At 42.1% G+C, this 144,179-nt stretch overlaps 1 protein-coding gene across 1 annotated transcript; it reads right to left on the bottom strand.

The window, feature by feature from the left end:
- Window positions 1–31,428: 31,428 nt before the first annotated feature.
- LOC126198449 (aldehyde dehydrogenase, mitochondrial) lies at window positions 31,429–142,795 on the bottom strand. Its single transcript, XM_049934777.1, has 10 exons — window positions 142,567–142,795; window positions 106,597–106,701; window positions 106,330–106,470; window positions 97,077–97,323; window positions 62,768–62,952; window positions 59,814–59,963; window positions 52,081–52,218; window positions 51,782–51,946; window positions 51,535–51,692; window positions 31,429–31,944 (listed from the first exon to the last, which is right to left on the bottom strand). The coding sequence occupies exons 1-10, from the start codon at window positions 142,675–142,677 to the stop codon at window positions 31,797–31,799; spliced, it is 1,548 nt and encodes a 515-aa protein (XP_049790734.1). The 5' UTR covers window positions 142,678–142,795; the 3' UTR covers window positions 31,429–31,796.
- Between the last annotated feature and the right edge of the window lie 1,384 nt (window positions 142,796–144,179).

Raw genomic sequence — 144,179 nt, 5'->3', positions numbered from 1 at the left:
TCTTGGAGTGCTTATGACCAGGAGTTGCTTGCAGTATACTCAGTGCTGAAATACTTCCGCACATTGGTAGAAGCCCGACAATTTGTCATTTTCACCAACCATAAACCAATAACTCACCTCGCCAACTCCAACAATTAGATATGTGTCCCAATTTACGACTGACATAAGCCTTATTTCTGGGGTAGACAATATAGTTGCTGATTGCTTGTTCCACGCGTGCGTCATTCTCACCCCCTGTGAACTTTAAGGATGTCTTCCAAGTACAGGACAGTGATGAAGAACTGTACAGTTTTCGTTACAATGCCTCCAGCAGCCTGCAACTGGAGTTAGTGCCTGTCCCCAGCTCTACACAAAAGATCTGGTGTTACATTTCCATTGGTACACACTAACCGTTCCTTCTGGAGAAATTCGACCACTTTGCCTTTGACTGAGTCCATGGACTATCACACCCCAGCACTAACACCACTACGAACACTCGTGGCTGCATGTTTCATCTGCCCCGAGCTTCGGAAGAACTGCCGTGAATGGGCAAACACTTGTACCGCATACCAGCATGCAAAAGTCGGGAGACACACCCATGCACCCATAGGCACCTTTCCTGACACGACAAGCCAACTTGTGCATGTCCACGTGGACATAGTCAGCCATACTCCCTCTCTCCCAAAGCAGTGGTATCTACTAACTTTGATGGACCACTTCACTCACTGGCTGGAGGTAACACCCATCATAGACATCACTGCCAAGACTGTCACCACCACCTTTGTTGAAACCTGGGTGGCATCCTTAGGATGCAGTCATGTAACAATAGACCACAGCTGCCAATTTGACTGTGCATTGTTCACACCCATCACCAGACTGTGTGGCATCTGGTGACACAAAACCACTAAGCTACCATCCGACATTGAAGGGCATGGTCAAACGACTCCATAGGACCCTGAAAGAAGTCCTCACATGCTATGACACCACCTGGATGGAGGTACTCCCACTGGTGTTGCTGGACCTGTGAGTAATGCCAAAGGAGGAGATCAACACATCACCTGCCGACCTTGTTTATGGACAACCTCTTGCAATCCCAGATGATTTTGTACGGGAAGTACCATTCCCACATGACGCCACAGCCGCCACCCTGGCAGAATGCCTGCACACTGACATGTACAACTTCCAAGTATACGCACCAATTTTGCACAGTACTGGGAAAGTTTTTGTGCATGCTGCTGCGCTGCATCCACGTCATGTTGCATACCAACCCAGTACAGCCACCTCCCTGGCTACCCTACTCTGCACCGCACTGTGTGATCAGCCGCGGAGAAAAAAACGCTGGACCCTGAGTGCAATGGGAAGCTGTTTAGTGTCTCAAGTGAGTGCTCAAGTCAGCTTAAGCCTTGCCCACTCTGGTAGCCACTCTCTTCTTTGAACCGGCAGAACATCTGACAACAGACAACACTCCCTCCACCAGTGGGCAGACAGAGCCCACACCCATAGACGCTGGTGATGCACAGCTGCAGCCAACTGTCATCACGCTGCCATGTGCGCCTCCAACCAACTTGCCCCAGTAGCCAGCACAGTCACCTGGATCACACCCACTACAGGTGCATGGGCCACCCCCACCAGAGCTGCCAATAGACTATGTCATGGGTGCCACCTATTGTGTCTACTTCAAATGCCCATGCTGCATTTTCAAAATGCCACATTGCACAATGCAGCAAGCATGCGCCCTGGCTGCCTTATGTTGTTAGAATCTGACACCCCGAGCTGCCATCTGCTGTAGAGACCCTGTCTGCAGCTGGCTGCAGCTGCAGCTGGTATATCTGGTTGAACTCCAGACACAACCTCCTGTGTAATGGCTGCTTGTCCATCATAGCTCCTGGACTCATGTTCATGTACCTGTGGCTCTGCCACATCAGTTGTTGAGGCCAGGCTGGCAGCAACACTGGTTTCTGTACTCCCATTCCCATCAAGCTCTGTACATCACTCTACGTCCCCCGGACTTGTCCATCGCAGCTCTAGGATCCACGTTGGAATCACAGTGACAATACACTCACACAAGTTTATACATAGTGTGGAACCTCCATATCTACACTGTTTCAAGTGTCGAGGCTAGACTGAGTGCCGCATCATGCTCCTGTGACTGAATCCATCGGTCAACCTGTGGGACAGTGCAACTCATCAACCTTGGATTTGTCATTCTGGATGTAATTCTGAACAATTCAAATATTGAACATTATTTTGCCTGTATTGTATTAACTGTAGCACTAGTGAATGCCCTGTGTCATTATTAAGTTATTAGTCCATCAGATTTCGAGATGTCTTTCCAAGTGACTCACAATCATGCACCCTCACTGCACATTGCTATGGACAGTTCATAGCCAGTGCCAACTGCCTCTGCTGTCACTAGCTGACCACACGAGGATATTCCCACTGCATGCTTGCCAGCTCTTTGTGCTGATGTCACAGGCCGCCACCCTTCAACTGCTCAGTGACCGGCCTCTATCATTCTCTCACTGAAGTCACCACACAGCGCACAAACAGTAAATACATGCACACCACAGCTGATCAAGATGCTTTCTGGGAGCTACAGTGCTCTGCTCTCCAACCTCAAGGGAGGGGGGGGGGGGGGGGATCTGTGTGGTGGCCATAACACAGAAACACATGAATGGCAGAACTGCGGTCACAGCTGACACAAGCAAACAGCATCTGTCATTCAACGGCCTGTGGACACAGATTTACCATCATGCCAAATTTTGACAACAATGCGAGGTGCACTGGCATGCTTGAAACAAAGCAATCAGTCAGTGCGAGATGGTCAACATGATGCCTCCAGTCTTTCTCGCCATGCACCACTTGGGCGGAGTTAACGTGACTCCCCACAAATGCGTACGTGAAGTTTAGTTCATTTGTTTGTTTCATGGTGTCTTTCATCCATCTGTGAAGGAAATGACACTCCATAGGTCGCTCCAGAAACTAACCATTTGGAGATGTGAATTTTGTTTCAGGTGGTTCAGATGCTTGTGCAACATTCTTATTACCAGAGTGTGTACCTTATAGGATCAGTGATTGAGCCATATCACCTGTGCAGCATGCCAGCATGGACATTAAAGATAAGAGTTTTTTTGTAACATCTAGCATGATATGGCAAAATAAATGTATGTCACTCACAAAACAACTCTCATCAATTCCCATCACATTCCTGTCACCAAGCCTCTTCTGTGGATGTATTGTGTGAGTGCAGCAGTAAGGACTGTTCACGGTGCAAACAGGACCTTATGCAGCAATTACACACATCCAAGCTTCAGCTTATTTTGCTTTTATAGTAGTCCAGGATAGGACCATGCCAGATTTATTTTAATATCCTTGTCCCCATATATTTCCAGATAATCTGATGAGACCCTGTTTTGGAAAAACACATCATTCTTAAGTTAATGAAGAACAGTCTGCAACCTATGACTTTTTTTGGATAGATGCATGACAACATTGCCATCAATTTCTATTGTAGCGTGGTTTGTTTAGGTTTTTAATCTTCTAAGGGTGGAGAAAGAATGGTCTATTGCACATGTAGAAACTGGTATAACTGAAGCAATCTTTATCAGTTTCATCACCTCTGAATCAATTTGCCATTGTGCATATTTGAGTAAAAGGAGTGCACTAAGTCTTCCATCCTTCCAATGAAATAATTTTTATATATACATTTCTCACATCAGAGTTCTGTGCAAAGTTAATCTTGCTGGGTCAAAGTCATCCTCATAAAATTCTATTATTTTTATTTATTTACATGTTAAGTTCTGTAGGCAAATCTCAAAGGCCATGGAACGTGTCAGTACATGAAATTACAACATAAATGTAATAACAGATAAAAATAAATGTTTATGAACCCAAAAAAAGTGAATCCATAACTTTAAGTAAACTCAATCAACAATACAACAAAAATCAGCTTAATTTTTCAAGGAACTCTTCGGCAGAATAGAAAGAGTGACCCATGAGGAAACTCTTCAGTTTTGATTTGAAAGCATGTAGATTACTGCTAAGATTTTTGAATTTGAGTGGTAGCTTATTGAAAATGGATGTAGCAGTATAATGCACACCTTTCTGCACAAGAGTTAAGGAAGTCCGATCCAAACACAGATTTGATTTCTGCCGAGTATTAACTGAGTGAAAGCTGCTTATTCTTGGGATTAAGCAAATACTGTTAACAAGAAATGACAGTAAGGGATATATAGATATTGAGAGGCCAATGTCAAAATACCCAGACTTGTGAACAGGGGTCGACAAGAGGTTTGTGAATATACACCACTTACTGCCCGAACCGCCCATTGCTGAGCCTAAAATATCCTTTTAGGATGGGAAGAGTTACCCCAAAATATACAACATAAGCGAATGAAAATAAGCAAAGTAGAATAATTTTCGTGTCGAACAATCACTCACTTCAGATACCGTTCGAATAGTAAAAATGGCAGCATTAACTCTTTGAACAATATCCTGAATGTGGGCTTTCCACGACAGTTTACTATCTACCTGAACATCTAGAAATTTGAACTGTTCAGTTTCACTAATCATATGCCCATTCTGTGAAATTAAAACATCAGGTTTTGTTGGAGTGTGTGTTAGAAACTGTAAAAACTGAGTCTTACTGTCATTTAGCATTAGTTTATTTTCTACAAGCCATGAATTTAGGTCATGAACTGCACTATGTGAAACCGAGCCAATGTTACTCACAACATCCTTTACTACCAAGCCAGTGTCATCAGCAAACAAAAATATTTTAGTTACCTGTAATACTAGAGGGCATATCATTTATATAAATAAGGAACAGGAGTGGCCCCAACACTGATCTCTGTGGCGCCCCTCACTTGACCGTAACCCTCTCAGACCCCACAACAGCCATTCTCAACATTGTGAATAATGACCTTTTCCTGTCTGTTTCTAAAGTAAGATGTGAACCATCTACATCTACATCTACATGGATACTCTGCAAATCACATTTAAGTGTGTGGCAGAGGGTTCATCAAACCACCTTCACAATTCTCTATTATTCCAAACTCGTATACGGCGCAGAAAGAACCAACACCTACATCTTTCTGTTCAAGCTGCTCTAATTTCCCTTATTTTATCATGGTGAGTGTTTCTCCCTATGCTGCATGGTCAGCTACAGCAATAGCAAATTCGACAATAACTTCCACAGGGATAGGACGCTTTCCTCTGTCAGGTGTCACTCCACGCTTTCCCCTGTTTTTTAATTTCATGATCATCATCTTTAAACTACACTCATGCTCATAAATTAAAGACAATTGCAGAATGTGGTGCCACACAACGTGGCACTACACAAAACACACTAATAGCATAGACACATAGGGAACACACACGAGACAGATGTGTAAGTCCACGGTGTTCGTGATAAGTTGCGAAAACCTTCCCGAAACACATGTGCTATAAAACGTCACTGTTTCCTGCGTATGTACCCCGACATCAATATGGGATTTGATCACCATTCACATGTACACAGGCCGCACAACGGGTTGACATACTCTGGATCAGGTGGTCGAGCAGCTGCTGGGGTATAGCCTCCCATTCTTGCGCCACTGCCTGTCGGAGCTCCTGAAATGTCGTAGGGGTGAGAAGACGTGCAGCGATACGTCGACTGAGAGCATCCCAGACGTGCTCGATGGGGTTTAGGTCTGGAGAACAGGCAGGCCACTCTATTCGCCTGATATCTTGGGTGTTTCAAGGTACTCGTCCACGATGGCAGCTCAGTGGGGCAGTGCGTTATCATCCATCAGGCGAAAGGTGGGACCCACTGCATCCCTGAAAAGGTGGACATATTGGTGCTGAATGACGTCCCGGTACACCTGACCTGTTACAGTTCCTCTGTCAAAGACATGCAGGGGATCACGTGCACCAATCATACTCTCAACCCACACCATCAAACCACGACCACCATACGAGACCCTTCCAAGGACATTAAGGGGTTGGTACCTGGTTCCTGGTTCACGCCAGATGAAAACCCGGCGAGAATCATTGTTCAGACTATACCTGGACTCGTCCGTGAACATAACCTGGGACCACCATTACAATGACCATGTACTGTGTTCTTGACACCAGGCTTTACGGGCTCTCCTGTGACCAGGGTTCAGTGGAATGCACCTTGCAGGTCTCCGACGAATAAACCATGTCTGTTCAGTCGTCTGGAGACAACTGTTGCAGTGGCTGCGGTAAGGTCCCGAGCAAGGCTACCTGCAGTATTCCACGGCCGTCTGCGGGCACTGATTGTGAGCTACTCCCCATATTCTGTAATGGTCCAACTTCTGGAGCAATATTTTGTGATCAGCACAAAATATGCTTAGCATTTGAAACCTTTTGTTTAACCCATCCAGTACCTCACATATAAAAGAGAATATAGGACTTTCCGTTGTTAAACGACTTCTAAAGCCGAACTGTACATTTGATAGCAAATCGTGTGATATAAAATGATCAATTATCCTTACATACATAGCCTTTTCAATAACTTTAGCAAACACTGATGGCATAGAGAAACATCAAAAATTATCTACATTATCCCTTTCTCCCTTTTTATAAAGCAGCTTTACTTCTGAGTACATTGATCGTTCAGAAAACTGACCATCGCTAAAGGAAAAATTACAAATATGGCTAAATACAGGGTTAACATGTGCAGCACAGTACTTCAATATTCTGCTAGGCACTCCATCACAACCATGAGAGCCCTTAGTCTTCAGTGATTTAATAATTGACTCAATCTCCCCCTTGTCTGTGTCACAGAGGAGTATTTCAGACATCAATCTCGGAAAGGCATTTCCCAAGGAAGTTACTTGATTCCCTGTAGAAACTAAATTTCTATTTAATTCACCAGCAATGCTCAGGAAATGATTGTTAAATACTGTACATATAACTGATTTATCAGTAACAGAAATATTTTTACTATGAACTGACTTTATATCATCAACCTTGTGCTGCTGACCAGACACTTCCTTCACACTGCAATCTTTAATTTCAAACAGCAGCTTTAGGAAATCGATTTTTGAAACACTGAATCGCACTGTCTAAAATGTCAACAAATATTCTCCAGTAATAATCACAGGTGTGGCCAAAGCATAGAGTAGACCAGCATCATCAAGTTTTTGAGAAATCTTTTGAACTTTGGAAGTTTTGGATCTTTGACATAGAAATTTTGGTCAATTCCAAGCAAGATCTCCATACATCATCAAAACTTTCATCACTTCAATATAACCACACAACATCTCAGACACTGTTAACATTGTCCATGATTTTTTGTAGTTGTAGACTGAAATTTTGCAGAAAAAGCATTCTAAATCCCAACTGTAAGTAAGAAGTGTAGTGACAAACATAAATTCAAAAGAACTCAGAAAATGTAAGACACCTTTAGGTATAGCACCAGCACTGGATTTTTTAGCTTTAGTTTCACAAAGAACAAAATTAACTGTTTGCAATTCTGGAAAATCATTTTCAAAGAAATTATTCTGCAACGCCACCTTACAGAGCAAAAGGGCAAAAGAGCTACAGGATAAATGAAGCTAGCACCTTGGGCAGCTTGCAGAGACTCAGATACTGTTAGTCATTTGGAGGACCTGCATACAAATTTGCCCTATCATTTTCATAGCCCATTGAATCACAAGGTTCAAAGAATGAGTCAAGCAGAGGACATGGAGACATGGGGCTCAATTTCTCTGACCTTTTTTTTTTTTTTTTTTTTTTTTTTGCAAGGCAATAAAATGCCAGTCACATTTGGCACTGTGTCAGTAGCAATACCTCTGCATTAGTTGATGTCTAGAGAAAAACTAGTGAGAACATTCATTAAAATTGTCAACAGTACTTCAGCTGTAGTAGATTCAGTGTTATAGAAACCAAAAAATAATTCGTTAATTTGAATTTATCACCATTTTACAAACTTCATCAAATTATGTACAACTTTGCTAGCCATAATATAACCTACTTCATTTGTTGTTTCATGCAAAAGTCACTTTGTACAACGAGGCCAAGGAGACAAATTTGAGTTATCTTCAGCCAGTAACTCTAACAACCCATTATAACTGATATTTCATCTGTGTGGCCAAAGGTTGCTAAACCCCTTCATCATGAGATAACACAATGAAGATAACATTCTCGACACAGCTACTTTTGCTGACACACTTTTATTAGCAGCACTATTCCTACTGCAGCAGGACATGTGATAATTTGACTTTTCATTGCACAAATAATGTTTTTATCACATTTTTGTCTTGTTTAGTTTTAATAGCCAAAGGAACACTAGAGGAATTCATTACAAAACATACAGAACAAATACTTTACCATACTTCTCATTAATAACATCCACTTACGTTTGTCTTTCCACTGTTTTCGAAAAGTACAGCCACCATCACAAAGGAGGAGTTCAACATCAGAAAGGAGGCGAAAGAACTGGTGGCACACTGGGTTGAGGAGGACCAGGTGAAGAGGTTGGGAGAGAAGGTGTTGAGGTTGTGTTGGAATGATGAAAGGATGTCTTTGCCTTGAGTCCAGATCTTGAAGACATCATCAGATAAGCTGAACCAGACCAGGAGTTTGAGGTTTTTTGGAGACTAGGAATGTTTCCTCTAGATGTCCCATAAAGAGGTTGATATAGGAGGGTGTCATGCAGGTGCCCATGACTGTGCTGTGGATTTGTTTGTATACTTTCCCTTCAGAGGAGAAGTAGTTGTGTGTTAGGATAAAGTTTTAAGGTGTATGAGGAATGAAGTAGTGGGTATGGAGTCTGAAGGACGTTGGGAGAGGTAGTGTTCAATAACAGGAAGATCATGGGAAAGAGGGATGTTGGTGTATATAAAAGTGGCGCCAACAGTGAAAATTAGGAATCCAAGAGGTAAAGGGGTGAGGATGGTGGAGAACTGGTGGAGAAAGTGGTTGATATCTTTGATGTGAGAGGCTAAATTTTTGCATTTGGTTGAAGGTTTTGGTCAACAAGGGCCAAACTTCTGTCAGTGGGGGCACAATAACTAGCTGGAGTGCATACAAGTGGTGCCATAGGGGTGGGAGGGAAATGGATTCAGGAGTTCTGTGAAGAGGTTCTGGGAAGGGGCAAAGGCTTGAAGCAGGGGCTGCAGATTATGTTGGACTTCTGAGAGTTTATAGGCCTAGGCTGAGGAATTAGACTATTGGCAAGGCCTTCAACCAGATAATCACTGCAATTCACAATGACAATTGTGGAATCTTTGTCGGCAAGATGGATTATTAGATGAGGACCTCTTTGAGGGACTGGAGACTAAGTGTTTCCATTGCTGGAATTGGGAGCAGGAGAGTAGGTCTTTGACAAGTCAAACATGGTTAAATTCGGATGTAGGGCCTTTGGATAGGGCTGAAACTTCTGTGGGGCTGAGGCTTTGGAAGGGGGGGGGGGGGCGGTTAACAACAGGTTCCAGAATTCTTTTGGCTCTGAATTTACTAATGTTGACAGGAAGTTGAGGGAGTTGTGGGGAATGTGGTGTAGGCAGGGTCTGGATGCTGTGATGGTTTGATGAGGAGGAACACTGTAGATAAGATAGAATTTGAATAGTGGTGTTCCAAGGATGTCAACAGTAGGATGTCAGCAGGTTGGATAACTTATGGAGATGGTTTCTGGTCGTCTCTTCCAGGTGCTAGAGAGCATGGGATCCAGTTTCAGAGATGTGATGTATGTAGCAGGAATTGCACAGTACCAGTATCTTGCACAGGGAGCATAGGTGGATCTGGGATGCCTGTGCCATGGAGATGTGTTTATGGAGTACCAGGTTTGTGAAGCTCAGGGACTGGTGGAATGAATGTCATTGTGAAAGGATGGATGGGATACAGACAAAGTAATTTTTATGGTTAGGCCATTTGGAGGATTCCATGTTTAGGCAGCATTTAGGGAAGAATATGTGTGAATGGGTTTTAGCCAGTAAAAGGGACACTTTTTTGAGTTGGTGCAGATACCAAGAGCAACATCCATTGTGACACAGGTGGCTTTATAGAAACAGGAAACATTGTGAGGGGAGCTGGATAGTGGAAAAAGATGCATAAAAGTATATACAGACAAGCACAAATATGTAAAAACACGCACAGATACATGAAATAACTTACGTAAAAACACACATAAAAAACGTACAAAAAATCTGGGAAAATAATTATTTCACTGATGTTGGCATTCCAAAAGCAATCCTCTCTGGTCCCAGTTTACTTCCCGGTCCTGTGAAGATTTTGTTGATCATACTAAAATAAAACAGTATTAATCCTTATCAGCCGTTTACTAACACAGCAGAAAGATACATGAGAGAAATTGGGAGACTTTGCAGTACATATGGCAGTAACAATCATGTCCACTGGATAGAGTGTGTCAATGACTTTGAAGAAGTTATGAATAGTTTGCAGCACTTATCAACAGGATCTTCACCATTTGTAACTATATATCGAAACTGGGGTAAGTTCAGCCACTTGCTATGATTATTTATTAATTTTTACATGAACATGAAAACTAAACATTGTGATTAAATTAGAGTTCATTCTCCATGGTATATTACACACAACCACCAGATGGAAGAGTTTTGTCATGGCTGGCTCTCCCAATATTGTCAGGAGTTCTGATAGAATGTCGTCTGCTCCTGAGGTCTTGTTCCGACTTAGGTCTTTGAGTGCCCTGTCAAATTCTTCTCACAGTATCATATCTCCCTTCTCATTTTCATCTATGTCCTCTTCCATTTCTATAATATTGCCCTCAAGCACATCTCCCTTCTATAGACCCTCTATATATACTCCTTCTAACTTTCTGCTTTCTCTTCTTCACTTAGGACTGATTTTCCATCTGAGCTCTTGATATTCATACAGGTGGTTCCCTTTTTTCCAAAAGTCTCATTAATTTTCCTGTAGGCAGCATCTATCTTTCCCCTAGTGAAATATGCTTCTACATCCTTACATTTGTCCTCTAGCCATTCCTGCTTAGCCATTTTGCACTTCCTGTTGATCTCATTTTTTAGACCTTTTCGCCTGTCTTACCAAAAAAAATCTAGCAGTGCATGTCGCTATTGTTTGCATGAGACACAGATTCCTCCATCTTGGGCATAAAAAAAATCACTAATTACAAGAACTATTTTACTATCAAAATATCCTTAAACTACAAAGCTAAATTTTGAATTAGTCCAAGAGAGGTACCTGGTAGCAAGTAAGATGTCTTAGAAATAAGTAAGATTGTTCCAAATAGCATTTAAGATCCACAACAAGTTTTTTCCTCTTGCTATACAAATTTCAAATTTTTTATTTTGTCAGTTTCTCTCTGTAGTAGAATTATTTTTCTGGTAGATGTCCTCAACTCAGATCATCCAAATATGTTTTGTGTGAAACAGATAGAACAACAGTTGTAATACAAATTATTTTATGTAATTGCAAGTTATATTTTAAATTTATAAATGTGATATTTCAGTTACATTTTAACTTATTTTCTTTGACTTACAACACATCCTGGCAGCAGGCACCAGTTGTAATGTATAAGAAATATTTGTCTGAACTATCTGATATTGAAGTATAAGTAAGTCAAAATAAAATTAATATCTGGAAAGAAATCATTAAGCTGCAGGTTATACTAAAAGGAATGAACATTTAACATTTTAATTTATTATATTGTCAGATAGACACACAAATCCCACGTGTTACAAAAACACTTCCAACTCACATCCATGAAATCAGAAAGATAAAAAATAATCATCAGTTAGTAATTATGATCACTAAATGTTATTTACTTTTAACTTGCTTGCAAACTAGCTTAATGGTTTATCAGACAAAACATGTTACAAAATAGAGTGCTTGCGTGCCACTACATACATGCGTCCTTACGAACTCTCTCGTATAGATAACAGCAAAATGGAGGTCTCAGAATTTTCTTTTATAATTTTTGTAATGCCGTGAGGGAAAGAAGAAGGATTACAAAGACTGAACACTCACGTACAAAGTGCCTGTGGATTCTTATGAAAGAGACAGCAGAAATTATTGCCATCACAGATTCGAGATTCTACTCTCTTGATATTACACATAGTGCTGTGAATTATTGCATCTGATAGTTCAGCTGTTATGCTACAGTGTAGTCCCTGTTTAATGGATGAAATTTTGGAACAAGTTACATTATCAACTATTTTCAATTATTACTCTACTATCTGAACAGCACAGCTGAAATACTCATTCCCAGCAAACTAAAATCTTTCTGTATCATCACGTAGCAGTGCCACATTTTCTAAATCAATTTCTGTATCAGAAATCCAATTCTGAAACTGTCAGAGAAATTAAATTCCTTCCAAACTTCAAATGACAGCTAATGGTCCTCCTCCTACCACAGTAACCATCTCTCTCACATTCTGTGCAGCTCGCTGTCATCGGACCCTCTCTCCTACAACTTTTCCCTAGCCCTTGTCGGCGGAGTTCTCTGTTCATATTCTGTCTGTACCTAACAATCATTGTGACTCTCATTTCAATCTTCTTGCCTTTCTTTATCCATTCTGCTTTGATAATACTAACCATGGCATCAAATGGGCTCAGCTAATCTATATCATTCTAAGTGCCCTTTACACCAGTACTAGTACTACTACTACCACTACTACTACTATTGGGAAAGTTTTGTAACTTCTTTGGTATGTGTTGTTCTTCCTGGTCAGATGTAAGAAAGTGCTCTAAAACCCTAATATGATCAGGCTAAATAACAAATGAATAAATAAATAATAAATCTTCCATCACAAAAGAACATCATATGTAAGAACATACTCAGAAGGTAATGTCAATACAATGGCTTTAAGATGTGAGGACAGGTTTCAATGTGGCTTTGAAGGAGAAACCCTTGTATTAGACTCCAAATCTGACACACTGCCACACCCTCTGTCTTAAGCAAATGGCTTTCCTCAGCTTATTCTTTCCCCCTTGGCCAGAATAAACCTTTTCAGTCTTATTTCATTTAAAGATAGGTTGAAAGACAATGACATGTGCTGTGCTAACACATTTATCACAAGACCATCACCTCCCACAACTCATAAAATACATATTTAAAGTTTATATCTAAAAACAAAGGTGATGTGACTTACCAAATGAAAGTGCTGGCAGGTCGACAGGCACACAAACATACACACAAAATTCTAGCTTTCGCAACCAACGGTTGCTTCGTCAGGAAAGAGGGAAGGAGAGGGAAAGATGAAAGGATGTGGGTTTTAAGGGAGAGGGTAAGGAGTCATTCCAATCCCGGGAGCGGAAAGACTTACCTTGGGGGAAAAAAGGACAGGTATACATTCGCGCACACACACACATATCCATCCGCACATACACATGTCTGCTCGTGTCTGTGTATGTGCGGATGGATATGTGTGTGTGTGTGCGAATGTATACCTGTCCTTTTTTCCCCCAAGGTAAGTCTTTCCACTCCCGGGATTGGAATGACTCCTTACCCTCTCCCTTAAAACCCACATCCTTTCAGCTTTCCCTCTCCTTCCCTCTTTCCTGACGAAGCAACCGTTGGTTGCGAAAGCTAGAATTTTGTGTGTATGTTTGTGTGCCTGTCGACCTGCCAGCACTTTCATTTGGTAAGTCACATCACCTTTGTTTTTAGATATATTTTTCCTACGTGGAATGTTTCCCTCTATTATAATCATATTTAAAGTTTAAATAGAAACAAATATGAAAATAAACCTGAGACTCTCTCCACATTTCCAGAAGTTGTATTGCATGTAATGTGGAGTAGTGGTTAGCATGCTGCAAGTCATCAGTTCAATCTGATCACCAGTAAACATTTATTACATAGTATTTATCATTTCTACAATGTTCTCAAAATTTTTATGTTTGTAATGTTTGAATATTCTGGACACTCTGTCCAGGAGGCTGTTCTGTTCTGTCTGTAGAGTTATGTCTATAAAAAACATATTTTCAGGGCTATCAAGGGAAGGCCTCAAACACAACCAACAGATTCAGCTCACATCTGGTAGTTCGTCTGTTTACAACCTAAAATGAAAGACTCTTAAGTTATTTTGGCTCAACACCCTACTACTTTTTAGAAACTCATCCCTAAAATTTGCGATGTGTAATCAACTCAAAATTGATGGGAGCAACAGATAGAAAACAGAGCATTTTTCATTGTCATATACGTGGTCCACAAAATGCCCGTTTTCCTATAAATCGAGAAAAAAAAAAAACTATTATGACTGTCAATTACGTACCCATAAGGTATACGCTCTTCAGCAGAAGCCCTACCACTTTAGTGACCAAACCTTGTGACTGGGAAGCCGAGTACCTATGTTCAATTCTCAGATGTATCAACAAGTTTTTTTCATTTGTATTTTTTCCACATCAAAACCGATAGTAATAGGAAGGCCAACACAGTAAGTAAATCAATGAGGAATAATAACAAAGTAGATAAGTTTCTCAAACAAATAGGATTATTAAGGAATTAATATTTTAAGCCTCCCTGTATGAAAACGCTTCTGAGAAAGATGGCTGTGAAGACAAGCATTCTGTACAGCTTACCACGTAAAGAAGAAAAATGATCCTTTGTCACAGTTGGTAGCTTATGTAAAATAATGCAGTTGTACATGGTGAAGTATTCCATTACTGCATCTGGAGGATTGTTGCCTAGTTTTCCTGTGCATATAAAAAACTATTGATTAATTTGGTCCGTGACATATAGAACAGGTCAAGTGTATAACTAAATTGTTAAAAAATGTGTATGTCATTTTCTCCGTGTCTGGGAAATACAAATTCATTTTAAAAAACATATTATGAGAACACTGCAAACCCATATGTTCCTCATAACAAGTTTTGTCTGATACTAGATTCGTATAGTGGACAAACAAATACTGTCATGTCTGACAGCATGTTTATAGATGTTGAGCATCTATCAACTTGCACAGTGGAAGTAATACCACAGACTACATACCTGTGTGCCAGCCATATGACTTATTTTTATCTCCAAGTTAAAAGCTTTATTTTGAGGCTTCAAAATTGCAGTCTGCTTCTAGAAACACAGTGGCATTTATACAACCACATGGATGCAATAATGATTCACAACATAATTCATGATCAACTTCCAGCACCGATTTTTCAGAAAATATTATCATATGTGAGGTACACACCAAAATTAATTCTCAAAAAAGAAATATTTTTCAATGTAAATAAAGTTTGTTTTCTGATGCGTCTTTGGAAGGAATGATGTAGTTGCATGCAGATTGCATTTGTGGTATGTGGAATGTACACTAATACAACATGTGTCTGAATAACTGCACACTTTATTATATGAGGCTCATTTCAAAAAGCCTGCACACTGTAAGATATAATTGAAGAAAATAATTTATTTTACAGGATACCTGTACACGCCTTCAGTATAATCTCCATTCTTGGTTATGAATGTTTTCAAACATTTTGGGAACTTCATTGATGAGCTGTTTGATTGCTCAGGTTATCTCACTGGGAGCTTCATCAGTTGTATCAAAACATTTTCCATAGTGTTGTTCTTTCAATTTGGGAAACAAACCAAAGTCTGGTGGGCTCATATCGGTACTGTATAGTGGATGGGGAAGTGTTTCCCATTCATACTTGTTGAAAATTTCTCCCACTAGAAGGGTAATGTGCGGTTTTGCATTATTGTGCAAAATGAGGACACCAGTTGCAAGCATTTGATGAATTTTAGGGTGCAAAACATTTTGCAGTAACAGCTTGTGGGATGCACCTTTTAGGAGGCATCCCTTGAGGCACTCTATTTGTAGCTATGACTCCATTCATGTCATACACAAATATAATCACCAGTTTCATATTTGATTGTCGGCGTCAGAATTTTTCTGGGCATTGAGAGTAGGAACTTTTCCACTGAAATGACTGAGATCTCAGTCCTCAATCAGAATCTCATATGCAGGTTTCATCAAGTGCAACAGTCCTTTTCAGAAACTGTGCTCCTACTGTTTGATAATGATGCAGAAATTCTTCTGTGACTTGCTTTCTGCTCTTCTCTCAGATCATGTGGAACATATCTGGCAGCAACTTTTGTCATCTTTAACTTTTCAGTCGTTTCTGCAGACATTCTGGCATCATATACAATTTCCTCACATGCTTTTTATTGATCCTCTCTCAAAATGTGATTAACAATAACACGAGAGGTGTAGTCTGTTGCAATTGATGGCCTTCCACTTCTTTGGCTGTTTTCAGTGTTTTGCCAACATTCATGGAAACAAGCAGACCACTGTGATACTGTGCTATGGTGCACTCTATTCTTCCCACACATCTCTCTCAAAGTGTTGTAAATTTCCAATGGGTTCTTTCCACACAGGGATTCAATTTTATGTAGAAATGTTAGTTACTACATATAATCCAGTCTGACTTGGTTTCAGCTTCCATTGTAAAGCTAAATTACTCATGACATAGCCACATGAACCAGCAAATACTTATATGGTCATCACACTTAAACTCTCATTCACAACTGACATGGATTTCAACATGATCATGTCCACATAATAGCTGTGCATGCACAGTGTGCAGGACTTTTGAAATTACCCTCATAACAAAGTCAGTACAACAGAGCTACGTATGCACTGGTTGAATCCATTAACCACACTGTCTGTCAGAGATCACTCGTCTCAGTCGACCACCAGTGATATTATATATTATCACTGAGTTCCCACACAGCACATTTCCCTCCCCCCCTTCCCCCTCTGCAGGTGATGTGTAGTGCTGTGAGAGGAGATGCGTGGAGTGAGGAAGGCATGGAGGTGGAGAGATCATCAGGGCACAGTGTAGCATGCAATGGGCCTGTTGTCATCACTGGCAGAGTCTGTGCAGCGAGGCAATGAACACTGCATGGTGTACAGGAAGTAGTCCTGAAGACATGCCAGTGTGTGGTAGGTGTGGCTGGAGGGGTGACTGTGTGGTGGTGTTGGAGGTGAGAAGGGTGGCAGAGAGGCTACCAGGGGCCAGATGGCACCAGTGAGAGTGAGTGATCCAAAGAGGGTAGGCAGGGGGCCAGATTTGTGATGATGAGGAGACCATTGGCAGAGAAGCAGGAAGTGAGAGCAATAGTATCAGTGTCATACAGTATCTTAAATGTTATCATGAAGTGACAGGTGACTGAGCCGTCTGCAGTCTGAATGCTGCCCCTTGATGAGGAGGCCATTGATACTCAACTTCTTGTTAAGGTCTTTAGGAAGAAAATCATGGACTTCAAGACAAAACTCGAAAGATGGGAGTACATCACCAGTAGGGGGTGATATGATTGACAGAGTAGTAGAGGGTGGTTGGAAGGGGTCGTCACATGGTAAAGTGTCCTGCAGAGTTCATGCCAGCTTAAGGTGATTGACAGATACTATTGTAGGTTTCCCTTGTAGCAGTATGTCAAAGGTACAGTCATCCCGTCAAATTACCTTGTGGGGACCTGAGTATGGGGGTTGCAAGGCTGGTTGGATTGTGTCATCATGTAGCATCACAAACTTTTAAAGCCTCATGGACGAATACCTTAGGTGCAGAGTGAGGAAGAGACGGAGGTACAAAGAAGTGGGTGACATGTTGTTTTAATCTCAAGACCAGATCACGCAGGTTGGTAGGTGTAGATAATGGTTGTTGGAACATGAGGTCAGCAGGTAAGGAGAGCACTTCTCCATGCAAAATTTCGTCAAACAAAGCTCCAAGGCCACTCTTGTGGGCCATACGCATTCTCACGAGAACCAGGCCATAGGTGCTTTCAACAGAAGCCACAGTAGTGCCTCTGTACAGAGTTCACCATGGCATATGAGAGCCCCCTTCAAGGTGTGATGCTAGGGCTTGATGAGCTTGTTCCTCTACTGCATGATATGCTGTAGTTCTAAATCAACAGATGCCGCCCATGTTACACTAAATGAGGAAAAGGGGCAATTCAAACTCCCAACCTTGGTCATTTGTTATGGACGTAGAACAACCAAAGCTCAAAATCCAGAAGTGGATAAAGGCTTTGGTGGTGGATTCAGCTTAATGTCAATCAATGGAGCTTCTACCCATTGAGAGATGCAATGAATCACCAATTGGATGTACCGACAGCCACCAGAGACTGATAGTGGGCCTTCGAGATCGACATGCCAATGTTGAAAACATCCTTTTGGGACTTCAGAGTGATCTAGGCGCAGTTGAGCATGGTGGAATACTTTCCTCTTTTGGCAAGGAACGCACATATTAGTCCAGAGCTTACAATCCTTCACATTAGGCCATACAAACTATACATCAGCATGTGCATAGTTGGATGTACATCGGGGTAGGCCAATTTATGAAACTGGTTAAAGATGACATGGTGAAATGGTTGAGGAACAAGGGGGCATGTCAGTTTTCATGAGACATCAGAGAGGACGGGATGGGTCACACTTGGAATAGGCCAAAGTTTGATCAGGAGGTTAACAAGGAGTCATGAAAAAGAGCCTATAATTGCTGATCTTTCTGTTGCACTTCCAGGAGCTGGTCATAGTCAAAGTGGGATGACATGGCATTGAACTGTTAGAGGTAATCTGCCAAGAAGTTTTCTGTGCCATTCATATGACTGACATTGGTGGTGAACTGTGTAATTAATCTACGGGCCAAAACTGTCGAGGATGGGCGACCTTGGAGGGGTTTCAGATAGAACTTTCAAGCAGTTGGTGGTCCAGCTAACTAATCAGATGGTGCCCCTCAGTATCTGGCCAGAAGTAACATACTGCTTCATAAACTGTTAGTAGCTCTTGATCATACACTGACCACTTGGATTGCGAAGGCAAGAGCTTGTGTGAGAAAAAAATGGAGTGGCTATTGAACATCCTGCACCTCTTGCTGAAGGACAGTGCCAACAGTGGAGTCACTTATGTCTGCTCTTATGATGAACTGGGCATCAGAGAGTAATGGCTTGGACAAGACAGTCTTAATACATTTGAAACCAGATTGCATCTCTGATGTCCATGTCCATGTCTGCACTAGTGTTCTTGCCGAAGAGGGCTTAAGAGTGAGTGATGCCTGAAGAGAAGTTGCTTGTGGAAGGTGCCAGTGATAAAAATTAACCATGGCTAACAACCAGCATAGTTCGTGGTAGTACTGCAGAGGTGGCAGTTGTTGAATGGTCTCTATGCACTGTGGCATAGGGCAAATGCCAGAGGCGTTTACTATGTGGGTGAGCAAAACAACTTCCTTTTGTCAGATTTGGCACTTGTCTTCATTGATCTCAACTCCACTGTCAGCGAGAACACCAAAAACTTATGAGAGATGCATGTTACGGGAGTCTTCATCTGGTCATAAAATAAGAATATCATCAAGGTAAGTATAACAGAATTGGAACTTGAATTGTATTCCATTGATAAAGCAATGCCAGATCTATGTGGCTTAAAAATAAACTCAAACAAGCCAATTTAAGGCATGATAATACCCATTTTGGCATGTCATCCAGGCACATAGGGAGTTGAAGGTACAGTTTCTTGATACTAAACGCAGAGGCATCTGCCAACTAATGAGGGAAGTGCTGGATGTTTGGGACTGGGTAGCTGTCCAGTATAGTATGAGCATTGAGAGTTCTGTTATCATGGCATAACCTGACAGAGCCATCTGTTTTTGGAACTAATCTGATGTGTGGAGCTCAGGCATGGTTAACAGGGCCACATAATGCTAGCCTGTAGGAGTTTGCCAACCACTTCCTTAGTGACCTCGAGTAGGTCTAGTGTTAGTCTATGCAGTCTATGATGTACCAGGGAGTGGGCATGGTGATGTGCTTATGAATTGTTCTCTTTTTAATGGCACACTGCACAAACCAGTCTTTTTGGGAACAGGTCAGGAGGAGGCAAGCGGAAATCAAAATACTGATCTTTGTGTTGGCAGATGCTGACGATGTTGTACGTGAATCCACGGATGACGAAAAAGCTGCAAGGTCGGTTCAGTGCAGAGCAACAGCAGGTATGTCAGAATTGGATGGAGGTGGTTGACGAAGCTGGTTGAGAGGGCGCCATGCCATGCTGATGATGGTGTTTGGTTTGTGGGGATGCTCAACTGCACAACCATCAGCACCCGTAAAAAGTCCCAATTTTTCATAGTCCAATTTTTTACACAGTACAATCAAACCACTGTCATGAATGATGATAAAGAAATGATGAGGACAACACAAATGCCCAGCCCCGGGTAGAGAAAATCCCCAACCTGGCTAGGAATCGAACCCGGGACCTCATGATCCAGAGGCAGCAATGCTAGCCACTAGACCCATGCCATGTTGAGTTCCTTTTCAATTTTGGGAGTTCTATGATGGATGGTATTAGTTTCATGTTGCAGATGGAAGTTCATTGTGTGAAGTCAAAATAGAGCTGCAGTATTTCCGAATGTGAACAATGGTGCGATGGAACTGCTGGCCGTCAGGTGTTCGGGTAAGCAGTGGAAGCTGTTGCATAAAGAAGTGGGTGGCCCTGTTGTGCCAGCTTGCTGCAGGGGGTGGGGGACATGGCCAATGACACCTGTGACTAACAATGAGTTGAAATGCTGCTGTACAGATCAGGAACTGAACAGAAGTTTCGAAAGAAGATTGCACTTGGTACTGACTCACTAACATCCACAGCAATGAATAACCAGATGGAAATGTCATCAAAACTCAGTCCAGCATGCAGCTCTGAGATCCATAAATTTGTAATATGGAACTGAGTATCATAAGAGTCTAAAGCACACCATTGGTGGTTTTGAGACTGTAATGTATATGCATGCTCCTGATGTCTCTTGATCTTATTGTGAACCAGTTGTAGGTCCACGTTGTTTACAAGAATATTTCCCAAAAGCCATCTCCCCAATTTCTCTGATATTCACTTCCATATTGGGGCAAAACACAAAACTGACACTTTGTGCTTTGGGCACTTACAGTTAGTTTTCTATGCCTCAATTGTTTGCTGTGCAAAGCTGAACAGCTGAGTAGGCACGCTTTGGGGATGGAAAAAAGAGGGTGATGAAGCACTGACTCCCAGCCAGAATCAACAAGGAAGCATTGGCACTGATGTTTACCCTGATGTCATGATGAGAGCAAGGCAGAAGAGAGCCAGTATCATCATTGTTCCAATTGTCTAGGCACCTCCTACGAACCATGCATCAAATCTGGGTAGTTGCATGGCTGATGACAGTTGGGAGTTTAGTCAGCAAATTGTGTGTGGTACCAGCAAAAGCAGTGCACTGGCATGGTTGGCTGGTGGGTGGTGCTTTGTTGCGACAGTGCATAGGTCACTGCTCCAGCTAGTGGCAGTGATGTCGAGGTCATCAGAAATCAGGCAAGATCGGCTCGCCTCCTGGTAGGCAGGAGGTTGGTTGCACTCCTGGTGCGGTTCCAAGTCACATCCAACACCATTGCTGTCTGCTTTACTAATACAGTGTTGATGCCCAATGATGGAGAATATTCTATCTGCAAGTTTGAGATGTGCATCTAGTGGCTCTTGCTTGTGTGCAACAATGGCCAGTTGAATTCGCAGGGGTGGGGTGGGGGTGGGGGGAGCGAGCTAGCTTGCCAACCCATAGTGTGCTATCAGGCATGAGGTGCAAATATATTTGTGTGTGTAACCAATGCCTTACTTGTGATGGAGTCTTGTCCTTTAAATTTTTATAGTAGATGTCATGTAACTGTGAGAGAGGCGGCAGAAGAGTGCTATTTGAGCTGCCTCATGTTTACTGGCCAAGTGTGGGGTGAGGATGATATTTCTGATAGTACCTGCATGTTCACCCAGGTGACTAAGCAGTGTGATGATGATGTCACTCAATGCAAGTATGCTTTCCACGATGGCGAACCACAAGTCTGGTTGATTTGGACAATAAAGTGGCAGTATATTATGTCCCACCAAGTACAGTAGGCTGCCATGGCGAGATCCGTAGAGGAAGAACAGCTGTGCAGTTTGGTTCCATAAGTGGTGCGAGTTGGTGTGCAGTATGCAAATTTAGAAGACAATGCTGTTAGTTGGATGAGGCCTGGAACAAATGAATTCACGTGCAGCCTGGATGACAGCTTGGCCAAAGTGAGTAAAGGGGTATCTGATCGGCCAGATTGGTGCGGATCGGAAGCAGCGCAGTTTGCGAGTGAGGTAGAGTCCATAATGAAATCACAGAGTAGGTTATCCAATGCACTCCATTGTTCAGCACCAATTTTCACTGTCAGAACACTGTCGCAGGGAACGTCAGTATCACTTTTGATAACTCGAGGAGCTTAGAGGGTGTTACCCATAAAACTGCTTATTGTAGTACGTGAACTGCAGTGTGGATTACACAGCACAGTCCAGACATGATGGCAGCAATGCAGCTGCACAATAACCGCAGAAGTCCTGAAATGAATGTGAACATTGTTATCATAGTTCACCAATGTATCACTCTACTATATATGGGATGTGGAATGTACAATAGGCACACACTTTATTATTATGAAGTCAGTACAATAGAGCTTTGTCTGCACTGGTTGAACCCATTAACCACACAGTCTGTCAGAGATCACTCATACGTTGTCTCAGTCCACTACCAGCAATACTATATACTGTCATGGAGTTCCCGCACATTCATTATATGTTCTTGGTGCTGAGAGTGTATTTGCCATGAATGTTTATGTATGACAGGTACCATCCAGCTAGTTGTGTGACAAAGAGTCATTGTAAAGCAACAAGGATCAAATTTTTAGTTCTTTTCTAATGCAAGTAGTTTCAGAAATTGATTTGTCTACTTTATTTTTATTCCTGGCCAATTTGCTTACCTTATTAACCCTCCAATTACTGTCAGTTTCAAACTGTGGAAAAATACAAATGAAAAAAAAAGTAGAATCGCTATGGGAACTGAAAACAGCTTCTGTGCTCACCTTGGTTGCTTATGCCGGTGCCATTTACATTCAGTGGCATTTATGTTATGCTTACATAAGCAGCAGTTTTAAAAGTTTCTTCTCTAGATTTATCAAAAATGCCATTTTCAATCATCTATTGATTGTGTCAATTTTGAATCGATTGTGTGTCCTCAACTTTTGGGGAGGCTTTCTCGAAAACGGGGGACTGTTGACTCAAAATACCTTAAGACTCTTTCATTTTAGGTCTGCCAAGTATAAGTTCAATTGGATAGCCATGTCTTGAGGTCTTCCACTTGGGTTGTACTTTATTGACAACACTGCTTTTGGATTTGGTTTCTATTGTGGTTATGATATGACACTGCTTGGCGGAGACAACAGGTATTTCAAAACAGTCTATTTATATGTCTTGGTTGTGAAGTTTTTTGACCAGAATTACCAGTTTCAGCTATGCAATAGCCATCTTCAGAAACTACAGTAGAAGTGCAAGATGAAAGCATTACTATCTGTCACATTAACAGGTCGAAAAACAAAACTGAAATTATAATACAAACACGATATACCTCTCATACTGCTGCAAGTCACAACCATGTACAAATAACCTACGTCAAAGTCACCATCCATGCTTCAGCCAGTATATAGGATGCAGAAGCTATGCTAGAGGTTATTGCTGCATGCATAACATACAAATAATTGTACAAAATAATTATTAGGTTCATTTAATAATACAGTTCTGAAAAATATTTTCAGTTGTACGTAAATAAGCAAACTTAAAAAAAAAAAAAAAAAAAAAAAAACCTACATGAAAAAGTCTATAGAATTCTGATAATTTACAGCTGATCAGAATTTCATAAAATATTCAAAAAATAGAATCTTATCAGTACATAAATTCTGCTAAAACAGAATCTGTGGTAAGTCTAAAACTAGTATTTATGAAGGAAGAAGATGGGGAAAAAAACTCTGAGAACATGTATATCAGTCTGTTTCTCATATCCCAATTTATATTATGGTTAGAATCATGAATAATAAAAATGAAAACGCAATCAAATCAGAGGAGTGTTCAAAAAACATAAATTACAGCAACATTTCAAACAAATAATTGAGTTAGAATAATCTGTAGTTGGAAGGTAGTGAAAAGTAGCAGTCGTTACTAGATGGCGCAGACTGTTCATAGTTTCATGTTAGTTTATCTATGCTACAGTTCTTGTAGTGCTGTTCAATGTCGCAGATATTCTTGCACGGAGCAGCCTAGATGCCCCATGTATTGTGCACCCAGCACAAAGCTGTAGGTGACAGTGATAATGTTGCCCTCTGCAAGTCTTTGATGGCACATGCTGACACTCCACACTAAGGAACTCAAATGTTATGAAATAACTTCTTAAAAGATTTGAGAAGTTTTATTTGAAATCACTCTTCTCACTAAGGACACCATCAGGATGCTACCTCGTACTGCCACAAATTTCAAGTTCTTCCAAAATCCTGAGGTACCTACTTTAAGAGTGATGTGCAAAATTTTAAATTGTGTGCTGCAACTCATTTTATGTATTTGATTTTTAAGTGGTCACCAAATGCTGTGTTATTGTAGGTGTATGTGTACTATCTAATCCTTGTTTCGGAAGTATGTCACATTTGCCAAATAGAAAAGTAACTGCAATTGTCAAGTGCAATTTTACAAATTCCTGTATTAGAAAATTTACACTACTGGCCATTAAAATTGCTACACCAAGAAGATGGCGTGCTACAGACGTGAAATTTAACCGACAGGAAGAAGATGCTGTGATATGCAAATGATTAGCTTTTCAGAGCATTCACACAAGGTTGGCACCGGTGGCGACACCTACAATGTGCTGACATGAGGAAAGTTTCCAACCGATTTCTCATACACAAACAGCAGTTGACCGGCGTTGCCTGGTGAAACGTTGTGATGTCTCATGCAAGGAGGAGAAATGCGCACCATCACGTTTCCGACTTTGATAAAGGTCAGATTGTAGCCTATCACAATTGCAGTTTATCATATCGCGACATTGCTTCTCGCATTGGTCGAGATCCAATGACTGCTAGCAGAATATGGAATCGGTGGATTCAGGAGGATAATACGGAACGCAGTGCTGGATCCCAACGGCCTTGTATCACTCCCAGTCGAGATGACAGGCATCTTATCCGCATGGCTGTAACAGATCGTGCAGCTACGTCTCGATCCCTGAGTCAACAGATGGGGACATTTGCAAGACAACCACCAGCTGCACCAACGGTTCGACGACATTTGCAGCAGCATGGACTATCAGCTCGGAGACCAAGGCTGCGGTTACCATTGACACTGCATCACAGACAGGAGCGCCTGCGATGGTGTACTCAATGACAAACTTGGGTGCACGAATGGCAAAAAGTCATTTTTTTGGATGAATCCAGGTTCGTCATCGCCAACTGGCGTATTACCCGGTGTGATGGTACGGGGTGCCATTGGTTACATGTCTCCGTCACCTCTCGTTCGCATTGACGGCACTTTGAACAGTGGAAGTTACATTTCAGATGTGTTACGGCCAGTGGCTCTACCCTTCATTCGATCCCTGCGAAACCCTACATTTCAGCAGGATAATGCACGACCCCATGTTGCAGGTCCTGTACGGGACTTCCTAGATACAGAAAATGTTCGAATGCTGCCCTGGCCAGCATTCTCCAGATCTCTCACCATTTGAAAACATCTGGTCAATGGTGGCTGAGCAACTGGCTCGTCACAATACACCTTGATGAACTGTGGTATCGTGTTGAAGCTGCATGGGCAGCTGTACCTGTACACGCCATCCAAGCTCCGACTCGATGCCCAGGCGTATCAAGGCCATTATTATGGCCAGAGGTGGTTGTTCTGGGTACAGATTTCTCAGGATCTATGCACCCAAATTGCGTGGAAATGTAATCACATGTCAGTTCTAGTATAATATATTTGTCCAATGAATACCCGTTTATCATCTGCAGTTCTTATGGTGTAGCGATTTTAATGGCCAGTAGCATACATATTTCATTTTCTTGCTTTTGTCCTTCCGACATTTGTTTCCAAGTGCTGTCGGTCTCTCTCTGATCTTGTAATAAACGCTCACTACACCTTACTTTTGTATCCATTACCACAGGCTGTTTGTTTATGGAGTTGAGTTCTTTACCTGTGTCTTCTTGTGACAAAGGAAACTGTCATAAAATGGATCACTGAAATAAAGAAGGCTTTTTTGTATTGGATGGCACGATTTGGAATGGATTGTACTATCTGTGGTCATAGGTTTTCTATAAATTCAAAACAAATGCTTACTGTCTTTCTGTTTTCAGGTCTAGGAAATTTACATTGTTTTTTCTTTTTGTTTCCACCGCAAATTTAGTCTTTGGATGCATGGAACTTATTGTTCGGTCAAAATCATTAATCTCATTAGTAGGTTATCAGTGGGAATTCTACTTGCGATCTGGTTTCGGGGTGGGGTGGCGTGACTCAGCGAAGATACCGCTACTGGCCAGCCCAGGCACAAAGGTAGGGAGGGCATGGCAGGATGTGGTTAAATCCCAGAGCATGTGAACGGCAATTGCTCACTTACCAGAGGACGGAAATGGCAGAGTTTGAGGCAGTCTGACACACGGTTACTTAAAGCTCTTAGAACTTCAATAATAAATCACAGTTCCATAGCAAAGCAAATCTGAATATATTTGAGATGTATTCAGTGAAATAGTAATATTTGCAATATTTTAAAAACTACAAAAGTTAATATTTGAGACTGACTGAATATTTCCACAATGAATGTTAAAATCAACAACTCAAACACTTTGTGTGTGCAACCCACAACCCAACCTTCTCATTAACACATCAACTGAATGAAGCATCATTACCCCTTATCTCGTCATACTTGTGTAGTTATTCATTGAATATTTTACTATTTTTCCATTTGCTTTATTTAAATACGATTACAATCGATATTAAAAACCATAGTACTTTAGAAGAGGTCAATCAATCACACGTGTTAGCTATCACCACTGAGAAAAAAGCACTAAAGGACACTTCTACCAAGAAGTAGTAAGTAATTGTTTAAACAAAAATTAACAGCACTTGTTGTCATTTAATGTTAACAAACTTGCACAAGAACACTGTCTTATTTATTTATGAAAAAATTATTACTTATTATAAATGGCCTCGGTACGACAATTTTTATAACATTTCTTTATTAAGTCTTGTTAAAATACATTTTTTAAGTGTGGAAAGTAGTCAGATCATTTGTGTAGAATATTTGGAATGATATATTTTGGTGGTGATGGCCAAACTACTTGAAGCAAGTAGAGACAGACATTGTTAAGTGCTGTGCTCATGAGTGTGGTTTAGGACATTTTTACGTTAATTCTGGAAGAAGACGTTATTTGTGAGATTTAGTCATCTGAATAGCAGATTCTGGGCAACTTTTGAAAGGACTAACTCTCATAAGGTCTGAATGAGCTCCAGTGCAAAACTGTTTTCTGCTTGCATTATGGAATTGAGAATAGGAAGAGTACGAGTTCCTACTTATTATCTCTCATGCGTCAATGAGTAAATGGTCATACTGAACTCTGAAATATTATGAGCTTGTGAATATTTCGTGTATTGTGTTCATGAAATGGAGTTAGTTGATCATGCACCTTGGATGACTATGTAACTTAGGGATTCTGCTACCACTCTTGCTATGCACTTAATACAACTTTACATAACACTTGCATCCGAAACTAATATTGTGACAACCAGATGACTCTAGACATGTTCCAAAGACCTCAAGCATTTCTGAAGCGAGAGACTCAAAAAATGAATGTACTTGAGAACAGACGTGTGTGCTTTGCTCTGTGAAACAATATTGCAAAATATTAATTAAAATGTTGCAGTGTACAAGCTGGATAGTTATCAGGCTACCAACTAATAAAGCTCAGTATCTATAAAAAAAACAGCATTTGTCAGTTAATTAAACAATGATAAAATAAATTAGCAACTGAAAACTGGACAGAATTTATGAATCTGAGAGGGGAGGGGGGCGGGACTGGGTGACAGATCGTACATGGAATAACTCACACTCACCAATTCACTGCAGTAACAGTCAACTTGGATGGAATATAAGAAGAAAGCATTCATGATTTTTCAAGAATTTTGATAACAATAATAGAAGATATGACGTAGTCCAAAGCAACCGAGCAGGCACACACAATGGTGTTGCCTGAATTGATATGATTAATCAAGGAGTAAGTTTATTTTGTGCAAAACTCAAAGAAGTATTAAACATTTTTAGAAATGTTGTACAACAACTGCTAGTTGACCATAGCTAAGGGGTCAATGCAGGCCAGCATTTCACGCATTTATTGTGTTCAGAATTGTTCGGCTTGACATCAGTTATGTACCTTGGAGTTAAAATAATCTATGATACGTAACAGTTTTATAGTTGCATATTTGACTACTGTGAACATGGTCCTGGACTGAAATCGGTGAGTAAATAAATTGCATTAAAGTCATTTATATTATGCATTTCCTAAAGAATATTAAATTTTTCTAAGGAATTACAGACAAGTAAATAAACAATGTAACCCTGTAGGAAACAAAATGAATGAAAAGACATTTAACAACCAAGTCTCAGGTATGTGAGGCAAAGTTGTGGCATTAGAACTCAGTAGAGATTTTGGTTAAGTAATTGATGCCCCCCAAACACTTGACTAGTTTGGAGGAATGTCTACAAGAGTTAGTTGAACAAAAGGCGCAAGAGAAAATCAAATCCACTAGTGCTGTAACTAATTCTTTGGGCAATACTCTCAAGAATCAAAAAGTTTGTTTGTCTCAGTGAGCTTACTAGAGTGTATAACGCTCGTCATCATTTTTAAAAAAAAATTGTAGACCACAGTGAATGCTCCACAGAAGATTTAAGCTTCGGATGTAATCTGTGGCAGGAAAGTCTGACTACACATTGAATACTGAAGTATTGACTGGTTTTAAATTTGAGGGTAGTAAGCACATGAATATGAAAGAACAGATGAATAGAGTAGGAAGGTATGAATACGTGATATGCAAGTTGTCATGTCATTTACTGTCAGCTGAAACACAAAATGTTTGTCACAAATGGCCTGTGCTGGGTTCGGTATGCTACATTATGTATGTGTGTGGTATTTGCTAATAATATATGTATTGTTTGCTGCAGTGGTAGAAAGTACAGATGTAAGATGTATTTATTCTCCTGCTCCTGGAGGAGGCTATCATGTATTGACAGCAGCTGATATGCCTCAGATGAACCAGTGAGAGCTGGGAAGACTTTCAATTACTCCACAGGTTATTTTGTAACTGTCGTACAATTATATTTACATACCTGAGATAAATGTAGCCTTATTTTCTTATTTATTGGTAAATGAAAATGAGGATGTTAAAAAGATTAAGTATTTAACTAACATAAGAAATTATCTGGGTCACAGCAGAAAGGCTAGTGTAAAACAGCATAATTGGTTCAGCGACATAGTCTAGATCTAAAGTTAAACAGTCTTTGAACAAAAAAATCTGTACTTTTTGCAATTTATTTTATTACTTGTCTGAGGATCTATTAGCACATTACCTTTTTATTAAATGAAATGTTGAAGGTGAAGGTGAGGTTGTGAACTATGCGGCGAATAAAGCAAGCATCGCCTCCAGATGTTAAATCATGTGCAAGGTTTAGCAAATTAAAGATGATCATTGAAGCCCCGAGGAGCATTGTGTGTTCTCTGGATTGTATTCATTACATCATATTATTATAATTTAAATATGAAGACACAAGCAAGGAATTTTTAAAGCTATGTTTCTTGCAGATACCAGAACAGATGAAAGAAAATGTTTATATAATACCAACATGTTAAGAAATTCAAATCCCCAGGAGAATCTGATTTCCACAGATTCGGTGGTTTGAAAGCACTTTAATGTCAAGTTAACTGTTTCCATACTTCACATTTTATTTTCTGTGAAGCAAATCTTCTACTCTCTCTCTACTTTGATCTTAAACTTGAATGCTATCTTTCACTGATCTATCCTGTCAGTCGTAGGATGATGTTCAAACTGCCAGTGTCCTATTATGGACATACTTACCATAGTTCTCTCATAAATAAAAGCAGCAACAGTGATAATACAAGCAAATCCACTACAGCTACAAAATACGATGTAGCAGAATAAGAATGATTTATTACGTTTGTTATGTAAGATTTTTATACTGTTTCATACACTGTAATGCATTATGGTATGCAAATAGCAGCTTGTGGAGATCAAGACAATAGACTGACTGACTGGTAATGATTTCTTGATGAATTACACAAAATATTTTGAATGAAGTATATCCTTTGTCAAAGCTGAATTACTCGATGGAGACTTATTTTCAAAACTAAAATGGGGTTTTATATTAAGAGACTACTGAAAATAGTGATAATTGAAATGAAGCTAAAACCTATTGTTATGTAAATACTACTTTTTTTAATGTTATAGAATGTTACAATTAGTTAAGTAAGTTGGGTTGCACATCTTTCGCCTCAGTGGGTGGGGGATCCATGAGGTAATGTGGATTTCTATGGAATATCAAGTTTCCCTTTAATATGCTTTGGCTGATGAAAGATGTTCATGGAAACTACATGTGGAACATCCCATTGTACGTGCTCTTGTTTGATGTACGTGCAGACAGATGCAAAATGAAGTCATTTCAGCATATCGGCAAGGCATGATGCCAAATGCGTGTCTCCACCTACTTACGCTTTGGCATTGCGGCTTGGAAGTGCCTTTGAAGTCAAGGAGAAAAGGAGTGCTGACAAGATTGTAAAGGATTGAACAACAGAAAAATCGTGATGAGAATGGTCATTTGGTCTCTAATGTCAAAGCATGACACATACATGTTACGATCTGTTGCAAGCTACAACATATGAGTGATCTGCATCACCTGCAGTTATGAAATTAATTTTTTAGTGGAAACATTGCTGTTATAATACAGAAGAATTATCAAAAATCTGATTATGTCATTTGAGCAGCTTAGATATATCAGAGCTCTCTTCCTGCACAACTGCGAAAGGAAGAAGTCACTTGGCACTGTTTCCACACAAGCAGTTAATTTAAACAACAGCAACCACAAATTATTTGTAGGTAAAGTTGGCACACACATGCAACTGGATGGCAGATCATACATAGAGTAATCTGCACACATTCACCAACTTACCCCAGTAACACTCCAGACTCACAGTAACAATAACTGAAAGGTATACAGCTCAAATGTAAGGAGATGGAGGAGAAGGAGAAGAATGATGACAGTAATAGTAATAATAATAATAATAATAATAATAATAATAATAATAAGTAGAAGTAATAGTAGAAGTAGTAGTAGTAGTGTGTCATCCAACTACTAAACTGGAGGCACATACAATAAAACAGTAAAACCCAACATATGGAATAATCTCATACCTGTAAAGATGGTCAATTTTCATGAATTATTATTTACACTGTACCTTTACGGTATTGAGATATTTATTTTTACTCTCTCATGGTTCTCTGTTTCCAAATGCTACAAGGCATATCTTTGCATTCTTCAACATGCAAGTTTTCCACTAAATTTGTGTTTAAAAAGTTGAATCACAGTTCAAAAAATATAAGCAAGATTTTCTATAAATATGAAAAGGAATTCAAACTGGAGAGAGGCACTTTATTTAAAGGAATACAAAAATAAGTATTCTGACAGAAACATACGAGCTGTACAAAATTAATTCTAGTATTAAAATAAACAGTCTCATATTAATAAAACTATGTAACCACACTCAGTTGTAGAAGTTTCATTCCTCAATAAGCAAATCAAAACTGGTTTCCATCAATATTGTTACACAGTATAAAAAAATTACGTGACAATAATATGTATCAATATCGACGTATGTGGATGCATTACTTGTGGAAGACATAATACTCATAAAAAAAAAGAGTAGTGGATGCTGACAATCAGAACTTGGCATAACTATTTTGTAATTATGCGAGTTGAGACATTTCTCTTAAAGAAATTTAGTTATTCTTCTGAGGTATTTTCACAATTACAGTCTTCACTTCACTGTATGCTTCTAAACCATATTCTCCCAATTCACGTCCATTACCGGACATCTTGAATCCTCCAAATGGAGCTTGTACATTCAGAATATTGTAGCAATTAACCCTTGAAAGAAAAAAATAGTATTATTATTTTCCATAAACCACATATAATTTCTGTTCAAAGACAAAATGCTACACTAATTACATACACCATCCAATTCTAGTAAAGCATAGAGGAGGAAATGAAATGAAAATTCACATGTTAAAATGGTATGTGATGTTCCCACAGTGATTACAAAACAGAGTCAGACTTCCAAAGAACTTGGCAGTATGAGCCCACTTATCAGCATGACACTGCTCACCCTTTGGCCTGAGGGTGAGCACTTGTTTGGTTGGGAAGGGTGTCAGAACTGTTGGATACCCTTCTGAGGCAAGCTGGCCCAAAACTGTTGGAATTGGTCTTTGACATCCAGAATACTAGCTCTGGGTGTTAACAGGAGCCTATGCATGGGCCAGTAATTCCCTAGTCTGGCTGCTGGTAGTCCCCAACCAATAGTATGGGACGACGCAGAATGTTGCAGGAAATTCATTACTTGTCTTAGATGGTAGGCTCAAATGTAAAGGGATTATGAGTGCGAACCTTGGCAACGGGTATGCCTGTACCTTCACATTCCAACACTGGGCCACTATCGCATCTGAATGCCCCACAAATTTGGATACTGCACAATTTGAGCAGCTGGCCATTTGGAGATCCACAATGAGGCCTCCTGCAAACTATCAAGTGCAGATAACACTGTCTCATGTGAGCAGACGGGAACTGCGTGTCCTTCACTGTAATCACTCAACATCTTGAGCTGTTCATACCCTTTACATAATCTACCACCCTGGTGGCAACAATGAGCATGAGCAACAGTAATGCACACTGATGGCCATTCTGCCTGTCACAGAGAATAGTAGCTCTAATCATTTACACAGTCGCCAATGGTGTGTACATGCATGAAGTTACACTGACATTGGACAAGTCTTCTTCGTGCTACACTTTTACCACAAGGCAATTTATAATATATAATATTAATGTAAAAACCAGTCCATTTTTTCCAAACAACTATTTCTATTCAAACAGTTATACATATTCTGAATTACAGATAAAAATACTCTTACAGTGCCCTATCATTTAATCTCTGAACCTTGGCAAAAAAATGTTTATTGAAAGACAGAAGATTAAACCAATGTACACAAACATCATTACAGATTGCTGTGCACTTAAACTGCTAAAGCAAGGGCTCTTATGCTGCACAATGCCAGAGTAACATTTGTTTACTTAATTATCTAATTCTCAGTATAATACAAGAAAAACAGCAAGGAAAAGCATATATTAAACAAGAAGCAACTTAACAGATTAAAGAGTGTTGCATATATATCTTTAAAAAGTGAATACAGTGTTTAAAGGTCCACAAATGATGAGGTCATTAGAGATCAAACACATGCCCGAGTTGACAAGTAGAGAGTACTGCGTAAGCTGGGTCCTTTTCAAAGGAAGCTTCCCCACAGTTTGCCTTGCGATTTGGGGCATCACAGCGAACTTAAATATGGGTGGCAGAACTACAATTTAAACAATACTCCTGAATGCAATTTCAGCGTTAACCACGATTCCACCTCAATCAATGATAAACTGTTCTAAGCCAGTGTGACACAACATCTTTCCTGGCTGCAATATAAAATGATCCATATAGTTTGAAAGTCTACAAGAACAGTATATTTTCATCTTCATGTATATTTCTACTGGGTTAGCTAGTAGGCTGGAAACATGGCCAAAGCCACTATAATTAATGTAATACATACGATAAGAAAACCTTTCTCACTTGCCTACGTTATTTCTTGAATATGTATACTATAATATAAAGAAAAGACATTGTTAAACATTGTCGTGAAAAATGTCAATAAGTTGTGGATCAATTTTCTTCAAAATTTTATCCTATACTCTAATGAACATTCAGACGGACATGAGCTACATACTTTGACAATTTGCAGGTTTTCTGTAAAAACCAACTGCAGGAAAGAAACTTCTGTGCTTTGTTGGACAAATGTGTTTAGTTTTCTTTCCCGCAGTCAGTTTTAACTATGATAACAAGGCATTTAAACTACTAGACAGAGGTACGCACTGAACCTGCATGGTCTGCCTGCGACCATAGCCTCGACCCGCACTACCCAGTCAGCCAGTCGAGCCGCACTGGGCCATGCAGTGTCCCGTTAGAAAATCCGAGTATGCCAAGGCACCCGTGTGGCCCGGCTGCCCGTCAAGTGGAACGCCTGCCAGACATCGCACAGTTGCGGGTGCAAAACTAAATCTCTGTGGCCCATTTGCAAGCAGCGTTTTACTTTGCACAGTATTTACCAACACAGTACTTTACCTCCAATCTTCTATTACAATAACTGATGGCCGTAACATGAACAACATGGTTATTCAAATCTCCACCACTGCTTGCAATTATTAAATCAACTTCTTGTTAGGTGCATGTGGAAAACCTCTGTACCTTACAATGCAGTGAAAATAGTTAAGTGGTCATCCTACCACCCTATTAATTAGCGAATTTTTGTAACACTAAGTATTTAGAAGTTTTTATTGATTAATACAGATGTAAGATGGTTGTATCACCACAGAAATTTTCTCATACTGTATGACTTATCTTTTCTCACCAGGTACATTTTCCCCAAGGCAAAGTCTGGCTTCCGACTGTAGCGTATTTGACAGAAATTTTGTTAAAAAACCAACAGTTGAAATTTAGTACTTCAAGGATGACACAAAAACCTGTTTAATGTGTAAGACTGTATGAACTGTTCATTAAAAGCCTTGCAATTTGGGAAATCTGTCAAACAACCGGATTCGCAATCGCTTGGAAAAGGCAATAATTTTGGAATCCACATGAAGTGTAAGTTGAAACTAGCAGCTACTTGAAACTTCCAGTGACTAAGTTACAGAAAAGAAATCTTTATCACCAGTAAATTTCTGGTTAAGCTTAAATATGGAGTCTCCAATGCTATCAGATAAAGCAGTAACATGTTTATTACCTGTCTTGTCCACATATCAGAATAAAAAAGCTTTTCTTTCTTTTTTTAAAAAAAAGAATAATAATAATAATAATAATAATAATGTTCTGCCAGTCGTAAGTAATAATGTTCTGCCAGTCGTAAAAGGTGACGAAAAGAACAAACCACTAATAGGGCTAACCCCCCTTTTAGTGTGATAAGTTGGTTCAGGACAGAACTAAAGAAGCCTCGAACAAGCGCAGTCATGGTCGGGGACGACGCTTGAGCCCTATGCCCGCCCACAATGGTAACAACACTGCTAGCCAACTGGAAAATGATTTAAATCCAAATAGAGGTGTTTTGCAGGATATGCTTCCTGCAACCACCCTAGAAGGAAAACAAAGACAGAGGATGAGATGGTCAGATGAAGTTAATCGACACCTCATGTTCTGTTATTACAGAGCAACAAACCTAGGAACCAACACAACTGGATACAGATCACAAGTATACACAGAATTTATTACCAGATACCCAGAATTAAAATTTTTAACAGAACAACGACTAGCTGATCAGATCCGTGTAATAATCAAAAATAACAGGATACCCCAGTCAGAATTACAAAACATCAAACAACAAGTACAACAAATACTGGAACAAAATAATGTGCAATCAGAAGAAGAAGAAAATACGGTAATGGACTCAAACATCCCAGAGCAAACAAACAAAGAACAACACACATCAATTAAACAATCAGAGGAAAACGAAATCTTAAGACAGCCACCAGAACAAGCACAAATAGAACACGAAGTGACACACATGTTAGATACAGAAGAAAAATTTCAGCTGACATATATAGAATACAAAGACACAAATACAGACATTAGACCATTCTTGCAAAGACCGCCAAATAACCACAAGTCGAAACAACAATAAAAACTATCAACACAATCATACACAACAAAATAAATGAAAACACGACTATGGAAGAGTTACAACTACTGGTTTATATAGGAGCTCTCACTACACTAAATATACACACTAGGCAGAGATCAGAACCAACCAACACACAGAAGAAACCCACAAAACCAGCATGGCAACACAGGCTACAGATCAGAATAGAAAAACTGAGAAAGGACATCAGACAGCTAACACAATTTATAAGAAATGAAATGTCAGAAAAAAAACGAAAAAGGTTAGGTAAAATCTCACAACAAGAAGCGATAGAGCAATTAGATGAAAAGAAACAGAAATTACAAGCATTGGCCAAACGACTTAGAAGATACAAAAAAAAGTGAAAATAGAAGGAAACAAAACCAAACATTCAACACAAACCAAAAATTTTACCAGACAATAGATAACACACACATTAAAATAGACAATCCACCAAACATAACAGACATGGAACACTTCTGGAGCAACATATGGTCAAACCCGGTAAAACATAACAGGCATGCACGGTGGATACAAGCAGAAACAGACACATACAAGATGATACCACAAATGCCTGAAGTGATAATTTTGCAACATGAAGTCACCCAAGCAATTAATTCTACTCACAATTGGAAAGCCCCTGGGAAAGATAAAATAGCAAATTTCTGGCTAAAGAAGTTCACCTCAACACATTCACATCTAACTAAATTATTTAACAGTTACATTGCAGACCCATACACATTCCCTGATACACTTACACATGGAATAACTTATCTGAAACCTAAAGATCAAGCAGACACACCAAACCCAGCAAAATATCGCCCCATAACATGCCTACCAACAATATACAAAATATTAACTTCAGTCATTACACAGAAATTAGTGACACATACAACACAGAACAAAATTATAAATGAAGAACAAAAAGGCTGCTGCAAACGAGCACGAGGATGTAAAGAGCAACTGATAATAGATGCAGAGGTGACATATCAAGCTAAAACTAAACAAAGGTCACTACACTATGCATACATTGATTACCAAAAAGCTTTTGATAGTGTACCCCACTCATGGTTACTACAAATATTGGAAATATACAAAGTAGATCCTAAATTGATACAGTTCCTAAACATAGTAATGAAAAATTGGAAAACCACACTTAATATCTAAACAAATTCAAATAATATCACATCACAGCCAATACAGATTAAGCGTGGAATATACCAAGGAGACTCATTAAGTCCTTTCTGGTTCTGCCTTGCCCTGAACCCACTATCCAACATGCTAAATAATACAAATTATGGATACAATATTAATGGAACATACCCACACAAAATCACACATTTGCTATACATGGATGATCTAAAACTACTGGCAGCAACAAATCAACAACTCAACCAATTACTAAAGATAACAGAAGTATTCAGCAATGATGTAAATATGGCTTTTGGAACAGACAAATGTAAGAAAAATAGCATAGTCAAGGGAAAACACACTAAACAAGAAGATTACATACTGGATGACCACAGCGACTGCATAGAAGCGATGGAAAAAACAGATGCCTATAAATATCTAGGATACAGACAAAAAATAGGAATAGATAATACAAATATTAAAGAAGAACTAAAAGAAAAATATAGACAAAGACTAACAAAAATACTGAAAACAGAATTGACAGCAAGAAACAAGACAAAAGCTATAAATACTTATGCTATAACAATATTGACCTACTCATTTGGAGTGGTGAAATGGAGTAACACAGACCTAGAAGCACTCAATACACTTACACGATCACAATGCCACAAATATAGAATACATCACATACATTCAGCAACAGAAAGATTCACATTAAGCAGAAAGGAAGGAGGAAGGGGATTTATCGACATAAAAACCTACATTATGGACAGGTAGACAATTTAAGAAAATTCTTTATAGAACGAGCAGAAACTAGCAAAATACACAAAGCAATCACTCATATAAATACATCGGCTACACCATTGCAATTTCATAACCACTTCTACAACCCTTTAGATCACATAACATCAACAGACACGAAGAAAATAAATTGGAAAAAGAAAACACTACATGGCAAGCACCCGTATCATTTAACACAGCCACACATCGATCAAGACGCATCCAACACATGGCTAAGAAAAGGCAATATATACAGTGAGACTGAAGGATTCACGATTGCAATACAGGATCAAACAATAAACACCAGATATTACAGCAAGCATATTATTAAAGATCCCAATACCACAACAGATAAATGCAGACTTTGCAAACAACAAATAGAAACAGTAGATCACATCACAAGCGGATGTACAATACTAGCAAATACAGAATACCCCAGAAGACATGACAATGTTGCAAAAATAATTCATCAACAGCTTGCCTTACAACATAAACTTATAAAACAACACGTTCCCACATACAAGTATGCACCACAAAGTGTACTGGAGAATGATGAATTCAAATTATACTGGAACAGAACCATTATAACAGATAAAACAACACCACATAACAAACCTGACATCATACTCACCAATAAAAAGAAGAAATTAACACAACTAATCGAAATATCCATACCCAATACAACAAATATACAGAAGAAAACAGGAGAAAAAATTGAAAAATACATCCAACTGGCTGAGGAAGTCAAGGATATGTGGCATCAGGATAAAGTTGACATTATACCAATTATACTATCAACTACAGGAGTCATACCACACAATATCCACCAGTACATCAATGCAATACAGCTACATCCAAACTTATATATACAACTACAGTAATCAGTAATTATTGATACATGTTCAATTACCCGAAAGTTCCTAAATGCAATATAACATATACCGTACTGTTAAAAGGAAGTGACGCTTTATCAAGGTCCGTGTCACTCCGTTTTTAACCAGACTTAACGTCTGAGAAAGTGAAGAAATAATAATAATACAGAAACAAACTTCACAAGGAAAGTAATTTGAAACTGTCTTTACCTTCTGTGTTTCCTAATTTCAAAGTTGTGCCACATGCAAAGCAGATGAACCCTCTTCAACAAATTCCAAGGAAGGGAAGAGCCAGTCAGTTCCATAATGAAAACTTTTAGATTAACAGAAAAGTGTAAAATACTTTAATATATTATACTAGAACTAGCAACTGTGCAAGAGAGCTGCTCTGTGATTTTCGGCAGAGGGAGTTTGAATATGGCAAATCACTGCGCATGCGCGATGTCCGTGGCTGTGCATTCTTCGTGCTCATGTTCTAGAAACGGTGCGACGGTGTGCGGAGACCGTCAGTCATACCTAACCATGAGCAAGGTTGAACCACCTGAAGATGTCTGACAATTGCTCCGAGGAAATATTGTGGAATTTGCACAATGTGATCTGGCGGCGAACCCATGAAGACTATTTACAACACATCCGACGGGAACACTTGAAGAGTCGCATCGACAGTATGGTTTATAAAAGTGTAATGTGGCCATCCAACAGATCCCGGTCCTCACCATTACATTTGGTCCCGAAAAACGATGGTGCTTGGCGACCCTGTTTTGACTACAGAGCCATGAATGCTAGAACAATACCGAACACATACCCAATGCTGTTTTCACACGACTACAACACTGCATTGAGTGGGGCAGTTTTTAGCGTCTTTGACGGTGCAAAAGCGTACACACAGATCCCTGTAGCTGAATGAGACATTCCCAAGACAGTGACTGTCACTACTTTTGGCCTGTTTGAGAACAAATTTATGACTTTTGGACTCAGGAGCTCTGCTCGAACATGGCAACACTTCATTGACTCTGTGTTACAGGACCTAACTTTTGCTTTTGCTCTCCTGGATGACAAGTAGTCTTTTCATCATCAGCAGAGCAACATTGGCAGCATTTAATGGAAGTTTTTAAGCGGCTGGAACACTACAGTGTTGTCCTGAACACTGCCAAATGTGTCTTTGGCCATCCCATGTGAAATTCCTAGGGCATATGATTACAGCAGCAGGATCACTACCACTGCCAGAGAAGGTAGAAGCCGTCTTATGGATTTCACGCCCAAATAAGGCCAAGGAATTGCGCTGATTGCTTGGTATATTAAATTTTTATCGCCATCACTTGCCACACTCTGCTGTTACAAAAACCACTAATTGCAGCACTCACTGGTTCAAAGACAAACGGTAACTCTCCTATAACATGGAATGATAGCGTGTGTGTGGCATTTGAAGCAGCCAAAAAAGAGCACTGTAGATGCCCCACAACTGGTGCACCCTTAGCCTACTGCACCTTGTGGCGCACTTATGGCAGAGAACTTTTGGCTGTTTATATACTTCAGATCTCAACCAGAAGCTAGAGACTTCGTTACCTACACCAATCACAAATCACTAACTTACGCCTTTCGCCAGAACAACACAAACTATTCACCTAGGCAACACAATCAGCTAATGTTCATCTCACAGTTCAGTATGGACGTCTGGCACATCTCTGGCATCAACAATGTGGCAGTCGATTGTCTCAGGTCAGAAGCATTACTAACATGATTGATTACACCAAACTTGCCACTGCTCAACAATCAGATCAAGAATTACAAGGAATGTTATCAGCAGGAACATCACCATTGGATCTGCAACTTACCAAAATTCCAGGGAGTAATGTCAGGCTGTATTGTGACTTTAACACATCAAAACCATGGCCGTTCCTACCAATTGCCTTCAGAATGAACGGCTTCAATATGCTTCATGACTTGTTCCACCCAGGTATTCGACTGACAACGCGTCTAGTGACGAATAGTTACGTGTGGCCGGGTATACAGAAAGACTGCCTTAAATGGGCGAGGTGTTGTCTTAAATGCCAAAGATGCAAGATACACCACCACATGCAAGCACTGATAGGGAAATTTCCAATCACGACCGCCCTTTTCAGTCCTGTCCACATCAACGTTGTTGTCCATTGCCACCACCTGACTGCCGATGTTACATACTTATAACGATACACTGTTATGGCAGAAACTCTGGCTGTCACTTTTGTGTCATATTGGGTGTCATGCTTTGGCTATCCATACCTATCATGACAGATATGGAATGGCGATTTGAATCCAAGCTGCTCAGACAAGATGTGAAATTTTGCAGCACAACTCACCTCAAAATGACGCGTTATCGCCCAGCCAGTAATGGGATGATCGAGAGATGGCATTGCTAACTTAAGGCAACTATGCCAACTGCGAGATCATGTGGCCCAAATTCGCCCACAGCAGCCTCACAGACACAGTACAGCTACCACTTTCATGAATCAAGACTTTAAAACATGTTCACACGTCATGCTATGCATGAAAGGCATCAAACCGTCATTGCAGCCATCAAACTCAGGACCCTACCTTGTAGTTGCAAGGGGAGATAAGACAACTGACATTTCAATCAACAGAAAGGCGACCACTGTGTCTATTGACAGGGTTAAACTGGCTAATGTCTTCCAAAAAGCAGCAATGCCAGAACTTTCAAGACTTCGGCTTCACCCGACAGCTGCCTCATCACCGCCTTCGTAGCTGCCAGCACAGATTACAACAGCAGTGGACCTACCAGCATATACCAGAAGATCCAATTGCTGCATCCACTTTCGAGCTCACTACTTGGTATAATGCTCCACTTCCAAAATGGGAGCTGATGTGGCAACATCGCGCAGTTACATAGTGTTTATCGCGTGCGTCGTCTGTGGATGTTTAGAAACAATCGTGCCGTCAACCATTTCACAGAAGCCACCAGAGGTTGTGTTTTATGTGTGTTTGTTGTTTTTGTTGTCCTCCGATTGTGCTTTTTTATTATTTTGTATCTTCCATGCTGGTAGTTAGTTGACGCATAGTTACAATATAATGCTGATGTTTTTGTTCCCTGCATGTTGAGTTATTTTCAACTGCAAGCTTGGAATTATCGAGCAAGCCATGTATTCTTTGGTGTCTCCTGTGGCTGTGATCAATAAAGCTATATTAGTATTGTTCAAGGGCATTTGTGTGTAGTGTGGTTCCATTGATTAAGTACACACAGTTCTAACTGTTGAATGAGAGTCTGCCCAGCTTGTACTCTTTTCTGTGGGAGGAAGGTGGGGTGATGGTGGTTGGAGCTACAAATCTCCACAAATAGCAGCCTAAGGTGTTGGAGGTAGCAGTAGGGATACAATGACAGCATCTGCTACAGTAAAACCGGAAATTGGGGAATGGACCTTTGTCCCAGAGAGCGAACGGAGGTTGCCCCCACTCAGTGGTGGAGGGAGTGAAACTGTTAAAAGAACTCGTAAATGAAATCCAGCTAGCTTTTTGTTAACCCAAAGAATGCGACAGCACTGCGCGTGCAACAGTTTATAACAAATTCAGTTTACCGCTGTATTACGATTGTCAAAAACATGGAGAGCACATCTCCATGTGCGAATTATGTCACGGCATGCCTCAGTCCACCAGGGGATTAGGACACAAAGCAGTAACGATGAAGTGCAAGGTACGGAATGTTCTGCAGAAGTAAGGATGATGTTCATAAGGTACTCAACCTGGTCATTACAACTGGGGAAATAATGTTCATCGAAGGTCGGCAGGGAGGAGTCAAGCGTCCAGTTGGCCTTAGAAACTGGCCAGTTGGTTTTACACATGGGTGGGGTAATTGTCAGAAAACAGATAGTGCACAGAAAATGGTCACTTTAGTATGTGTCAGAGAGAACTGCCCACTTGAGATAACAAGCAAGCTGTGCTGTGCAGAACAATAGATCCAAATGGGAATAGGTGTGCATGGAGACTGAAAGGAATGTTGGTGCACCAATGTTAAGACAGATGAGGTTGAGTTGATTGAGAAGGTCAGACACAAGAGAGCACAGCTCAACCAATCACCTGTCCCTGGGCTTGGCCTGTACCAGGGAGTATGTGCGAACTCCCACTGTCAATCCAAGGCTAGGAATTACGTGTTACCCAGCCACCTCTTACATATCAAACATGTGGGCCGGCCTTCAGGAGCACACAGGGAGCAAGAATAAACAATGAGAAACCTCAAACACTCAAGCAGAGGAAGGAAAGGAGATGGAGAAAGAAGAAAGAAAGAAAAATAAATGAGGTACTGTTCCAAAGCTGGGGTGTTCATTGCTAGTAATGTAATGTCCCACTTGATAGATTAGTCTATTTCATTGATGGCTGCTGTTTTATTTCCCACTCAAAAATGCTTCTACATTGCTTGCACTCCAAAAACTGTTATATTGCTTCCTTTGTTGACATATTTGCAAATACATTTGACAGATTTCAGAGAATCCCAATGCTTGACATTTGTGCGCGTTTTGTACATTTGAGAGTAATGGGGAATATGGTATAACAAAACGATTAGCAGTTTCACTATCACTGTTTTGTACTTTTAAAAGTAATATATTTGTTGCCATCTTCAGTTCATTGCCAACGGTAGACTTGGAAAGATAGTCTCTTGGGTACTGTTTAGTGCATTTCTCATCCTTGTGACAACTTCAAATAAGTCTGTATCAATGTCAACACCTAGTATTCCTGCTGTAAGGACTATTAATCAACCAAATCAAAATGCCTACATGTGACAATCCTCTCTTTTGGCATTCAGTGAACTAAATTAGCAGTCTCTCTCTCTCCAAAAACATGATGCTTGACAATAAAGTCCATTAAAGATTTCAATTTTTGTTTGAACATATGCACACAGAAATATCATGACAGGCTGACGATGATTATCCAGTTAACAAACTTACTTTTATTTCCTCCCAAGCAGGAGTGCGTGGGAATTCAACAACAACTTATGGGCAGTCACATGCCCTTGAATGTCGCTGAATATTGTGTGTATTCATGCTATGGACACCCTGTAAATGTAGCTTGTAGTATGACTATTTTTTCCAATTCATTGGAACCCATCTACCATCGTTAACAACTGCATTACACAAATGAAGTACTCTTCAAAACGCAACTTGGTTTGATTTCATTGAATGTAGTGGAGCTGTTCAGTTTAGATTTCTGTGTCCATATCAATGGCGTATTGATGGAACGATTGCTGACATTTCAAGATACAATTTTCAGCATTTTCATGAATCTTTAATTGATGTAACACTACCTTTCTTATTTATTTCATCATCTGTTTGTCAATTTCTCAATCAGATACTGAAATGATGGCCATCTTCTCCTTGCCAAAATAAAACTGACATTGCAATCTGTCACGTAAGCGATGAGTTTTGGAGACTCACTCAACATCATTTCTGGATTGAAGAATTATATCACCTGAGTTAAACTCCTCACCAACTAGAAATATTGCTACTTCATGAATTGTTGGTGCATTGTACCATCTTTTGTGTTGGTTGACAGGTGTTTTGTCTGCTCTAATTACAACTTTGTAACATCAGTGCCAACTGTTCAAGTGCAGTTCTGAACAATTAAATTAATTCAATGTGTTGATTGAATAACATCTGTAATGTAGTGACAATTTCTTGTTTAGTGCCCGTAATGAATCAACAGTTTTGACTGATTTGTTCACCAATGTTTCCCATGAAATAAATCTGGAGAAATTTGTGGCTTGCATCCAGCAGTGGTAGGTAGTAGTGATCCTGCACAATGATCAATTTGCCTTTGCACTTTCAACCACTTTCAATGTTGTCACACAATTTTTGCACGAGTTGTACTTGCACAATGTCATTTAAAAATGAGTTGTACTTGCACAAAAATGCAATTCTGTTGGTGAATGTAGTTCTGCTAGTTCCACTTTTCAACCCACACACATTTAATTCTTAAATCTGAAGGCACTAAAATACTCACATAATGTGTGAATTGCACGTGTGTGTGTGTGTGTGTGTGTGTGTGTGTGTGTGTGTGTGTGTGTGTGTGTGTGGACAAAGACCTTAACGACCAGAAGCTTTAATTGTGAGAGTCTTTTTGTAGGGCCTATCTGCGACTCAGCATCTCCGTTATATGGTGAGTAGCAACTTTGCTTTTCAATACTGTTGCATTCCTTCCTGGATTTTCCATTGTTTGAATTTTGCCTGACAGCTTTCCTTCAATCCTAACCCAGTGCTGTTTTCCTTTGTCACTATTTTCTTTTGCCTCACTATACTCAATGTCCGTCCTCCTTTCTCTTCTCTCCTGTGTTTCTCTAGTCGCCTTACAAACTGCACTGCATGCTCTACTTATGAGCCACATTGTATCAACTGTCTCGGCTGCAAAAAACAGACGGCTACAAAATCACGCGGATTGTTGATGCAGAATCTTGTGTCCCACATTACTCCCGCCGATATAATTAATCCTACACTTTCAAACTGATCACTCTCCCTGCGTCATTTCCTGAATATGTCTGCTTGTGTGTGGACGGATGTGTGCGCACGCGCGCGAGAGAGAGAGAGAGAGAGAGAGAGAGAGAGAGAGAGAGAGAGAGAGTGTATACCTGTCCTTTTTCCCCCCTAAGGTAAGTCTTTCCGCTCCCGGGATTGGAATGACTCCTTACCCTCTCCCTTAAAACCCATATCCTTTCGTCTTTCCCTCTCCTTCTCTCTTTCCTGACGAAGCAACCGTTGGTTGCGAAAGCTAGAATTTTGTGTGTATGTTTGTGTTTGTGTGTCTATCGACCTGCCAGCGCTTTCGTTTGGTAAGTCACATCATCTTTGTTTTTAGATTATTTTTCCCACGTGGAATGTTTCCTTCTATTTTAACACAAATATACACACAAAATTCAAGCTTTCGCAACAAACTGTTGCCTCATCAGGAAAGAGGGAAGGAGAGGGAAAGACGAAAGGATGTGGGTTTTAAGGGAGAGGGTAAGGAGTCATTCCAATCCCGGGAGCGGAAAGACTTACCTTAGGGGGAAAAAAGGACAGGTATACACTCGCACACACACACATATCCATCCACACATACAGACACAAGCAGACAGTTTGTTGCGAAAGCTTGAATTTTGTGTGTATATTTGTGTTTGTTTGTGTGTCTATCGACCTGCCAGCGCTTTTGTTTGGTAAGTCTCATCATCTTTCTTTTTAGATATATTTTTTCCACGTGGAATATTTCCCTCTGTTATATATATATATATATATATATATATATATATATATATATATATATATATATATATATATATATATATATATATATATATATAACTTTGATCCTTGTGACTTCTCACCAATTTTAGTGAGTTTTGACCTTTTGCTATCGTCGACTTCCTCAGATTTCATCTTGTTTCCCCCTTTTGCATCCAATTTATCCTTTTTGTGAATTTTCAAGTGTATTTGGGTATATTTTTGTGAAACTTTTTGGATATAATTCTACATTAGTTATGTAATATTTTCACATTTTTTCCACCATCATGGTTCCTTGCTCCTTCCATCTCCACCAATACAGAACAATTTTCTTACCGCTAGTCAGATCCCAGTCCCACATACTGTTCCTGCGTTGTTGCTTGACTCATAAAATCCCCCTAATGGCCTTACCATCAAATTACCCATCTCTGGCTGCCACCCCTCCTTCCACAATGACCTCCACCTGTTCATATCCCACCAATCCTTAGCCCTCACCAACATAATCCTGCAAAACCCTACCAACCAAGCCCAAACCTCCTTGCAGTGCCTTCTCTCCATCCGCAAAATTCTCCTGCTATGCAATCCCAAATTAGTGGAACCCATAACACATACTGAAACTCTTGCCCTGCAAGAACATGAGCAACATGCACAACGCCATCTAAAAAAGCTCTCCGCCTGCTCACTTCCTACTCCTGCCTTTGAGTACCACTGCCTACCACCTCCCCTCATAGCTGACAAACCCTGTCTCTCAGACCTACTGCACTTACGCCATCCTCCAAAACTCCCTCTCACCACCACACAGACTCCAGAACCTAAACAAACCCGCAACACAGTCATGAACTTTCCCTCCAGCACCTTTTGTTCCACACTCAAATTCAATCATGCAGGACTTGTTAAAGACCTTCTCTCCTCCTCCCAGTGCCTACAGTGGAAACACTTTTTCGCCACCAAATCCCACCAGTCAGACTTAACCAAAGATCAATATTGAACCTTGCCTACCTCAGTTCACTCCTCCATCCAACCGTGATTCACCCACACTGCCCCCAAATCACCCCCTGTTAACTTTCCAGAATTTCTTAATCTCAAACCTTGCCTCACCATCATTCCCCAAAGTCCTCAACATGCAAACTAACCTTACATCAGCAGAAAGAACCACAGTCCGTCATCTAAAAAGAGATACCAACCTTATAATCCCACCTGCAGACAAAGGCTCCGTAACTGTCGTTTTGAGATGCCATGACTACCTGGCGAAAGGACTTCACCAGTTGTCAGATACTTCCACATCTACATCTACATGGTTACTCTGCAATTCACACTGAAGTGCTTGGCAGAGGGTTCATCGAAGCATTTTCATACTACTTCATTACCATGCCACTCTCGAATGGCGCGTGGGAAAAAGGAACATCTACAAACCTTGCCACAGTGACCCCATTCCAGAAATCCAGCAGGATCTCCAGTCACTATCCAAATCCTTAGGCCCATCCCAGACCTCTCGCCGGAATCCATCTCTTTACTCACCCCTGTCACTCCCTGCACTTCTACTTTCTACATGCTTCCTAAAGTCCATAAACCTAACCAACCAGGATGCCCCATTGTGGCCAGTTACTGAACCCCCACAGATAGAACCTCTGCTCTCTTAGACAAACACCTTCAACCTATTACTCAGAACCTACCCTCCTGTATAAAAGATACCAACCATTTCCTCCACCGACTCTCCACAGTTCCTGTCCCTTTACCCCATGGTGCCCTGCTCATCACTACTGATGTCACCTCCCCGTGCACTACAATTCCTAATGCCCATGGTCTTACCACTATTGAACACTAACTTTCCCAATGACCCACAGATTCGAAACCAACAACCTCCTTCCCAATCGCCATGACCAGCTATATCACCACCCACAATTACTTCTCCTTTGAAGGCATTACCTACAAACAAATCCAGGGTACGGCTATGGGCACCCACATGGCACCATCCTATGCCAACCTATTCATGGGCCACCTAGAGGAATCCTTCCTAAAAACCTAAACCCCTTCACCTACTTCAGATTCATTGATGACATCTTTGCTATCTGTATCGAAGGCGAGGACACCCTATCCACATTCTTCCAGAATCTCAACAACTTGTTGCCCATTGGCTTCAACTGGTCCTACTCAACCCTACAAGCCACCTCAAAGATGGCTACATCAGTACCTCTGTCCATATCAAATCTACTAACCACCAGCAATACCCTTCACTTCAACAGCTGTCACCCATTCCTTCCATACAGCCTAGCTACCCGTGCTCGTTGCATCTGTTGTGATGAGCAGTCCCTCCCGAAATATACTGAGGGGCTCACTGAAGCCTTCACTGACCATAATTATCCTCCCAACCTTGTACAAAAACAAATTTCCCATGCCTTATCTTTCCCATCTCCCACCACCTCCCGAAGTCCCTCCGTCCAGCCACAGAGGCACATTCCCCTCAAAACTCGGTAACACCCAGGACTGGAGCAACTGAATTACATTCTCTACCAGGGTTTCGATTACCTCTCATCATCCCCTGAAATGATAAATGTCTTGCCCACTATCCATCCCACCCCCTCCCACAGTAGTATTCCACCATCTACTCAATCTACACAATATACTCTTCCATCCTTACACAACCCCTGCTCCCAATCCCTTACCTCATGGCTCATACCCCTGTAACAGACCTAGAAGCAAGACCTGTCCCATACATCCTCCCACCACCAACTACTCCAGTCCAGTCACTAACATCACCTATCCCATCAAAGGCAAGGCTACCTGTGAAACCAGTCATGTTATCTACAAGCTAAGCTGCAACCACTATGCTGCATGTTATGTAGACATGACAATCAACAAGCTGTCTCTCTGCTGGAATGGGCACCGACAAACTGTGGCCAAAAAATAAGTGGACCACTCTGTTGCGGAACACGCTGCCAAACATGATATCCTTCATTTTAATGACTGCTTCACAGCCTGTGCCATATGGATCCTTCCCACCAACATCAGCTTTTCTGAATTGCCCAGGTGGGAACTTTCCCTGCAATACGTCCTACGTTTACACAGCCATCATTCCACCATCACACCCAGTCGTTTTATTTTTCCTCTTTTCCGCTACCCCCCCCCCCCCCCACCTCTCCCCTGCCCTCCATCTAACCTGCAGCACTTCACTGTCCATCACTCCCCTCCCCACCCTCCTCCTTACCCCCACCCAGCCACCGCTGCCACCACGCATTGGTGCTGCTGCTCGCAGTGTGGTTTCAGTTGCCTGAGACTACAGTTGTGTGTGTGTGTGTGTGTGTGTGTGTGTGTGTGTGTGTGTGTGTGTGATGAAGGCCTTAATGGCCGAAAGCTTTAATTGTGAGAGTCTTTTTGTTGTTTCTATCTGTGACTCAGCATCTCCTGTATATTGTGAGTAGCAACTTTCCTTTTCATAATACTGATACGTTATTTATCCATTTTTCCAGTCACCACATTTGGATGAAGACTGTAATCATAATTAGCTTTGTGAGGGGGTGCATCAAAATGTAGATCAGCAAGCAGTGTTTGTATGGATCAAGCAGTGTGTACTCTAACAGTATCCAGTCTTGCTTTCTGTTGCTCAAATGTTTCAGATGAACAGGATTAAGCATTGTGTACTCTTGTGACTCTTGCTTCTCACTGCTTTTCTGTTTCTGAAGCTCATGATGCTTTTTTATTTTGTGCTTGAGGAGGGGATTGACCAGTCAGTTGTCACTTGGGTGGCATAACTGATTTGACAGCAAAAGCAATGCTTTTTGATGACAAAATGCAAGTGATATCTATTACCAAATGTAAACTGGCAATCCAGAATTCACTAACACCACCACTTTTTAATTCCCATGTGAAACTAAATGTTGTCACTTTTATTCAATTCAGTTCAGTTATGTCCTCCATGTGCACTCACAAACATTGAGGAAAACAAACTGCCTATAAAAGTACATGAAATACATTTATTGAAACCACTACAGTAGTTTGTAAAATTTATTTGCTAATTCAGAAACCCCACAGACATGTGTACAACAATTCGGCAAAGTTTCGTCACTATCAGATGTATGGGAATAGGAATGCATATGGCACGAAAACAATCACTCTTTTGTATATATACATATCAAATTGCAGTAAGGTATGAAGTAGGCATAGTTATGGTCTCTGATGCACATAATACAAGGTCTACCTCCAAATTGGGGTGAGTAAAATCATGAAAAACAATGCATTAAAACAAGTAGCTGGGGCTTAAGTTACAAAGCAAAAGATATCATTAACCAGCATAATAAACTAAGGAGTGGACAAGCAGTGTACATGATAGATGGAAAATACAAAAAAGATATTTCATGTATCCAGTAACAGAAAAATCTGTCTGAAAGGATTCTTCGCTTTTTACTTAAGAATGAAATGAGAGTAGTCTATCTTACTGACAGTCAACTTCAACATAACATGTGGCATGAAGAAAGATAAGTTCATGATCAAAATTCTATGTCAAGTGTGGATAAGGTAACATATGATAACCATGTTTTACATATGTCATATGAGCAGATTTTTTGATGTGTGCTTTAGAGAACTGTTTAGTTTAAACTTGTGACCACAACCACCAATTGCGACTTGACAACTGCGTCTACCCTGCTTCCACTCTGTCAGGCTTACATATGCCAGCTGTTGCTCAATTTTTTTTTACCACTTTTCGCTTTGATAAGGCTCTCTCTTACAATCAGTTTTATTTTGTGAGTATGTTTAATGTTAGATTTTTCTAAAGAGTTAGTGCTCTATACTACGACAAAGCTAACTGCAGCTTCAGTTTCAACAATCAAGAGGGCAGATACATTGGTCAGCCAGAACATTACGACCAACACCAACAGCAAGACTGAATTACCACCTGGTGGCATTACAGGCACATGATGCATTAAGGAAAGCATGTAAGTGGACAAGAGACGAATGATAATCTTTCAGCAATGATACGGACAACAAATGGGGAAACCCACTGACATAGGTGGCTCTGACAAAGGGCAGCTTGTTATGGCCTGGCACTAGGGAACAAGCATCTCTGAAACATCGAAGCTATTTGGCCATTTGTTTAATACTGTCTTACTCGATAGTGCAACCACGAGTAGGCAACAAGTTCAATATCGACACTGTTGGATGCTTCTAGCTCTGCACAACAGGATAGGCAGCAATCTCCAGGTGTGACAGTAAAAAGCTTGTGCAGACAGAAGTGTTCTGGAATGCACCACTCAGTGCACAGTTTTTTAACCTGCGGCTGTGGAGCACATGAAACCAATATGTTCCCACACTGGCCTAACAAAATCATCAATTACGATTGCAGCAGACACTATGTCTTCTCTGATGGACCATGGATAAATGGAACATGTCAGCTGGTCAGTGGGGTCAGTATTATGTTATGAGGGACATTCATCTGGACTTCCATAGAACCTATGGTAGTAATCAAAGGCACAATGACAATTATGGGCTACGTGAACATTGTGCACACTTGCATCCCTTTGTAACTGACGACTTCCCGAACTGGAATGGTGAATGGAACATTGGTTTTGGGGTATTTCTACAAGAAAATATGGAAGAAGGATTACGTACATTAATTTTTTGTTGTAAATTGGGGAACACATTTGCAGTACAGCACAATAAAAAATGCTGAACACATTAAGATTTCGTTGCACATATGATATATTTAAATAAATTTGAAGTATTACAGGCATTTTATTCACTTACCACACAGTTCCTGCCCTGATTCCTTGAAGCAGGTAATTTGCTTTATCAATGTCTTTCGTGAAAATGGCAGCAGCCAAACCATAGTCAGTCTTATTTGCTCTCTCAATCAGCTCATCTAATTTCTTGAACCTAATTAGTTGCTGAACTGGGCCAAAAATCTGTAAAAGTAAACTTAGTAATTTGACAATTTCATTTCCATTTCTGTTTGTAAAATATCCTTCCTTTAATATTACACAACCAACTTTACCTCTTCCTTTGCAATAGTCATGTTGTCTTGAACATCAGCAAATACTGTAGGCTGCACAAAGTACCCTTTGTCTCCCAGACGTCCACCTCCGGCTAACATTTTTGCTCCCTCACTCTGACCTTTCTTTATAAGGCCAAGAACTTTATCGAACTGGTCACTGTCAATCTAAGGAAAAAAATACATAATTTTATAATTTGTAACCAATGAACTTAATTTTGTGCAAATACTCCATTATGGTTCAAGAGATTTATCATAATAATACTTAAAAGAAATTATTCTTAGTTACAAAAATTGTATACCAGTGGTCCTGATTCAACAGACATATCAAATGGATTTCCTGTGGCACGCTTCTTTGCCCTCTCTGCACTCATCTCCACAAACTTGTCATATATGGAATCTTCAATGAAAGTTCTGGAGCCAGCACAGCAACATTGTCCCTGTTAAAAACAGATTACACTTAACATTATTAATGGCAAGCTTCACGTGTTCAGAATTTTTGTATTTATTGCATATTCAGTTATATACGTTAGAGATTTTGTCTGGAAATGGGTTACAATAGTAAGAATAACATTTGTGGGCGCATGTTAATCTGCATATCTTCGAACATCAAATACGAAAAGTAGTCCATACGACTACTTCAGGAATAAAACTAGCAAGGTGATTTACTGTCTTATTCCAAGTAGTACCCTGTGTTTTTGGTGAATCTGACAACTTACAATGTTATTTTTACAGCAGTAACAAACAGCATACACTCAGGTATACAATGCTTTGCTGTTCTGTTTGTTCGTTGTCAGCTTAGCAATAGAATAGGTTGTGATTAAATCCATAGGTGACTCGCCACATTTCTTTTCTGCTGTGCCTGGCAAAGTTTGATTTACATGAAAAATTACAAATGTGACTATAGTTTCGTCTTGAGACTAAACTGTGAATGAGTCCAAAAGAGGTCAGGTGAGCTATTTCACACATCAGAAGGAAGACAAGGGTGTATTAACCACATGCTGAATTTAATTGTGAAACACATGGAATCGTCAATAATTAGAAGGGGGGGAGGGTGGGGCAAGAGAGAGAGAGAGAGAGAGAGAGAGAGAGAGAGAGAGAGAGAGAGAGAGAGAGAGGGTGGGGCGGCAAGATAGAGATAGAGAGAGGGTGGGGCGGCAAGAGAGAGAGAGAGAGAGAGAGAGAGATAGATAGAGAGAGGGTGGGGCGGCAAGAGAGAGAGAGAGAGAGAGAGAGAGATAGATAGAGAGAGGGTGGGGCGGCAAGAGAGAGAGAGAGAGAGAGAGAGAGAGAGAGAGATAGATAGAGAGAGGGTGGGGCGGCAAGATAGAGATAGAGAGAGGGTGGGGCGGCAAGATAGAGATAGAGAGAGGGTGGGGCGGCAAGAGAGAGAGAGAGAGAGAGAGAGAGAGAGAGATAGATAGAGAGAGGGTGGGGCGGCAAGAGAGAGAGAGAGAGAGAGAGAGAGAGAGAGAGATAGAGAGATAGAGAAAGGGGGCAGGGGGGAAGATGTGGGGGGGCAGGGGGCAAGGGGGAAGATGTGGGGAGTGGGGGGGGGGGGAAGATGTGGGGAGTGGGGGGGGGGGAAAGATGTGGGGAGTGGGGAGTGGGGGGGGGAGGAGTGGGGAGTGGGGGGGGAGATGTGGGGAGTGGGGGGGGAGATGTGGGGAGTGGGGGGGGGAAGATGTGGGGAGTGGGGGGGGGGAGATGTGGGGAGTGGTGGGGAGTGGGGGGGAGATGTGGGGAGTGGTGGGGGGGGGGGTGGAAGATGTGGGGAGTGGTGGGGGGGGGGGGGAAGATGAGGGGAGTGGGGGGGGGGGGAAGATGAGGGGAGTGGGGGGGAAGATGTGGGGAGTGGGGAGTGGGGGGGAAGATGTGGGGAGTGGGGAGTGGGGGGAAAGATGTGGGGAGTGGGGAGTGGGGGGAAAGATGTGGGGAGTGGGGAGTGGGGGGAAAGATGTGGGGAGTGGGGAGTGGGGGGAAAGATGTGGGGGGGGGGGTAGGATGTGGGGGGGGGAGGATGTGGGGGGGGAGGATGTGGGGGGGGAGGATGTGGGGAGTGGGGGGGAGGATGTGGGGAGTGGGGGGGGAGGATGTGGGGAGTGGGGGGGAGGATGTGGGGAGTGGGGGGGAGGATGTGGGGAGTGGGGGGGAGGATGTGGGGAGTGGGGGGGAGGATGTGGGGAGTGGGGGGGGGAGGATGTGGGGAGTGGGGGGGGGGAGGATGTGGGGAGTGGGGGGGGGAGGATGTGGGGAGTGGGGGGGGGAGGATGTGGGGAGTGGGGGGGGGAGGATGTGGGGAGTGGGGGGGGGGAGGATGTGGGGAGTGGGGGGGGGAGGATGTGGGGAGTGGGGGGGGGGAGGATGTGGGGAGTGGGGGGGGGGGAGGATGTTGGGAGTGGGGGGGGGGAGGATGTGGGGAGTGGGGGGGGAGGATGTGGGGAGTGGGGGGGGAGGATGTGGGGAGTGGGGGGAGGATGTGGGGAGTGGGGGGGGAGGATGTGGGGAGTGGGGGGGGAGGATGTGGGGAGTGGGGGGGGGGAGGATGTGGGGAGTGGGGGGGGGGAGGATGTGGGGAGTGGGGGGGGGGGAGGATGTGGGGAGTGGGGGGGGGGGAGGATGTGGGGAGTGGGGGGGGGGAGGATGTGGGGAGTGGGGGGGGGGAGGATGTGGGGAGTGGGGGGGGGGAGGATGTGGGGAGTGGGGGGGGAGGATGTGGGGAGTGGGGGGGGGAGGATGTGGGGAGTGGGGGGGGGAGGATGTGGGGAGTGGGGGGGGGAGGATGTGGGGAGTGGGGGGGGAGGATGTGGGGAGTGGGGGGGGAGGATGTTGGGAGTGGGGGGGGGAGGATGTTGGGAGTGGGGGGGGGGGAGGATGTGGGGAGTGGGGGGGGGGGGGAGGATGTGGGGAGTGGGGGGGGGGGGAGGATGTGAGGAGTGGGGGGGGGGGAGGATGTGGGGAGTGGGGGGGGAGGATGTGGGGAGTGGGGGGGGGGAGGATGTGGGGAGTGGGGGGGGGGAGGATGTGGGGAGTGGGGGGGGGGATGTGGGGAGTGGGGGGGGAGGATGTGGGGAGTGGGGGGGGGAGGGGGGGAGGATGTGGGGAGGGGGGAGGATGTGGGGAGGGGGGAGGATGTGGGGAGGGGGGAGGATGTGGGGAGGGGGGAGGATGTGGGGAGGGGGGAAGATGTGGGGAGGGGGGGAAGATGTGGGGAGGGGGGGAAGATGTGGGGAGGGGGGGAAGATGTGGGGAGGGGGGGAAGATGTGGGGAGGGGGGGAAGATGTGGGGAGGGGGGGAAGATGTGGGGAGGGGGGAAGATGTGGGGAGGGGGGGAAGATGTGGGGAGGGGGGGAAGATGTGGGGAGGGGGGAAGATGTGGGGAGGGGGGAAGATGTGGGGAGGGGGGAAGATGTGGGGAGGGGGGAAGATGTGGGGAGGGGGGAAGATGTGGGGAGGGGGGAAGATGTGGGGAGGGGGGAAGATGTGGGGAGGGGGGAAGATGTGGGGAGGGGGGAAGATGTGGGGAGGGGGGAAGATGTGGGGAGGGGGGAAGATGTGGGGAGGGGGGAAGATGTGGGGAGGGGGGAAGATGTGGGGAGGGGGGGAAGATGTGGGGAGGGGGGAAGATGTGGGGAGGGGGGAAGATGTGGGGAGGGGGGAAGATGTGGGGAGGGGGGAAGATGTGGGGAGGGGGGAAGATGTGGGGAGGGGGGAAGATGTGGGGAGGGGGGAAGATGTGGGGAGGGGGGAAGATGTGGGGAGGGGGGAAGATGTGGGGAGGGGGGAAGATGTGGGGAGGGGGGAAGATGTGGGGAGGGGGGAAGATGTGGGGAGGGGGGAAGATGTGGGGAGGGGGGAAGATGTGGGGAGGGGGGAAGATGTGGGGAGGGGGGAAGATGGAGGGGGAAGACACAATGGGGCGTACTGGCTGGTAGAGTTTTGGACTTTAAAAAGCTTGTAGAAGGTAGGGTGCCAGGATTGGTAGAGGTGAGAAGAGAGAAATTCTGGGGAGTTGTTCTGGTATGGCACTGAGGATTTGGCGAAAGACTGGACATTCTGTTGAATTTCTGTAATGGGCGACACTGTGGCAGGGATTCTAGGTGGACGAATCTGACGTGCTTTTTGGTGATGAACTGCAGTTCTTTCTATGGATGTAACGTTAGTTTTCATGTTGAGTGATCTGGGAAATGATTGTGGGGCCAGGTTCGAGGATGAGATATTCTATAATACACTACTGGCCATTAAAATTCCTACACCATGAAGATGACACAATACAGACGCGAAATTTAACCGAGAGAAAGATGCTGTGATATGCAAATAATTAGCTTTTCAGAGCATTCACACAAGGTTGGCACCGGTGGCGACACCTACAACGTGCTGACATGACGAAAGTTTCCCACCGATGTCTCATACACAAATAGCAGCTGACCAGCATTGCCTGGTGAAACATTGTTGTGATGTCTTGTGTAAGGAGCAGAAACGCTTACTATCACGTTTCTGACTTTGATAAAGGTCAGATTGTAGCCTATTGTGATTGCGGTTTATTGTATCGCGACATTGCTGCTCGCGTTGCTTGAGATCCAATGACTGCTAGCAGAATATGGAATCGGTGTATCACTAGCAGTCGAGATGACAGGCATTTTATCCGCATGGCTGTAACGGATCGTGCAGCTACGTTACGATCCCCGAGTCAACAGATGGGGACATTTGCAAGACAACAACCACCTGCATTAACAGTTTGACGACGTTTGTATCAGCATGGACTATCAGCTCGGAGACCATGGCTGTGGTTACCCTTGACGCTGCATCACAGACGAAGGCACCTGCGATGGTGTACTCAACGACGAACCTGGGTGCACGAATAGCAAAAGTCATTTTTTCGGTTGAATCCAGGTTCTGTTTACAGCATCACAATGGTCGAATCCGTGTTTGGCGACATCGCGGTGAACGCACATTGGAATCGTGTATTCATTATCGCCATACTGGCGTATCACCGGGCGTGATCGTATGGGGTGCCATTGCTTGTCTCTGTCACCTCTTGTTCGCATTGACGGCACTTTGAACAGTGGATGTTACATTTCAGATGTGTTACGACCCATGGCTCTACCCTTCATTCGATCCCTGCGAAACCCTACATTTCAGCAGGATAATGCACAACCCCATGTTGCAGGTCCTGTACGGGACTTCCTAGATACAGAAAATGTTCGAATGCTGCCCTGGCCAGCACATTCTCCAGATCTCTCACCAATTAAAAACATCTGGTCAATGGTGGCTGAGCAACTGGCTCGTCACAATATGCCAGTTACTACTCTTGATGAACTGTGTTATCGTGTTGAACCTGCATGGGCAGCAGTACCTGTACACGCCATCCAAGCTCTGCTTCACTCAATGCCCAGGCGTATCAAGGCCGTTATTACAGGCAGAGGTGGTTGTTCTGGGTACTGATTTCTCAGGATCTATGCACCCAAATTGCGTGAAAATGTAATCACGTCAGTTCTAGTATAATATATTTGTCCACTGAATACCCGTTTATCATCTGCATTTCTTCTTGGTGTAGCAATTTTAATGGCCAGTAGTGTATTTACAGGTGGTTAGTCACAGTTTGATGGAAGAGTGAACTGAGTCAGGTAGGGTTCAACATTGGCTTTGGGTTGTGTCTGATTGATAGGATTGGTGGTGAAAAAGCGTTTCCTGTAGGGACCAGGAGGAGGAGTAGAGGTCTTAAAAAAGTCCAGCATCACTTAAGCTGAGATTGGGACAAGTTGGAAACGACTGACACTGGGCTTTTGGAGGGTGAAGGGAGTAGTTTTTAAGGATAGGGTGAATGAAGTATGTCTGTGAGGCAGGGTTTGCTGGTTATGAGGCAATGTAGGGAAGGTTTTGGACGCTGTTTCAGAGGTGGTGGATAGTGGTAGTCCAAGACGGGAGTTGGAGGTTAACCAGCTGGAGAACTTTTCAAGGTGGCATGGCGCATGCTGCTTTAGTTTCCGGAGGGCAAGAGTTTCAATGTAAGAGATGGGATGTTGGACCTAACTATCTCCTCCCCCATTTACTTCACCTCATTCTCCTACACCCAACAAACCGCTTTCCTTAATGTTGAGCATATGAAGGACGGCTACATCAGTACTTCCATTCATATCAAACCCACCAGCCACCAGCAAATACCTCAATTTTGCCAGCTGCCACCCTTTCCATACAGCCTAGCCATCCACCTGTGACCGTCCCATCTGTTGTGATGAGCACACCACCTCCCAATACAGCAAGTATCACACCGGACCCTTTACAGGCCAGAATTATCCTTCTAACACTGTACAGAAACTGATCTCCTGTGCCCTGTCTCTGTAGTCCCCTACTACCTCCCATGTTCCCAATGTCCCGCTACAAAGGAGCACTCCTAATGTGACTCAGTATCACCAATGACTAGAGTAATCTAATCACATTCTCTACCACAGTTTTGACTACTACTCATTATGCTCCGAAACGAGAAATAGCTAACACAATATCCTTCCCATCCCTTCCCCAATGGTATTCTGCCACCCACCCAACATATGCAACAGTCCGTCCCTACTCCATCCCTGCTTCCAACCTCTTGACAAGACTATCCTCACCGCAATAGACCTAGATGCAAGACCTGTGCCATATAGCCTCCTACCACAACTTACTCCAGCCCATTCACAGGCATCATCTACCCCATAGAAGGCAGGATTACATGTGAAAGCAGTCATGTGAGCTGCAACTCAGCTGCAACCTCTGTGCTGCTTTCTAGGTCCAGTCATGACAATCAACAAGCTGTCTGTCCACAGAAATGGTCACCGACAAAGTGTGGTCAAGCTGGAGTACCGGGCTGCTGCTCTACACAACATGCTTCACTTCAATGACTGCTTCACAGTCTGTATCATTTGGATCCTTCCTATCAACACTAGCTTTTCTGAACTGCGTTGGTAGGAACTCTCCCTCAACCTTTGCCTGTACCTGTCCTTCACCCACCTCTCCTTCCCCGCTCCCACTCTAGCGCAACACAGCCTGCTATTCCACCAATGCACGTATTAGTTTTTTTCATCCTTCTCTACTTCTCCCCCCCCCCCCCCAACCATCCAACTGCATGCTCCCATGAGCAGCACTACATCTCCCCACACCCCTATCCTTCCCCCTCGCTGCCCAAGCTTCCTTCTTTCCTTCTTACCCCTGTACCCTTACCAACCATGAACTGCTTTTCCCATCAGTACAGTTGCTGCATCTAGTCTAGACTGAGCAGCCAGTCAGTGATCATATGTGAGTGAGTTGTGCTTGTGTAAATGTGTACATGCAGATGTGCCTTAGAAGAAGGTCTTTTGGCCAAAAGCTCATAAGTTTAGCTGTCTGTCTATTACTCGACATCCCTTTTACAATTCTGTCATTATTTCAATCTGGATTATTCACTAGTTTTTTTTTCCCTACCTGCGGTAATTATGTAGTTTTATGTGGCATCCACTGGGTGTGGTACTCTCTGAACGCACTTACTGATGTACTTCAGTTGACAGTTTGAAGGACACTGCTTGTCACCTCAATTAACAGCTACGAACTTTGAAGCAAATTTTACGGAGTTTATTTTTCTTCTGCACACAACATTAAAGGCACTTATGAGCAGGAAGCAATGCGGGTAGCAAGTGTTTTGTTGCATTACGTACAAAAGAAACTAAAAAATAAGCTGCATCCTAAGCACCCAATTGCTCATAAATACTTCAAAATACTTATTACAGATCACAGTTTTGCAATGTACAATGTACTGAAGGATATATATTACAGTAATGCCATCTCAGTCATACATAAGAACTACCACATTCAATGATCAACTTTTCATTTCAGAGTTATCCTATATCAACACCTCTCCACCTCGCAATCAACTGCCAATACCATTTAGGTATTAGTTGGTCTTTCTTAATCTAAAGAAACGATTACATCAAACTGATGAAAATGAAACAAAGTGAAAGACTAAGGTACAATATGGAATATCATATGAACATATAAGGGCATTTCAATGCACAAATCACTCACCATATTGAAAAACAGTCCAAAATGTGCTTGCTCAACAGCGTATTCCAAATCTGCATCACCAAAAATAATATTTGGTGACTTTCCACCTAGTTCAAGTGTTACTCGCTTGAGGTTTGTACGACCAGCAGCTTGCTTTATTAACTTCCCAACCTAATGGGAACACACATAAAAGAGAATGTAAGTAATACATACTTCAGAGGGTTTTGTGCACAGATTAATGTCATGTCTTAGAGATGGCCATTTCAACAACATTCTATATTTTTATTTATTTTCCACAAAAATGCACATTAGGTACACTTAAAGCAAATTCTAAACAAAAGGTACACATATTTGGATGCCCCTATGTTATACAGAATTGACCATTAAATGTCATGAGTGGCACAAGTGTGAGTATAAAAGAAGACAGTGAGTTTTGTTGGAAGGGGGGTGGGGGAGAAAAGGAGCAGACCACAGGGAGGGAGAGGGTTGAAGAAGGGATGGGCTACACCGCTACTTTCCGATATCAGTGATTTCTGTGAATGCTACTTTTGAATAACTGATTTTTAGTTGTGATATGTTTTAGTTTAAAATCACAGTTAAATTTAACATTTGTATCCCCTTCTGCACTCTAGCAATGCAACTCCTGCGACTTGTGTGATTTCTGTGGCTTATGCTATTTCTGTGATTTATCAGTGTAGATTAGTTGCAATTAAGATCTAAGAGTATGCAGCACAGTTGGCCACTAAGGATTTCAGAAAGAAGAAAAGAATTGGAGAAAGATCATGAGGATGATACACAGCATGGTGCAGGGTGCTTCTGAGTAACTAAAAATAAAAAATTAAACGAGTACAGTCTTTTGAAACTTTAGAAGCCGTTCCTGAAAATTTACATTTTCTGTTGCATTTTTCCCTAAATCTCAGAAACCACTTCGAGTAGAGTATTCAAATTTTCAGGGAGTAATAACATACATATTCTGAGTCTATTGAACTAAAAGAAGAACATAATGTTTTATACAATTAAAATTTAGTATAATTAAAATTATTTAGGATAAACATTACAAAAAAGGAACACAAAATTTCAACTGTGTAATTAAAAAAGTGTATTTCCGAAAGCAGTGGCTGAAATGCAATTACTGTTCAGTAGACTCAGAACATACAGTTTTATGTCCCGTATAAGTTTCATGTCAATGGCTACAGTGGTTCCTGAAATACAGGGAACCCAAGTCACTAAATTTAACATTGTCGGGATAGGGCATACCAACTCCCCTTAATAGTTTATGTATAAAATGCGTGAGTAACACTCATCACAATACTCAGTCTTCTCCATTTGATGTTTTCTGAAATTACCTTGCAGTTTTTATGACAAAATATGCATTACGTGTGTGTAAATGTGGCATGAATATACACATCAGGCTCTGCTATAGGCCTGCCTATTAGCACAACCTTTATTTATCATTCACATGCACTGGTTTCACCAATTGTCAAACGAATTATCACTTTTTAGTATCACACTCTCCAAACATATCAGAGCTGCTGCCAAGTGAAACAACAAGCATAAAATTTTTGTCAGAGTGAATTAGTATCTTTATTTATTTTTTCTATCATAAGTAGGTTACACATCCATAGGGTAAAACCCAAGTTTCCTAGGATGAAGTGCAAACACTTGTGAACAGATGGCACATGGCACCGAATGTCAAATGCTACCATCAGTTGCTAGTTGACATAGTTACAGCTGAAATTTTAGGTGGATTCTGTTAAGTTGTTATTGTGAAAACTGTGACTCCTCAAAAACTGATCTGTTACAGAAACGTGCTTTCTTGTCTGCCCCTAGTGGGAAGGGAGCCCAGTCCAGTACTGAGATGGAAAAGGAGTGGCTGGGGAGATGGGAACAGAGAAGACTAGCCACGAATTGAAGTCCTATCTCGTGGTTCCCCAAACCTTGACGCTCTCTGGTATGCATCTCCAAAACATTGTAACAATGGGACATCTTCCCAGATCACTGCCATGCTTGCCATACATTGCTTAACCTAATGTTATGCCACTGATCAGCAATCCATGCTTCCCAATCAAAGCACCACTCCAAATACATCCATCTGTGCTGTGGTGTTAATAGCAGCATATGCATCAGACAGTAATTCTATAGTCCAGCTGCAGCTAGTTTCTGATCAGTAGTGCAAGACAATCCAGAATGTTGCGGAGTGTCTTACTTTTTCTCAGATGGCAGGTGCAGATGTGAAGGCGGCATGATGTTCTTGGTGCACAATATGTCAATCATCCTTTGTGATGGTCAGTCTTGGTTGACTGGAAACATTACACTTAGTGTGCCTGCCCTTGTGTTCCCACGTAGTCTCACACTCAGTCACTGAGACATCAGAATGCTTGACAAATCTGGACGTTTCACAATTCGACCACCTGGTCGAATGGAGTCTCACACTGAGACCACATCAAAATGCTGTCATGTGCTGATAATGCTGTCTCACATGAGTATGCACCATATTTGTGTCCTTCACAGTGATTACTTAACATCTAACATTGTTAACGCCCCTTATACACTCCACACACTTGGTAACAATACTATACCAATGCATTCTAGTAGCTGTACTACTTGCCATAGAGAATTGCAACTCTGATCACTTGACTCAGTGCATTCATGTACAAAGTTACATTGTTGATCAGGCACGTCTTCTGGATGACTCATACTTTTTGTCAGACAGTGCATTCTGCTCTTAATTGTGCATGTATTAAACATCTTTAATGAGGGACATGCATTAGTGTCCACGAAAGTTAATAAATTTTAACATTTTGTAACAGTGCCTGAACTCAAGAATTCAACAAATATACATTGCATTAATCTTAAAGTGATACATCATAATGCAGTGAAAATAAGTGAACTTTATTCTTTGAACTATTTATTTTCAGTGCATTATGATGTATCACTTTAAGATTAATGCTGGGTGAATAAACAAACAAAATTACCTCAGTAGAACCTGTGAAGGCCACTTTGTCCACATCCATGTGTTCTGCAATGAATGAGCCAGTTTTTCCATCACCAGGTACAACATTGACAACACCTGGTGGAAAACCTGCTTCCTTTACTAGCTGTGCTACATATAGTGCAGTTAGAGGTGTCTGTTCAGCTGGTTTCAGCACCAAAGTGTTACCTGAAAATTAAGTCCACACCAAAAACATTGTCAGTACAATACCACAAATGAAGAAAAATTAACATTTTCCCACCATCATTTGATAGTTGTTACTAGTGGGAAATTGAATGATGAAAGTATGAGATAACATTCACTGTTTTAAGAAACTTTTACTGGAACTGGTCTCAATGTGGCTCATATGTAGTAATTAGTAGTAATTATAAAGTAGCCAAATATTTAATAGTTACTGCACCATGTTGTGAATACTTCAACAACTTCCTAACTTTACACTGTTACTTGCAGCATCTCACAATTTCCAAGCCATTTGCTGTTTTTTGTCGATGTTGTTTTGTCTTCAGACTGAAGACTGGTTTCCTGCAGCTCATCATGCTAGTCTACCAGTACAATCCTATTAATCTCCTTTCACGTCTCTCTGAAAAAAAAAACTATATCTGTTGCTGACTGCCCTTTCGTTAATTGTTGCTTTTATAAAAATTGTTTTTGCTCCTTCTGGTTTATTTAATTATTTTTAATTATTATTAACGTAACAACGCATATATGGAAAGAGTGACGTGAAATTCTTTTAACAATGCTGTGCTTTTAATTGCTTTATCATCGTTACCTTTTTTAGCAAAATAAAATGATGGAAGTATTATTGTTCTGAATCTGGCCTACAATTTAAAGAACGATTTTTTAGTAACTGCAACTCATGCTAAGTATCAATATATCTTTCCTACTTCGTAATTATTCAAAGTTGAAATTAATGTCCTATGATCACTGATGTTACAGTTCGTACGATCGTTCACAAATACAAGTCTGCAGTGGATTTTATTTCTTACTAAGATGCTATTTCATACCACGGCTAGCCCAAGAACATGAGACTCTCATTAAAGAAAATTACGTATTCACTATAAAATTTAGCCAGATCAGAACGGAGCACAGCAAGTTTCCTATCAGATTCTTTAGGTACATAAAATTATTTGCACTGAAAATTATATCCTATCAGCAGCCCGCGTCAACCTGCAACACATCATAAAATCTGCTGATCTTCACTGCCAACCTGGGAGCTAAAAGAAATAATATTATTTTTTACTATTATTTTACCGCTTCCTTGCGGTATACTCGACTATATTGTAAGTCGTTTAAATACGCCGCGGCAGCGGCTCTTCTTTCTCCACACAGCTCAGCTCCACAGATAATATTTTTATATGGCTGAAAAATATCTTAACAGGATGGGATAATAGGCAGGCACACTTTAACATTTAAGTAATACAAGTTTTCATTTAAACAACTCTATTTAAACATTTAAATATCTTAATAATTACAGACCTGTGTACATTCACGCGCAATGGCGTCCAATTCACAATCTCGACAAAAGAATGCTACCTTCGCGCTCTCTACGACAACAACAGGAGATCTTTATCTCGCAGCTTTCAGATTAAGAAGACAAAGACATTGCTTTACATCATGCCTTATATACAAATTCATTTGGTGATCTTTGTACAACATTTATCTTCTGTGTCGGTCTTATTACGCGCCGACACAGACGTTCTCAAAAATAAAAAATAAAGAAAATAATACATAATTTTACATAATGACACAATATGACACATCTAATATTTTAATTATTACATAATATATTGTCTTTGTTTATTACAAGACGTTACACTGCCCCCTGGCAGCATTTGACTAACGATGAAAATGTTCGGCAATATGCTGCCACTAACGTCTGTCTTGTTTATGGTTTATTACTTTGGTTGGAACATTCACTTTACACTACTCAGTTCCTTTACACTGTAGGTTTAATTACACTTCGTATACTGTTCTTACACTTTGCGAGGTGACCGTCAACCTAGTCCCAGGGTCATTACATTTATTTGGCTCCCCCATTCGGGCTACGTGCGATCAGAAAACCTGGGAAAACTGCGCCGGAGCCATGGTCATCTCACGAAAAGTTTAGACTCTATTCAATGTCCACATATAACAAAGGCTATTTGTGATAGCATGCTACACTTTTAGTCTCTTTGTTATCAATATACTACTTGTATTCTGGATTGTTATGAAAGTCACTTATTACACATTTTTACAATAGTATAATGAACCGTCTTTGCACTTACTCGCGACAGTTGGTTTAAAATGTCTAGCATTCGTGCGAGTATCTTTCATTAACATGACGCAAACATATTAGATCGATACATCACTAAATCCATGAATATTGTGAGTTCGTGTTGGATAACAACAAAAAAAAATGTTTATCACGTCATTGCGTGTCCATTAAACACCATTCATGTTAGCACATTATACATATAGTTAATAGTTCATTTGAATGACAACAATGTGGTATGGAGCGGGCGGCGCGAAGCAATTGTTGAGTAGCGTCGTCTGGAACGCCGCGTACCGACGGCCGCTGGGTTCGACGACCGGCTCTCAATAACAGTGAGGTCGTGCTAGCGTGGCGCCCAAGCAGTCGCGAACCGCGCTGAACCATTCGCTGTTGTCGGCGAGTGGCAGTGGTTTACCGCAACCGGCTGGATGGCGGCACGGCACTCGTCTCTGCTTCTCCGCATGGCTCCCCGTCGTGGCGCATGAAACAAACATTCCACACGGTGTACTGTCTTTAAGGACACAGATTACTAGCTGTGGAAGAAGAGGCAATTTGTTAAAAGCGTTTATTGTTCAGTAAGCCGTCGCTTCACTGGTATGCACAGGATGTTTTGGCGTGATAACAGGTTTTTTGTGGCATCGTGACACTGGTATTCAGAGTTCGTCACACGCACATTGTACTACACGTTTTCATTCACTTCCACGGTTGATGCACTGCCAGAGCGTCTTTCAACACGCGAAAATGGTTCGTTACACTCATACTACATGTCTCCGTTGAGCGATGTTTGTGTAAATCGTCTCCGAACGGATCAATAACTACTGTTTTTATACACTGTCTATTGTTCGTTGAGCGCTGCACTAGGACAGTCTATCACTCAACACTAGATTTATCGACGTATATATTGGTGCAGATACAACAGTCATTTTCTGTCCCTACTACACACAATATTCCGTCCTGTCCTTAAGTGTTTATGCACACAGTTTATTTTTTAACACCTTTTAACTGTTCTTTGCATAGTCACTCTGATTTACATAGCATTTATTTGTTTTCACTTTATCACAACATACTCTTCATATTGTTGCTAGGCGTATTTGTCCCTTTTGTAAAATTTTTTTTTTAACGGTGTGTGAATTTTTTTTTTTTTTTTTATACATATTTTTTTTTTTTCTTAGTGTAGCTTGCCTGATTATCACCCATCTATCAAACAGATTTTACCATGTGCATGACAGCTTGACTCGGGCATATTGTTCAATAAATACTTCGTTCAGCAATAACATTATTTTTAATGATTTTTCCTATATGACTACAGTGTAGGTTCTGCATTGTCTGACTTAACTCGCGTATCGCGTAATGAATATTCAAGGTCGTGTACCAAGTACACAGGCTTCAATTGAAGCATTGCTACATACAGAACGGAGTTTCCACGGAACGGGCTCGTTTTTAATTAGGTTCTGCTCCAGTGTCGTTCTCAAATCACTACTGGCAGCCAACATCACATTACATCATTGTTGCATATTGCAAAGTCAATGTCTGGCTAGTAAAGACTCTCTCTCTCAGGGTTTCTTATCCTAATACAATTACAGCAATTCCCTTACTCTATAAGATTGCATCATTGATTGCACTTACACATTACACATAGAAAATGGTTCAAGAAATTAATCCTTTATACAACAAGAAAATTGTTCATTTTTTAATAAGCACATAATATCTTAATGACTAATTGTCTGTAAACAAAATCTGTCCTGCGTAAGCTATCGCTCACTTTCTGATTCCACTTCCTCCCAACTTCATTACACACAAATTTCTTTCTAAATACTAACACACTTATATTCTAAAACACAATTAAAATCTTTTTACACCTATTACTCTTTATATGTTATGTGTCACTGAATAAATAACTTCACGTCTTCTGAATCTCTTTAGCTACGAATTCCCTCCTCGACCAAGGGATGGAGTAGGTTGCGCGACAGTATGTATTATGGGGTATCACCTCTATGTGATAGTGGTACCCTTTGACTATTCCTGGACGGTCGGTAAATACCATAGTATATTCCGATAGCAGCTGCGTCAACTGTTGCTTTTGCGTATCATTTAAACCTTCCGATTCGTGCCCTTTAGTCTGAAATGCCTCAACATTTGTTTCGAAATTTTGATCCTCTAAATTCGGGTAATAGAGGTCTGTTGCATGTGAAAAATCATCGATGTGTAGTACCCAAGGGTTCCTACCTTTGATATCGATTCGATTACAGTACGGCACAAGTACCTCCTTCGATTTCATCATAGATAATTCAATCCTTCTACCCCTATTAATTATGCTTAGTTTCCCCACGGAGAGGTCGATCAATGCGTCCCTCTCACGGAGAAAATCTACTCCCAGAATGCAGGCCACCTTCAATCCTTTAACCACGAGGAACGAGCTCACTATGGCTTCGCCCTCCTTATAAATCTCCACCTGCACCTGGTACTTAACTGATTGGCTCTGTGCACTAATGGCTCCAGACACCTTACAATTATTAACCGGGAAGGTCGGAATACTATGTCCCTTTCCCAGTGCTTTAAATAGCTCCATACTCATCACACTTACTGAGGCACCTGTGTCGATAATTATGTTTACTGCAACATCATTGATTCTAGCTTCAATAATAGCTTGCACATTTTCGTTATTATCCTTCTTACATTCGTGCGATTCGTTCAGCAGATCTTTATCCATACTGACACCTTCGTTGTATCGCAGCATGCGTATCCCAGGTCTATTACTGTTATTACTCGAGTTGCTCTCACTCCATCCCTCGGCCGTCGATGGAGAGCATATCGAGGCCGATTCTAGTTTGTTGGATTAGTTACTTGGGAGGTACTTGGACGGCTATTGTCCGCGACCTCCACTATATGTACGTTCTGATTTGTAGGCCGCCACGGCTGCGCAATAGGCGCGTTTTGCGGTGGTGGTCTATTGTTGTCATACCGGTCACTAGCCTGTCGCTCTGGGCTTCTACACTGATTCTGTTGCCAATTTCGATTACTATCATTATAATTACTCTGCCACTGACCTCGCGCATTTTTCCAGCGGTTGGTCCCTGACATTCCGGATTCGTATCTGTCGTCAAATCGACGCTTTTTGTTATAATTTGGTTGTCCATACCCGTTTTTGCCTCTACCGTTACTACCATTTTGCGATTGTTCTTGTCGCTTGCTACCACCCCCACCATTTCTATGGTTGTGGTTCTGTGCACTACTGTTTCTGTCGTGATTACATCCCGACCCATTATTCCGCAAATGGTCGCACGCCGATTTTACATCTTCCTGTATCAAATCTATGGAATCTAGGACCGACAGGAAGTTTTCCATGTCGCTTTCTGGTACATGTATTAACTTCTCCTTGATCTGAATTGGTAAATGGGATTTGAGTAGTCTTATTATGTCTCTCGGTGATATAGGCTCGTCCCAGTAGCGTGTTTTGTTTATATATTTTTCAAAGTACCGCCTCAAATTCCCAAGACGGGGTGAGTACGGTTCGGGATTATATACCTCTTTTCTTAGTCGCTCTTGTATACAAGGCGACCAATATTTCGATAAAAATGCCCTTTCAAACTGTTCGTATGTCTTGCAGCTGTCTGCTACTTCTGTAGCCCACAGTGCTGCGTCACCTTGAATGTACGACATTACGTATTGTATTTTCTGTGTTTCGTTCCATACACTGGGTAAGATATTTTTAAAGCTTTTTATAAATACCACTGGGTGTACTGATTTCCTTTCAGTAGTAAATGTTTGAAATTGTCTATTTTTAATTAAACTTTCTTCCACTAATATTTTTGAACTACATGGGTTTGCTGCTGGGACATATGCTGTGTGCTCCGTACCGGAGCTACAGCTCTTCGCATTATCGACTACAGATTCCCCATTGTTGTATCGCATATAAGTTTGTGCGTTGCCAAAACCATGGGCTGTTGGCGACAGAGGTTCCTGTTCCACTTGTTTCCTGGTTTGTGCTAAACCCTTCTCCAGATCGGATATCCGTTTGTTAACATTCACTTGCCACTGCGGAATATCCTCACTGAGTATTTGTTTAATGGTTTGCACATCGTTCTGTACCTGACTATTTACGGCGGTACTGAACGATTCTGAATCTCTATTTGCTATTGCTGCTTCTACTTTAGAATTAATATTCGTGTCAATCTCAGTCTCCTTCACTTCTAGCCATGAGTTAAATTCTGTTTCAATTTTATTTGCCTGTTCATTCCACTTCTGCTCTACAAGCTGTGTGGAATCTATTTCTAGCTTTTCTACTCTGTTGGCTAAGACACCTATTTCATCTACCATGTTAGTGTTTGCTACTTGCAGGTGGGTGACCTGTTCAGTCAGCTCCTGCACGGCCTTAGGTATCGACTCGTAATTCTTTTTCATATCTGCTATCTCTTTTTTCATACTTTCTATCGATTGCACAAGTTGCTGGTCTCGCTCAGCTTGCTGGCGATCTCGCTCGGCTTGCTGGCGATCTCGTTCAGCTTGTTGGCGATCTCGCTCAACTTGCTGTTGCGCAAATTTTGCCTGGTAATCTAGCACACGCTCTAATATAGTCTGAATTGAATACCCACCAGGCAGATTACCACTCTCTGGTTCCTGCTTTTCTGGTGGTGGTACAATTTCTTTATCTACATCAACTTGATGACTAGTGGGCGGTGGCACTACTTCCTGTGGCCCTGCCCCCACATTTTCGCCAGTTATATCTTCAAAGAGAGTACTAGTACTACTTGAGGCACCCGGTTCCACATTTCCTTCACTAGCTAATTGTTGTTCTTCAGTATCCATATTGCTTGGACGTTGACTACGCAACTTAACCATATTCCTAAATTGCTTACTAAAACACAAAATCTAACAGTTTTTCCCCTTGCACACAAAATACATCACTTTATATACACTACACTGCACACTAAAAATTACTATCTACATCAACTTTGTCCTGTCACAAATACTAACATCAAACTACATACAGTATGCACACCACTAGCGATATGAGATTACTTCACTGGAGCTCAACTTCTACAAACAGGACAACTACACTGTAGTCTTACCTTTAGTTTCTATTATCTCGGGGTCCGGCTGCCCCCGGATTACGTAGTCGTTAGAGCTTCTCAGTACAATCAGGATCGTCTTCTCAAACTCGCTTGCAGTAGTACGTTTTGTCATGTAAGAGTGTTTGAACATTCATTAATACATAGCATAGATCATGATATACATACATTTAACACTAAATACATATACATATACACCTACATAGCAATAGACACGGAAAGAAAATACATAAAATTTTATAATTGTGGCCACTGCAAATTCGGGCCCCGCGTTTTTGGGCGACAGTTTCACGTCTCTCTGAAAAAAAAAACTATATCTGTTGCTGACTGCCCTTTCGTTAATTGTTGCTTTTATAAAAATTGTTTTTGCTCCTTCTGGTTTATTTAATTATTTTTAATTATTATTAACGTAACAACGCATATATGGAAAGAGTGACGTGAAATTCTTTTAACAATGCTGTGCTTTTAATTGCTTTATCATCGTTACCTTTTTTAGCAAAATAAAATGATGGAAGTATTATTGTTCTGAATCTGGCCTACAATTTAAAGAACGATTTTTTAGTAACTGCAACTCATGCTAAGTATCAATATATCTTTCCTACTTCGTAATTATTCAAAGTTGAAATTAATGTCCTATGATCACTGATGTTACAGTTCGTACGATCGTTCACAAATACAAGTCTGCAGTGGATTTTATTTCTTACTAAGATGCTATTTCATACCACGGCTAGCCCAAGAACATGAGACTCTCATTAAAGAAAATTACGTATTCACTATAAAATTTAGCCAGATCAGAACGGAGCACAGCAAGTTTCCTATCAGATTCTTTAGGTACATAAAATTATTTGCACTGAAAATTATATCCTATCAGCAGCCCGCGTCAACCTGCAACACATCATAAAATCTGCTGATCTTCACTGCCAACCTGGGAGCTAAAAGAAATAATATTATTTTTTACTATTATTTTACCGCTTCCTTGCGGTATACTCGACTATATTGTAAGTCGTTTAAATACGCCGCGGCAGCGGCTCTTCTTTCTCCACACAGCTCAGCTCCACAGATAATATTTTTATATGGCTGAAAAATATCTTAACAGGATGGGATAATAGGCAGGCACACTTTAACATTTAAGTAATACAAGTTTTCATTTAAACAACTCTATTTAAACATTTAAATATCTTAATAATTACAGACCTGTGTACATTCACGCGCAATGGCGTCCAATTCACAATCTCGACAAAAGAATGCTACCTTCGCGCTCTCTACGACAACAACAGGAGATCTTTATCTCGCAGCTTTCAGATTAAGAAGACAAAGACATTGCTTTACATCATGCCTTATATACAAATTCATTTGGTGATCTTTGTACAACATTTATCTTCTGTGTCGGTCTTATTACGCGCCGACACAGACGTTCTCAAAAATAAAAAATAAAGAAAATAATACATAATTTTACATAATGACACAATATGACACATCTAATATTTTAATTATTACATAATATATTGTCTTTGTTTATTACAAGACGTTACACTCCGCAAAACTTACATTCTCCCCCCCCCCCCCCCCCCCCCACACACACACACACACACACACACACTTAATTCTGTTACCTAGCTGATGTTTTGGGACAAGTCCTATCAGTCTATCACTTCTTCTAGAAAGTTGTGCTGTGAATTCCTTTTTCCTCAATTTGATTAAGTGTCACTCATTTGTTAATTATATATTCACAATCTTCACATTTCAATAGTTTCTGTTCTCTTCTTGCTTGAACTACTTAACATCCACAGCTACAATGCAGAGACATGCGTTCAGAAAAGGGTTCCTAGTATTCCTTGTACTTAAATTGGTATCAGATGTTAAATTTCTCTTTTAAAGAGAGTCTCTTCTCGCCATTCCCAGTTTGCATTTTATACACACACTACATCATCCATTGTTATTTATTTTGCTGCTCAAGCAGCAAAACTCTGACTAGTTTTAATGTGTTATTTCCTAAGCATTGCCTGATTGGTTACCTTCACAGCTCTCTAAATGTACAGATGGAATAACATCAGGAACAGATTACAATTCTTTCTCACTCCCTCCTTTCTAGTTATTGTTTCAAAGTGTTCTGCAATTTTCATCTTCCACTGCTCATAAAATTTTGTTTTCAATAGGAATACTACACAGAAATATAGTAAATGGGCATTATAATTTGCTGGATTAAATGGGAAAAAATTAATTATGGTGGGGATGCAAGATGGGAGGAAACGGATGTATATGACACAGCAACATATCACAAAGGAAAGAATCTGGAGGAATATGGTATGTGTCGAGATGAAGTCATCAGAAGAGATGAAGAAAAAGGTGTTTAGGATAGGAACAAAGTGAGTGACAAATTTGTCATAAAATAAGAAAGATGAGCAGCCCTTTGTTCCTCCTGCTTTAATGCAACTATAAGAGCTTCATAAGTCTTCTCAGGTGTCAACCAATTCAACAAGACTGCAGATACTTCATTATTCAACACTATCTGATATTCCAAATCAATTGCACTTCTATTTGTAACAATTTACCAATTTTCTGGTAGCAATAAATCAACATAGCCTCTCCAAAATGATTTAGGAAAAAGTCATTATAGTCTTACAGCAATAATATTCATTGAAACACTCTCAGGCTTTCAGTTGCTCCAAGTTGTTAAAATGTCTCGAGCTTTCATTCAAGTTCTCCTTGGCCATTGTCACCTGAGAATGATTTATGTTCACCTGCTAGCAATCAAGCTGGCAGACTGACAGCACTGGTTCCCATGGTATCACCATAAACAGGTATACATTGCTCCTCACAATTCTGCACCAGCTTAAACATTGCAATTGATGGATCCCACATCATGCTTAGCTGCAGATTACGATCTCAAGCTTACTGCAATTGAAGAGAATTTTATACCAGACATCGCTGTTATTAACAAAGCATGTTCTGTGGTCATTCTGTAAATACAGATACATATGTTTGTACACTTCAGTTGTTATAGATTAAAACAGTATTTTTTGCATGCACTTTACTTGTGGTGTTTCTGACTCTTGTTAACATATTCAGCAAACCCCTGCTTTTTCCTTCTCTGATGGCAGAGGTTGAGCTGGAAAGAAGCTTTGTTGTACATACACACTTAGCAGTTTTTTGTCTTTTTGCATTTTCTCTTACACTGCATTGGCATTATGTGCACTTCACCTCACTCTAGTTACATGTGTTCACATTAAGCACAGTATTAAAGTGTTTGTTTTTGGGGGGCCAGAGGGAGAGGGAGGCCAGAGGGAGATCTGTGGTTCAGATTTTGGGAGGACAGTGATTATAGGAAGAAACTGCAAAGAGATCGTAGGGGTGAATGTGGGTCACTTGGGAATGGGCATATGTATGTAGTTAATTTTTTATTAAGTGGCCTCTATATGAGGTTTGCAAATACATCTCAAACTCTGTAAAGCTGTTCAAAATATGAAGTTTAACCTAATTTGCTTAGCAAATTATATTGTACAAAAATAAATTAAAGTACAAGTTAAAAAACAGTCCCACCAGTGCACAAAAAACTAAAATAGGTCAGAAAATTTCACTATACAATGAAACCTAGTCTCCATGCCAAAAAGCAAGCCCTAAATGGGGAGACATGCAAAGCACATCTTAATCTTATGACAGTTCTGAAAAATACTTTGTTTTCTCCTAACTTGTTAGTGAGGTTGAAAATCTTACATATTCAGTGAAAAACCACTTCCATCCAAGACTGGTAAACCTCGCCAACATTGTGTTTCATACAAAATAAATAAACTGCTTGGAAAGTTCTGAAACACAACATCACTACACAAACAGACAAAAAGTAAATAGAAAATCATAGTTGAGGCAAAAATGCATTCTCATAAAAGCAAACAAATGAAATAAGTGAGACAAATATTGGTCTAAAAATAACATGATGAAAGGAAACACAAGAAAATAAAACAATACAATATAACACAATACCACATACCCCCTTGCAACATACATGTTGCAAATCTTATCGGGTAACTACAAATTATAGGAGGACAGAGCTATAAGAAACACCACACAATTGACTCCGTACATAAAACACACACAAGTTCGAGACACAGTCACCCTCCTGTCATTTGATGTAGAGAACATCTATCCAAACAAACCAAAACAGTGAACTTCACAGACCAAGATCTTAAGACACACACAGTACACTTCCACATGAATACGTCAAAGAAACAATTGAGCCGCCAGAGATAATAAACAGAATAGACCTAGTTCCATTTCAATAATGAATTTTATGTACAAAGTGAAGGATTACAATGGGATCCCAGTGTCTGAAGCCATAGCAATGATGTTTATGAACCATGTAGAACAGGTCATCTTTAACACAATGGTGTCAAATATGTACAACATCTTGTACTGGATTAGATACATGGATGACATCTTGTGCCAGTAGATGGATCAAACAGTAAAATTCACCAGTTCTATATCGACAAATTCTGTTCATGAGAAGATACATTTTACATCAGAAAAGGAGCATAATAGGCAGTTAAAGTTCTTACACATTACCATGAAGATTCTGAACAAACAACCACATCTGACTTATACAAAAAACTAACAAGAGGTATTTTACACCAGACATCACAGCACCACAACTTTCAAAGCAGGCAGCACTTAAATACATGCTCCACTGACTAAACATGGTGCCATTAGACACAGTACAAATAACAAACAAAGGATACATAGGAAACATAGTAACAGAGCTGAACAATAAAATCACGAACAGATTAGATGTACACGAACACAAGGGCAGAATCTACATAGTAACAGAGCTGAACAATAAAATCAAGAACAGATTAGATGTACACGAACACAAGGGCAGAATCTCTCTCTCTCTCTCTCTCTCTCTCTCTCTCACACACACACACACACACACACACACACACACACACACACACACACACACACCTGGAAATACAATATAAATTTTGATCGGATGATGGCATGTGCTGCCTATGGGATAGTAAATTGACTGATATGACTTCAACATTGTCTGCTAACAGATAGTGTAGTGGCACAGCTACCACAGAGCCATATGTGTCTACCCTGTAACAGGGAATGCTCACAGCCAAAACGCTCAGTGTGGTGCAAATACGCAAAGCAAGCAGAAAACATGCCACTAAGATACACTCTTGCTTCTTACAGCCACATGAGCACACTTGAAAGGAGTCAAATTGTGGCCTTCCAAGCAGCGGGCTGGTCTTTATGGAGAATTACCACACAAGTTGGATGTGCTGCATCAGTTGTTCAACAATGCTGATATTAGTGATCATGTGAACATTCTCACACCTGTGTATAAAGTTCCAGACATCCACGCAGCACAGATTCCTGACACAATCGCCTTACTGTAAGGGCAGCGGCAGCAGCAACCGATCATACACGTACTACGGCACAGATAAGAGGACTTGTGAGCCCAGATGTGTCAACATGAACTGTTGTGAAACAGTTCCAGTAGTGGGACTTTGGGCACCAACAACTCTAGCCCATCTCCAACACATGCAACAGCATTGATATGCATGGCTCAACTGGTACCATCACAGGATCACTTGGAAAATGGCACGGCACACCATGGTCTTCAGCGATGAAAGCAGATTCTGCTAGCACACAAGTGATGGTTGTCTGCACATTCGACATATACTTGCTGAGCACTGTGTCTCAAAGTGCATTCATCCGAAACACCCTAGCCCCATCCCAGGGCTTCTGGCGTGGGGTGTGGTAAGCTACAACTCTGTTTCACCTTTGGTGATTCTGGAGAAGACACTAACCAGCACTCTGTGCAAGCAGAATGATGTTAGACCTGTTCTTTTGCCATTCTTCCAAAAGGAAAATGTTTTGTTCCAACAGGATAATCCTCACTCGCACACTGCTCATGAAACTCAATATGCTCTGTGAGACATGGCAAGATCTCCAGATATGTCTCAAATTGAGCATGTGTGGGATACGATGGGACAAGAAGTGACTTGTGCAACTTGTCAACCAACAACATTTACAGAACTATGTGAACAGGTCGAGCAGGTGTGGACTAACAAGTCTCAGGGCAGTATTTGCTATCTGTACAACTGACTGGATGCGAGTCCGCATCCATATTGCCACCTGTGGACACTACATTATGTACTAAAATAGGTATTTGAGTATGGGTCCGTACCTAGTACTTTAAAACCGCTTGTGCTAGTGATATGTAAATGTAATCATTTCATGTACTCCATACACACTATTGCAACAATAAATCTTGAGTGAACTGGAAACCTCTAAGACAGTATATTACTTTTTTCTGGCAGTGTACAACGAACATATAAATATAGGACAAATCATTTAACTTTTGCAAAACACTTACACCAATACAAATCTAAAATTACCACTAGACACACAGATGTGGAAATCATAAGGACACACAAAAACAAAAAAGCCTCACCTTAGAGGGAAATTACCACATTCAGGAAACCATGACAGAAAAGAAACAACTTATAAATGATCAGACCAACCACACACTCAACTAATTGAACACTTAATATTACATTAAATATACAAATACATATGACCAACAAATAGTGAGGGCCCATACACTCTGCCGTCTCCTCCCAGTCTCTTTCCTACGACTTCTATCCTCCCAAAATTTAAACCACAACTGTCATCCCTGTTTTCTCCACCCCCCTCTCCCCCTTTCCACTCACATCCATGGTGAACATATGGGACATAAAAACACACACACACACACACACACACACACACACACACAAATTATTATACATTATTAAAAAAGTCACAGGTTGACAACACCCACAACTTTCGTGAAAAACAACTGAACAAACATGAACACTAATACTGTGATTAGTGTTGATACATGTAACTGCAGTTCTGTTTCCAAAAGTGAGGTGAAGTGCAAGGAACACCAGTGCAGTTTCAGAGAATGTGCAAAAAGCCAAAAACATGCCAAGTGTTTATGTACAATGAAATTTCTTTCTACCTCTGTCTCCACTAACGAAGAAGGAAAATACAGTGATTTGCTAAATATATCAAGAAGAGGCAGAAACATGGTAAGTAAATTACACGCTAATGAATACTGCTTGAATCTATAACAACCAAAATGTACGAACATATGTACCAATATTTACACAATAACCACAGAAGATGCTTTGTAAATGAAAACAAAATGTGTCTGGTGTAAAATTCTCTTGAATTAATTTTAGTAAGCTTAAGAAGGAGAAACCAATGATAATTGGTTTTAACAGCTGCTGCAGAGGATGAACATGCAAACAAACATATTAATCCTTACTTTGATTACACTATCCCTAAAAACTGTTTGAGCGATTAACAGCAAAGGGGCTGTATTTAAATTTGAACCTGTAACCATTTCCAAAATATATTAAGCCTTACCAGACTTTTTGGGGTAATGTACGGCCTGACATGTCCTTTACTGCATTTTTTCACATTGCATACTATTTGTCTGGTGTAATATTGTCCACACTAACAGGGTATTTTAAGAACACCAAGCATTCTCAGAGCTGCCACACCTTGTACTGTTAATAATAGTCAGATTTTCGATGAAGACCTGTAGATGGATATATTTGTGTGTTTTGTCAGAGGACAGCATGGAGTCACAGGACAGCTGACACGTTTACTTCGTTCTCTGTTCATCGATGTGTTCTTACAGGGTTTACTAGCTGAGATCACTTAATTCCTTTGATCATCATCATCATCATAGCTGTGGTTCTGAAGTCTATGGACAACCAGTCAGATATGGTTCTTTCAAGGTATGTAAGTTTCTATCACAGTGGGTTTCTGTGTCAACTGATGAGAATTGAGGGTCTAGAAGTACAGATCACAATTTGCTGGCATTCTGCACATGCTGTGGCAAACACATCCATTGTGTCTGTGCTGTATGAAGATGCTGATCAATTTAAGTCATCATTCTCAGGACCTGAGGAAGACAGACAGCTGCCTGTCTGTCTGTCCATGAAAATGTAATTCACCTAATTGCACACCTAGAAATAAAACCAGTCACAATGTATACAGTCTGATTCCTCATTTTGTGGTACGTTTCAAACAGTTGGGAAAATATAACATGGAGACCTACAGTTTAATGTGGAATCCCAAATACTGTAAAATTTCATATATGTGGAGGACTGCCAGAGTTAAAAGAAGTGACATTAAAAAATCCTGGAACTGATTAGAGTTTGAACCTAAGACATGGGGTGCGTGCATGGCACCTTCGTAAAAGACAGTTGTATTAAGAACAAATTCACACTTACCCCAGGAACATTGAATAGTGTCATTAGCTAGATAATTCTTCCACCACTGGGGAAACATCTGAGAAAGATGACAAACAAACGCAATTCAAATGGCTCTGAGCACTATGGGACTCAACTGCTAAGGTCATTAGTTCCCTAGAACTTAGAACTAGTTAAACCTAACTAACCTAAGGACATCACACACATCCATGCCCGAGGCAGGATTCGAACCTGCGACCGTAGCGGCCTTGCGGTTCCAGACTGCAGCGCCTTTAACTGCACGGCCACTTCGGCCGGCTAACAAACGCAATTGGTCCTTTTAAAAACCAATAATTTTGATGACTTCGTGAAATATAGGACAACTGTTCAAAAGAGATTGTTTTTACTATCAGACATGTGCAAACAACATTTACAGGACATTTTAGCCTTACAAGAAACACACAGAATGGTAAACTGAAGACCAAAAATTGAAGGGATGAAGATGGTATTAGAACAGTTTAATGAACAATATGGGAGTGCTATCTTTGTAAGGTCAGGGATGGGCATAAAATTAATTGGATCCTTGCATCACTTCCTGATTAAACTGAAAACTTTTGAGAAAACCTCAGTGCAGCTAATGTGTGTTTCCCAGTTATACTGCGATCATCCCATTATAAATAGGGATAGCTGTAGTTTTGTTAATGGTGGTCATGAAGAGAGATCCTTTGAAACATTATTAAATGCCTCTTCTGAAAACTACCCAGAACACATGGTTTGGAATCCATCTCGTGTTGGATATATATTAGACCTAATGGCAACAAATAGACCTTACCTCTTTCAGGACATCCACATTGAAACTGTTATCAGTGACTATGAGGCAGTTGTAGCAGTGATGATTACCAAAGTATCTCTACAACTAGATCAAAACTCCAAAACCACCTCATGGAGTGGCAGATGGTACCTCTGGTACCACTAACTAATCCCCCATTCCCTGTTACATATGCGAACAGCGTGTGGAAAGAACGATTGTTGGCATGCTTCATATTAGCGCTCATTTCTGGAATTTTTTCACTGAGGTCATTTCATGAGACATATTTGTGAAGAAATAAATTGCTGTCAGACTCTCCCCAGAAAGTACTCTGTCAATATCTCAATAGTAAAACTCTGGACAATGCACAACGCCTCCCGTGAAGCATCTGCCACTGGAGTTCATTGAGCATCTCTTAGCATTCCCACATGGACTGGATAATCCCAAGACAAAGCACACTATTCTGTCTGATCTTCTCTCTTCATGCTTCCTATCTTCCTTAACTTTCCTTGTCCTATCCACAGTCACAGATACTATCACAGCCTCATGATCACTGACACCCTCCTTGACATTAACTAATATAAGACGTTCAGGTCTGTTGAAATAATAATCAGCCTTTTTAATAAAACAAATTATGATCAATACTGATTATTATTTCAAATTATCTAATCAGATCACTGTTTTTTTCCAATTATGTTTTCAAAAATTATCAGGTTTGTTTGTTGCTAGGATGTCTATGATGTTACTTTCACAAGTTCATCCTCTAAATACCAGCTCTGAGTAATTTTTGGACTGAACATTCAGAATAAAGTCATGCAAATCCCTGTCTCTAGCACCACGTTTGATGGAATTATTCTTATAATCCATACCTGGCAAGTTGAAGTCACCCCCTACTACAACAAAATGATCAGGAAAATTACTGACATTGTAAAAGTTCTCTCTGAAGTACTCTATCACTGACCTTTGATGCTTAACTTCGTCCAGATTAATTCACATTCAGAAACCATGATAACCTCATTAGATATTATATTAAAAAACAAAGATGCTGTGACTTACCAAACGAGAAAGCGCTGGTAGATAGACACAATTAAAAAAAAAAAAAAAAAACACACACACACACACACACACACACAAGTTTCAAGCTTTCGCAACCCACGGTTGCTTCATCAGGAAAGAGGGAAGGAGAGGGAAAGATGAAAGGATATGGGTTTTAAGGGAGAGGGTAAGGAGTCATTCCAATCCCAGGAGTGGAAAGACTTACCTTAGCGGGGAAAAAGGGACATGTATACACTCGCACTCACACTCACTCACACATATCCATCCGCACATATACAGACACAAGCAGACATATGTCTGATGGAATGCCTGATGAAGCAACTGTGGGTTGCGAAAGCTTGAAATTTGTATGTGTGTTTTTTATTTTGTCTATCTACCAGCACTTTCTCGTTTGGTAAGTCACAGCATCTTTGTTTTTTAACATATTTTTCCCATGTGAAATGTTTCTTTCTATTATATTCATTAGATATTATCCAATTCTTTGGTGCAATAAATATGCTGCCCATTGGTGACTAACCCATCCTTCTCATAAATTCCAATCTTAATTTGGGACTCCATTGCTGTTCACTTCAGGTTTCAACCAACAATCTAAGGAGCCAATTCTCACTTTCACCTTCTGCCCAGACACGCACAAACCCACCATAGTCTGCCACTTGGTCTTGAATGAAAAGGAGACCAATGGAATGCTGCGCATCTGGAGTCACAGCAACAAATGTGTCACCATGGGATTCCAACAGCACCAAAGATGTCTTAGGTATCATTTCTGGTGCCCCAATGTTGCCATAGCTTTGAGCAGTAGCCAGAAGTCTGTCGACTACGCCAACACAACTTCCACCTGTTTATGGACAGTGGTCAATTTCCATTGTGTCAAAAGACAAGAACAGTCCTTATCTACACCATACTGTGTAAAACCCATATATAATCTCAAAAATATGGAAACAAAGCAGTCTGATTAACTGAGAAATAACAAGCTCAGCCCAACAAAACAGAAAATTACCTTACTCTGTGGCATTACTGAAGTAAAAAACTTGCCGAATAGGTGGAAGAAAGCACAAATCACACCTGTTTACAATAAGGAAGTGATTCACTGAGCTTTCTTCCAATACCCTTCACAACCCTATGCTGTAGAATTTGGAACATATAATCTGAGCTCAAACATAATGACTTTCATGCCACGCAGTATGGATTCTGGAAACATCGATTATGTGAAACCCAACTCGCACTTTTCTTATTTGACAAACTGAAAGCCTGGTATGATGCAGTCAGATAAAATATTTCTAAATTTCCAAAAAGAATTTAACTCAGTACTCCATTTAAGCTTATTATCTGAGGTATGAATTTATGGCGTATCAAGCAAGATCTGAGTGGACTGAGGATTTTTGGCAGGGTTGATTCAGCAAGTTACACTGGATGGAGGGAGATCAACAGATATAGAAGTTAAGTTTGGATGTGGCCCAGGGAAGGGTGTTGGATCTTTGTAGAGGACATTAACAGTAACCTCATACTTTTTGCAGATGATGCAGTTATGTTCAATGCAGTAACACCTGAAAAAAAGCTGTACAAATATTCAGCCAGATCTTCACAAGATTTCTAGCTAGTGTAGACATTGAAAATTTCTTTAAACATTCAGAATGTAAAACTGTGCAAGACGGCGTAAGAGGGATGGTCGAGCAGACGAGTAGACGAAGCTCCCATAATCCAGCATTGATCGGACTATGGACCGATACAAGCGAAGCAGGACAGTGCGATCCGCTCCCCAAGATGAACCACTAAGAACTCTGAGGACATTAAGGGAACGTGTACAACGGGCCGCCAAATAAGAGACATGTGGAGACCAACACAGTTTCCTGTCTAACATGAGCCCTAGAAACTTAGTTGTTTCCACGAATGGGAGAACAACGGGACCGAGATGTAAGGATGGCGGAAAGAACGCTTTATATAGCCAAAAGTTGATGCAAACTGTCTTCTCTTCAGAGAACCGGAAGCCATTTGCCACACTCCATGAGTATAGGCTGTCTAGACAACGCTGAAGGCAGCGCTCCAGGAGGCATGTTCTCTGGGCACTGTAGTAGATCGCGAAGTCATCGACAAAGAGAGAACCTGAGACATTAGGTGGAATGCAATCCATAATTGGATTGATCGCTATGGCAAAAAGGGCTACGCTCAAGACGGAGCCCTGAGGCACTCCGTTCTCCTGGAGGAAGACGTCGGACAATACGGGACCCACACGTACCCTATGCTTTCGATCTGTTAAAAAGGAATCAATAAAAAGGGGCAGGCGACCGCGTAGGCCCCACCTGCACATAGTGCGGAGGATACCTCCACTCCAACAGGTATCATAAGCCTTCTCCAAATCGAAGAACACGGCTACTGTTTGGCGCCTCCGCAAAAAGTTGTTCATGATGAATGTCGACAAGGTCACAAGGTGGCCAACAGCGGAGCGGCAGCGACGAAAGCCGCATTGGACATTGGTAAGTAGCCGTCTAAATTCATGAATCCAAACTAACCGAGCATGAACCATGCGCTCCATCACCTTACAGACACAGCTTATAAGAGAAATGGGGCGGTAACTAGAAGGAAGGTGTCCATCCTTCCCGGGTTTGGGTATAGGAACAACGATGGCGTCACGCCAACGCATGGGGACCTGACCTTCGGTCCAGACGCGATTGTAGGTACGAAGAAGGAAGCTTTTGCCCGCCGGAGAAAGGTATGCCAGCATCTGAACGTGAATGGCATCTGACCCCGGAGCAGAGGACCGGGACAGTGTAAGTGCACGTTCGAGTTCCCGCGTAGTAAAGGGGGCATTCCAGATTCAGCGAGTGGAAAGAAGGTCGCCGAGCCTCTTCTGCCTCTTTCCTGGGAAGGAAGGCAGGGTGGTAATGGGCGGAGCTTGAAACCTCCGCAAAAAACCGGCTGAAGGCGTTGGAGACAGCCACAGGATCAATGAGGACCTCATTACCTGAGGTCAGGCCAGGTACCGAGGAGTGGGCCTTAATGCCCAACAGCCGGCGCAGGCCACCCCAAACGACAGAAGAGGGAGTAAAACTGTTAAAGGAGCTGGTGAAAGAGACCCAACAAGCTTTTTTGCTGTCTTTGATGACTCTACGGCATTGCGCTCTGAGTCGTTTGTATCTAATACAATTCGCCAATGTAGGATGGCGGCGAAAGGTGCGTAAAGCACGTCGTCGAGCACGGATAGCATCTCTACAAGCCTCGTTCCACCAGGGGACGGAAACGCGACGTGAAGAAGAGGTAGTACGAGGAATGAAACGTTCGGCAGCATTGATGATAACAGCCGTGAGGTATTCGACCTGACTGTCACAACTGAGAAAAATCGTCGTCCGGAAAGGTCACCAGGGAGGAGTAAAGTCCCCAGTCAGCTTTCGGTATGTTCCAGCTCGAAGGACGTGGGGATGGGGTGTGGTGCAGGAGACGAACGACACAGGGGAAGTGGTCGCTCGAATAGGTGTCAGAAAGGACATACCACTCGAACCGACAGGCAAGAGTGGTAGAACAGATCGAGAGGTCCAAGTGGGAGTAGGTATAAGTAGAGTCAGAGAGGAAAGTCGGGGCGCCAGTATTGACACAGACAAGATTGAGATGGTTGAAGACATCCGCCAAGAGTGAGCCTCTTTGACAGGATGCAGGAGAGCCCCAAAGGGGATGATTGGCATTGAAGTCGCCAAACAATAAAAATGGCGGGGGAAGCTGAACAATCACGTGCATTATGTCAGCCCGACTAACAGCAGATGACGGTGGAGTGTAGATGGTACAAACTGAAAAAGTAAAAGCAGAAAGAGTAATGCGGACAGCTATTGCTTGGAGTGGGGTGGTCAATGGAATGGGATGGTAATAGACATCGTCCCGAACGAGCAACATGACCCCACCATGAGCTGGGATACCGTCCACAGGGGTGAGGTCATACCGCTCCGAGGTATAGTGGGTAAAGGCAATACGGTCAGTCGGGCGCAACTTGGTTTCCTGGAGACCAAGGACGAGCGGACAGTGCAGGCGGAGGAGAAGTTGTAATTCCACCCAATTAGATCGAATACCTCTTATGTTCCAATGGAACAAGGCCATCGCTAGTCAAAAAAGAGAGGGAACGAGACGGGGGAAGAGTTGGTCACCTCGACGGCCGCAGAGGGTCAGGTTTTCGAGGGAACAACGCTACAACCGGCTGGAGGCAGATCCTGTTCCATCGAGTCATCGCCAGCTGCGGCCACTGTCCCTGGTGGTGTAGGAGGGGCAGCATCATTTGCCGACGAGAAGCCAGCTGAGCGCCTGGCAGCAGAGCGTCCCGGCGAAACTGAGGACAGCTGGGAGCAGCGACTCACGGATGGAGCGTCAGACGAAACGCGCCGAGGTGGAGAGGGGGATAGAGACTTCTTCTTGGAGGCCTTCTTGGAAGTCCGAGGAGGCACAGGGGTGGTGGGCTGGACCCGAAGAAGGTCCTCACGCGCGGGGTCTGTTTTGGAATGCCGTACCTCGGAAGCCGGGGTCCGGAACGTTTCCCCGATGGACGCCTGAGAAGAGGATCGCTTCTCAGGCGGCGGAGGGGGAGGAGGAGGAGGAAGGGTGGTCCCTGGGGCAGAGGGGCAGGGGCCGCGAGGGAGGAGGAAGGGTGGTCCCTGGGGCAGAGGGGCAGGGGCCGCGAGGGAGGAGGATTTGGAAGGGAGGGATTTGGGAGGCAGAGGCATAGACCCCGGATGGCGTGAGGAGGTGGAGGGGGGACAGGATAGGGGTGAGGATACTGTGGAAGGAGTGGACACGACTGAGGCAAACGAAGTTGTCAACGTCACGGGATGGAGGCGGTCATACTTCTTCCTGGCCTCAGAATAAGAGAGGCGATCCAAAGTTTTTAATTCTTGAATCTTCTTCTCCATCTGATACGCGGGGCAGTCTAAAGATCTAGGCGAGTGGATGCCAGGACAATTGACGCACCGAGGTGGTGGGGTGCATGTATGTTCCTCACGAAGAGGATGTCCACAATCGCCACAAAAGGGCTCAGCCTCACACCGTGACGACATGTGCCCAAAGCGCAAACACCGAAAACAGCGCATAGGAGGCGGGACATAAGGTCGCACGTCGCACTGGTAGCACATCACCTTTACCTTCTCCGGGAGAACGTCCCCCTCGAAGGTGAGGATAAAGGCCCCGGTGTCGATGCGACGGTCTTTGGGGCCGCGCTAGACTCGCTGGACGAAATGCACGCCTCGGCGCTCCAGGTTGGCCCTGAGCTCCTCATCAGATTGCAGCAGGAGGTCCCGATGAAAAATAACCCCCTGCGTCCTATTTAGTGCCAGATGCGGTACAATGGACACTGGGATATCCCCTAGGCGGTCCCACGCCTGGAGTGCCGCCGACTGTGTGGCGGAGGTGGTCTTTATAAGAACGGACCCTGAACGCATCTTACTGAGAGCCTCGATTTCCCCGAAGATGCCCTCAATGTGCTGAACAAAGAACATGGGCTTGGAGGTGGCTAACGTCCCCCCATCGGTTCGAGAACAGACCAAATAGCGGTGGAAGTACTTCGCCCCAAGCCGGCGGGCCTGTCCCTCTTCGCAGGGAGTGGCCAAGGGGGAAAGGGCAGGAGAACCAGAACTAGAGACAGTACCTTTCCTTTTGAAAGACTCGGCCGCAGAGCGACCTGATACGTGTTGACGTTTCATCTGCGAAACGTCCGCCCTGATACCACACACTCCGACCAGGGGCTCTGCCCACAGGCGCCACCCAGCCTCAGCAAGGGCCACCTGGCAGGATGACCGTTGCCGGGAGTCCTGATGCCCCAAGGAGACGGGCATCTACTCCTTGGCCGACGTGGGGAGGGTGCAGCTCAGGATCGGCAGTACGATCCCTGTGTTGTCAGGGGGCTACAACCTAGAGGGTACATGACGACCCCATCACAACGGGCTGGCTACCGTGCTGGATTTCTGGTGCCATGGAAAGTCCATCATGATCGTAGGTGCAGATGGGGACGCACTATGGGCATAACTTGTACAACCCATCAGGCGTTTAGGCCCAATTTGAGGAATAGTGCGTATGGTTACAACGCCGGTACAATGCTGAGTGCCAAGGTCGTAGTGCACTGAGGACCAGTGGTACACTACGTAAGGCGTCCTTCCCCAAAAGGCTCGTACTTCTGTAGAATTTTGAAAAATGGAGGTCAAACCCCAAGGGGGACCATCACATGGAAGGCCGAAACGGTTGAAACTCCTTTTAGTCGCCTCTTACAACAGGCAGGAATACCTCGGGCCTATTCTTACCCTGTACCCGCAGGGGGTGACACGTTAATTTGGATGCCCGGGCTAGCTAAAAACATGGGCAGCATGAGCAGCCAGAAATTGTTGGCGTCGTAACCGCAGTGGAGGGACACCTGTCTCCGCAAGTATGCTGTCCACAGGGCTGGAATGGGGGAAAGAAATACAGTAGAAGAAGAATGGGTAGCTCTGAGGGATGAAGTAGTGAAGACAGCAGACGATCAAGTAGGTAAAAAGACGAGGGCTAATAGAAATCCTTGGGTAACAGAAGAAATATTGAATTTAATTGATGAAAGGAGAAAATATAAAAATGCAGTAAATGAAGCAGGCAAAAAGGAATACGAACGTCTCAAAAATGAGATCGACAGGAAGTGCAAAATGGCTAAGCAGGGATGGCTAGAGGACAAATGTAAGGATGTAGAGGCTTGTCTCACTAGGGGTAAGATAGATACTGCCTACAGGAAAATTAAAGAGACCTTTGGAGAGAAGAGAACCACTTGTATGAATATCAAGAGCTCAGATGGAAACCCAGTTCTAAGCAAAGAAGGGAAGGCAGAAAGGTGGAAGGAGTATATAGAGGGATTATACAAGGGTGATGTACTTGAGGACAGTATTATGGAAATGGAAGAGGATGTAGATGAAGATGAAATGGGAGATAAGATACTGCGTGAAGAGTTTGACAGAGCACTGAAAGACCTGAGGCGAAACAAGGCCCTGGGAGTAGACAACATTCCATTAGAACTACTGATGGCCTTGGGAGAGCCAGTCATGACAAAACTCTACCATCTGGTGAGCAAGATGTATGAGACAGGCGAAATACCCACAGACTTCAAGAAGAATATAATAATTCCAATCCCAAAGAAAGCAGGTGTTGACAGATGTGAAAATTACCGAACTATCAGTTTAATAAGTCACAGCTGCAAAATACTAACGCGAATTCTTTACAGACGAATGGAAAAACTGGTAGAAGCAGACCTCAGGGAAGATCAGTTTGGATTCCGTAGAAATGTTGGAACACGTGAGGCAATACTAACCTTACGACTTATCTTAGAAGAAAGATTAAGAAAAGGCAAACCTACGTTTCTAGCATTTGTAGACTTAGAGAAAGCTTTTGACAACGTTAACTGGAATACTCTCTTTCAAATTCTGAAGGTGGCAGGGGTAAAATACAGGGAGCGAAAGGCTATTTACAATTTGTACAGAAACCAGATGGCAGTTATAAGAGTCTAGGGGCATGAAAGGGAAGCAGTGGTTGGGAAAGGAGTGAGACAGGGTTGTAGCCTCTCCCCGATGTTATTCAATCTGTATATTGAGCAAGCAGTAAAGGAAACAAAAGAAAAATTCGGAGTAGGTATTAAAATTCATGGAGAAGAAGTAAAAACTTTGAGGTTCGCCGATGACATTGTAATTCTGTCAGAGACAGCAAAGGACTTGGAAGAGCAGTTGAACGGAATGGACAGTGTCTTGAAAGGAGGATATAAGATGAGTATCAACAAAAGCAAAACGAGGATAATGGAATGTAGTCAAATTAAATCGGGTGATGCTGAGGGGATTAGATTAGGAAATGAGACAATTGAAGTAGTAAAGGAGTTTTGCTATTTAGGGAGCAAAATAACTGATGATGGTCAAAGTAGAGAGGATATAAAATGTAGACTGGCAATGGCAAGGAAAGCGTTTCTGAAGAAGAGAAATTTGTTAACATCGAGTATAGATTTAAGTGTCAGGAAGTCGTTTCTGAAAGTATTTGTATGGAGTGTAGCCATGTATGGAAGTGAAACATGGACGATAACCAGGTTGGACAAGAAGAGAATAGAAGCTTTTGAAATGTGGTGCTACAGAAGAATGCTGAAGATAAGGTGGGTAGATCACGTAACTAATGAGGAGGTACTGAATAGGATTGGGGAGAAGTGAAGTTTGTGGCACAACTTGACTAGAAGAAGGGATCAGTTGGTAGGACATGTTTTGAGGCATCAAGGGATCACAAATTTAGCGTTGGAGGGCAGCGTGGAGGGTAAAAATCATAGAGGGAGACCAAGAGATCAATACACTAAGCAGATTCAGAAGGATGTAGGTTGCAGTAGGTACTGGGAGATGAAGCAGCTTGCACGGGATAGAGTGGCATGGAGAGCTGCATCAAACCAGTCTCAGGACTGAAGACCACAACAACAACAACTTAAAACAGAACCCTGTGGCACACCGTTCTCCTGGGCGTGGGAGGAACTATAGGAGGCCGCGACTTGCACGCAGAAGGTACGATACGACAGAAAATTGCAGATAAAGATCGGCAGAGGGCCCCGAAGACCCCATCCATGAAGCGTAGAAAGGATGTGATGACGCCATGTCTTATCGTACGCCTTCCGCATGTCGAAAAAGACAGTGACCAGGTGCTGACGGCGGGCAAAGGCAGTACGGATGGCCGACTCCACGCTCACCAGATTGTCGGTGGCGGAGCGGCCTGTACGGAACCCACCCTGAGATGGAGCCAGAAGGCCCCTAGACTCCAGTACCCAATTCAAGTGCCGGCTCACCATCCGTTCAAGCAACTTGCAAAGAACGTTGGTGAGGCTAATGGGATGGTAGCTGTCCACCTCCAATGGGTTCTTGCCTGGCTTCAGAATGGGGATAACAATACTTTCCCGCCATTACGACGGAAACACACCCTCGACCCAAATACGGTTGTAAAGGTCGAGGAGCCGTTGCTGGCAGTCCACTGAAAGGCGTTTCAGCATCTGACAGTGGGTGCTATCTGGCCCAGGAGCGGTATCAGGGCAAGCGGCTAGGGCACTGCGAAATTCCCACTCACTGAATGGAACATTGTACGATTCTGGATGGTGGGTGCGAAACGAAAGGGCCCCAACGTTCCATCCGCTCTTTAATGGAGCGGAAGGCCAGGGGGTAATTCGCAGAAGCGGAACTCATAGCAAAATGCGCTGCCAAGCTGTCAGCAATTTCGCCGGAGTCCATACAAACTGCTCCATTCAGTGAGAGCGCAGGGACACTGACAGGGGTCCGGTAGCCATAGAGGCGTCTGATCTTGACCCAGACCTGCGATGGAGAGACATGGAGGCCAATGGCGGACACATACCGCTCCCAGCACTCCTGCTTGCTTTGGCGGATAAGGCGGCGGGCCCGCGCATGCAGCAGTTTGAAGGTGATGAGGTGTTCAATGCAGGGATGTCGCTTGTGACGCTGTAGCGCCCGCCGGCGATCTTTCATCGCCTCAGCGATCTCAGGCGATGACCAAGGCACAGTCCGCCGCCGAGGGGACCCAGAAGAACGGGGAATGGCAGATTCTGCAGCAGTAACGATGCTGGTGGTGACCGATTGAACCACCGCATCAATGCCATCATTAGAGAGAGGTTCAATAGCGGCAATGGAGGAAAACAAGTCCCAGTCAACCTTATTCATTGCCCACCTGCAATGGCGCCCAGAAGACTGACGCTGTGGCAGTGACAGAAAGATCAGAAAGTGGTCACTACCACACAGGTCGTCATGCACTCTCCATTAGACAGATGGTAAGAGGCTAGGGCTGCAGATCGAAAGGTCAATGGCGGACTACATGCCATGCGCCACACTGAAGTGTGTGAAGGAACCATCATTTAACAGCGAAAGATCGAGCTGTGCCAATAAATGCTCAATGGTGGCGCCTCGACCTGTCGCCACTGACCCACCCCACAGAGGGTTATGGGCGTTGAAGTTGCCCAGTAATAAGAAAGGTGGCGGCAATTGGGCGATCAGCGCAGCCGGGACATGCTGCGCGACATCACCATCCGGTGGAAGGTAAAGACTGCAGACGGTAACAGCCTGTGGCGTCCACACCCGAACAGCGACAGCCTCTAAAGTTGTTTGTAGAGGGATAGAGTCTAATAAGGAAGAAGTATCCAACTATAGACCAATATCATTAATTCCCACTTTTAGTAAGATATTCGAAAGCATTATCCTTTCTAAGCTAAGTGCCTTTTTCACAAAACAAACTGCTTTTAGATTTGCAGCATGGCTTCAGAAAAGAGCTAAGTACAACCACAGTAGTTACACAGTTCATCCATGAAGTTTACTGGCTGTTGGACCAGAAGATGCAGACTGCAGGTATATTTTTGGACCTGACAAGAGCATTTGATACGGTAAACCATAGGGTACTTCTTAAAAAGCTAAAATCTTATAGTATTGGGGATCAAGCCATGAATCTTCTAACCATGTACCTGTTGAATCTTAAGCAAAGCACTAAATTGTCATACAAACTAGATAATAAAATCATGAACTCCCAGTCCACCAGTGAACCTGTATTACAAGGTGTACCATAGGGCTCAATCCTTGGACCGTTTCTCTTCCTTATATATATATTAACGACATTGCACAACCCATTAACTCCCATATTGTAAGCTATGCAGATGACACGTCACTCTTATTCTATGGGAGCAAATCTAAAGAGCTAGTATCTCTTGCTACAAGAGGTGTAATAGAAGTAACAAAATACTTCAATGATCAGGGACTCAAGGTGTATGCCACCAAATCTCAACTACTGACATTTAAAACAGGCAGTTCTCATCACAACAATATGAATAGTGTGTTTAATATCTTTGCAACAGAAAATAGTAACTGTAAATTCCTGGGTGTATATGTTGATGAAAATTTGCGGTGGACATACCACATTAATTTTGTATGTGGAAAAGTCAGTAGTGCCATATATCTCCTCAGCCAGCTCGCAAAGATAGTTCCTAGCCAAGCACTGAAATTAGTATATTATGGAACACTTTACCCCTTTCTGAATTATGGAATTTAACTATGGGGCTGTGCAGCTGATTTACATTTAAAAAGAATACTACTACTACAGAAAAGAGCAATAAGACTTATACATGAGATGGGACATAGAGATTCATGTCGTGAAGTGTTTTTGCAGCATGAATATCTGACAATATATTCTCTGTACATCTTCAAAATAGTTTTATTTTTTATAAGTCAACCAACAGAAGCTATCAAGGGCAGTGATGTACACGATCACAACACTAGAACAAAGTTTAACTATTTCCGTAAGAGAACAACATTAAAAATGACTGATAGAAGTCCATATATCAGTGGTTTGATTTGGTATAACAAGCTACCAAACTCTAAGAATGTACACAGGAAATGTTTTTAAAACAAAATTAAAATCTTTGCAAATAGAAAAATGTTTATATTCTTTCAATGAATTTTAAAATAGTGATTGTAACATGAGGCATTAGCATATCAGTTGTAATGTGATAAATGTAAAAAATAGACGTAAGAAGCAACAGCTACAGAATATAGTGTATTTTATAAGTATAAATATAACCATAGTATTAAGTCTGATGTTTGCAAAAGCCATCATTACGATGGCTCCACGCAAAGAAAATGTAAATAAATAAAGAACTAACAGGGGATACTGAATGCATACAAAGAAAGGCAGCATGAATGGCAAGTTTGTTTGACCCACTGGAGAGAGTGTCTCTCTAAGATGGATGAAAACTATCCCATCACAACCCATTTAGAAAGTTTTTAGAACCCACTTAAATGTTTAATCTAGGAATACGTTACAACCCCCTACATATCACTCTCATAGGAATAGTGAAACCAAGATTATTTACAGTGTGCACAGATACTATTGAGCAAAATTGTCCCCCACCATCCCCACACTTAATGTCTGCATGCAACACGAAAAAGCCCTAACACAGTGAAACTTCGATTTTACATTCTCCGATTTCAAATTTTTCGTGATTCTATGCCATAAATTCATAGACCCTGTGAAAAACCCATAAGATCAATGCTAAAAATTCTCCACTTTTACATTTCTTCCTGTTAAGGCTTACTTCTATTCTAAGTTCTTACTCGACGTCTCACATGACTTCGTCCCATTTTCTTCCTATTGATATTTGATATGACTGAACAATTTAAGTGGCTCAGAAGACAGATGGTTCGCAAACAGGTGGTCATGGAATTAAGGGAATATTTTAGGCCACTGAGGAATGGGGAGATGCAAGAGAGGAAATGCTGGTGTAATCTGCAATTTAGCTTCAACCGCACAATTATGACACTACTGATATGTTGCAGCAGTAATGGAGAAACATGAAAGTCGATGTGAAGTGTTCCGGACTTAGCAAATATGTCATGAAGGCGCCCAGTCACCACCTTTTCTTGTGCTACTTATAACTCAGTCTCATCATTTTGCATGTATTTCTGATGTACTGTATTCAGCAACAATACCAACCACCTACCTTTTAAATTCAGACACTGAGTCTCGAAGAATATGCTTTGTCACAATGAAGGAAACGTCGCCCATTTCTGGCTAGTGAACTCTTATTGGCTGGCGATTTGTTAAGTCACTCAATAGCCAGTGCAGCCACCACACCAGACTAACACTCATAAAATGAGCTCACCTACAGGACGTGTTGAGAGGGGAGATGCCGTTTAGCGACTGAAATGCAGGTAGGGGTGAAAGCATTTTGTGAAGTGCTGAAAATATACTTTTTGTGCAGATGATGTGCTATGACAGAGATGTCACACGGAAATAGAAAGAGTTTTTCAATAGTACATTTTACAGACTATCGTGTTTAAATCTGACATGATGCAGTTGCAACAACTACATATGCTACTAGTTTATTTACTTTGCACCACACACTGTAGATCGTAAATATTGGCAGCAGTGATAGAGGGCATGAAGCAAAACTGCAGCACCTGAGCTTTCTTTCAGATTTACATCTTACACAGTGAACAGAAATTCACTGAGCTGACATCTACTAAGATTATTAACATCAACTGGGAAAGTAAACTCATTTTTTCCATGTCTGTTTTTCTCACCAAGCCTAAAATAACACTAACGATGTTGAGCATATAAAGTGCCGCTCATAAGAAAAGCATTAAACAATAACAGCAATGGGGACAAAGTATGTAATTAAGCAGATGTTCACATTTATGCTTATGGTTTAATCACTTAGCTACTGTGATGTTTTTGGTTTAATTCAACATGTTCATCAATTTTTGCTTTTTTCTGGGTGAAAACAAAGGATGATGTCTCAAAAACGTGTGTTTTGGACATATAATTTGTGGTCGTAGCATGTCAAAACAGCTATATTACCCTGTACCCTAATACTAATTCCAATTCTTTTGAGGAGTTTTTACTTGCTGTTAAACATCTGTAATTTTTTAAGAACTAATGAAATTCATTACTACAAATTATTATTGTTGTGTCTATTTCATACAGCATAGACACAATGAGGTAGCTAGGTGCACGCTAAACTAACGCAGACGGGCTTGAAGTTCTGGAACATGAGACTTATTAATGAATAAGAGGAAAAGTACGTAGATGCGTTTAATACTTATCTTTATTCTCTTGTTGGAATACATCTCTCTTGAACATTAGTACGCTATTAGCACTGATACAATTGGCGCCTTGCTAGGTAGTAGCTATGGACTAAGCTGAAGGCTATTCTATCTGTCTCTCGGCAAATGAGAGGAAAGCTTCGTACGTCTGGTCGCAAGCTATGTCTTCCGTACAACTGGGACGAGGTCTAGTCCGTGTCTTGTGACCTGCCATGTGGTGGCGCTAGGATTGCGATTACACAGTGGCGACACGCGGGTCCGACATGTACTACAGGACCGCGGCCGATTTAAGTTACCACCTAGCAAGTGTGGTGTCTAGCGGTGACACCACAATTATATTGTATTGTACATTTAAATTCCTTGACTTAGATTTTATAGAAGGTATTTTTAATTCTGTATGCCAATTACATGCGTTTTTGCTCATATTTGGGGGGGGGGGTTTAACATTTTCCTCAATTTTTTCGCTTTTTAAGTCTGGACTGTATGAAAACATAAAATATGAGTTTCACTGTAACTGGTACAATAGGGCACTTCATGCAGTTCTCAGTAAAAGTGGGAAGTCTATATGTAGATTGTAGATTAGAAATTAAGTCAACAAATCACACACACAAATGACATTGAAATTTTAACAACTGAGCTACAGTCATGTACTATTACATCAGTGTACAAGCCACTTTAATGTTGATTTTATCTTCCACAAGCCAAATGATTTTCATAACCAAAACATCAAGACTGTACTGGGGGATTTTAACTAGTGTAAAATCAACTGGGATATAACTCAACTGATTAAAATAGAGGACTAGAAAGTTGGATATAAAGAGAGGGGCTTGATTCTGTTTTGTCCCTAAACTAACAGCACTGTTTAATGTGGCAGATGGCAGGGAGGGTATTACTGAGAATATTCATCACCATGTAGAAGAACCCATCCCCAGCACACAACAGTGCCTTTTATCTTGTTTGGCTTCTAGAGTTGTCCTAGTACAAACTGAACCCTTCAAACATTTAAGTTGAAGTAAGCAAAGCCAAGGTTTTTGGAAAACTGGATCTCTAAGTGGAATACGCAGAGGCAGACCCAAAAAATTACAAGAATCTGTCATACTTGCAAAGAAAATATCAAGGAGGCACATTCCACATGGATAGAGGCCCCAAACCATGCCTGGCCTTGACTTAAGTTCAAAAGATCTCTTGAACGAACACTGTATCAAGTACAACACACATCCTTATTCAACAGATACAACTGAACTTTGAGAAGATCTGCTCTTAAACATACATGAACAATGATGGGAAAGATGAGCTAAACTACTATATAACCTGGACATGGAACAAAACAGTCTAAGGGCATAGCAATAATCAAATGAGTGTGCTGCTGAGCACAAATGTTACTCCGAACCAGACTGCTCACTAACTACTACCGAATTTCAAGGTGAAACATGGAAGGAGAGAGCGAATCATTACAAGTTCCATTCTCACCTGAGTAACTGCGAAGAGCAGTGCAAGAATTCCAAGAAAATAAATCAACAGGATCTCATAACATACGAACTGAACAAATAAAGCAGTTTGGTTCAAAAAACTAATGAATGGCTAGTGAACGTGATGAACAGATGTTTGGAAACATTTCGAGTTCCCAAACTGTGGAGGAGAGCACAAATACTAGCATTACTAAAGCTATGCAAAGAGCCAACTGAGCCCAATGATTTCCTCCTTGTTTCCTTAACCAACCACATATAGGAACTACCTGAAAGAAAGATCTGTCACTAACAGCACACAAAATCAGCACAAAACTGACTACTGAAGAAGCTGGTTTCAGACTAGGGAATACAAAGTCAAGTACAAAACCTCACGCCACATACTGAAGACAGTCTGGAAGGTAATTAATAATTGCTGGTGTCTTTGTCAACCTTTCTGCGTCTACAATACAGTGAATAACCAACAACTCCTCCTGAAAGTCTTTGAAATAAAGGACATTTGACTGACTTACATGTTAAGAAGCATGCTACAGAATCAAAGATTCCACATGATCCTCCAAGGAAAGAAAAGTACGTGGAGTAGCCAAAAGAATGGATTACCACAAGGAAGAGTCTTTCCCCTACTATCTACAATATGTACACAAATGACCAGCCACACCAGTTACAAATAAAAAGATTTATATACACAGGGAACATTCCCACCGCTGCTCAAGGAAGAACATTTGAAGAGGTCGAAAGAAAACCAACAAAGGCTCTGGAAACCTTGGGGAACTACTACGAGGAGAATCAACTTTGACCTAACCAAGGTATGTGCATTCCATCTGTGTCTTAGATAAGCCACAAGCCAGTTGACAACAGGATAGGGAGAAGTCTTCAGGCTACACCACTGCACCACCTCCCAATATTTGGGAGTCAGCCTAGACCATACACTATATATTAAAGAGACTGTACTGAGCTTAAAGGAAAAATATGTGCAAATATTGTGTGGTTGGTTCAAATGGCTCTGAGCACTATGGGACTCAACATCTATGGTCATCAGTCCCCTAGAACTCAGAACTACTTAAACCTAACTACCCTAAGGACATCACACAACACCCAGTCATCATGAGGCAGAGAAAATCCCTGACCCCGCCGAGAGTCGAACCCGGGAACCCGGGCGTGGGAAGCGAGAACGCTACCACACGACCACGAGCTGCAGACAATATTGTGTAACAACTGACTGAATCAACATGGGAAGTGCAGCCTGCAGTTGTTCGATCTTCAGCAATGGGACTATTCTCGTAGTTGGAGAATATGTGGCACCAGTATATGGGAGCAGTCTTACCATTGCAAACAAATTGATGCCATTGTAAATGAGACTGTTGGGATTGTTGCTATTTCTATGGCCTACACCTCTCCACAAAAATAGCCTCAGCATCACCAGATACCAGAGGGAAAGTAGCTGGTGAAATAGAGAGGAGAAAACAGTATACCTACTCATGGCACTTAATGCATAACCATCAATGTTTGGTGAGTAATCACAGCAACCATTTAACTCGGGCAAATGAAGTGACTTTTTGTTTGTATTTTGTGATGCTTATGTAGCTGTCTATTCTGACATTTGCTAATTTGATAGAGCAGAATGCTTTCATAAGCTTGGTGTTACATTTCTGGCATCCATGAACAGTTTCATTTAAGGATCTTATTTTCTCTAATTTTTATTAAAAATGAAATTATTGAGAAGCATGGCATGAATATAGCTCAGCCACTAAAGTTAGTCACAGTTTGTTATAGATAACTGATAATGTACATGACTTACCTGCAGCAAGTGCTGGACCAAGTTTCCATGCCACCATAAGAAGAGGAAAATTCCACGGAATTATCTGACCACATACACCCACAGGTTCATGTCGAGTATATGTAAAATAATCTCCATCATAAGGTACAGTTTTACCATGAATTTTGTCTGCCCAACCAGCATAGTACCGCAGAGTTTTTACACTCAAATCTAAGTCTGCAGCATATGATGCAGTGTATGGCTTCCCATTATCCAACGTCTCTAAGCTCTGGAACCAATTTTTAAAAATAAAATAAATTCACAAACAAAGTATAATCAGTAGAAATAACAGGAAACTTTTACGGAGATCAAGATATCTAAATACTATCCGAGATTCCCTGCATACATGTCAATGATTTATTTCAATGTTTCCAATCCACCATTGATTCAAATGCATTATTGAAGTAGTTGTTCCTCCTTACAATAAATATGTCACAGCTAATATGACCCATGTTAAATTACTTCAAGAAGTAAAAACCATACAGTGCAGTTCAGGAAGGAGAGAAGATTAATGTTCAACTTAAATTTCACAATGAAACCATAAGCCAAAAGTTCAAGCTCTGATAGAACAAGTATAAGAAAGAAACATTACCTGTCATGTCCTTTCTAAAATAGTCATCCTGGCACATATCTTAAATGACTGAAGGAAACCATGAGAAACAAAGCTGGATGACTGTACAGCGGAAACATGTTCTAGATGCAAGTCCAGTACCTAACAATTACATCACCTTCCTCAGCACATTTCTGCAGTACGTACAATTACAATATCATCAAATTAAAGCTGTATTTACACTGCACCATTGGTTCTGTATAAGCAAAAGTGCCCAAACTTGGAGATTTGAGAGAAGAGGGAGGAAGAATGAAAATCTTCATTGTTAAAGCACCGCCAGCATTGTCTGACTGCAAACTGAAGAGCAACCAGGCAAGTGCCCACACTCTATAGACAATTATGTCACAAAGAGTAACTTCAAGCTATATAACAATGATTTATCAATCCTTCCATAAGGCATCTATTAAATCAGTGGCACACAAGTGCACAGCTATGCACTGGGTTTGTTTATTTTTTTTTTTACTAAATCCATTAACACTATGTTGAATATAAAAATTAGTAACTATTTTGACTAACACAAGACACACACATGGAACAGAATCTAAATAACTCAATGGATGCTGCAGTGCTAGGCACAAAACCATTTCTTACTCATTCTGTAAGGGAGCTGTGGTGTTCTTCCAGGAAAGACCATTCCCCCCCCCCCCCCCCATCTTGAATGCTCAATGCTCTTAAGTTTATGGACTATGGTACTAGTAATAGTACACACATAGTGTGATCCAATACATACAAGACCTTGATACCCGTATATAACTTATTTGTGTTACTTTACACTGGAGAACTGTTGGCATGTGGTAGTATTGTAATTTTTTTTTTTTTTTTTTTTTTTGTTATGGTTTTAGGGCGCAAAACTGCTATGGTCATTATCGCCCGGTCTGTGACAGGAAAAAAAAAAAACGAAACTGGAAACCAGCAGCAATGGGAACAAAACTCAAAAAATTGGAGAAACTAAAAACAGAAGGAAAGTTTTAAAAAACCACTATAGAATGGGTTGATTGTCCCCAAAAAGAGCTTCAAATGACTGATGTCATCTCACTGGCACTGATAAACTCGAGAACACGATCGGCTGAGCGAGTGTCATCTGCTAAAATGGAAGATATATCAGGCGACAGCTGTAGACGGGCGCGTAACGGAGTAAAATAGGGGCACTCAAGTAAAAGGTGTCTTACCATCCACAGCTGAGAGCAGTGGGGACAGAGTGGGGGAGGATCGTCACTTAAAAGATGTCGATGGCTAAAAAGACTGTGCCCTATCCGGAGTCTAGTTAAAATTACCTCCTCCCGACGACACGTTCGGAGGAAGAGGTCCAAGCACAGGGAAGAGCTTTCATGTCCCGCAATTTATTATTGGGAAGTGTCAACCAATGTGCGTGCCATAAAGCAACACGGCGACATAAAACACTCCATCGATTGGCAAAAGGAATCATGCGAATAGCTGGCCGAAGAAGAGAGACTGCTGCCTTGGCCGCTATATCGGCCGCCTCATTTCCACAGATACCAACGTGTCCTGGGAGCCAGAGGAACACCACAGAGACGCCCCCAAGTGGAGGCAGTCCTGAATCCGGTGGACCAGAGGGTGGACAGGGTAGATAGCTTGGAGACTGAGGAGAGAGCTGAGAAAATCTGAACAGATGACATACTGTAGCCGCTGATGGTGACGGATGTATTGGACAGCCTGGAGAACAGCATAAAGCTCCGCAGTATAAACCGAATACTGGTCGGGAAACCGAAATCAATTTGGGGTGTCGCCAACAATATAGGCACTCCCAACACCTAACGATGTTTTTGAGCCATCAGTGTAAATAAATGTGGCATCCTTAATTTGTGCGCATAGAGCAGCAAATGCCCGATGATAAACAAGTGAAGGGATACCATCCTTGGGAAACTGACAAAGGTCACGGAGCAGGCAGGTCCGGGGACGGAGCCAAGGTGGTGCTGTACCCCAAGTTGTCAAGAAAGTTTTAGGAAAGCGGAAGGAAAGAGAATGGAGCAGTTGACGGAAGCGCTCCCGGACGGAAGCGGCCTGCATACCCTAAATCCATGGAGGCGTCAAAAAAAAAAAAAAAAAAAAAAAAAAAAATGTCATGAGCCGGATTTGCAGGCATGGAAGACAGATGGCTAGCATAACGACTCATAAGGACAGCTCGCCGATTGGACAGCGGAGGTTCAGCAGTATCAGCATAAAGGCTTTCCACAGGGCTGGTGTAAAAAGCTCCAGACACTAAACGTAATCCATGGTGGTGGATAGAGTCGAGACAACAAAGAATAGACGGCCGAGCAGAGGAGTAAACTATGCTTCCATAGTCCAATTTCGATCACACTAAGGCGCGATAGAGGCAGAGGAGGACCACTCGGTCCGCTCCCCAGGAAGTACCATTCAGGACACGGAGGGTGTTGAGGGATCGCAGACAGCGAGCCGAAAGATAGGAAACGTGGGAGGACCAGCACAGTTTTCTGTCGAACTGTAAGGCCCAAGAATTTTGTGACATCCGAAAACAGAAGGTTGACAGGTCCTAGATGTAAGAAAGGTGGAAGAAACTCCGTACGACGCCAAAAACTAACACAAACGGTCACACTGGGAAAAAAGCGGAAGCCGGTTTCAATGCTCCAAGAGTGGAGGCGATCGAGACATCCTTGAAGACGTCGTTCAAGAAGGTTGGTCCGTTAAGAGCTGTAGTAGATCGCAAAATCGTCCACAAAGAGGGAGCCCGAGACATCAGGAAGGAGACAATCCATAATGGTATTTATGGCAATGGCGAACAGTACAACACTTAGCATAGAGCCCTGGGGTACCCAGTTTTCTTGGGAGAAAGTACGGGAGAGAGTAGTGTTCACCCGCACTCTAAATGGGCGCTCTGCCATAAATTCGCGAAGAAAAAGGGGCAGCCGACTTCGAAAGCCCCAAGAGAACAGTGTGCAGAGAATGCCTGACCACCAACAGGCATCGTATGCTCTCTCCAGATCAAAAAATATTGCTATCGTTCGGCGTTTCCAGGGAAAATTGTTCATGATATAAGTGGAGAGGGCAACAAGATGGCCAACTGCAGAACGATGCTTTCGGAAACCGCATTGGGCAGGTGTTAAAAGACTGCAGGACTCCAGTCACCAAGCTAAACAGCAATTCACCATACACTCGAAAACCTTACATACACTACTTGTGAGAGAAATGGGACGACAGCTAGAGGGGAGATGTTTGTCCTTTCCAGGTTTCGGAACAGGAACGACGATAGCTTCCCGCCACTGTCAGTCCAAATTCAATTATAAAGGCGAAGGAGGTAATGCAGACTATGGTATGGTAAATGCAGCGACATTTGGATGTGGATACCATCCAGTCCTGGGGCGGAATAGTGAGAAGAAGAGAGTGCATGTTGGAGTTCCCGCATGGAGAAAACAGTGTTGTAGCTTTCGTGATTTTGAGAGGAGAAGGCAAGAGGTTGCATTTCCGCAGCGCGTTTCTTTGGGAGAAATGCTGGCGGGTAATTTGAAGAGCTCGAAATCTCAGCAAAGTGTTGACCCAATGAGTTAGAAATTGCGACGGGGTACACTAATGTATCATGCGCGACAGTGAGCCCAGAGACAGGGGAGAAACTAGGTGCGCCAGATAACCGTCGAATCCGACTCCAAACTTCCAAGGAGGGAGTGAAGGTGTTAAATGTGCTAGTAAAGAAGTCCCAGTTTGCCTTCTTGCTATCGCGGATGACGTGACGTCATCGTACACGGAACTGCTTATAGCGGATACAGTTGGCCAATGTAGGTTGGTGTCTGAAAACACGAAGAGCACACCGCTGCTCACCTATCGCGTCACGGCATGCCTCGTTCCACCAAGGAACTGGGGGGCGCCGGGGCAATTCAGAGGTGTGAGGTATTGAACGTTCCGCAGCTGAAAGAATAACGTCTGTAATATGAGTGACCTCATCGTTGACGCTAGGAAAGTGACGGTCATCGAATATCGCTAGAGACGAAAAAAGCGTCCAATCGGCTTGGGCAAACTTCCAGCGTCGCGGGCCCATATATGGCAGTTGAGGCTGCAGTCGAAGGACACATGAAAAGTGGTCACTCGAGTGTGTATCAGCAAGGGCGAACCATTCGAAGCGCCGAGCTAGCGGAACAGTACCGACCGAAAGGTCCAAATGAGAGAAATTTGTCGTGGAGGCAGACAAAAATGTAGGGTCCCCAGTGTTGAGGCAAACAAGATCCGCTTGGTGGAAGACGTCTATCAATAGTGAGCCACGCAGACAAGGATGTGGAGATCCCCAAAGCGGGTGGTGGGCACTGAAGTCCCCAACCAGCAAATAGGGGGGTGGAAGCTGACCAAGAAGATGAAGGAGATCAGCTCGTGCCATTGGTGTGGACGATGGAATGTATACAGTACAAAGAGAAAAGGTGTTTCCAGAAAGGGAAAGACGGACGGCCACAGCTTGGAAGGAAGTGTTTAAGGGGATTGGGTGATAATGGAGAGTATCATGGAGAAGAATCATGAGTCCTCCATGTGCTGGAGTGCCTTCAACAGAGGGGAGATCAAATCGGACTGACTGAAAATGGGGGAAAACAAAACGGTCGTGAGGACGCAGCTTTGTTTCCTGAAGACAGAAGATGACCGGCAAGTTGGATCGTAAGAGGATCGACAATTCATCCCGATTGGCTCGAATGCCGCGTATATTCCAATTGATAATGGACATAGGGTGGACAGAAAATGGAAGAATGTGACCAAGGTTGCTCTCAACTCAACGACAGCTCAGAGCTTGCGACTGACAGCGTGGAACGGCAGTCAGCCGAAGGCAGAAGATCCTGATCCATAGGTTGTTCGGGAGCAGCTCCTGCCACCAGCGATCGGCCGCCAGCAGTGCGCCTCGACGACATAGAAGACAGCCGAGGGCGGCTACGGCCAGGTGGTGCTGTAGATGAGACACGCCGTGGCGGAGAAGGAGAGGAACTGGGTTTCTTATTAGCCTTCTTGGAAACAGGATGTTTAGATGAAGGAGGAACTGATGGTTGTGAATTTGGGGTACGTAAAAAGTCTTCACGTGTAGGCTCTTTTTTTCGAAGTCCAGGTGTCTGACTTTTGGGCTTGAGATTTAGCAGAACCCAATGAAGGGTGAGACTTAGAGGGAGCAGGCGAAAGTGGTGAGGTTGAACGGGCGATCTTTGCGCTGGCCGATATGACGACTGTGGCACTAAAGGTGAGATCACAAGTCTGCATGGCCACCTCCTTTGTTGGCCGAGGAGAGGCAAGGACAGTGCTGTATTTACCTGTCTCAGGCACAGTGGGCTTTCAACTGGCGAATAATTTTCGAGCAGCAAAGGTCGACACCTTTTCCTTCACTCTGATTTCCTGAATGAGCTTTTCGTCTTTAAAAATGGGGCAATCTCGAGAGGAAGCAGCGTGGTCACCCATACAGTTGATGCAACGAGGGGATGGAGGTGGACAAGCACCCTCATGGGCATCCTTGCCACATGTAACACATTTGGCCGTATTGGAACAGGACTGGCTGGTATGATTGAACTGCTGACACCGATAGCAACGCGTAGGGTTTGGGATGTAAGGGCGAATGGAGATTATCTCATATCCCGCTTTGATGTTCGATGGGAGTTGAACTCTGTCAAATGTCAAGAAGACAGTACGGGTTGGAACGATGTTCGTGTCAACCCGTTTCATGACTATGAACAGCCGTTACGCCCTGGTTAGACAGGTAGTGTTGAATTTCCTCGTCGGACAATCCGTCGAGGTAGTGTGTATAAACGACCCCACGTGAGGAATGTGAAGTGCGGTGCGCTTCCACCCGGACAGGGAAGGTGTGTAGCAGTGAAGTACGTAGCAATTTTCGGGCCTGGAGGGCACTGACTGTTTCCAACAACAAGGTGCCATTTCGTAATCTGGAACAAGACTTTACAGGACCCGCAATTGCGTCAACATCTTTCTGAATAATGAAAGAGTTGACTGTGGAAAAGTCATGACCTTCGTCAAACCGAGAAACAACAAGGAACTGTGGCAACGGTGGTAGAACTGTCTGTGGCTGAGACTCATTGAACTTACGCTTGTGAGCAGACATAGTAGAAGATGAGGAAACCATTGCGGAAGTATCCCCCATATTTACCGGCGTCTCTGATGGCGCGCTCCTCCCTTGTGGGGGCCCTCTCTGAGGGCACTCCCGCCTTAGGTGACTGTTCACACCTCAGGTCACACCTCCCGAGAAACGGATGGAGGGACCAATCGGCACTTTTGGAAGGTATCAGCTCGGGTAATCGCCCCTCTCTGGGCCTGGCCGTTACCAGGTGATACATACGTGTCCTACCTGTCTACCCGGGGCGGGGAATTACGCGTTACCCCGTCACCGGCTACCCATGGAAATGCGTGGGTCGGCCTTCAGACACGTACAGGGAGGAAAAAAGAGAAAGGGAAAAACAAAGAAGGGGAAAGGAAAGAAGAGAGGTCTCAAACGCCGCAGCGGAGAAAGGGTAAAGAGAAGAGGTAAGGAAAAGAGGAGGACAAAGGAAGGACGAAGACTTGCAAGCAGAGAAAGCAAAGAATGTGTTACATTTTCGAGCGTCCGTCTCCGGACGTAGGCACAAAACATACTCCCAGAGGGGGAAAAAGGGAAGGAAAAAGGGGGGGGGGGTCTTGGCCGAGATGGGGGGAGGCGGTGGGGGGGGGGGGGATGTGGAAAAGGAAGGTATGTAGCCCGGAAAGGAAGAGGGCCACATTAGCTTGGGGTCCCGTTCTCGCTAAGCACGTATCCAGAGTTGTGGACCCCCTGGGGGGGGGTTTAATCTTTGTAAACATATATTGCCATACAATAAATAAAATATATAATAATAGCAGCAGTGGTGGCAGCTGTGGCGGTGGTAGTAGTAGTAGTAGTAGTAGTAGTAGTAAGACTGGTATGATACAGCTCTTCAAAGTAGTCTATCTTGTCACATTCCCTTCATCTCTGGGTAACTACTACACCCACAAATTTGAATCTGCCAACTGTTTTCAAGTCTTGATCCCTGCCAATGACCTAACTGCCTCTCTCATTTCCCTCAATTTCCAAACTAACTTTTTCTTATTGACTCAGGATGTGTCCCTTTAACTCACCCCATCTTCTTGAAAAGCTGTGCCATAAAACTCTTCTTCCCATTTCAATTAAATATCTCTTCATTAGCTAGACAATGTATCAATCAAATCTTTGGCATTATCTGAAGCACCATATTTCAAAAGCTTCTATTTCTGTCTTGTGTACTGCTTATTGTCCACATTTCATTTCCATATGAGGTCATGGTCTGGCGGTATGATTATTTGCAAGTGTGATACATAAATGAATTGAACAAAATAATATAAACACTCATAAACTCTTCCTGCAAAAAGGTCACTTGTCCAATGTGTTATTAGAGAAGGAAATTGAATGCACAACTTGTCCTCCAAAATACCCCACACAGGTTCATTTACATTCAGATCAAGGAACTTCAAATGTGACCAAGTGTTTTACTTGATTGGTGTACTGATTAAACCAATCTCCAACAATTCCAAAAGGTGGATGGGAGCATTACTGTCTTGGTAGACACATCATTCTCCAAGGATCACAGTCTGCAATACTGAATGAAAGTGGTCACTTAGAATATTAGCATAATGCTGCCCTGAAAACACACTCTTGCAGGCCAACAACTAGGCAAAAATTGTACTGTGATATCACACCAGACACGTTTCACTCGACACCTTCCATGATTCAGTCACACAGAGACAGTCAACATGATAGACTTCCACTGGTGTTCTCCAAATATTAACACATTCACTGACCAGGAATAATGTCATTGATGATTCACCTGCAAAACGAAATTCTCCCATCTGCTGAAGTCATGTGACACCTGTCATTAACAGTCGGTTTCGAATTTCGATGATTATTGTGCTTGGCAGGCAATGTTTTGTTTTTCTTTCTGATGTAGGCTGTCATGACAATCTGCACATTACTTCTCATGACACTGATCAACAGTTTTGTTTATTACTGAGGCTTCAGCAAGACAAGCCTAACAAATTGTACCTCGTAAAACCTGTCTTCCCCAGTATCATGACAGTAGGCTGCTCGCTAGCATGGAGTTAGTGCTACGAAGTGCACATGCTTGTGAGCTGCACTCTCAATCATTCTTTTGCAACAAAAAACAACTAACCACTGTCAATATCTATCATGAGTTAACCTATGTTTATGGGGAACGCTGTATGAGCATTCAACTGCTCAGCCTCGTACAGCTCAAATGACCTGAGGGGGACTGGGGGACATTTGAATGGTGAGTGTTCCCACATGCTCTATATTCACCCCAAGTGATTTCCGGTGTCTTGCCCGTTAGATTGCTCTCTTCAATAGTAGAGGGCAGGAGTATGGCAGGTTTCCTTTAAGCACTGTTATTACACAGGTGTTTATATTCTTTTATACAACTCTGGTAATAATTTTTACAAATGCAAGATAAACATTACTGGTTTCAGTCATTGCTGGTAAATAAAATGTTACTGAAATTATAAAAAAGGTAGCTTTACATGGGAGAACATCCTGAACATTAGCTATACAAAACATTTAGCGAATGTATTTCAGTATTTACAATTTGCTTTCATTGCCATAGAGTACTTGGTGATATTCTAAGTGGTCCAGTAACTTACAGCCAGGTATTGCCTGTCTCTTTCAATGAGATCAGCTAGCCGGTTGAGCAGTAAGCCTCTTTCACTTGCATTAATGGTTCGCCAAGCACTTCCAAATCTAAAGGCATCCTGAGCTGCTTTCACTGCCTTGTCAACATCAGCCTGCAAAACAGCAAAATAAAAGAATTATCAACTATTAATATTTATGGGAAGTTAAAACTGATTTTTTCCCCCATCATTATAACACCTAGACACAAAGTTTTAAGTGCCTGAAGTTATTAGGCTTACCTTATCACCTTCTTGTATCTCTGCAATCACTTCTTCTGTGGCTGGATTAATTGTCTTGAAAGTTTTGGATGAAGAGGACTTGTGCCATTCATTGTTTATGAAAATCTGTAACAATAAATGAAATTCTATACATAAAAATACTAAACTTTGTAAAACACTAAAATTTGGTGCCAGTATGCTACACAGTTTTGAAAGTTTTTTTGACCAATTACTTGTGTTGTATTACTTTTTGTAGTGATGTTATGTTGGTAGAAGCATTGGTCCTGATATCAGAAAGCTAACATCAACATTTAATTGCAAAATAAAAAAAAAATCTACACACACATTATAAAAATGTATGAATGTATGTATGTACCACATCTCCTCCTAAACCACTGGACTCATTTCAACCAAATTTTGTACACATACCCCGTACTGTCAGGCAACTACTGCTGTGGGAGTAAGAACAAGTAACCTATTGTAACACAGGAGATATAACATGATAAAAACTGAGATGCATGAAGTTAACACATTTATTCATTACTATTAAGACACTCCTATAATGAAGTCAACTTAAGGACATCCATGACACCTGACAGTGCTTTTGAAAGCTTTCAACCTCTAAGCACAAATGGCTGTAAGTAAAGACAATAGCCATCTATTGAGCTATGAAGAGGTGTTGCCATAGAGACATTTATGGCATCGCATCATAGACAGACAATGCAGCTGCAATCAGCTGCCTGGACACATTAACTAGACGAAATCCTTGTAATCAAGTTTTGATTTAAATAAACATTACAGAGAATTTGTATTTTGCATACTATGTTTCTTAATTTGGAAACTGTGCTTTCACATTTGTATATTATGCATATATCTTGTATAACTGTTTCACAATTTCAGAGGTGTTTTCACAAATACATGGAAATGAAATTTTACACTACAAAGACAGTTCTCTTTTTTCATTTCTAACAGAAAATTGTTAAAATGAATATACAACAATGCTGAGGAGTCAGTCAGTAATACCATTATTTTCTCAAAATTGCTTAAGTTAGCACTGCCACCTATTTGAAATCAGGCTCTCCCAAAACAGCTCTTTGCCCGGTCAAGTAACAAGTTGTAACACATTAATAAAATTTTGTCAGATGTGACAGAGGCACAGGTAGTCTGACAGGGAGAGGGGAGAGGAGCAGATGGTTGGTTGGTTGGTTGATAGATTGGGGGTGGGGTGGGGGGGAGTGGAGGAGGTCCAAACAGTATGATCATCAGTCCCTTGATCCAAGATGGCAGAAACTAAGGAAGGAACAACACCAACAGTACAGTCCAGTTGATGGGAAACGAAAACGTGCAAACAAAGAGGCAGAAGGACCATAGGGGTGGCAGGAAGAATAAAAAACGGGGGAAGTGGGGATGAACTAGAACAGGGGGAGCCCCAGAGCCATGATGCACAAAGGGGCACTGGCACTGCCACCAAACTGACCCACCCTGATTCCCACACCATATCATGATTGTGCACAACAGTGACAACACCAAGGGAAAAATGTCACAAGAAAAGGGGGAAACAAAATGCATGAAAGGCTATACAAAATGTAGGAAAAATGGGGGAAGGTAATCCTGGCTGGTGTAGAGGGAAGGCCAAAGGTTCCCAAAACCAGGTCAATGCTAACCAAGGGACTTCAATTCAGGAACGAAATTCAGGTGCTTAACCACGAAGAAACCGAAGACATACATATACATGCAAGGGTCATCTGCTAACACCTAAGGAGGGTTGGAGGACAAAATTTAAACTGCCCTTCCATGTACGAGGGTAATCCCAAAAGGAAGGTCTCCTACTTTTTTTCATAAGTGCATAGACCTGTTTATTTCTACAATGGTGAACATCAGTTTACAGCTTGAACATTTAGCTATTTTTCGATATAATCAGCATTTCTGTCTATGCATTTTTGTAGACATAGCGGCAGTTTTTGTATGCCCATGTCATACCAGCTCACTGCCATGCTGTTCAGGAAGTTATGAACCTCTTCCTTCATCTCGTCATAGGAGCTGAATCGCTTTCTGGCCAAATGTTATTTTAACTTGGGGAACAGGTGACAGTCACTGGGAACCAAGTAAGGACTGCAGGGTGGGTGGGCGATTATGTTCCACTGAAACTGTTGCAGCAGAGCAACGGTCTGCCGAGTGATGTGTGGGTGAGCGTTGTCATGGAGAATGTGTACGCCCTTGCTCATCATTCCTCTTTTCCGGTTCTGAATTGCCAGTATGAGTTTTTTTCAGAGTCTCACAGTACCCGTCAGCATTAATTGTGGTCCCAGCGATTCAGCTCTGACAACGAGGTGAAAGAAGAGGTTCATAACTTTCTGAACAGCATGGCAGCATACAAAAACTGCCAGTGTCTACAAAAACGCATCGACAGAAATGGTGATTATGTCAAAAAATAGCTACATGTTCAACTGTGAACTGATGTAAACCATTGTAGAAATAAACAGGTCTATGTACTTATAAAAAATATAGGAGACCTTACTTTTGGGATTACCCTCGTATCTAAAGATTATTTGTGTAGTTCATGCTATAGGTTCTCTCCTCACAATGCAGCCAAGAAACCACCATTTGGATCAAGATGCTCACATAGATTGGGAGTGTTTAGTAGGGGCTACAAAAGACTGCACCAAGATGGAAGAAATACCCATTTAGTTGAATATGATCTGGAAGCTGTCTGCTGCTGTCCAAAGACAACTGCTAAAGCATTGTTTTATTGATGAAAACTTGCTGTGTACGACCTAACTGTTTACAATACATTTCCATCTATACTCTGCAAGTATGTGGTGCATGGTACTCCATGTATCACTGTCACTCCTCCTCCTCCTCCTCCATATCTTCTCTATTCCTTGAATCAGTCCTATCTGGTATAGATCCCATGCTGATGAGTAATATCCAAGTATTGGTCTAACAAACATGTTGCACACTACTTCCTTTGCTAATGGACTACAGTGCCTGAGGATTCTTCCAATGACTCACTCTGGCATCTGCTTTACTGGCACTTAACTTTTGTGGTCATTTCATTTCAAATCGCTCCATACACATCCTTTCTAATATTTTATGGAGGTACTGCCTGGGCAATTGTGTAACCATGCAACAGAGTATTTCTGCATATGCATTTATAATATGTTACATTCGTTTATGTTTATTGTCAATTAACATTCATTGCACCATGCATCAATCCTCTGTAGGTCTTCCTGCATTTCGTTACATTTTTTTTGCATCGCTACTTCTCTGTGTAGAACACAACAGCTTCATTCACAAAAAGTCTGATATAACTTCTAACATTATCTATTATATCATTTATATATATTGTGAAAAGTAATGATCCTATAAACATTCCTCTAGGGCACACAGTTACTTTTACAAGACCTCTCTTTGTTCAGATTGACATGCTGCGTTCTCTTTTTCAGAAACTCTTCAGTCCGATTACATAGTTGGTCCGATATTCCATAAGCTCTTATTTTGTTCATTAGGCAGCAGTGCAGAACTATATCTAATGCCAGAAGTCAAGGAACATGGCACATACCTTGATGCCTTTTCTGGATCTTGTGGGTGAACAGAAATCATTGGGTTTCACATGATTTTTGTTTTCGGAATCCATGTTGGTTCCTACAGAGGAGATTTTTGGTCTCCAGAAATGTCACAATATGCGAACATAAAATGAATATGGGAATGACCTGCGCTTTTTTCCATGTTGTCAGTAACTTTTCTCCTTCAAAGATCTATGGTACACTGCTCCTAGAGGATGGCAAGTTCTTTCACATACTCTATATAAAATCGTACTGGCATCCTGTCAGGTCTAGTGGCCTTCCCTCTGCTAAGGAAATCAGATGCTTTTCTCTACTACATTACTTATTTCAACATCAGCCATTTTCTCGTTTTTACTATGATTTAAAAGAGGCACTACAGTGCTTTCTACCTCTGTGAAACAGTTTTGAAAAAGACACGAGTATTTCAGCTCTTTCTGTGTCATCATCCATTTCAGTGCCATGACGGTCACTGACTGACTGAGCAGATGCCTTCTATTCATTTACAGATTTAACGTAAGACCAAGCCATCTTAGGATTTTCTGTCAAGTTGAGCGACATAATTTTCTTTTCTAATTCATTGAATGATTTACTCATGGGTCTCCTTAAACTAATTTTGACTTTAACTTTTCTCTGTCCCTGAGACTTTGGCTACATTTAAATTTGTAGTAAAGTCCTCTCGCCGTAGCAGGTTTCTAATATGGCTGTTGAACCACGATGGGTCTCTTCCATCCCTCGCAACTTTGTCTGCTGCATACCAATATAAAGCATATTGTAAAATTTTCTTTAACTTTGTCCACTGATACTCAACACTTAATGCTGGAGCTAAACTTTTTTGTGCTGACCACTCATAATTTGAAACTGTTTCTTGTTACTCTAGCTAGGCAGAAAGATCTCTCGACTTTCTTTGTAATCCTACATACAGCCATATTCAATGATGCTATAATGCCTTGTGATTACAGGTTCAATCGTCGCTGCATGCTAGATGCGGAGTGAAGGGACCATCAAATGTGAATCTGCAGATGTATCTTCAAGCTTATTTAATTTTCTGAAAAAAATGTTAATGGTAAACACTGAAATTTTTTATAGATACACGTGAAGGGCAAAAGAGAAATGCAAACATGTCTGCTATGTTCTTGTATGCTGCTGATCATCTTGATATTCCTGTAATAAATCACACATTCTTTGAGGTAACTCAAATGGAGTGCAACTCTGTTTATGCCTCGACAGAGAAGACAAGACTGCTTGCTATATTTCATCCATCAGGGTGGTACGCTGTTGTCACAATGATTGTCACTAAAGTTCAACAGAAAGATTTACTAAATTTCACACAACTGAGATGTTACAAAGCAAAGCACAGAAAAGTTGACATTGCTGGAAATAATGTCAGCTGGCTCAATAAGATATGACTTAACTACAAGAAATAAAACTCTTTACGTTTATTTTTAATGTATACTATATATCTGGAGAATTTGAAAGAATGGAAATCTCCCACAAAGCTAAATCAGGCTGCAAGAATATTTCACACCTCAGCCTTTGTATTATTCACCAATTCCTACAGAGAAAGATAAGGTGCTGAAGGATCTTTTAGATCTTTGTAACATGGAAATTATACCTCAGCAGTATCATCATTTTGGCAAGTAATTTATAGGAGACACAAATTAATTTTTTGATGATCAAAGTTATTCAACATAAGGTCTATTCCACTGGTATCTATACAAATAGAATTATTGTGCGTTTTCTGTCTGTTTTGTGATGTTCTCATGGTGATCATCCTTTTCAGTGTTTAAATCCAAACGCTAATATGAGTGCATTCTTTGTTATCACTACTATCTCAGATGTAACTATCCAAACCACCAGGATGATTAAAGTTAAAAACACCACATCTACAACAATGGTGTTTATTTTTGACATTTAACACTTAAGTGAATGAATGTAAACATATTCTAAGAACAATGAGGTATCACTACTATCAGCAATGTTAACTTTGATGGTAACAGAGATAAACAAACACCCAATATGATGATCCAGAAGGAACACTGCAATGGTGGTGGCCTTGCTGGTCTCACTGCAGTAAACTGCGAAGCTGGCAATACATTTTTGGAATCACAGATGTGCCAACTCTTAACACGTATGGCTGCAGGACATACACATGTCCTTTACATAAATAGTAAATGCATGGTATCTAGTTACTATAATTCATGGTATATGCAATGAGGCAGCTTAGCGTAAAGGAAATTTTTAAAAAAAACTTTTGTACAGGCCTAGATCTTCAAATGGCTTCGCTGGTGTTAGCAAATATTAACTCACTTATCTGTGTGTACCATTCAACAGATAGTAACTCTGAAAACTTTGTTGCACAAATGAAGAACTGTATCTTATCTTGCTGTCTTAAATCTGAGATTGCATTGTGTGGTGACTTCAACATGCTTGTAGGTGATGGAAGTTCTAAAGAGGGAACCTTCATGAACTTCCCAACAAGGGGTGATGCCCTGTCTAGCCACAGTTATCACCAACTTCCTAACCTCAATATCTGGGATTACAATATCAGTGTAGTTGGACCAATTACTGCAGACTACAGTGCATTAGTAAAGGAAATCAGCATGGAGAGTAAGAGTAAATTGCTACCACGCACATGGCACTAACTACAAATTCAGTAGAAGTGTTATTAAAGAGGCAAGATTATTTAATCTTAAAGCAGCACTGCCTGGATTTGTGGCAGAAAATTGCAGAGATGGGGGCCAGTGCCTCATTTGAGTGTCAGTTCCAAACCTTGGAAAACAGAAGTTGATAATACGTTTCCAATAATGCTCCAAAAGTATCCTGCAGGCAAATGACAATGAATAGAAAAATCTTTTAAAGGGAAGGTGTGGTATATGTCAGAGCTTGATAAATTAAAGGGCTTTTATTAATGTTCTGGGACTGCATGAAGACAGCTTTAGATCTTTCAAATGAAGAAATGCTTCACTGTAACTCCTTGAGAGCCAAGAGGATTTACAAAAAGGGAGTGGAGGATGCAAAGAAGAAATACAATGGCAAGTTCATTAAAGAGGCTCATAACCCACATAAAGCAGGTAGGAATCTGGTACATGAGCTTAGGAAGAAGTCCTGATGCCTTCAGTCAGTACTTTTTAAGGATAGTAAGAAATACCGTAAATTAAATTCTGGACTCAGGCTTAGATCCCGCAGTTCATACAAAAAAAAATTAAGTCATTGCATGATTAAAATCTGGTAGGGAGTGCACCCTAAGGACATTGCAAAAGAAGTAAATATGTATACACAGTCAGAGAGCACCAATATCTATGGCATGTCCTGTACAGTCCTGAAAACGATTATTCCAGAGCTTGCTCAACCACTAGCCATAGTAAATTTTTATGCTTTGGTGTCTTCCCACAATTCCTGAAACTGGCATGGACAGTACCGTCTACAAAGAAGGTGACCCATGTGAAGTGTCCAGTTCTAGACCAATTTATATAATCCCGCTCCTTGATGAAGTTAGAGAGTCTAATGAAACACCAGCTACAAAATTACTTCAAAGACAGTAAACTCTTTCAGGACACACAGCTTGGTTCATGCAAGGGAAAGTCCACAGTTACAGCAGCAACAGACTTAATTAGGAAGATAAGGCAAGGGTCTGAAGACAGGGAAAAATGTCGCACTGTGTTCTCAGCAAGGCATCTGACTGTATCTCACACAAAATATTGCTTAGTAAATTAAAGTGTTGTGGTACTGCAGTAGTTGTGCTGGAGAAGGGCATATTCCATGGGTCCGTCATAAGACATCTCCTGTTCCTTATTTACATCAACGATCTGGGTTGTAACAACCCCATATACAATTTGCTGATGACACTATTCTTTTTGCGAAAAGAAAAGCTGCTGCACAAACTCTACAAGCAAAATGTGCTCTCTGAAAACATCAAACAATGGTTCATTGATACCAAAATGAAAATGAATGAAGAAAGTCTGATATGCAGCTTTAGTAATGTTGGATACAAGGAAATAAGAATGCAGTCAAACTGCTGGCATTCATGACTGACAGCAAACCATCAATGAATGAGCACAAAATGTATGTGTGCTTCAAGCTCTCCCATGCAATGTACCTTCTGAGAAGATTAAAAGGTGTATTAAGTTTGGTTGGTTGGGGTTGAAGGGACCAAACAGCATGGTCATCAGTCCCTTGTTTCAAATGTGGTCCATTCCAATAGTGTGACATCTCAGAAAAGTCAGAACGATAAAAGGGAAAATGCTAAAAAATGGAAAAGGGCAGTCATGTTGTCAATGGTAAAAACAAAACGAGGTAAGTCAGCAAGAGAGCGAACCAAATGCTACGCTAGAGGCAGGAAATATCCCACCTCTGAAGCAGCAGAGGCAAGACCACCTGCGACTTAAAAGGTGGAACCGCTAAAATGTAGAAGTGTGTATGGGAAAAAGTGACTAACCAACCCTAAAAAATGATAAAAATAGAGTAAAAGGGGAAGAAAAGATCTCGGCCAGGGAGGGGAGTCGGGAATCTCCAAACACGGCTTACAGTGGGAAACACCCCAACACTCACCGCCCTGCCCCAACACCAGAGATAGATTAAAAACCTTAAAACTGAGAATAGAAACCACTTTCCCGGAGGAAACCGAGAACCAGGTCAACAATCCGGGAATCGTCAGCCATCATCAAAGGTAAAGTGCGGAGGAGTCTGTACTTAGCACGCAGAGCCAAAAGAAGGAGACATTCAACCAAAATGCGGGCTACTGCCTGGAAGGCTCCACAACCACGAAGTGGGGGTGGCTCATCACGCAAAAGAAAACCATGGGTCAGCCTGGTATGGCCAATGCGGAGACGACACAGTGTGGTAGAGTTCCTTCGGGAGAGGCGAAAGGAGGAATGCCACGGGCCTGGTGTCACCTTAATCGCACGAAGTTTATTAGACAGGGAAGTAGCCTCCCAAGAGTTGGCCCATGATTGTGCGAAGTGGGATTTGATGTGAAGCCATAAATCTGCTGCAGGAGGGGTTACAGAAAATGGGGGTAAGTTCTTTTTTTTTTTTTTTTTGGGGGGGGGGGTGTTTAAGGGCGCTTAACTACTGAGGTCATTAGCACCCAGTCACAATTGTTAGAGCACATAGAATCTAGTAAAACTCAAGGGGGGGGGGGGGGGGCACCAGAAAGTTCTTACAAAGATGCAGATAAAATAAATGAAGGAGTTAGATGTCTTTGGACAAGCCAGTCAAAGTAATGAAACGAAGAACACGAGCAGCTGCTCGAGCGTCATCAGCTAAAATATCCTGTAAAGTAGATGGCAGACACAGGACAACACGAGATTGAATAAAACGGGGACACGGCAATAAAACATGGCGCACTGTTAATGCATGACCACAAGGGCACTGCGGGCCTGGGTCACCGGAGAGCAGGTAGCGGTGGCTAAACCGGCAATGCCCAATCCGCAACCTGGTCAGAAGGACCTCTTCTCGCCGAGATGGTCGGGAGGAGGTTGTCCAAGCAGTTGGGAACGGTTTTACTGCCCAGAGCTTGTTTCCTTGAAGTGATGACCAAGTATCCCACCACAACGACACAAGCCTCTTACAAACAACCCTACTAATGTCAGATGACGGGACACAATGGGAGGCTGGCCGAGGCAGGACGACTGCAGCCTTGGCTGCAGCATCAGCAGCCTCATTCCCAGGCACTCCTACATGGCCGGCAACCCACAGAAAGCTGACAGGAGAGCCATCAACAGCAGAAGAATGGAGGGACTGCTGGATCTGTTGCACCATGGGATGGACCGGATATGGAGCTCCAAGGCTCTGAAGAGCACTGAGTGAATCAGAGCACAGTACATACAATGAATGGCGGTGGCGGCGGGCATACTGAGCGGCTCGATGGAGAGCAAAAAGCTCGGCCGTAAAGCTGTAACACTGGTCGAGAAGCCGGTATTTAAAGGTGCCGGCCCCGAAGACAAAGGCACAGCTGACACCATCGTCAGTTTTGGAGCTATCAGTGTAAATAAAGGTGTGACTGGCAAGTCGCACACGAAGTTTGACAAACCGTGAGCAATACACTGCAGCAGGAGTACCCTCCTTCAGGAGCGAGCTGAGGTCAAGATAAATATGAACCGGAGCCTGGAGCCACGGTGGTGTCGGGCTCTCACCCTCTCTGAAGGTGGTAGGGAGGGCAAAATCCAATTGTCAAAGCAGGCGACGAAAGCGGACTCCAGGAGGCAGCAGGGCAGACACATGCAACCCATACTGACGGTTGAGAGAATGGGCGAAGAAGGACTGATAAGAGGGGTGGTCGGGCATTGACAACAGCCAGCAGGCATACCGACAAAGCAGTACGTCGCGCCGGTAGGTCAATGGTAATTCGGCAGCTTCAGCATAAAGACTCTCGACGGCACTAGTGTAGAATGCTCCGGTCGCAAGACGTAAACCACAATGGTGGATGGAGTTGAGACGGCGTAAGAGGGATGGCCGAGCAGACGAGTAGACGAGGCTCCCATAATCCAGCTTTGATCGGACTATGGACCGATACAAGTGAAGCAGGACAGTGCGATCCACTCCCCAAGATGAACCACTAAGAACTCTGAGGACATTAAGGGAACGTGTACAACGGGCAGCCAAATAAGAGATGTGCGGAGACCAACAAAGTTTCCTGTCCAGTGTGAGCCCTAGAAACTTAGTTGTTTCCACGAATGGGAGAACAACGGGACCGAGATGTAAGAATGGCGGAAGGAACGCTTTATATAGCCAAAAGTTGATGCAAACTGTCTTCTCTTCAGAGAACCGGAAGCCATTTGCCACACTCCATGAGTATAGGCTGTCTAGACAACGCTGAAGGCAGTGCTCCAGGAGGCATGTTCTCTGGGCACTGTAGTAGATCGCGAAGTTATCGACAAAAAGAGAGCCTGAGACATTAGGTGGAATGCAATCCATAATTGGATTGATCGCTATGGCAAAAAGGGCTACGCTTAAGACAGAGCCCTGAGGCACTCCGTTCTCCTGGAGGAAGACGTCGGACAATACGGAACCCACACATACCCTAAACTTTCGATCTGTTAAAAAGGAATCAATAAAAAGGTGCAGGCGACCGCGTAGACCCCACCTGTGCATAGTGGGGATGATACCTCCTCTCCAACAGGTATCATAAGCCTTCTCCAAATCGAAGAACACGGCTACCGTTTGGCGCCTTCGCAAAAAGTTGTTCATGATGAATGTCGACAAGGTCACAAGGTGGTCAACAGCGGAGCGGCAGCGACGAAAGCCGCATTGGATATTAGTAAGTAGCCGTCGAGATTCAAGAATCCAGACTAACCGAGCATTAACCATGCGCTCCATCACCTTACAGACACAGCTTGTAAGAGAAATGGGGCGGTAACTAGAAGGAAGGTGTCTATCCTTCCCGGGTTTGGGTATAGAAACAACAATGGCGTCACGCCAACGCATGGGGACGTGACCTTCGGTCCAGACGCGATTGTAGGTACGAAGAAGGAAGCTTTTGCCCGCCGGAGAAAGGTATGCCAGCATCTGAACGTGAATGGCATCTGACCCCGGAGCAGAGGACCGGGACAGTGTAAGTGCACGTTTGAGTTCCCGCGTGGTAAAGGGGGCATTCCAGATTCAGCGAGTGGAAGGAATGTCGCCGAGCCTCTTCTGCCTCTTTCCTGGTAAGGAAGGCAGGATGGTAATGGGCGGAGCTTGAAACCTCCGCGAAAAACCGGCCAAAGGCGTTGGAGACAGCCACAGGATCAACAAGGACCTCATTACCTGAGGTCAGGCCAGGTACCGAGGAGTGGGCCTTAATGCCCAACAGCCGGCGCAGGCCACCCCAAACGACAGAAGAGGGAGTAAAACTGTTAAAGGAGCTGGTGAAAGAGGCCCAACAAGCTTTTTTGCTGTCTTTGATGACTCTACGGCATTGCGCTCGGAGTCATTTGTATTCAATACAATTCGCCAACGTAGGATGGCGGCGAAAGGTGCGTACAGCACGTCGTCGAGCACGGATAGCGTCCCTACAAGCCTCGTTCCACCAGGGGACGGAAACGCGACGTGAAGAAGAAGTAGTACGAGGAATGGAACGTTCGGCAGCATTGATGATAACAGCCGTGAGGTATTCGACCCGACTGTCACAACTGGGAAAATCGTGGTCCGGAAAGGTCGCCAGGGAGGAGTAAAGTCCCCAGTCAGCTTTCGGTATGTTCCAGCTCGAAGGACGTGGGGATGGGGTGTGGTGCAAGAGACGAACGACACAGGGGAAGTGGTCGCTCGAATAGGTGTCAGAAAGGACATACCACTCGAACCGACGGGCAAGAGTGGTAGAACAGATCGAGAGGTCCAAGTGGGAGTAGGTATGAGTAGAGTCCGAGAGGAAAGTCGGGGCGCCAGTATTGAGGCAGACAAGATTGAGATGGTTGAAGACATCCGCCAAGAGTGAGCCTCTTTGACAGGATGCAGGAGAGCCCCAAAGGGGATGATGGTCATTGAAGTCGCCAAACAATAAAAACGGTGGGGGAAGCTGAACGAGCAGGTGCATCATGTCAGCCCGACTAACAGCAGATGACGGTGGAGTGTAGATGGTACAAACTGAAAAAGTAAAAGCAGAAAGAGTAATGCGGACAGCTATTGCTTGGAGTGGGGTGGTCGATGGGATGGTAATAGACATCGTCCCGAATGAGCAACATGACCCCACCATGAGCTGGGACACCGTCCACAGGGGTGAGGTCATACCGCTCCGAGGTATAGTGGGTAAAGGCAGTACAGTGCAGGCGGAGGAGCAGTTGTAATTCCTCCCGATTAGATCGAATACCTCTTATGTTCCAATGAAACAACGCCATCGCTACTCAAAAAGTTGGGGGAACGAGACGGGGGAAGAACTGGTCACCTCGACGGCCGCGGAGGGCCAGGTAGCGAGGGAACAACGCTACAACCGACGGGAGGCGGATCCGGTTCCATCGACTCGTCACCAGCTGCGGCCGCTGTCCCTGGTTGTTTAGGAGGGGCAGCATCGTTTGCCGACGAAAGGCCAGCTGAGCGCCTGGCAGCAGAGCGTCCCGGCGAAACTGAGGACGGCCGGGAGCAGCGACTCACGGATGGAGCGTCAGACGAAACGTGCCGGGGTGGAGAGAGGGATAGAGACTTCTTCTTGGAGACCTTCTTGGAAGGCCGAGGAGGCACAGGGATGGTGGGCTGGACCCGAAGAAGGTCCTCACGCGCGGGGTCCGTTTTGGAACGCCGGACCTCGGAAGCTGGGGTCCGGAACGTTTCCCCGATGGACGCCTGAGAAGAGGATCGCTTCTCAGGTGGCGTGGGGGCAGGAGGAGGAGGAAGGGTGGCCCCTGGGGCAGAGGGGGTGGGGGCCACGGGGGACGAGGATTTGGAAGGGAGGGATTTGGGAGGCGGAGGCAGAGCCCCCTGATGGGTGGAGGAGGCAGAGGGGGGACAGGATAGGGGTGAGGATACCGCGGAAGGAGTGGACACAACTGAGGCAAACGAAGTGGTCAATGGCACGGGATGGAGGCGGTCATACTTCTTCCTGGCCTGAGAGCCGATCCAAAGTTTTGATTTCTTGTATCTTCTTCTCCTTCTGATATGCGGGGCAGTCTGAGGATCTATGCGAGTGGACGCCAGGACAATTAATGCACCGAGGCGGTGGGGTGCATGTATGTTCCTCACGAAGAGGACGTCCACAATCGCCACAAAGGGGCTCAGCCTCACACCGTGACGACATGTGCCCAAAGCGCAAACACCGAAAACAGCGCATAGGAGGCGGGACGTAAGGTCGCACGTCACACCGGTAGCCTCGGCGCTCCAGGTTGGCCCTGAGCTCCTCATCAGATTGTAGCAGGAGGTCACGATGAAAAATAACCCCCTGCGTCCTATTCAGTGCCAGATGCGGGACAATAGACACTGGGATGTCCCCTAGTCGGTCGCACGCCTGGAGCGCCGCCGACTGTGTGGCGGAGGTGGTCTTTATAAGAACGGACCCCAAACGCATTTTACTGAGAGCCTCAATTTCCCCGAAGATGTCCTCTATGTGCTGGACAAAGAACATGGGCTTGGAGGTGCCGAACGTCCCCCCATCGGTCCGAGAACAGACTAAATAGCGGGGAAAGTACTTCGCCCCAAGCTGACGGGCCTGTCCTTCCTCCCAGGGAGTGGCCAAGGGGGAAAGGGCAGGAGAACCAGAACCAGAGACAGTAACTTTCTTTTTAAAAGACTCGGCCGCAGAGCGACCCGATACATGTTGACGTTTCATCTGCGAAACGTCCGTCCCGATACCACCCACTCTGACCAGGGGCTCTCCCCACGGGCGCCACCCAGCCTCAGCAAGGGCCACCTGGCAGGATGACCGTTGCCGGGAATCCTGATGCCCCAAGGAGACTGGCATCTACTCCTTGGCCGACGTGGGGAGGGTGCAGCTCAGGTATCTGCAGTACGATCCCTGTGTTGTCAGGGGGCTACAACCTAGAGGGTACATGACGACCCCACCACAACGGGCTGGCTACCGTGCTGGATTTCGGGTGCCATGGAAAGTCCATCATGATCGTAGGTGCAGATGGGGATGCACTATGGGCGTAACTTGTGCAACCCATCAGGTGTTTAGGCCCAATTTGAGGAATAGTGGGTGTGGTTACAATGCCATTACAATGCTGAAATGCTGAGTGCCAAGGTCTTAGTGCACTGAGGACCAGTGAGACACCACATAAGGCGTCCTTCCCCAAAAGGCTCGTACTTCTGTAGAATTTTGAAAAATGGAGGTCAAACCCCAAGGGGGACCATCACATGGAACGCCGAAACGGTTGAAACTCCTTTTAGTCGCCTCTTACGACAGGCAGGAATACCTCAGGCCTATTCTTACCCCGGACCCGGAAGGGGGGGGGGGGGGGGGTAAGTGACTGCTCCCCCAGCCAAACGATCGGCGAGCTCATTACCCAGGATACCCACATGGCCAGGGGCCCACAGGAAGTCAACGGAACAAGCAGCACGGTGAATATCAGTGAGATGGTCATGGGTGGCAGAGACCAAGGGATGGCGCGAAAAACACCGGTCAATAGCCAGAAGGCCACTCATTGAGCCCGTACATAACAAAATGTGGTTGTGTTGGGACTGTTTAATAAAGGTAAGGGCCTGGGAAATTGCCATCAATTCCGCAGTAAACACCCTACATGTATGTGGCAGCAGATGATTTTCCATTCCAACAGAGGACGTGAAGGCATATCCCACATGATCAGCAGATTTAGAGCCATCAGTGCAAAAAACAACAGCATCCCGAAACTCCCATAAAATGCGGCGGAAAAGGAATGGAACACCATCAGGGGGATGGAATCTTTCGGACCTTGGCGGAGATCCATCCGAATTCGAGGCCGAGGAACTAACCAAGGGGGGATGGAGGGGAGGGAGCGAGGAAGACAGGACATGGAAGGAAGCTGAAAATCATAGCAAAGAGATGCAAGGCAGAGCCCAACCGGTAAACCCGCCCGAGGGCGGAAATCAGGTGGGCGACGTCCATGGTCTTGGAACAGGATAGAATAGGAAGGATGAGTGGGAGAGGAACAGACAGCGAGTGCATAAGACACTAGAAGCTGGGACCGCTGAACAGAAAGGGGGGGGGGGGGGGGAATCCCAGCTTCAACCAGGAGACTATCAACAGGGCTAGTAGGGAAGGCACTGGTGTCCGAACGGATACCATGATGGTGGACTGGATCCAGCACGTGCAGTGTGGAAGGAGCAGTCTAACCATAAACTTGATTGGTTGGTTGGTTGGTTGGTTTGTGGGATTAAAGGGACCAGACTGCTATGGTCATTGGTCCCTCAAACTTGACAACCATAGTCCAAGCAAGACAGAACTAAAGCAGATAAAGACGGAGAAGGAGGGAGTGGTCCGCACCCCAAGAGGAGTGGGCAAGGAAGCGAAGGACATCGAGTTTATGGGAACATCCTACCTTCAGAAGTCTGATATGGGGCAGCCAAGTGGGCTTGTTGTCGAAAAAGAGACCCAGGAAACGAAACTGTGGGACCACAGGCAATCGTCGCGCATCCAGATAGAGCTCTGGATCAGGGTGGATCGTAGTACGGCGACAGAAGTGGACCACCCACGATTTTAAAGGCGAGAATTGAAACCCGTGTGAGAGGGTCTATGCAGAGGCACGCCGTATAGCTCCCTGGAGCTGCCACTCCGCGGAGGCCATCGAGAGGAACTAACCCAAATGCAGAAATCATCCACATACAAGGCAGGGGCGATCAAAGGACCGACAGAGGCCACAAGTCCATCGATAGCAATGAGGAAAAGAAGTACACTCAGGACAGAACCCTGTGGAATGCCTGTCTCCTGGGTCCATGGAGAACTAAAAACTGTACCAACCCGAACCCTGAATGACCGATGGAACATGAACTGGGGGATAAAAATCGGGAGTGGGCCCCGAAGACTCCACTGATGAAGTGTAAGTAAGATGTGATGGTGCCAGGCCATGTCATAGGCCTTGCGAAGGTCAAAAAAATACTGCAACCAAATGGCGGCGCTGGGAAAAAGCCTGCCAAACTGCGGATTCCAAGCAAAGTAAATGATCAATCGGAGACTGTCCCTCTCGGAAGCCACACTGGTAAGGGGACAGACAATAGATCCCGAGATTCGAGGACCCAATTGAGCTGACAGACTACCATCCGTTCAAGTAACTTGCAAACAACACTGGTCAGACTAATTGGCCGATAGCTGTCAACAAATAGGGGGTTCTTACCAGGCTTAAGGACAGGAACCACAATGCTATCTCTCCACTGAGAAGGGAAGTCACACTGGAGCCAGATAAAGTTAAACACCCGGAGAAGATGTTGCCGCTGTGGAGCACTGAGATGTTGAAGCAGTTGGTTATGAATTGAGTCTGGGCCAGGGGCCATATCATGAGAAGAAGAAAGTGTGGAAAGAAATTCCCATTCAGTAAAAGGTTCGTTGTAAGATTCTGACTGACGAGGGGTAAAACATAAGGTGGAAGCTTCGGCCCACTGTTTCCAGTGAAGGAAAGCAGCTGGATAGGAGGCTGATGCTGATGCCATTGCAAAATGGGTCGCAAGATGTTCCGCAAGAATCAACGGGTCTGTACAAAGGCCATCTGGGAGGCGAAGGCCTGGGGGGGGGATGGACTGCCAATGGCAACCTTGGAGAGAGCGAAGTGTAGCCCATACCCGTGACATAGGGACAGTAGAACCGAGGGAAGAAACAAATCATTCCCAACATATCCGTTTGCTCTGTTTGATTAAATAACGGGCTTTAGCGCAAAGGCGTTTAAAGGTAATAAGGCCAGCAATGGATGGGTGCAAAGCTCGACGGCGATCATGGATGACAATAGCAATGGCTGTACTCCACCACAGGACTAGCCGGCGACAACATGGTCCAGATGAGCACGGTACAGCAAGGCTAGCGGTGCGAACAATCACATCAGACATGTCACGTAGGATGTCATCAATACAACCAGACAAAGAGGGAAGAAACACGACCTGCGCAGTGTATAGAGGCCAATCGGCGCGTTGGAAAGGCCAACGAGGTAACCTGTCCATCGGGGAGCGGGAAGGGAGAGAGAGAGAGAGAGAGAGAGAGAGAGAGAGAGAGAGAGAGAATCAACGGGAAATGGTCACTATCACAAAGGTCGTCGTGTGGCGACCAGTGTAATGAAGGGAGAAGAGAGGGAGAAGAAAGCGAAAGATCAATGGCGGAAAAGGTACCATGACCAGCACTGAAATGATTAGGGGAACCATTGTTAAGAAGGCACAAGTCGTGGTCTGTAATAGACTGATATAAGAGAAGACCTCGTCTAGATGGAAATGCACTGCCCCACAAGGGATAATGAGCATTAAAATCCCTGAGGAGGAGGAAGGGAGGAAGAAGTTGCTGAAGAAGGGCAGTTAACACAGCAAGTGAGAGAGTCCTGTCAGGAGGGAGATAAAGATTGCAAACCATGACCTCAGAGTCCAGGTGGACCCTAACAGCAACCACTTCCAATGTAGTTTGAAGAGGAATCCACGTGCTAGTAATGTCTGTACGGACCAACGTACAGACGCCACCAGAAGCCCACAGGGGTCCGACCCGATTTCGACACAAAACACGGAAACCACAGAGGGTCGGTGAGTGATCATCAGTAAAATGAGATTCCTGTAGAACCACACAAGCTGCAGAGTAAGACGAAATAAGGGATTTCAATTCCAAAAGGTGACTGTAGTATCCATTACAATTCCATTGGATAATCACAGAACGTTTATTTAAATGGGGGTTGAACAGGCTAAAGCCAGTTATACTGCCGGGTCACCACCCATCACCGACAAGGAGGGGGCGACATCCATGAACGACAGGTCAGAATCTGGTTGTGAAGCCGGGGATGAAACCTCTGGTGACACCAGAGGCTCTTTGTCCCGGGACTTATGTTTCTTCTTCTTTTCTGTTTGAGATCGAGGAGGGCTGTGTGGCATAAAGGAGCCAGCTGCAGCAAGATCGGGAACAGAAAGAGATCGGGCAACCTGGGGGCCGCCAGACTGCGGTTCTCGTGGTCGTCGCGTGGCAGCAGAATTTTGGCCTGGAAGGTGCCGGGAAGGGGCATCCCGGGATGGGCGCCCTTGACCAGCAGACGCCCAAGGATTGGGACACTTCTCTGGCTGGGGAGAGGGAGCAGCGCCCAGAGGAGAAGGTGTGGGAGCCGCAGGGGAGGGGGGGAGGAGGGGGGTCCAGGACTGGCATAAGGAAGGGGGAGGAAGGGGTGGAGATGTAACTAAAGCATAACTAGATGCCATGGACACAGGGTGAAGACATGTATACTTCTTACAAGCCTGTGTGTAGGTTAAACGATCAAGGGACTTATACTCTTGTATCTTCTTTTCCTTCTTATATACTGGGCAATCTGGTGAACGTGGAGAATGATTGCCATGACAATTAACACACACAGGAGGGGGAACACAGGGACTCTCCTCATTGAGTGGACGTCCACAGTCACCACAAAGAGGGGCCTGCGAACAGTGGGAAGACATATGTCCAAAACGCAAGCATTAAAACACCTCATAGGGCGTGGGATGTACGGCTTCAAATCACATTGATAAACCATACTTTCTCAGGGAGGGTATCCCCTTCAAAGGCCAGGATAAAGGCACCAGTATCAATGCATCCTTAGGACCCTTCTGAACATGCCGAACAAAGTGAACACCCCGCCGTCTGAGATTGTCCCGAAGTTCCTCATCAGTTTGAAGGATGAGGTCCCTGTGAAAAATCACACCTTGAACCATATTTAGAGACTGGTGGGGGGTAATTGACACAGGAATTGTGCCAAGATGGGTACAGGCACGAAGGGCCGCAGACTGGGCAGCTGAAGCAGTTTTGATCAGCAACGAACCCGGCCGCATCTTGCTCAGGGAGTCCACTTTGCCAAACTTGTCTTCAATGTGTTCCACAAAGAATAAAGGTTTGGTATTTGTAAAAGTATCCCCATCAGTCCTGGTGCAAACCAGATAGCACGGGAAAGGCTTTGCCTCTAGCCGACGGGCCTGACCCTCTTCCCAGGGGGGTAGGCATGGAAGAGAAGGCCGAAGGGGCAGGAGAAGCAGCACTAGAAGAATCAGTTCCACGCAGAGAGACTGCCACAGAAGAACGGCCAGAGTTCTGGACCTGTATGCGTTTCATTTGCATAGCATCCGCCCTGATACCACCCACTCCGATCAGGGGCTCTCCTCACGGGCGCCACCCAGCCACAGCAAGGGCCGTCTGGCACGGCGGCCATTGCCAGGAGTTCCGATGCTCCAGGATGATGAGCAACCACTCCCAGGCTTGCATGAGGATGTCACAGCTCAGGTATCAGAAGTGTGATCCCTGTGTGTTCAGGGGCCTCAACCAAAAGGGTACATAGCAACCCCACCACACGGGCTGGCTACCGTGCTGGCTATGCACCCTAGCATCAGACAACGACGTGAAAGAAAAGGTGGAATGAACTAGGAGGGCACACGTCTGAGACACTAGGTAAGGTGCTCTTCCCCAAATGGCTCACACTACGGAAGAGAAATTTAGTAATGGAGGTCAAACCCCAGAGGGGGACCAGGGAGTGCCAAAAGGAGGAGGTGATTACGCAACAAAGCTAAATTGCAAGACCAACATTACCAGGAGGATAGCAGGGAGCCAACATAAGCAAGGACACCAAGAGAGGGAGAGGAGAGGGCGAGGGGGAAGGAGCAAGGAGAGGAAAGGAGGGGAAGGGGAAAGAAATGCAGCCATGGAAAGAAGGAAGGCTGCAATAGCTCGGGGCCCCGTGCTCGCCATGCACACATCCACAAAAGAGTTGTGGACCCCCTGTGGGGAAAAGGTGTATTAACTGATAATATTATGCACTACTTTAGAGCCATCTGAATTATGGCCTACTGTTATGAGGACACAAGGCAGGTTGCAAAGATGTATTAATGCTACAAAAGAAAGCAGTCAGAATCAGTGCACCAAGCAGAAGACAGGAGCAATGCAAGCCTGCACTCACATGGTTAAGAATAATAATAGAAAATCTTCAGCAAGTTTTACCAAATCATTTTCTTTAAGGATGATTATCAACAATGATGTACAGTATACGGCAAACTATATAATGCGAGGCATAACCTAATTCTATGGATTTTGAGGAGCAGCTGACAAAGCCCAAGTGATATTAAATGCACGATATCCCAGATAATAATGCCAATAATTAAACACATTTTTCAAAATTCATCACCTAAACAAACTGTTTTAGTAATTAAAGTATACTACACAAATAAATATAATTTACACTACTGCTAAACATAGTGTCATTCCGTGTTGGCACAAAATAACAACACCCCGATTGTTACAGATAAAGAGTAATGCACTTTGAAAGCACATGATGAAAAAAGCTATCTGTTCTTCTCAAGCAGGTCCCCTTAAAGGAGAGCATCACCAGCTGAGTGTAGAGGAATTTGTGCAGCACCGTGCAGTTTCATATGAGAATAAAAGCAAGGCTGACCTTCAATGGGAGCTGAATGTGGAATGGCTTACAAAAAGAGTTCCTGTTACATCACCTTGAAGTGGATTCATATATCAGAAGTCAGTTGCACAAACAATTCTTGTTGAAGTCACCTGTGCAGGTGATAGTGAAGATGGCCACCAATCACTCAATCACTCAAAAGTAATTTATAATTTCTCAATTCTCTCACCTTATTGGTAAAAAAAAAAAAATAAAAAAAAATAAAAAAAAATAAAAAAACGCCTATTACATATAATAATGGGCTTTAAATGTGGAATAGTCTACAGCATTAAACAAGGTGATTTAACTTACCAAACGAAAGCGTTGGCATGTTGGCGCGCGCGCGCACACACACACACACACACACACACACACACACACACACACACACACACATCCATCCGCACATCTACAGACACAAGCAAAATGTCTTTCCGCTGCCGAGATTGGAATGAATCCTTACCCTCCCCCTTAAAACCAACATCCTTTCGTCTTTCCCTCCCCTTCGCACTTTCCTGACAAAGCAACCTTGGGTTGCAAAAGCTTGAATTGTGTGTGTGTGTGTGTGTGTGTGTGTGTATCTCAACATGCCAATGCTTTCGTTTGGTAAGTTACATCATCTTTGCTTTTTAACAAGCTGTCTGTCTAATGAAGAACATGTGGGCTCACTAATTATTTAACATAAATTCAGTTTCATGTGGTTACTCATTCTATTGACACTACATAGTTGGGTCAGCCAAATTTAACATTTACAAAGTAACTGTGCAAGTATCTTGTTTACATGCTGTCATCGCTAGTTCTCAATAAGAAAACTATAGGTCAGTTTCACACTACTACATCTTCTCAGAAATGACAATCAGTTATGAAAGATAACTAATGAGTTACAAGAATAAGTAGGGTCTGCAACATTTTTAACAATGCACAGTTTGGTTTCTGGACTGTGAGAAGTACAATGCACACCATCTATTGACCAATTTTCACACTATTTTTATCTTAAACCATACTTTCCCCCCCTCCTTCGATAATATTCTGTTGCAATTTGACGTCATTCTGACCAGTGGTGTTATTTCTACAGCGTTTTGAAAGTTTAATTATAATCACCCTGCATATCAGCCATTGAGGCATTGACTCCCAACACTGTTGGCAGTGTGGCGGGAAGATTAAAAGTCCAATGCAGAGCAGCTAAAATTGGGCAGTCGAACAAGATATGGACAACATTCAAGTGAGAACCACAGCGACATTGAGCTTAGTCCTCGCAATAGAGGAGGTGATCACAAGTCAGCCAAGTAGGCCTATGGCCAATGTGGAGCCGGCAGAGGACAACAGACCCCTGTAAGTGGCTCGCAAGGACGACAGCCATACATTCATTGTATCCTTGAGAACACATAGTAAGTGCCAGCTTTGACTTTTATGTACCAAAGAAAACAAACTCAAAAAAGGATTTTCTATCAATGGACAAAATAGTATAAATAATTGTCCAAGACATGAAAAAGATCACTAAAATACATCTACTTAAAAAGGCAGCTAGAACGTACTTCATAAGCAATGCACAGTACACAATTAAAAATTACTTAGAGGATTAATAACGAAATGAGGCAACCGTAATGGTCACGTTACAATACACAATACAATGTAATGCTCTTACAAGCAAATGCACTAGTGTGTGAGAATGGACCTTTCACTGAAATCTTGGTTGTTGTTGTAACACACCAATCTGTTACATAGCCTAATATTTTATGGTTGCATTCTATTTAATGCAATTTGCCCTGTTTAACACATCTTTCATCACAAAAATAAATTGTGAGGTAAATTCAGAAACTTTACATTAGAAACTGGACAAGTCTCCAACAAGGGGAGCAGCATGTAGAGGAACTCTGGCTCAAGTTTAAAAGAATAGTTGACAATGCACAGGATAGACATGTACCCAGTAGAGGAGTTGATAACAGGAGGAAACCCTCATTGTATACAGTCACTATAAAGAAACAGACATCACACATAGTTGATGTAAAACAAAGTGTAGGGATGTACATACAGACATGCTGAATCAAACATGACTGGCTGTCAAGAGAGCAATGTGTGACCCATTCAATGACTGGAGACTGTAGCAGAGTATTGTCAAGTGATCTTCCATAGAACCCAAAAAAAATTCTGGTCATATGTAATGGCTGTTAATGGCACCAAAGTTAGTGTCCAGTCCCTAGTGAATAAGACAGGAACGTAAATTGAGGGTAGCAAAGCAAAAGCTGAAATGTTTAAGTCCATTTTCAAGCGTTCCTTTACAAAGAAAAACCTAGGAGAATTGCCCAAGTTTAGTCCTCGTACCACTGAAAAGAGGAATGGAATAAGTATTAGTGTCAGGGGTGTTGAGAAACAGCTGAAATAGTTAAAACTGAACCAAGCTCCAGGCCCCAATAGAGTCCCCATCAGATTCTGTACTGAATTTGCAGCTGAGTTAGTCCCTCTTCTAACTATAATCTATCATAGATCCCTGAAACAAAAACCATGCCAAGTTCTTGGAAAACGGCAAAGGTCACACCCTTCTACAAGAAGGGTAGGGCACATATTTCGAAAACATCGATCATGTGAAACCCGACACACACTTTTCTCACGTGACACACTGAAAGATTTGGATCAAGGCAACCAAGGAGATGCAATATTTCTTGATTTCCAAAAACCATTTGACTCAGTACTGCAAACATACCCTTATTGTGAATGGATTGAGGACTTGATGGTAGGCAGGACGCAGCATGTCATCTTGGATGGGGAGTCATCATCAGATGTAGAAGTAACTTCAGGTATGCCCCAGGGAAGTGTGTTGGGACTCTTGCTGTTCATATTGTATATTAATGACCTTGCAGACAACATTAACAGTAAAACCAGGCTTTTTGCAGATGGTGCAGTTATCTATAGTGAAGTACTATCTGAAAGAAGCTGCATAAATATTCAGTCAGATGTTGATAAGATTTCAAAGTGGCGAAGCCATTGGGGATGGCTTTAAATGTTAGTAAATGCAAAATTTTGCACTTCACAAAAAACATAGTATCCTACAACTATAATGTCAACAAGTCACTGTTGGAATTGGCCAACTCACACAAATACCTAGGTGTAATACTTCGTAGGGATATGAAATGTAATGATCACATAGGTTCTATTGTGGGTAACGATGGTGGGCTCTGGTTTATTGGTAGAATACTGGGGAAGTGCAACCAGTCCACAAAGGAGATTGTTTACAAATCACTTGTGCAATCAGTTCTAGAATATTGCTCAAGTGTGTGGGACACTTACCAGATAGAACTAACGGGGGATATTGAATGTATACAGAGAAGGACAGTGCGAATGGTCACAGGTTTGTTTAATCCTTGGCAGAGTGTCCCAGAGATAATGAAGGAACTGAACTGGCAAACTCTAAGATAAACGTAAACTATGCCAAGAAAGTCTGTTAAAGTTTCAAGAACCAGCTTAACATGATTACAAATATACTACAACCCCATACATATCACTCACATAGGGATCATGAGGGTAATATTAGAACAATTACTGCATGCATGGAGACATTCAAACAAACACTCTTCCTGCACTCCATAAGTGAAGGGAACAGTAAGCAACTCTAATAAGTGGTACAATGGGATGTACCACCTGCCATGAACCTCATGTTGGTCTGCAGAGTATAGATGAAGATGTATGTATATCATGCATAAACTATGGAGAGAGAGGAAAAAAAAAAGGGGGGGGGGGGCAGCACTACTTAACTTTTACCAGGAAATGTCCCATCTATAGTTCATGATAGTAATGTCTTGTCATTCTGATCTCAACATCTCACTCATCAGGGGTGATGCTGACTCAGTGTTCCAGATAGAATGATGGGTGGACATGAAGACAATAAGGTATCTGAACTTTGAGTCACAACCAGGTGCCTGTAGTGGGAGGTAGTGCAGAGAGAGAGAGAGAGAGAGAGAGAGAGAGAGAGAGAGAGAGAGAGAGAGTGGGGGGGGGGGGGGGGCATTATTCATGTAAATTGCATATAAAGAAACTAACATTGCACAATATGGGCCAACAAGTGAGGCACTGCAGTTCTTATGACACTTACACACTGTCAAACAGTCTATTTAGATTTTCTATGATTTTCCTAAATCATCTCAGGCAGATTCCAAAATGGGTCTTTCAGAAAGGACTCCATCCGTTCTATCCTCAGAAAACATACTTGTGTATATTAGATATAGGATAAAGTGAGGTTAACTGGCCACTGAAGTTACCTGAAACATTATTAAAAATGGGCAACTGGGTCAATCCATACCAAGTGGTCTAAGAAAAAAAAATAATTGGTTGCTTGACCACCTCAGAAAAATTTTATATTTGCTGGGTGAATTCCCCAATGTTTAGTAGTTGCAAAAATGTTTTTAAAGAAATTTGTTGTTTATTATTTTGAAATGGCGGCCATATTTGTTCCAGGCCACCTGTGTTCTTTTGTAATTGCAAGCATCTACATCTTTTACAAAATTGTTAAGGCTTTCGTGGCAACTTGTTGACAAACTTCCTATTGGCTTCTGTCTCGGGTTCTTCGGCTGACGTTCATCTACATCTTTTACAATTATTCAGTAGTGGATTGTCCTAAGTATTTCAGATAAAATGCATTTAGTTCAACACACTCTGGGCTACAAATTAACATAATTATCACTTACCTGAATGTATTCTTTAATATATTTTAAATAGTTCAAAGTTATCCGCCACAAATTAAAGAAAAAAAACTATTTTGAACAGTAGTTTTCCAAAGAAAGATTAATTTCTCAGCTTTAATATTTTTTCTACGACTACACTGTATAGTATAATTACTTTTTATAGAGTGTCAATGGTGAGCAGCTTTCACTTAAAAAATACACTATTTTAAAAAATGGATTTTTTTTTTTAAATTTTCCATTTTGTGGCCTGCAATATCTTTGTTGGGGGATCAGATACAAATCTGAAAATTTCACAGTTAATAGACCTTCCTGATTTCAAACTTTAGTATAAATTTCAACTTTGAGATTCAATTGGAAATTATGGAAAAAAATTACAAACACGAGTCAAAAATAAATTTTTTAACATCTGCAATATCTAGGCTTATGGAATAAAACGTATCAGTTACAGTATATAATTTAATCATACCTATGATTAATTACTTTTTTTATTGAAAATAAGCCTACTAATTACATTATATTGTTCTCTTGTTATTTGTTTCTAGTACATCGATCACTGAACATCTGAGAAATTTGTTCACTCAGTTTGCATGTTAGATTATAAGGTCACCCAGTCACAGTTGTAAATTCTATGGAAGACAGCTTCCTTGGTACATTTTTAAGTGGCATCCAAATTTGATCCTTCTCATTTTTAAAAAAAAATGTCCTTGGTCCTGGAGGGTGATAAAATACAACATGTACATCTTGGTTTTGACAGTCAGTATTATCAACTTAGCCAATCCACCACTGTTCATTGTAAACACAAGCCACTATGTCTTTATTTTGACTAACCAGTTGTAAAAGTTTTCCACACTGATGAAGTTCACTATCATGCAAAGTTGATGTGATCTTACACTTCAATAAGTTGTGTGAATGGGGTACAAAACAATGAAAAGATCAAGTGCCTTTAATCTTCTGACAAGTGTTGAACCTCAAGACACTGTCCTAGACATCTTGTATTTACTCACATTGTACAAAAAACATAGGTAATTCCTTTGATATGTTTTTTTACAGAATTCAAACATTTCTTGAGGTGTTATGATATGATTTGTCATCGGTCTGTAGCAGACTTGCTTTTGTGACAGCTCACTTTGTTGTACCCCCAACACCATCACAAGCATTCTTCCCATGGCATGAGGCAAAAAAGTGCCATTCTACTCTCAAACTCAAAATTTTCTTTATGAAAGGAGATGTGTATATATAGACTTTCTGCCTAATCTGAAAAGTAAATGAGGTTTTTTTTATGGAAGGTTGCTGCTGTTTAATGTAGTTTGTTAATTTTAGTTGAGAAATGTGCACTGCTGTAGTGTTGTGTTCAAGGTAGTCACTTATGACACAAAACCTGTGGTTCATTAGGGTTTATCTTCCATCTTTATAATAGAATACAAATGGATGAACTGTGGCCTGTTTGTTTACCCAGTAGTGCCCTTGTATTTCATCTTGAACTACAAAGGAATAATTTTCAGAAAAGTCAGCAAAAACTAAGCATTCATCAGCTGCCAAGGTTTCCTTTTTGTCTTTCAAAAATTTACTTTGAGCTTTTGCAATAAAATGATGCATTTTCAGATTTTCAAGGTTAGCCACCAACAATTCAAAAACTCTTCTCATGATTTTATGACTGTCATCATTTCAGTTCTGTCTTGTGTCGCCCACTACTTGTATTTTATATTGTCAGGCATCAAATCGTCTTCTTCGGATTCTTCAGACATATCAAGTAAGGCTTGTTTGCCTAGACAATCTTCACATTTTCCCTTGATCATACAATCTTAACTGTCAATATTGCATACCGTGATTTCCAAAAGGTCTTTATAGTCAACTCTAAGATTGGCCCCATCTATCAACAACTTTACGTTCTGACGATACAAACAAACGAACACAAACATGGGTGCCAGATAACCCTGAAACAATACACCATCCTGGTCTCAACTCACAGAACTTTGATCTTCCAATTTTAATGTCAGGATTTTCTTTTTTAAATTCAGTGAATAGTTCATTTAAATTACACACTATTAACCTTTTTTGTCTCTGAATCTTCGAACCATTTTCTTTCACAGACATAGTCTTTTTTGCTAGACATCAAACGGCTGTTATTGTCATCGTGATAATACTTAATAACTTTATTGATTGTGTTTTCATCTACCAAATTAGATGCACTTTTCTTTTGTAATGCTGTAAAAATTCCCTGTTCTTTTACTAATAGCCTTGTTAACTTGACAAGACGCTCTGACGCATTAAATTCATCAATAATGCTCACTCCAAGAATTCGGCAGTAAACTGATAATTTTATCCTCTTTGCTTTAAGTACTGCATTTTGTTTTTAGTTTTTCTATCTAATCATCATATTCGGTTGGTGAAGTTTTAGAACTTCCATCTGTTTTAGTACAAATTGTATTTTAAAATGAAACTTCCAAATTCTTTGACTTTCTCAATTTTTGTATTCAAGGCACTTGGTTTTTTATCTTGACTTAGTTTTCTAATTTTACTATATCTAGGATTTCACAATCTGTAACTACTTTTTTTATGGTTGCTGGTAAGTCACAAAATTCTGTATCTATTTCACTATCACTTGTGAATTACAAATATCTTAGAATAACATGTTGGACACAATGATTTTCCTGGTATGAAATTGACAAGTGGGCTTTTATTTTTAGAATAATGATCAAATGTTATTTCTCGCAGACCTTTTGTTATAGGTTTCTTACGTCCCTCAAAAGGGTCCATGCAAGACTGACCGAAAAGGTGATGAAATTTTTGTAAGTATTTCATTTCATGGTACTTGCATGTTGATTTGACCTCTGGGCCGACTCAAAGTAAAACAACACTTTTTCCTTCTTCACTGTAATCTTCGATTAAAGTAATGTCTTTAGGATACACTCCATACACACTTTATGACATGCTTCATTAATAATAACACCAACAGAACACTGAGACACCATTTTTCAACTGCATACTTCAAGAACTTCTAGCTAAATAAGTGTGAATAGACAACTGTTAGTGTAAGGGGGAAGACAACAATCAGACTTGTATAGGCTTGCAGATGCAACTGTTAGCTTGCTGAAACAATTACCACAGCACTGTTTCAACAAATAATCATTAGCTAGTGTAATGTGGTGTGCTACATTATGCAATTGGTGTACTTTATTTGATTAGCCTACTAGATATCGCAGATGTTAAAAAACATTTTTGATTCGTGTTTGAAATCTTTTTTCCATAACTTCCAACTGAATCTCAAAGTTGAAATTTATACTGAAGTTTGATATCATAAAGGTCTATTAACTGTGAAATTTTCAGATTTTTATTTGGTCCCCCAACAAAGATGTTGCAGGCCACAAAATAGAAAAATTAAAAAAAATCCATATTTTAAAATAGTGTATTTTTTAAGTATAAGCTGCTCACCATTGATACTCTATAAAAGTAATTATACTATACAGTTTAATACCAGAAAAAATATTATAGCTGAGAAATTAATATTTCGTTGGAAAACGACTGTTCAACAATTGAGTTTTTTTTTAATTTGTGGTTGATAACTGAACTATTAAAAATATTTCAAAGAGTACATTCAGTTAAGTGATAATGATGTTAATTTGTAGCACATAGTGTGTTGAACTAAATGCATTTTATCTGAAAGGCTTAGGATAATCCACTACTGAATAACTGAAAAAAATGTAGATGCTTGAAAAATATCAAACAACGCATGCAGCCTTGAACAAATATGGCCACCACTTCAAAATAATAGACAATAATTTAAAAAAAATATTTTTGTGACTACTAAACATTGGGGAATTCACCCAGCAAATATAAAATTTTTCTGAGGTGGTCAAGCACCCAGTGCTGCGACCACTAGGTATGGACTGACCTAACTAGAAAAACTGTAGTCTTTAGTTGCGTTAAGTTCATAACCCACCACCTCATCTGATGTTTTGTCAAATAAAATAGGCAACTGCCATGCTATTAACCATTGCCAAGTTAACATTGGAAGTACCGTTTCTTTTTTTAATTTTTTGTTTTTATTTAATCGTTAATCATTGAATATCAATTAGGTTTGTGACGGTTCCATTAACAATATTATTTTGAAAGTTTCTTTATGTACCTCATTTTCAGATATTCTTTTGGTTTAGGTTATGCTGATGCAAAATTTATTTCCCTAGCTAGTATGGGGTTAAGCACACATTTTAGCATTACCACATCAGTGGTTCAACTAACCCCACTAAAAACAGAGCTTATAGCTACGATTACGCTCACTGTTATATTCCAATAAAAGTGTTATCAAGCATAACAACTAGGCATACTGTGAAATAATGTAGCCCTAGTTCATAATGCTAAGAATATGACAGAATCATCAGTCACTGAGGTTACTTACCTCACTGCTAAAAGATAGTCAACATATCCATGTGATGAGTGGTGCCCCCTGGTGATGTGTTTACGTGTTGTGTGTTAGGTGATGCTTTCAGTTTAGTTTGCATGTGTGGCATGTTTTATATGTGGCATATTGTTGTGGTCGGTAGTTCTTTCTAGTGGAGTGTTTATAGGTAATGTGTTATGTGATGTATGGGGTTCATTTGCATGGTAGCAATGCACATTTGTGGTATTGGTGGGGATTGTGCTTTCAGCGGAATATTTTTCAGTTATTTAATGATTTTGGTTTTGTTATGTCTATGTTATTGTAGTTTTTTCTGTTCGTTGTGAGTAAATTTTGGTAAATTGCTTTCTCTATGTCTTTGGTGTAGGTTTGGATATGACTCACAACGTCAACGGTTTTTGGTTGTCGGCAATGATGGGAGACAGTGCGTTGTCTCTAATAAAATTTCTTCAGCTATTCGGCCTGTTGGCTGAAGTCGTGAAGTGTTCAGTGTGTCATGAAGAAATGAGGCTTACTAAAGTTCCGGCGTCTCAGACCAACGACTGTTACATGTGGAGATGATGTAAGGGTAACAAGTCAAGGGAAGTGTTCGATTCCAATTTAGATTTTCTAGTTAAGGATTAAGTGTGGCAGTGGTGAAAGTTTTGAGATTTATAGTGTGGTATCTGTAGTTGCTGCTGACCTAGATAGGTCAAGGGAAGTGTTCAATTTCAGTTTTGTTGGTCTGTTGTGCTTTTTGATGTAGCGATGATTGTGGACGTGGTTTTAGTTTTGGGTTTCATGATTTGGTATCGGTATTTTCTATTGACCTATGTAGGTCAAGGGAAGCATTCAATTCCTGTGGATATTGTTTTCAGTTGATTTTGGGAAGGTTGTGGTCATTTTATTTTATCGTTTTTGTTGTTTGGTTTAGTGGCGCGTGTTTATTTTTAGTTTGTCCCCACCCAAAAACCCCCAATTTCCCCCACTGTCCCATTAGTTTCATTATATTTTTGGAGGAATATGTATTTGATGGTTTTTCGATCTATTTTTGCGTTTGTTGTCATGTTTATGTAATGATGTCATAGTCGCGATATGGTAGTAGTTATGAATGGTCGTTTCCGCCATATTGGTGATGTCACTGGTCAAAGCAGACGGGTGGAATCGGACTTTTCCGTTAACCCGAGTCATCAATGGTTTTGTAGGATATGTAGTAGATATAGGAAGATGCTAGAACAGGAGGGGAAAATTGCCACCCTTCAGGCTGAGTTAGACAAGGTCAGGGGAGATCTTGACAGGAGGGAGAAGGGTAAAGAGAAGTGGGAAGTGGCAACAGGCAACAGGATGAATAGGCCTAGAACTTTGTCTGACAGCTTCATGGTGAATGTGGGAAACAGATTTGACCTGCTGCTTCAGTTAGAAGCTGGTGAACCTCAAGCAGTTGCAGGTGTAGACAGGGAACAACAAACTTTCAGCAGCAAATCGAAGAGTAAGAATGTAGGGAAATTAGTAAAGAGAAAGAAAGTGTTGTTGTTAGGTAGTTCCCATGGAAGAGGTGTTAGTCAATTTTTGCAGGATGAACTAGGATCAGAATACCAGGTCACCAATCTTTTTAAAGCTAGTGCTGGTTCGAGCACACGACAGATGACTTAGGATCACTTTGTAAAGATTCACTAAGGCAGACACCATGGTTACAGTGGGTGGGTCAGGTAATAGTACTGACAGAGATCCTGGGTACAGTACAGATTGGGACCTGGCAAAGATTGCATCAGCATACTAGTGTTGAGTTTGTATCTGTTCTTGGGTGCCATGACCAACCTCATTTGAGCTCTTCTGTCGGAAGAGTTAATTTGGAGTTGGAAAGGCTGTATATGTCGGGTGCGGGGTCACACATTGGTGTGGTTCCTGTTGATTCTCTCAATAGGTGCGATTATACTAGGCATGGCCCTCACCTCAACAGGCAAGGGAAGGGTACACTGGCTGGGAAAATAGCACGGCAGTTAAAGGGGGAAGGCACTGTCACAAGCGATACAATACCACTGGTTACAGGGTTCAGAAAAGACCCTTTTTTTAGGGTAGGGAGAACAGAAGGAAACAAAGTTTTAAGAGAGGCTAGGATCGAGAAAAATCTTCAGTTTGAGAAAGGAACCAAAAAACATTATTCTAGCTTATTACATCAGCATAAACAGCTGTTGGTTAAGAATTTTCAACAACCAACAAAATTTCAACTTTACCCAATTTTAACTCAATCAATGTGAAATGTCAGGTATCTTTATTTCATCAAAATATTCGAGGGCCCGAGCACCTGCAGGTAACAAATCTGTTCATAAACCACCTTTAAGCTGTACTGGCCCATTTAACAACCAAAAACAAAGAATTAGTGGTTGCTGGTGACTACAATGTAGATTTCCTTAAAGACTCTCCCAATGAGATATCTGGGTTAATTTAGTAACACTATCACTCAACTTAATTCCCACTGTAAAGTTCCCCACCAGGGTAGCCAATTGCTCACAAACAGCCACTGATTACATCGAAAGTCCAATGAACAAAACTATATTACAAAACCAATAGTCAATGGCCTCTCTAACCATGACATGCAGTTCCTTCAGTTAAATGTTAATACTGAACAGGATATAAAATCTGTTAAATCTGAATTCAAGAGGGTAATCAATAAGCCAAAAATTATTTATTTTAGGAAACTCCTCAGAGACATTCACTGGAATGATGTTTTCAGTGTTCATGGCATGAACGAAAAATATAGCACTTTTGCTAATAAAGTGCTTACCTTATTGGAACACTGTTTTCCCCCAAAACTAACCAAGGTTAGAGCAAAGTCTACAAAGAACCCATGGATTACTCAAGGAATAAAGATATCTTGTAAAACAAAAAGAAACCTGTACCCGTCAATCCAAAACAGTTCTGATGTTGATGCTATTGCACATTACAAGAAATACTGCAAAATATTAAAGACTGTAACATTGACATCAAAGCAAACATATTACAAGGAAAGACAGTCATATCAGGTAACAAAATGAAGACAATATGGGATATAGTGAAGGAGAAGACCAGTACAACCAGACATGAAGAGGGGCAAATAGCATTAAGAGTAAGTGTATAGTGTTGCAGAACTTTTTAACAAACATTTTATAACTGTTACTGGAAATAAGGGGTTGTCAGGTTCTGCAGATGCTGCCACGGGATACTTCAAACCAGACATTTCAAGTAACTTCCGTAATATGAATTTGACCCTCACTACCCCAGGAGAAGTAATGTCCATCATAAAATCTTTAAAATCAGAAACATCTAGTGGGTATGATGAAATATCAACAAAGTTAATTAAAGAATGTGATTCTGAGTTAAGTAAGCTATCTGTGTAACCAGTCGTTTATCCGTGGAATATTTCCTGAATGGTTGAAATATGCTGAAGTTAAGCCACTATTTAATAAGGGAGATAAAGAAATAGCATCAAATTTCCATCCAATTTCACGTTTGCCAGCATTCTCAAAAATTTTAGAAAAGGTAATGTACAATCATCTTTATAACCATCTTATCACAAATAACATACTGTCATAGTCGCAGTTCGGATTTCTAAAGGGTTCTGATATTGAGAAGGCTATCTACATGCTGAAGATAAGGTGGGTAGATCACGTAACTAATGAGGAGGTATTGAATAGGATTGGGGAGAAGAGAAGTTTGTGGCACAACTTGACTAGAAGAAGGGATCAGTTGGTAGGACATGTTTTGAGGCATCAAGGGATCACAAATTTAGCATTGGAGGGCAGCGTGGAGGGTAAAAATCATAGAGCGAGACCAAGAGATCAATACACTAAGCAGATTCAGAAGGATGTAGGTTGCAGTAGGTACTGGGAGATGAAGAAGCTTGCACAGGATAGAGTAGCATGGAGAGCTGCATCAAACCAGTCTCAGCACTGAAGACCACAACAACAACAACAACAACAACATCTACACTTGCAGTGAAAACCTACTTAATTAATTAGACAAAAAGTTTCAGGCAACCGGTATATTTTGTGATCTGTCAAAGGCATTTGACTGTGTAAATCACAATATCCTTTTAAGTAAATTAGAATATTATGGTGTAACAGGAAATGCTGCAAAATGGTTCAAATCTTATATCTCTGGCAGGAAACAAAACGGTTACTAGGAAAGAGACGTGTATTAAGTTATCGGGCATCATTCAACTGGAACCTAATTACATGTGGGGCCCCACAAGGTTCCATCTTAGGGCCCTTACTTTTTCTTGTGTACATCAATGACCTTTCATCAGTAACATTACCAAATGACAAGTTTATTTTGTTTGCCAGTGATACTAACATTGCAATAAATAGCAAATCAAGTGTAGCCTTACAAAGATCGGCTAATAAAATATTTGTGGACATTAATTACCGGTTCCTAGCCAATTCTCTGTCACTTAACTTTGGAAAAAAAAAAAAAACCACTACATGCATTTCAGAACTTTTAACATATGATAACAAGCAAATAAAGAAGTGGACAGTGTTAAATTGTTGGGATTACAGCTTGATAATAAATTCAACTGGGAGGAGCACACCACAGAACTGCTGAAGCATCAAAACAAATCTCTATTTGCAATGTAAATTCTGTCAGACATAGGGGACATAAATATGAAAAAGCTGGTATACTATGCTTACTTTCATCCATAATCTCAGATGGGATTATTTTTTGGGGTAATTCAAGACAAGCTAAAGTTTTCCAGGTACAAAAACGTCCAATAAGAGTTATATGTCGTGTGAACTCAAGAGCATCCTGCAGAGGGCTGTCTAGGGAACTAGGGATACTAACTGCTACTTCCCAATACATTTATTTCTTAATGAAATGTGTCTTTAAAAATATATCACTTTTTCAAACCAGCAGCTCAGTTCATGGAATCACTACTAGAAATAAGAATAATCTCAAGGATTTAAAGTCACTTACTCTTGAACAAAAATGTGTGCATTATTCAAGAACACACATTTTCAATAGCCTGCCAGCAGCCATAAAAAGCTTAACAACCAAGTAAATTCAGTTTAAGAGAAGCCTAAGGATTTATTGGTGAACCAACTGATTTTTGTGTGTGAATGAGTGTGTGAGCGCGTGCCCCAAGTACAATCAAACTTCTTCACCATTTCAGTACAATAATGTGTTCATTGCAAATAAGTACTGTAGTAGTCCTATTATATGTTTATTGCCTCATATATTTTTTAAAAAATTTAAAATCAGTGCATTAATGCAATTTTAGTAAATGAGTGTTGTGAAATCCACTTGGGACCTGTGGAAGGTACATTAGCTTATTTGTTTTAGTTGCAAATATTTATCATGTATTATTGTTTTTCTGACACGTTCTACATCCTGGATGATCTGGATCTTCTCACTATGGATCAAATGCAATGAAAGTAAATCTAATCTAATCATGATCTCACAAAAAGCACAGAGGTTTCAATCAAACACTTGACGGTGGTGGACTAGTTGACAGAACATTGGTCTTGCCATCATTCACTGAAGTACATACAGCATCTTTATGCCTGTTGTATTGAATCAATGAGCACATACTTTTCAACCTGAAAGCTCTCAGCCAGCTTATCTAACTAACCAACTTTTGCTGGCCGAATCTCCCCAAAGAACTAATCTCCTGTATACTTCCAATGTTGATTATTCTGACACGATTGTAACTGCAGATCTGAACATTTGTAGCCCTCCTGAAGAAGTAAAAGCAAGTAGTGAAAGAAGTGAGATGGTGTCTCCATACAGGATTTAGCCTAATACCAAGACAATTCTTTTTTTTAAAAAAAAGAATTCAAAAAGAAAGATTTATGGCTTGAAAGAATCCAGAAAGTCTTAAGGGCATGTTACCTATGACAACTCATCTTCGGCAGAGCCCTTCCCTATATGGTGAAGGCATTGTGTCTTCTTCAGGAACTTTCTTAAATGTGAAAGTCAATGGCAAAAGTTCTATAACATTCACACATTACATTGGCTTAATATTTTAAAACTTGAAATATATTAGCAAAGTGTCATTTTACTCATTTACATGACTGAAACAATGAAATTATACAAACATATGAAAGAATTTTATACTGCAGAGAAGCTTCTACTGAAATTATCTTATGCATTTCAATGAAGACTTACACCACATCGAACACTACTGTTGACTACATTTTTACTTATTCGAACTTGCACATGCGGATTCGAAACGTAAAGTTCCTTGAAAACAAACTATAATACGTCAAAAGTATTGATATGTCAGTAATACATACCACCACACACACAAAAATGCGGCACGTACCAACAAAATACACCTATTATTATTACACTTGATAATGAGTGAATAACATCTTGCTAGGGTCATTAAGATTACGCAAGTAGTATGTATGTTCCTAAGAAAACAAAATTTTACGTACTCCAGTGTAGAGAACTTCAGGGTTTGTATTTGGTGCTGGAATGGCTGCTGCTGTTGCCATGCACGATTTCTGAATCTGGCTAACGCCAGCCTTAACAAATGAGCGCAACATATTGTTTGGTGCTACCTCCACTCACTCGATAAAAACTACAACTGACTAACTCACTAAGCTGTCAATCTTATACCGGCTACTACTGTGTTTGATTATCAGCAAGTGCGGAAGGCTAACAGCGCTGCCAACCTCAAATATAAATCTGTGGCGCTAGGCATAAAGTACGGCGACGTAGTGCATTTCATTGCCAACTATTTATGCGAAATACATATGCAAAAAATACATGTAAAACACAAACATTAAAATTTCTGTGCTCGATTCTTTTACACTAAATACAAAATTATATTATAGTAATAATTACAAAAACAGCACAGTCTTACCAAATAGTTAGCAATTGAAACACAAATTATGAAGAAAATATACTTTCCTTTATGATATTAAGTGCAGTACAGGAAGGGAGGTTATAAATGCCTAAGAAATAAAACACGGAGTTGTAAATACGTATTTCCTTTGTTTAGCTGCTTTTACAGTCACACTATCAAACTGTGTCACCTTTAATTTATTTAGAACAAGTTTTAAAGTGTACAATGATTAACGTTACTTCGTTAGATGTTAAAGACAAAATCGTGTGTAAGCAAAAAGACAAAGCTATGAATAAGAGTACAGATATGAGAAAAACTGGTCTGATTCAAGACTACATATCGGAGAAAAACGATCTGGATGCTCAAAGAGAAACTGAAATACGAGGCAAAGTGCAGTGGTTAATCCAGAAACTCCATTTGATAGAAGAAGCTGTACAGACAAAATTCAGTCGTATAGAAATTTCTGATAAATCGCTGATACAAAAGCAAGATTTTATCGAAATATGGAAAAAATGCAAGGAAGTTAGATATGACGCTGGTATTTGTGTTGAAACTTTCTTCGAAGACTGTTACTCGTGTGAAAAAAAATATTCTGTGAAAGCAGAAAAATTAATAAAGCAGCATTATGAAACACTGCGGAGAGTGATTAACAATTTCCCTAAGGACATGTTTGAGCGAGACATACTGAATATGAACGCCCAATTTTTGAATAATATTCGAGAATATGCCAATTTCTCGCGTCACGTAGTGCTGTATCAACTATCGAAACTTATAAAAATGAAACTTAGTTTAGCATCTAAGCTTGAAGCTTGGATCTCAGTGAAGGCGCAAGAGGCGAAATACCTTAAAGATGCTGTTCCTAAAATTGTGCCAGTAGAGGATAAAGATAGCCTACAACCCTGCAGTGATCAAGTAAGTCAAAGCTATATACAAAAACTAAAACAAAAATTGTTTCTTAATTTTCTTTGCAATGAGGAAGGAAGTAAGTTCATGTGGGATTATTTTCTTGACGACACAACTGAGGACTGGCCAGATCAGCTGCAAAGCAATCAGTGCGATTTTGTTTTGGAATTGCTGATAAAAACATATTCAATAGCAAAGGAAAAATCGAGTGAAGCACTACGGTTGCTCATAGATAGCTTCGATACAATTTACTCTGAAATATCTCAGATGGAGCGTATGACAACAAGTAATGGCTCT

The sequence above is a fragment of the Schistocerca nitens genome, chromosome 8 (genome assembly GCF_023898315.1).
Source record: "Schistocerca nitens isolate TAMUIC-IGC-003100 chromosome 8, iqSchNite1.1, whole genome shotgun sequence".
Taxonomy (NCBI): Eukaryota; Metazoa; Arthropoda; class Insecta; order Orthoptera; family Acrididae; genus Schistocerca; species Schistocerca nitens.
The sequence above is the reverse complement of the archived record's forward strand: the minus strand, read 5'-3'. Positions and strand labels throughout refer to the sequence as shown.

Coding starts and splice junctions, on each gene's coding strand:
- LOC126198449 (XM_049934777.1), bottom strand. CDS start 142,677: ATGTTGCGCTCATTTGTTAAGGCTGGCGTTAGCCAGATTCAGAAATCG. Junction 106,471..106,596: donor AGATACAAGAAGGTGATAAG/GTAAGCCTAATA, acceptor GCTGTTTTGCAG/GCTGATGTTGACAAGGCAGT. Junction 62,953..97,076: donor TGGTCCAGCACTTGCTGCAG/GTAAGTCATGTA, acceptor CTTAATTTTCAG/GTAACACTTTGGTGCTGAAA.